Source organism: Anolis sagrei, chromosome 3 (assembly GCF_037176765.1).
Source record: "Anolis sagrei isolate rAnoSag1 chromosome 3, rAnoSag1.mat, whole genome shotgun sequence".
Classification (NCBI taxonomy): domain Eukaryota; kingdom Metazoa; phylum Chordata; class Lepidosauria; order Squamata; family Dactyloidae; genus Anolis; species Anolis sagrei.
In genome coordinates, this window is record NC_090023.1 from 52,387,109 (window position 1) to 52,531,287 (window position 144,179).

The 144,179-nt window shown below is 40.7% G+C and overlaps 1 protein-coding gene across 2 annotated transcripts; it reads left to right on the forward strand.

Annotated features, from left to right (window-relative positions):
- Nucleotides 1-4,671: 4,671 nt before the first annotated feature.
- On the forward strand, nucleotides 4,672-116,682 carry PTGFRN (prostaglandin F2 receptor inhibitor). Of its 2 annotated transcripts, XM_060770573.2 has the most exons (9): nucleotides 4,672-5,012; nucleotides 45,598-45,975; nucleotides 46,883-47,302; nucleotides 47,893-48,276; nucleotides 53,821-54,246; nucleotides 85,530-85,949; nucleotides 99,169-99,276; nucleotides 111,944-112,249; nucleotides 113,019-116,682. In XM_060770573.2, the coding sequence occupies exons 1-9, from the start codon at nucleotides 4,958-4,960 to the stop codon at nucleotides 113,183-113,185; spliced, it is 2,664 nt and encodes an 887-aa protein (XP_060626556.2). In that variant the 5' UTR covers nucleotides 4,672-4,957; the 3' UTR covers nucleotides 113,186-116,682. The 2 variants fall into 2 exon arrangements, with proteins under 2 accessions (XP_060626556.2, XP_060626557.2); XM_060770574.2 differs by lacking the exon at nucleotides 85,530-85,949.
- Nucleotides 116,683-144,179: the final 27,497 nt, after the last annotated feature.

Here is a 144,179-nt window from a genome sequence, read left to right on the forward strand (position 1 = left end):
GGAAAAAGAAAATAAAGGAAAACTGCCATTTCTAGATGTCCTAGTCATCCGCAAACCAGATCAACAATTGGGTCACACAGTTTACAGAAAACCTACACACACAGAGAGATATCTACAAGAAAAACTCCAACCATCACCCAAGTCAAAAAAGAAGCACCATTAAAGCCTTGGCAGACCGTGCAAAAAGAATCTGCAAATCCCACCTCCTCCAAGAGAAACTGAACCACCTAAACTGGGCTCTGCAGGCCAATGGATACTCCACCTCAGACATCAGAAAAGCTGCAAGACCGAGAACAAGCCACGAGAGTAAAGACGAAGATCCACTCAGAGGAAAAGTGTTCTTGCCATATATCAAGGGAACCACTGATTCCATAGGGAAGCTGATGAGGAAACACAACATGCAAACTATCTACAAGAGGGATCCTCTCACCTCTGCAGGAGTCTACCATATACCATGCAGCTGTGGACAAGTCTACATAGGGACCACCAAATGCAGTGTCACCCAAACATGAATCAAGGAACATGAAAGGCACTGCAGACTACTTCAACCAGAGAAGTCTGTCATAGCAGAGCACCTGCTGAACCAACCTGGACACAGCATATTATTTGAGAACACAGAAATGCTGGACCACTCTAACAACCACCATGTCAGGCTACACAGAGAAGCCATTGAAATCCACAAGCATGTGGACAATTTCAACAGAAAGGAAGAAACCATGAAAATGAACAAAATCTGGCTACCAGTACTAAAAAATCTCTAAAAAGTATCACAGTAAATAAAGAACAAAACTCAAACACAGAGGAACTCCATCCAGGAAACAATCAGGAACACCTGGTCACCTCTCAACAAAAGATTCTCCCAGGCAGTAACAAGCCACACCTAAAAACTTTTAGGCCATCAAATGTTAATCAGGATAGCCAATTGAAACATTCACACCTATCTCCAACAGACAAGAGTTCTTTCTCCCACCCTGGACTTTCCACAGATATATAAACCCAATTTTCCAGTTTCCATCAAACCTCACAACCTCTGAGGATGCTTGCCATAGATGCAGGAAAAACGTCAGGAGAGAATGCTTCTAGAATATGGCCATACAACCCAAAAAAACCTACAACAACCCAGCATAGCCTTCATTTAAAAGCACAACACTGGCAGAGTAAAAACGCACTACGGTTTAGCAGAGATATGGGATAGCTTGGTAATTTAAAAACAAAGTAGGCAGAGTTAAAGCTTACTTAATGATTGATCACAGCACTGCCTTTTAGCTTGCAAAGGAATACACATTCAGTATGCCAGAAAACAAAGACTCCACCATCAATTGCTTGATGTAACTTTAAGAGATTACCCACGAAACTTGTGCAAAAGGGATCACACAGGTACAGCATAATTTCATTGTAGATAATTAAAAAAGGTATAATCCACAGCTAGATAGTGCAAGGATAGATTTCGCCTCTGGTGGCATAGTGAATTAAAGCGCTGAGCTGCTGAACTTGCTTACCGAAAGGTCACAAGTTCGAATCTGGGGAGCGGCATGAGCTCCTGCTGTTAGCCCCAGCTTCTGCCAACCTAGCAGTTCGAAAATATGCAAATGTGAGTAGATCAATAGGTACCGCTCCGGCAGGAGGGTAACAGCACACCATGCAGTCATGCTGGCCACATGACCTTGGAGATGTCTATGGACAACGTCAGCTCTTCTGCTTAGAAATGGAGATGAACACCAACCCCCAGAATCGGACACGGCTAGACTTAATGTCAGGGGGAAATCTTTACCTTTACCCTAGATATCTCTAGCTTGTGCATAGGCTTAACAAAGGATCAGGCCACACACATGCAAGCTATAGCACTTGAAGGGACGATGGTCAGTCTTCTTCTGAGTGGACCCGAACATCTTTTTCAGACAAAGAAGCACCTCTCATTTTTTGACTTCAAAGAACTGCCTCAGTAAATAATAAATAAATAAATAAGTATTGTCGAAGGCTTTCATGGCCAGAATCACTGGGTTGTTGTAGGTTTTTTCGGGCTGTATGGCCATGGTCTAGAGGCATTCTCTCCTGACGTTTCGCCTGCACTTTGGCAAGCATCCTCAGAGGTAGTGAGGTCTGTTGGAACTGGGTAAAAGGGTTTATATATCTGTGGAATGACCAGGGTGAGACAAAGGACTCTTCTCTGCTGGAGCTAGATGTGAATGTTTCAACTGACCACCTTGATTAGCATACAATGGCCTGACTGCGCCTGGGGCAAACTTTTGTTGAGAGGTAATTAGATGTCCCTGCCTGCTTCCTCTCTGTTGTTGTGCTGTTGCAATTTTAGAGTTTTTTAATACTGGTAGCCAGATTTTGTTCATTTTCATGGTTTCCTCCTTTCTGTTGAAATTGTCCACATGCTTGTGGATTTCAATGGCTTCTCTGTGTAGTCTGACATGGTGGTTGTTGGTGTGGTCCCGCATTTCTGTGTTCTCAAATAATATGCTGTGTCCAGGCTGGTTCATCAGGTGCTCTGCTATGGCTGACTTCTCTGGTTGAAGTAGTCAGCAGTGCCTTTCATGTTCCTTGATTGGTGTTTGGGCAATGCTGCGTTTGGTGGTCCCTATGTAGACTTGTCCACAGCTGCAAATAAATAAGTGACATTCAGCGTGGCCACTTTCGAGAAAGTCCCCGAAGCCCACGCAATGCTAATTGGGGGTATCATAAAACTGACAGGGAAGGAAGTGAGGTAAGCCAGAAACATGGAGACAAGAGAACCATTTCAGTGTGCACGCAAGATTGTCAGTTTCCCAACAAATGGGGTTGGTGAGCCTCCTCAGCTTTTCCCAAAAACAACGCCAGATGCAGCGGCAGCGAGAAGAAAGGCGGTCCCAGTCTGGTCACGAGGAGCGGGAACTCCCTCCGCTGCCACTTGCTCTGGCAGCAGGCTCGTAGCCAGGATTTTGTTTTGGGGGGAGCTGAGTTTGATTGGGGGGGGGGGGCTAAGTCTGAGTGAAAGAGGGTCTACCTTATGTATCGTTGCCCCAATACCCCCCTTGCATATGAGATATATTGAGCATGGTGATCAGATCATGATATGAATAAACATAACAGTTTAAATAATGCACCAGTAAGGCCTTCTCGCGGACCACCCTGAGAATTTCGGGGGGGGGGGGGGCTTGGGGGGCTTCAGCTACATGCCTATCTGGCAGGGCTTCCTTCCCAGAGGTTGACAGTTGGAGGCTGGGCAGGCGGTGGGAGGGTTGGAGAGAGAAGCCTGACACGAGGGAAGAAGCTACAAACATCCCTTTTGGGGAGCGAAATGGGACTGGCTGCCCTGAAAGCAACTTGGGGCGCACCCACCAAGTCTGAATGCATTTCAAGTGTCACTGAAAGGAGATTCCACCTGAGCATCAGGAAGAACTTCCTGACTGTGGGAGCCGTTCAGCAGTGGAACTCTCTGCCCCGGAGTGTGGTGGAGGCTCCTTTGCCTCTGCTTTTAAGCAGAGGCTGGATGGCCATCTGTCTGGGGTGCTTTGAATGAGATTTTCCCGCTTCTTGAAAGGGGGTTGGACTAGATGGCCCACGAGGTCTCTTCCAGCTCTATGATTCTGGAGTTGTAGTTGGGTGAGGCAGAGAAAGCCCTTGTCAAACGACACCTCTCCTGATTCTATAGCACTGAGTCCCGGCACGGTGTGACAATGAAAGCGGTGCCAGGCTGTATGAATGTGTAAGACGCAGGCCCGTAGCCAGGATTTCGATTCGGGGGGGGGGGGGGGGCTGAGTCTGAGTGAAAGAGGGTCTGCCCTAGCAAACCTTTTGTATCGTTACCCCAATAGCCCCATGCAGGCATGTAGCGGGGGGGGGGGGGGGGGGCTCGGGGGGCTTCAGCCCCCCCCCCCGAAATTCTCATGGTGGTTCGCGAAAAGGCCTTCCTGGTGCATTATTTAAACTGTTATGTTTATTCATATCATGATCTGATCACCATACTCAATATATCCCATATGCATGGGGGTATTGGGGTAACGATACAAAAGGTTTGCTAGGCTAGACCCTCTTTCACTCAGACTCAGCCCCCCCCCCCCGAAACTCAGCTACCCCCCCCGAACCCCCCCCCCCTGATTTTTTTTAGCCCCCCCCCCCCCCCGAAACGAAATCCTGGCTACGGGCCTGACCCCATGAATATGGGATATATTGAGCATGGTGATCAGATCATGATATGAATAAACATAACAGTTTAAATAATACACCAGTAAGGCCTTTTCGCGGACCACCATGAGAATTTCGGGGGGGGGGGGGCTGAAGCCCCTCAAGCTCTTCCCCCCCGCTACATGCCTGGTAAGACTCCTTAGAAACCTCTGGCGCCCGAGGCATTCGAACAAGAGAGGGCGTCAAACTGGACTAATTTCGCCCTCCTTAGAAACCTCTGGCGCCTGAAGCGCTCAAACAAGGGAGGCGAGGCACGCGAGCGGGACTTGGCTGCCCAGCTTTCGACGCTTCCCGCGCTTTCCTTCCCCGCCCGATAGCTTTCCTCCCCGGTCCTTTCTGTGCGGAGGAGGGAGAGAGAGAGCGAGGAAGTCTCCCTTTCCCTCCCAGGCTCGAGTTGGGAGCCCCTCTGCCCTCCTTGCGAGTCTTCCCCTCCGTCCTGCCCTTTAAGGGGCCGCCCTCTCCTGGGCACCTATGGGAGGGGTCTGGGGGCGGGGCGAAGGGGAATTCGCCCTCTGTGGTTGGCTGGCTGCTGAAGAGGGGGGCGGTTCCCTTCCTCCCGGCGCTCAGGACCAGGCAGCGGCAGAAGCAGCAACAGCATCAGGCAGGCGGAGGGAGGCTTTGCTGGTCTTCCTGGCGCTGCTGCTGCTGCTGGCTTTGGCGTGGCGGCCCCGCCTTCGCTCGGAGCCAGGCAGCGCCGCTGCTGCCCCGCCGACCCTCGCTGGATCTTCCCCCCGCCGCTCAGTCTGGAGGAGGAGGAAGAGGAGGCAGCGACGGCGGCGGCGGGATGGGGCTCCGGGGGGAGAGCGCGCCCATTCTGCTGCTCTTCCTCTTACTCTTTGGTGAGTCTTTGCCTGGAGAGGTCTCTGGGTGGGTGGGCTTTCGGGCTTGGGCTCTGACCCCACTTGGAGGACCGAGGCGAAGGAAAAAGAAACACCACGAAGTTAGGAAGAGGTGCCTTTCCTTCTTTCCTTCCTTCCTTCCTTCTTTCCTTCCTTCCTTCCTCCTTTCTTTCCTTCCTTAAACCCTTTCCTCCTTTTTCTTTCTTTCCTTCCTTCCTTCCTTCTTGCCCTCTTTCCTTCCTTCCATTCTTTCTTTCTTTCCTCCCTCCTTTCTTTCTTTCCATCCTTCCTTCCTTCTTTCATTCTTTCCTTCCTTCCCTCCCTCCTCCCTTCCCTTCCCTTCTTCCTTCCTTCCTTCCTTCCTTCTTTCCTTCCTGCAAGCTATGTTCTTCTTGGAAGCCTGCTCCTCAGCCTTTCATTTTGAAAACATTGGTATTTATTTATATATCTTTCGTGTCAGAAGTGAGTTGAGGGTACAGTTGTAATGTATTTAGAAACACAAACAAAATTGAAAGCTAGGCATTATGCTAAATGCCCTTTGACCAGTAGCTGGCCACTTGGAGTGCCTCTGGGGTTGCTCTAAGGAGGTCCTCCATTGTGCATGTGGCAGGACTCAGACTGCATTGTAATAGGTGGTCTGTGGTTTGCTCTTCTACACACTTGAATGTTGTGCACTCCACTTTGTGGCCCCATTTCTTAAGGTTGGCTCTGCATCTCGTGGTGCCAGAGTGCAGTCTATTATTTATTTATTTATTTATTACTGCACTTATAGACTGCCGTTCTCAGCCCTAGGGCGACTCATGGCGGTGTACAACATATAAAACCAGGTACAATTTACAACATAAGCAATATCACATCAACAGTAAACAACAACACTATCAATAATACAGTTATACTAAATCATTCGCAACGTCTCATCATTGAATCACAATCCAAATCTCGTTATCCATGTTCCGTTCCAGTCGTCATTGCCAATTGTTGCCGCACTTACTCAAACGCCTTCTCAAACAACCACGTCTTTAGTCCCTTGTGGAATGTCATGAGGGAGGGCGCCAGTCTGATGTCCACAGCTCCTTTAGCTCCTTTCTGGTCTTCCACTCTTCTATGTATCCAGGAGGGAGTTTCTCATTCGGTCTCAGCCACTGATTGAGATGCTGGCTTTTATCCTGCCACTTTTGGACTCTTGCTTGCTGAGGTGTTCTTGCGAGTATATCTTTAGTTCTTAGGAAGCTGTTTCTTGATTTAAGACATTAATGTGCTGGTTGATATCTGAACAGAGGATGGGCCAGAGATGTCACTGCCTTGGTCCTTTCATTGCTGGCTGCTACTTCCCAGTGGATGTCAGGTGGTGCGATACCAGCTAAACAGTGTAATTTCTCTAGTGGTGTGGGGCGTAGACATCCTGTGATCATGCAGCATGTCTCATTAAGAGCCACACCCACTGTTTTAAAGGGATGAGATTATTTCACGCTGCGCATGTGTATTCAACAGCAAAGTAGCAAAGTGCAAGGGCAGATGTCTTAACTATATCTAGTTGTGGTCCTCAGGTTGTGCCAGTCAGCTTTCATATGATATTATTTCTAGCACCCACTTTTTTGTTTGATATTCAAGTTGTGCTTCTTAAACCACAGTCCAGAGTGACTCACCATGGGTGACAACCCCACTTCCTGAGGTCTGTTTCCCCAATCCATTCCCAGCTTAAGTGTTTTGAAGTACTGTAGGAGTTACTTGGGGCTCCAGAAAGGCAGAGCGTACTCTTCTCATGCTTGCATAGCACTGGCCAAGGCTGCATCTATATCAGGCATGGGCTGTTAGCCTGGCTGTTAGGAATTGTGGAAGTTGAAGTCCAGAATACCTGGAGGGCCAAAGTTGGCCCATGCCTGATCTCCATTGTTGAATGAGTGCACTTTGACATCACTTGGACTAAAGGCCATGACTGAATGCTATGTAGTCTGGTGAGGTACCAGCACTCTTTCCCAGCGAAGGCTTAAAATCTTGTGAAAGTCCCATGATTCCATAGCATTCAGTATTCAAAGTGGTGTCAAACTGCATTCATTCTACAGTGTAAATGCACCCTTAGCCTCAGATGGAGTTCCTGGGAGAAATAACACACACACACAGACACCCACCCACACACACACACACACACATGGGGACTGAGGATACTCTAATTTAAGTTCTTCCCTTTGTGCCTTTTATTTTGCATGCTGTTTCCAAAACTGAAGAATGCTGAAGAATTCAGGGTCTGAGTTGTTTTGATTTCAGACTGCATTAAATTTATAGTGCAAATATATCCTATGTCAAGGGTTAGGGGAGATCCCCACACATATTGCATGTGTTTCTAAATAGCAGATGTTGTCCTGTACTATGACAAAACTTGAGACCTGTTAACCTCATGTTGAGGGTGGCATTGCTATTCCGAAAGTTATGCAGGCAGGTTCGGGTCTCTGAAAAAGGCAAGCCTAGAAGAGAAGGGACCTCCGTTGTAGTCCAGTTTAACTCCTTGCCATTGAAGAGGTAGTGAAGCTGTGTGGATTTTTTTTCAGCCTTGGAGCCACACAAGGTCTGTTTTTCCAGCTCACTTGGCAGCCCTGGATCAGGAATCCTTAGCCTGACTTCTTGTAGGAATGTTGCCTTCTCTCGCCCTCTCCCAGGTTGAGGTGTGAAGCTATTTAATGATTGCGAACTTTGCAGCCGAAAGTGTGAGTGCTTTAATGCTTTGGAAAAGCGTCTGCTTTCATTGTTCATGCTCAGTGCTTTGACTAAAGCCTCCCCCGGTTTCTGCCAGTGCGTTTTATTTTATCCTTTGCTTTGGGAAGTTGCTCTGTCAGTGTCTCCAGCAGTTGTTTTCACTTCATCGTTCTTTCTGTGATATCTACATTAATGGAAACATAAGCTTCTTCTAGAATCCGCCAATGTAGCATTTTTAAACCTCTGGTAAAAAACAGCTGATTTTTTAGCTTTGTGTGTATCTTGGTGGCATTCTGGCAGGCGGAGGTGATCTGGCACTCATTTTAGCTTTCTTACTTTGAGTTCTCTTGTTAATTAATGAATGGCGCTTTTGTAACTGTTGAAGTTTGTCAACTCTGTTGGAACAGCTGCTCTGGTGTGGATTCTGGATTAGACAAGAAGAGGTGTGTGCCATACTTTCTCTCTAGCCTGCAGCTCTAGGAGAACTTTTGCAAATTAAAATAAGATGCACGTGCAAGAGAGTGAAAACTAAGGAAATGTAATATGCAGGAAGGATTTTTTTAATGTCAGGAGCCACTTGAGAAACTGCAAGTCGCTTCTGGTGTGAGAAAATTGGCTGTCTGCAAGAACATTGCCCAGGGGATGCCCAGATGTTTGAAGCTTCTCTCATGTCCCCTCATGGGGAGCTGGAGCTGACAGAGGGAGCTCAAACCAGTCACCCCGGATTTGAGCCTCTGATCTGTCAGTCATCAGTCTTGTTGACACAAGGGTTTAACCCACTGCACCACCGGATGCTCCAGGAAGGATTTTAAGAAGTCATTACTAGTGCCTCATAACATATGGCATTTCAGAACTCCTGTAATTAAGCTGTATGATATCAATCATAAAAGAGAGATTCAAGAAGAGATTTCAGCTTCTAAACATGACAGAATGTGCAATAATGCTGTTGTTTTAAGGGGAGGATAATGAGAATTCATGTCTTGGGGCATGGAATAGAAAGACCATCACTCCTATGTACAGGGTATATTTCACTGGGGCAACATGTTACATTTAAAACAAAAAGTTACAAACAGTTTAATGAATTATCAAGTTAGCAAGCTTTATCAACCATTTTGAGCTAGAAATAAATCTAAAAAATAACCCTACAAATGGAAAATATCTCATTAGGCCTTATATTGTAGGGCTTATTTATATATTTATTTCATGTCAAAAGCATTGAATAAATATGTTGTAGTGCAGCCTGAGTCTGATGGATTCACTGATGATTTAGAGAGGATTGTGAGATTTCCTGTGGGATTTCCCGGGACACAAAGTGATGAAGATTCAAGTCAGGGAAGTGTTGGTTCTGTCTGTGAGAAACCTGACTCGGAGAGTACTGGCTTCAAGGTCAGTCAGAGGATCCAGAAACTGTAACATTAGATAAGGAATTGGATGAAGAGCTAAGTGATATGGAAGGTTCTCAAAGAAAATCACCCGGAATTATGGAGATCAACAAATGTCTTCATTTACAGATCAGAGCAGAAAATAGACAGCACCAGTCAGAGTGAGAATTCATGGGAAAAGGAACGATGTCATGGCTGCCTATTAATTAAGGGTTAGTTCAGGCAGTGTAGCATTCAAGTAAGAAACTAGGCCTGAATTCTCTGGTTCTGGTCAAGCCTTGGTTTTGGATTTAAATATCTTGGAAGTTTCCTATGTTCTTGTTTTGATATTCTTGCTCAAGTTTTGCTAATCATACCTTTTGCTTGTGGATTTATGCTGTACTTGTGTGTGTGTTTTGCTATTCCTTGACTGTGTTACTTTTGGATCTGTATGGGACATTTAGATTTTTGGTTATCGCCTATTGCTAAACCTTTTCTATAGTATACCACTTGTTTATTCCTGATTTTTTCCATATATTTTATGTGTTTTTACAACAAACAGCTTATTCTCTGGACTCTTGTGTGGTGCTGTGGTCATAGGTGTTTCTAGGCCTGGAGTGCAACAAAATTAATGTATTTATCATGCTGCAAGTCGCTACTGGTGTGAGAGAATCAGCTGTCTACAAAAACGTTGCCCAGGGGTCATTCGTATGTGTTAAAATCTTGCGGGGAGTTATAAAACTGATAAAATAGAAGGAGCACAAGCGGCTAAATCATTTTAGACCAAAAATATTGTAGGGCTGCCATCTTGTGAATGACTGAAGCCAGGGTCTGTTTGTGGCCCATCCTTTCAAAGTGGTAATGGTTTCATTCATGTGTGTTTTGTGATTGCAGTGAGATAGCGATTTCAAATTGAGTCCATCTTTCTGAAGCACCCTGTATTTTCATAGTGATCTAAAACCTGATGTTTATCCATTGTGAAGTAATAGGCATTTTGATACAAAGTTACTGGGGTGACTATTATCTGGCTAGGTCATATTTTTGTGTAATTAAACTAATTCTTTACTCAGCAATGAAACCTTTACTTCAGCAAGCATGGCCTGAGGTAGTGAGTGATGTGTACACACACCTTTAGTTTATCCCATTAACGAGCAAATTGGGCAGGTGGGTCTTTAATTTCTAAACCAAATTTCTAAACTCATATGGATGAGTTTGTTTGTACATGCTGACTCTGCCTTCATGAAACCTGTTTCCCCAATTGATTCAGGTGGCTTTGAATACTGGACATGAGCAGAGATTGAGAATCATTAAGTGGGTGGATGTTGAGCAGTTAGGTAACTAGCAGGCACAAAAGAGCTCAGTTGTTTTCACCTGAATGCCCTCATTTTCCTAAAAACTAGAACACTCCATTGAAATGTATACAATTTGGACAAATCCTAGTGGAGACATTGTTGGAGGCATGGCACAATCTGAGCCTTAAAATCCAGTTACAGTACATGTTTTCAATGCCCCCTCCCATAATACTTACCGGGGGGGGGGGGGGGGCGATCTCTTGTTTAAAAGTTTCCTTATGTCAGTGTTTCCCTGCACATGGAAAAATAAAGGATCAGGAAGAGGAAATAAATGAACACATCTTCTCTTGTTCTTGCATCTCAGTACAGTGTAATCCAACCCATTTGAGTCTAAGATATGGTCCTTTATGTATGTGTTACAGGGTTACAGCCTTGACTGTGTCAAGTAGAGTTCTGTGCAGTTGGGTAGGATTTGTGCTTTGGGGGAGGAAAAACACTCTTTGACTTTCAGGAAGTGTGCTGCTGATTTATACTATTTAGAGATGTTTAGGGCACTTTGTCATGTGACGGGATCAAAGGTCATGCCTGCTACATCAAAAGCAATTCCCTAGTTATAGATTTACCCAGTCAGGTAAGTATATAAAGAGGTGTTTGATTGGCTAATTTCAGAAGAGCATATCTTATAATTGATATCATATGGAAGCAGCTCAGGCTCCTATTTAGAGGGTTTAGCCTGCTGTTAGGAAGAGCTTGGATTAGTTGTTTTTGGACAACAATTCTCAGAAGCCCACACACATATAAGGAAGTTAGAATCGAATTTCTTATGAAATGTCATTTATTTCTCATTAGGTCTAGAGGAAAAGGTGAAAAATATTTGTCTGCAGTCTTTTCCCAGATGCTTTAGTTTTCCATCATCAGGGACTATAGAGTCTAGCAGATACTGGAAGTTACAGCCCCAAAGCAGACTTTTCCAAACTCTTCTGTTGAGCATGTGATGTTCAACTCTTATAACATGAATGTTCTGTAATAAGCTTGCTTCATTACTTTTGTTGTTGTTTATTCATTCAGTCGCCTCCGACTCTTCATGACCTCATGGACCAGTCCACGCCAGAGCTCCCTGTTAGCCGTCACCACCCCCAGCTCCTTCAAGGTCAAGCCAGTCACTTCAAGGATAACATCCATACCTCTTGCCCTTGGTCGGTCCCTCTTTTTTTTCCTTCCATTCCCCCCAGCATCATTGTCTTCTCCTGTCTTCTCATGATGTGGCCAAAGTGGCCATCTTTGCCTCTAATATCCTTCCCTCCAGTGAGCAGTCAGGTTGCATTTCCTGGAGTATGGAGTGGTTGGATCTTCCTGTGGTCCAAGGCACTCTCAGAATTTTCCTTCAACTCCACAGTTCAAAAGCATCTATCTTCCTTCGCTCAGCCTTCCTTATGGTCCAGCTCTCACATCCATAGGTTGCTGTGGGGAATACCATTGCTTTAATTATGTGGATCTTCGTTGCCAGTGTGATGTCTCTACTCTTCGCTATTTTATCGAGATTGGTCATTGCTCTCCTTTCAAGAAGTAAACATCTTCTGATTTCCTGGCTGCAGCCTATGTCTGCAGTCATCTTTGCACCTAGAAATACAAAGTCTGTCACTGCCTCCACATTTTCTCCCTCTATTTGCCAGTTATCAATTAGTCTGGTTGCCAGAATCTTGGTTTTTTGGATGTTTCATTGCTATTTTTTAAACAGCATGTCCATGGATGTCCAGTCCATAACAAGAATAGTGAACATGAGCAGAGATTGAGAATCATTTGTAAGGAAAATAATTTTGCAAGTTGTTGTGGTAGTTCAGGTTGTTTGCATTTAATCTGTAGCCCAAGCAAATGTCAAATCCCCCTGTTCTAATTGACATCAGTAGTTCAGTTTAATTAAAAAGCCTGCTTCTCTCTTTCAATGAGAAAAAAGCTTGAGGGGAGCAGGTGACTCATTTTATATCTCTGTAAGAACATTCCCAATCAACCTGCAAAATCCCCGGGTAATCAATATTTGTCTTCCATGCTTCAGAGGGCCTTCCATCTCCTTTTCCGTCTAATCTTAAGCTTCTGGCTAGCATTAGGAATCTTTCAGAGAGCTTCATTCATGTCCATTGTTGTTTTCCATGGCTTGCATTTCCAGCTGTTTGATTTCTTTGATGCTGCAAACAGTTAGTAATTTGAATCAAGGTTTAATTCAAACCCCGCAGTTAAAGGCTTCCAGTAATTAGTTGCTTGTCTGCTCATAATCACAAACCTCATGAAACAGTGTTCTTTACAATGCAATTATAGTAAAGACTAAACAAGAGAGAACATAAAGGACTTTGCCCATTAGATATGCTATTTGCCAGATCAATAAGAGAAATGGATTTGCCGAGCAAGAATATGAGGGCAATCCTGGTTACTGATGTAATAGAATAAATAAGTGTTGGGTTACCTGTTCTTCTGCAGTTGCCAGCAAAGGGAGATCATTTTTTCTTCTTTAGTGTATCAAAACATATTTTCTACTTTTGTCATTTGACATAGTATTCCTTATATATTCGTACACTTCAAGATCTTGTCTAGTTCATCCATAGCTGCCCTTCCAAGGCCTAGGATACACCTACAATATAGAATTTGGTTTGACACCACTATAACTGCCATGGGTTAGTGCAGTGTTTCTCACTAACGCTGTGACCCCTTTTTACAGTTCCTCATGTTGAGGTGACCCCCACCCATAAAATGATTTCTGTTGCTACTTCATAAATGTAATTTTGCTATTGTTATGAATCATAATGTAAATATCTGATATGCAGGATGCATTTTCATTCACTAGACCAAATTTGGCACAAATACCCGATAACGCCCAAATTTGAATACTGGTAAGGCTGGGGGAGATTGATTTTGTCATTTGGAGTTGTAGTTGCTGGGATTTATAGTTAACCTCCAATCAAAGAGCAGTCTTAACTCCAACAACGATATAATTGAACCAATCTGTGCACACAGAACTCCCATGACCAACAGAAAATACTGGAAAAGGTTTGGTGGGCATTGACCTTAAGTTTTGGAATTGTCGTTCACTTACATCCAGAGAGCACTGAGGACTCAAACAATGACGGATCTGGACCAAACTTGGCACAAATACTCAATGTGCCCAACACTGGTGGATTTTGGGGAAAATACATTTTGACATCTGGGAGTTGTAGTTGCTGGGATTTATAGTTCACGTACAATCAAAGAGCATTCCCATCTATGATAGAATTGGGCCAAACTTCCCACATAGAACCCCCATGCCTTGAAGGAACTCACTGGCGCAAGCCTCCCTCCAACTTTGCATGCTCTCCCTCACCCACGCATGCACACCATGCTGCCATGTACCAAGCATGCCTGCTCTCCCCTCCCCACTTGGAATCTTTAAAAAAGCCCTCCCTTTGGCTGAGAGGCCAGCTGAGGTGCCGGCCAATCAGAGTGGAGGAGGATTTTTGGTGGGCGGATTCTCCATCTGTTTCCGAAAAGGAAGAGAAGGGCAGGAAGGGAGATCTTCAGCCTTCTCTGCCAAAGATCATCATAAATATATGTTTTTGATGGTCTTTGGCAACCCCCCTGAAACTTCCTCGCGATCCCCCTCCCCGGGTCCCGACCACCAAGGAGTTACCCCAGGGAATCCCAGGAGTTACTGTTAAAAGCTTGATATATAAAGGCAATACTGTGGATATAGCAGTTCTTGATTCAGTAAGGCCTTTGATAAGGCTCCCTATGATACTGAAAACACAGAAGTAAAATGTGGGCTAAACAATGCTACTGTGGGGTGAATTTGTAATTTTTGGTTGATTGAACCCTAGCCTATCAATGACTTCTCTTCATTCTGGTGTGGAATGACTAGTGGGTGCCACAGGGCCAATGCTGTTCAACATCTTTATCAATGACTTGGATGATGGAATAGTTGGCATGGAGGAGTAGCTAATACCACAAATGCGGAATCAGAATTTATTTATTTATTTATTTATTTATTTATTTATTTATTTATTTACAGTTCTTATATTCCGCCCTTCTCACCCCGCAGGGGACTCAGGGCGGATTACAGTAAACACATATATGGCAAACATTCAATGCCAGTTTGACAGACAACAAATACAGACAAATACACCAAGGCTATTTAACTTTTTTCTGGCCGCCAGGGGAGCTGCTGCTTTTCATCGTCCATCAACGACACCGATGAAGTTCTTCCGCATTCCACATTCCCCGGAGTCTTCTTTCTTTATGGCCTCATAAATTAGTTAAATTCAGATGTGATTTTAAAAGATTACAGTGCTGGATCCAAACTAATAACAACAAAATTCAGGGAGAAAAAATGGAACGAGGAATGGGTGACAAATTGTGTGAAAGGGACCTAGGAATCTTAGGTGGCCATAAGCTGAACATGAATCTACAGTGTGATATGGCAGCTGAAAATGTGACACTAGGCTGCATCAATAGGAGTATAGTGTCTACATCAAGGGAAATAATAGTACACTCTATTCTGCTTTGGTCAGTCCTCACTTCGAATACTGTGTTGAGTTCTGGGTACCACAATTCAAGAAGTATATTGATTAGGTGAAACACGACTAGAGTATGGCAATCACCATTGTAAAAGGTCCAGAAACTATCCTCTATGAGGAGCAGTTTTGGGAGCTGAGTACATTTAACCCGAAGAAGAGAATGTTAAGAGGTGATGGGTTTAATTTCAGGCTGTAGCCTCCACACTGCATTGTTTTCTTTATTTTCAGCCAGTTGAATACTGCTTTCTTTTTCTTTTTTTTATAGAGAAGATCAAGGTAAAGGAGATAGGCATATTACTAACCTCGTTCTTTCTCTTTCTCTGAACATAGCCACCCTTCTTTTATTATTCTAAATCTTTTTTTTTGCAAGCCTGAGTTCATTTTGAAAACTGCCCCTCCTTAATCTCTCTCTGCTGATATTTGCTTCCCGTTTGTGCCCATCTTTGGTCATCTGCCCCTTTTGTTATAAGTGCCACTTTTATTATATGTGCTGCTCCGCTCTTCCAAAAACGCCTTCTTTATCCACCTAGGTTTCTTTAGATGTTGCCATTTTAAAGTTTCATATGTAAAGGGGCTATATAACTAAAAAGATTAAGTTTTTTTTTAAAGTTAGAAGGTGTATTATCCCATGTTCCATAAAAGCAGCATATACTTGTGTATAATGCAGTCTCATGTATAAGTTGAGGACAGGTTTTTGGGCCAAAATTATGGATTTTGAAATAACCTATAAAATGTGAAAGTCTTACGTGGACTTATGACACAACATAGTGCTCATTTCATATAAATTTAGATGTTTTGGCAGCAGATAGGATGCTGTATTGGCTCCTCAGAAAATGTTGGAGAGCTACAACCTTACATTATTTTTGTCCTCTGTAAATTGTCTGGGAGCATGGAGAATTTTTTGTAAACTTTTTGCTCTTGAAACAGGACATGTTCCCAAAGGATATCTGGGAACACAATCTATCTTGGGAAAAAAAACCTCCATGTGGCTCTGGGAACCATAAAAATGGCCATGAAGTGCACTTTGTCTGATACAGGGTGGTGGTGTACTTCATTTGTATCAGGCAAGCAGAGCTTGCAAGTCATTGTAGCTTTGATTTGGTCTGAAGGACAGCCTTAAAAAAATAAATGAAAAGGTTATTGTGAAAGGGAGTCTTAAAAGATTGTGCTAGTTCTTTGTACCTGAGAATGAGGAAATAATTGAGAGCTGCTTGTTTGAACAGGGAATGCTATCAGGAATGTATGAGCTGAAGTGCAACAAATGACCAGTACGGGCTGGTATTGCTAAAGCAAGGTGGGCTAGGGTTTGCAGTGTGTGCAGTTGTGATTCTAATGTCATTGATGTGGGTTCATAAACATTGTTTAATCCTTTGGTTGTATAATAGACTATAAGGTAAGAAATGGTTGGAAGTGAGTAGTGCATGACAGAGTATTTGAGAAGATTTGTATAGGAGACGGTTGGTAGTTATTTGGGTTTTTTGTGTTGATGTGGTTGGTCTGTGTGGAAGAGTTTATTTGTGACAAAGAATCAGTCAGCTTTTGGAATAAATTAGGGTTATTTAAAGATTTGCATTAGCTGTAAAGGTGTGTGTGTGCGTGTGCCTGTGTGTAGTGGTTTGAAAGTAATAAATAAATACTCTGCTTTGTTACATTTTACTTTTGTAAATAAACAATTGGGGTTTTTTTTTGTTTTAATGCACTTTTTGGCCTTTGGGAACACTGTCTATATGAATGGCTGGATTCAGACAAGATGCTTGTGGTGGAAACATTGATCAAAAAGGGATGGTGTCCTCTGTGGACAGATGTTATCTCAATCATCTGAGGAATCATGATAGTCCCCACAACTGGTGCCACACAAGGAGGGCAGGAGGTAGTCCTGAACCTTTAAAATTGGTGGTAGAGTGGTAGAATAGGGATTGAAAACCTCCACAGTAATCTCTTTTTCTATAAACTTTAAATCTGTCAAAGTCATATTTTAAAACCTTATTATGTTTTTGAAAGCATACAATAACAACATATTAAGTTATACTGGTACTGTAGTGACAGATCCCTTTACCCAGACTAGTCCCACGACACCAACCCCCAGGAATCCTGCTACTCAGGATGCCCCTCCCCCCCAATAATTCCCTTTCTAGAGTGGGTTACTGGGTCTACAGGAGAGGAGATTCCACCTGAACATTAGGAACAAGTTACTGACTGTGAGAGCTGTTCAGCAGTGGAACTCTCTGCCCCAGAGTGTAGTGAAGGTTCCTTTTTTGGAGGCTTTTAAGCAGAGGCTGAATGGCCATCTGTGGGGGTGCTTTGAATGCAATTTTCTTGTTTCTTGGCAGGGGGTTGGGCTGGATGGCCCATGAGGTCTCTTCCAACTCTATATTTCTATGATTCTAAGTTAACCCCTTAAATGTGCACTTGAGGCTGATATGTTGTGGGACTTCTCTAGTTTGGTATCTATGGCCTAACTCCTATTCAGGTCTGATAGAGAGCTAGTTGATTAAACACAGTAGAAAAATATAACTTCAAACAATCTTTTCTTTAAGCTTCCCCAAACCATGGGCACTTCTCCGTTCTTTCTCAAATCTAAATCTCTCTCCACTTCAGCTCCAATCTCTATCAGCTCAAAGCCCTGCCAGTGTCAACTTCAAACCTTGTCAGTTCCAGTTCTAAACTTGTCTGAATCTCAGAGGCAACCAACTGTCTTACAATACATTCTGTTCCCCTGAAGCACCCCTTTACAGTTTCCCTGAACTGTGGTTCGCTTTCTTCAAGCCAGTTATGCGTAGCCCCTCCATCACATATACCTTCAAATCTGTTCCCCTTGCTCTACTCAGGAAGAAGAACATTGTCATTCTGTCACTGTGTTACAAAGGAGGAAACTTTTAACTATTATTTTATCTCCTGTTGGGCTATCTCGATGGCATCTATAGTCACATTTCAGAAATGTTTGCTTCTTGTGCAACATTTTATTTTGGAATGATGAGGAAAAGTGCTTGGTTTTGGAGAACATCAGCTTGGCCGCTTTTGGGAGAGCAGGATGTCCTCACAGTCATGCTTTTCCTGAGAAAATAGGAGAAACAGAGAAGTGGTGTAGATGGATTGGTTGGAAATCTCAATCCCCAACCTGCCTGTCAGACCTGATGAGCTTGCAGGTAGATCTTAATATCAAGATAGTCTAATAACAAGAAGTGACAATTCTGTGCCTTAAGAGAGGATTTATTTTTCCTGTATTCCTTTGGTTATCTCCTGAGCCTTCCTATATTGTATTCTTTCCCCCTGCTTTCTATCATTCTCCCAAGAACCTGTCCAGGTACCTATATAAAGGTCAAGTCCATGGTTTGAGGACTATACTCCCGAGAGCCAGTTCAATTAAACCCTTTTCTTCTACATGTGAGCAATCCCTACTCCTGACCATCTCCATGTAAGCATAAGCGTAATATGAGAGCTGACAGGTCAGTTGCAGCAATTCCTATTATCTCAGTAGGTGGACTTGCTGTTGGCTATATCTGTGCATACTCACTTTAACACTCCCTACATGAGTGCTTGTTGAAGATGGTTGATACTGCTCATGTAGAGCAAAGCTGTCTCGTGAATTGATCCCAAAGGAGCTAAAGTTCCCTCTGAATTACAATCAAATGGGACTCCCACGTACATATTGAAAAATTGGCTCTCTATACTCTATTTATAGTTATGCCAGTTTCTGCATAGCCACCTGGAGTAAATGTGATGTAGAAAGACAGGGCAGAAGTCTGCAATAAAATGAATACTTTTTATTTAAGATTAAGTTATTTTGAATTTTGGCTGAAGGAATTGTTTGAAAGACTTTTTCCTTTCACCCTACTCCCAGTACTTTTAAGAACTACTGTTGCAGGGGAGCAAAATCAATATTTGCATATATGTGCTTATGAGCACTTACACTTTGGAAAAGAGGTGTAACCTTTAGTAAGAACTCTTCAACTAGCTTATCAAGTTAACAGGTATTTAAAATTATCTGTTTGAAGCACCTTCCTCCATCAGAAGTTGGAAAAAGTAAGGAATTCTTGAATGCAAAGATTTCTAGTATTACTTTTGAACTGCATCACATGAACTACTAATTAATTCTATTGAAGGTACATGGCATTATAAAACAACTGCCCAGTTTGTGTGCATGCATGTGTGCACAAAGTTTTTGAGTGTGCAAAAATAAGAGTATGAAGAGTTTTGTGGGCACTGAAGAGTACATACAATAGTCTCACTTATCCAATGTAAATGGGCACAGAACATTGCATAAGCAAAAATGTTGGATAATAAGGAGGGATTAAGGAAAAGCCTATTAAACATCAAATGACATTATGATTTTACAAATTAAGCACCAAAACATCACGTTTTACAACAAATCGACAGAAAAGACAGTTCAGCACATGGTAACGTTATGTAGTAATTACTCTATTTACAAATTTAGCACCAAGACATCACTATGTATTGAAAATATTGACTACAGCAATGTGCTGTTTGTTTTTCTAGGCAGCAATGCACAGCGGACCTCTCTGGGCGCCCGCCAGGAGGGTTGAGACGCAGCCGTTGCAGGCTGGACACTGTGCCTGATGGGAAAAGTCTGTGCCGGCCATGTCCCACCCCTACTGGTGGGCACCCAGTGTGCAGAGAGGCCCACTGCGCATTGCTACCTAGAGAAACAGCTGTGGATCCAGATGGGAGACAGACTGCTTTGAATAATACAGAGCACTGGATGAGCAAAGGTTGGATAAGTGAGATTCTACTGTATTTATAGAATGCCTCTTGATCTGCAAAATAATAATTTTGCAGATATAGATATATTAACTAGAAAACTAGTGGTACACTGTGTGGCAGGAAACATGTCTATCCCAGTATAATTTTTCTTCATTGTAAGGGAGATAGAATATCAAACTTCTGGATCTTGCAGTATGACTTTTTGAACTATGACCACTGCCTTGGTTTTCTAATACATGGTTGTGGGTGTTTAGTGATAACACAAAGCTTTGCCCTTTCTTGTGCCACCATTTTTTAACATTATTATCATTGCCTGTTTCCACAACAAGCCAAATTTGTGAAATTCCAATTATCACAGGGTCAGATAATAAGGTGAAACCTTCTGAACAGGGGACACAGACAGCAAAACAAATACCACAGGGGTGTTCACCCTTCCCTATGCTATCCAAAGCGCGCTCTCTCTCTCTTCCTGCTTCTTGGCAGGGCGTTGGACTGGATGGCCCAAGGGATCTATTTCAACTCTTTGATTCTATGATTCTAATATATATATACACACACACACACATACATAGAGAGAGAGAGAGAGAGAGAGAGAGAGAGAGAGAGAGGCGCTTAAAAGTGTACCTGTTCAGACTTACATACAAATTCAGCTTAAGTACAAACCTACAGAACCTATCTTGTTCATAACTTGGGGACTGCCTGTACTTGAAGAAAGAGATTTTTTAAAGAAAAATCAAGAATTCTGTATATTCCTCAGATTTTAGAGTCATTTTAAACTTCCATTATACAATTTCAAAATCTGGCATATTTTTTTAATTGGAACGTAAACTTCAGCTCATAGCCAATAGTAGAAGTTTTCTCTGTGTGTGGTTTGAAGGAAAGTGTATTGCTTTGTATTTATATTTAACAAAAGGAGGCTGGTATTCCAGAAATCTGACTTAATTAATGATTGCAGCAAGTGTTGACAAGTGTTGTCTGCTCTCACTCCACTTTTGCTCATGATATCTCAGTTGGCAGACCTCTACAATGGCAGAGACATCATGCAAACCCCTGTGGGGCAAGTGCAGACATCTTCTATTTTGGATACTTCAAGAATTTATTATCCACTGGCTGATGCTAAAGCATGTGGCTGGCATAAATCCCACTAAGCTCAGTGAGATTTCAGCTGGCAGAGCACCTACTGATAGGGCTGTGAAGGCTTATAGAAACGTGTACAGGAAAAAAAAAGCACCAGTAGTGCACTACGGGCGCAGTTGTTCCATGTGTGTCCAGGATATTGTTTTTCTGGTACATGGTTATAAATAATTTAGTGAAGGACATAAGGGAGGTTTGTTGCTTTCTTCCCCTCTTTAATGGGAGAAGAGTTTCTTGCTTTGCCATTAGAATATTTGCAGTGATAAAAGGGGCCGAACCTGTCACATAACCTTCTACAGTGCTCACAAGGCCAGTGTAAATTGAATGCAAAATGCAACATCTCTCCCAGTGATCACATTCATTCACTAAACACCTAAAAGCTTTTTTGTTTTCCTCTAAAGAAAAGCGTATGGAGGGAATAGGAGGAAACAGATAGCCCTTTACAGATGCTTCTTCCTGGGTAGTGAAATTCTCCAGCATTTGTAATAAATACAAATGTACCAAGCTCAGGAAGATGACTTGAAATGACCACTTTCTTCCAAATAACTTACTTGAACTAAGATCTGTGGAGGCACATCTGTGGATGTTGCAGCCAAATTAAGTTTGGTGTGTAGCTACCATGCAAGCCAGCATTTCTCAACCTGGGGGCCGGGACACCTGTGGGGGTCTTGAGGGGGGTTTCAGAGGGGTCGCCAAAGACCATCAGGAAACATATATTTCTGATGGTCTTAGGAACCTCTTTGGCAAAGATGGCTTAATATCTCTCCACCTGTCCTTCTCTTCCTTTTAGGAAACAGAGGGTGAATCCTCCCACCAAAAGCCCTCCTCTGCTTTGATTGGCCAACCTCTCAGCCAATCTCTCAGCCAAGGAGAGAGTTGTTTCTGAGACTCCAAATAGGATGGGGAGAGCAGGCGTGCTCTGCCATGGCAGCGTGGTGCGCATGTGTGGGAGAGGGAGAGCTTGTGAGGCTGGAGGGAGGCTCACACCAGCATGTCCCTTCAAGGCATGGGTGTTCTGTGTGGGAAGTTTGGCCCAATTCTATTGTTGGCAGGGTTCAGAATGCTCTTTGATTATAGGTGAACTATAAATCCCAGCTACTACAACTCTCAAATGTCAAGGTCTATTTTCCTCAAACTCCATCAGTGTTCACATTTGGGCATATTATTTGTGCCAAGTTTGGCCCAGATCCATCATTGTTTGAGTCCACAGTGTTCTCTGGATGTAGGTGAACTACAGCTCCAAAACTCAAGATCAGTGCCCACCAAACCCTTCCAGCATTTTATGTTGGTCATGGGAGTTCTGTGTGCCAAGTTTGGTTCAATGGTGGAGTTCAGAATTCTCTTTGATTGTAGGTGAACTATAAATCCCAGCAACTACAACTCCTTAATGACAAAATAAATCCCCCCACAACCCACCTGTATCCAAATGTTGGCATATTGGATATTTGTGCCAAATTTGGTCCAGTGAATGAAAATACATCCTGCATTTCAGATATTTACATCATGATTCATAACAGTAGCAAAATTATGGTTATGAAGTAGCAATGAAAATAATTGTATGGTTGGGGGTCACCACAACATGAGGGTCATGGCATTAGGAAGGCTGAGAAACATTGTTGTAAGCAATGCTACCACAGTTATCAAATGCCTTCCCCATTGAAGCTTTCATGGGGCTTACTAATTTCTTTTTTTTGGTGACTGATGAGTATAGCATTTAAAATTTCCCTAGACTTTTGAATCTTAATATGTTTCTGTGATTATAGATCATGTGATATTTCTGTAGGGATTTTCACCACTGGTGCTATTAATCATGTCACTTTGGTTTTATTCTCAATTGCTGGCTTGTGCTGCATGCAGATACTGTGTAGCTGTCAATGTTATGTAGCAAGAGAGAAAGAACTTTTGTTTTTGTGAACCATATGATGACAATATGTTAAAATATGGTTGTATAAACAAAGAATGTGTCACATAAACATACAGCTCCCTATATGGCACACTTTGAAAGAAACTCTCATTTTATGCTTGAGAAGTGAAGTGGTCTTTCATGGATTAAAGGTGGAGCTCTTGATAAACCCTGCTCTTTCCTGGATATGGTTTGAATTTCAAGTTGAACTCAATCTGTCTTTACTAAATGGAGCACTTCCCTAGATAGTGCTGGCAGAAGTGTTAAACAAGTGGCTTTTATCACTTTTGGTGGATTTTGTACAAGAGATTTCTTGTTCTTGGGAGTCACAATTGACAGAGGCAGTGGAGGTGTGATGCCAGCATTAAGCTGTGAAGCCAATTTTGCAGTTTCGAATGCACTGAGCAGTGAAAGGATTAGCCAGCTCTGGTTATGTTTTCTTTTTTCTTCTCTTAAAAGACTGACTAGTTATATTATAGCATGAGTTTTTGTGGAGTATAGTCCATGTGATTAAACAAATGGAGTATGAGCCAGCATTTTAAGTAAGTGCTTATATGGTGGTATCATTACAGCCAGTGAGGTTAGGGGGAAATTCAATGCATTGATGAGGATGATCACAAGGATACTGGCAAGCTGGGATGTGTCCAGAGAAGAGCAACCAAGATGAACAAAGGTTTAGAATCCAAGTCATGTGAGGAGCAGCTTAGGGAGCTGAGTATGTTTAATTTTCAGAAAAGAAGGGACATGATAGCCATGCTTAAATATTTGAAAGAATGTCATATTGAAGAGGGGGTAAACTTGTTTTCTGCTGCTCTGAACACTGGGACACCAAGCAATGGATTGAAATTTTAAGGGGAAAGATTCCCCTAAACACTAGGAAGAACTTCCTGATGATAAGAGTAGTTTGGCAGTGGACTATGTTGCTTTGGAGAAGGTGGAGTCTCCTTCTCTGGTGGTTTTTAAGCAGAATTTGGATGGCCACCTATTGGGAGCCATTTGATTGTGTGTTTCTGCAAGGCAGGGAGTTGGATTGGATTGCCCTTGTGGGCTCTTTCCAAGTCTGATTTTGATTCTGCAAACATCCTGGCACCAGATTACTAAGGGCAGCCTCATGGGTTTTTACGTGGGGTGTCCAAACAATTTTTGTTGTTGTTTATTTGTTCAGTCGCTTCTGACTCTTCGTGACTTCATGGACCAGCCCACGCCAGAGCTCCCTGTTGGCTGTCGCCACCCCCAGTTCCTTCAGAGTCAAGCCAGTCACTTCAAGGATACCATCCATCCGTCTTTCCCTTGGTCGGCCCCTCTTCCTTTTTCCTTCCATTTTATCTAGCATCATTGCCCAAACAATGTCCCACATAAAAACGAATTCCAGCAGGACAAAGCAGGAAAGCCCCACATTAGCCTGAAGTAATTTGATAATAGATTAGATCCAGGTCTTACTGAAAGACCCACGTCTAACCAACTATGGTTGCTGTCTGGACTTCCCTCTTAGAAATTCTGGGACTTATCAGTCCAGAAAATTGGGTTGATAACTCCCTCCCCAAATCTCCCCAAAAAGCCTTTTAAAAGAAAATAACTTACCTGGCTGGCGTTTCCCTGCTGCCAGAGCTCTCCTGGCTTGTAGAAATGATGTTCCAGGAGAAGCGAGGAAAATCTCTCCTAGGCCCCCAGGAGAGATTTTGCTGGTCAGGTAAAATTTCTTTTTTAAGGCTTTTTGGGGGAGAGGGGTTTCTTTTGTGTCCGGGTGTCCTGCTGGAAGGTGCTGTAGGGCATCTGGACACCCCACCCCCGAAAGTGTGGATGTTGGGCAGGCATTAAAATCCTGTCTGAAACCGTCCTACGAAAACACATACCAGCCATGATTCTACATGAGAGTTGTAACATAGTTCCATTTCTGGAACTTTTATGTTAAACTCCCACTTGGGTTGCTGTGAATTTTCTGGGCTGTATGGCCATGTTTCATACAGACTCCCACTTGTTACCACCAGAACTCATCACTATCCAGCTCTACAGTAACTCATAAGGTATACTCAGAGATGTACAATTTGCATATGTAACTAAAAAGATTCTGATTGTCATTGTGCTAAATCTGTTATCCTGATTCAAACAGCTGATGATAGACTGCAGGTGCATAATGAATTGCCACTCAGTAATCTGTCTGTCTGCTATGCTTATGAAGTTTCTTTGCTCCACCTCATTTACTTTTATGATCTGGTGTCCTGGAAGGTTGAAATGTATTAATAACGTGATTGTTAGTGTGTGTACTTCCTACATTTAATTTATTCCCGATGTCTCAGTCTCTTGTTTCATCTTCAGTGATGTGCATGCACACCTGTCATTTTGGATAATATACCTGCCATTTTGCCTGAAATGGCTTGCAGTCTAGAGGTGCCCATTCAGTAATAAATGTACAGTAGAGTCTGACTTATACAACCTTTGCTCATCCAACGTTCTGTATTATCCAACACAGTCTGCCTCCTGCCCGGATCCACAGCTGTTTCAATACATTGTGATGTTTTAGTGCTAAATTTGTAAATATAGTAATAACTACAGAATGTTATCATGTATTGAACTGCTTTTTCTGTTGATTTGTTGTAAAACATGATATTTTGGTGCTTAATTTGTAAAATCATAATGTAATTTGACATTTAATAGACTTTTCCTTAATTCCTCCTTATTATCAAACATTTTCACTTATCCAACGTTTAGCAAGCCCGTTTATGCTGGATAAGTGAGACTCTTCTGTATTACTCTGTAAGACTCTTTGCTATTTTTGCTGCAAACGACTAACATGGTAATTATTACAGCTTTGTGGGTGAAGCTCATGAGGAGAGCTATCTATAGTGTGCATGTTCCAGATCAGACCCCCCCCCCTTTCATACAACTTGCACCCCATGAAATTTACATGTTTTTTACCTCATGGGGATAAAAGTGTGGAAGTGGGTGGGTGTTGGATCTTCGGCAAACACATGACAGTTAAAGACTTAACAAAGCCTCCACTTTCTCAAAAGCTGTTTTTCTTTTTAAAACCCAGCATTAAGACTTTTGACACACATTTACATTGACTGTTTAGTTAGCCCCTTAGTAATAAGGAAAATGGGAGCCTTTATGCTTTTTCTGATGTGAAAACAATGTATGCCTCTGCACAGCCGTCCCCCACTGCGTAAGAGAAAAAGCTACTGTTGGAGCTGCATTGTATATCTGGCCTTCCTAGACCACTTGACAATTTGCAGCTTTGCATTTTTTTAAATGGTTTGGGTTTTTGAAGCCAAATTGTGGGTACTGGAGGCATTAAAAGCACTTGTATTCTCAGGATTAATTCAGAAACATCTTTTAAATAGAAGCAGGACTCTGTCCTTTTGTACCTGAATACGTGATGGAAGAAAGGAACCAGGGAACTTGCTGTTATGCTTAATTAGGGTCTTTTCGACTTCCAAGTCAGTGTCTCAGCTGGATGAAGGCTGTATTTATAATGTTACAGCTTCTTTCTCAAGAGGATGTTCCAAACCTTCCTTATAGCAGCGCTTCAGAGCATCCTATAACAGCTCAGTGGGGATGCAGCACACCTGGTAAACGAGTCGAAGCACAAGGTTGTATGGGCCAGGAAAGAAGTGTCAGTGTATAAGATGGGCCTGCAGGACATAATGCTGTCTGCTCTTAATTTAAAAGTATTTCTGCTTGTCTTGAGATGACTATTGTGTGACAAAACGAACAATGCAAAAGGAGAGGGAGGAAAGAAACATGTGTCCTTTGTGTATGTAATCCCACTGACTTCTATTAGCTTTCTAATGTTGTGCTTTGTTCTGATTCAATTTTGCTTCTGTTTCTTGCTTTTGATACAATTTAACTCACACTGCAGCAGTTTTCTGTATGAGAAAACTGTTAGAAGCAGACATGTAAATATATTAAGGTTCTCTTAGTGGATAGTGTCATGGTTCACCTTGAAACAAAACATAAAGAGCACCCATCTGTTCTCTGATGAATAAAATTGATATAGAGCCTCAGAGATCGGTTACTGGAGGAATAAAAACAGAAGCAATCCTTGTTCACAAGTATCTTGCTATTATGCTTTGTTTCTATTTTGATAAATATTATTACTGAAAATGGAAAGGTCAGAATCTTCTGGAGACAATTTAATTTAGAACAGTGGTTTAGATCTGCTTTTAATTTTTAATTAATCAAGCTTTAATTTGATCCTGTCTAAACTTGCTCATATGATGGATGAGCATCTTGTTTGCTGTCTTATGTTTTGTTGTCTTTTATTTGACTAAGCTGCTTTCCCCAAAGGGCTTAATAATTAGATATGTCTTTAGAATGGTTGGCTGCGCTTTAAAAATTTCACAGATTGAAGTGGTTTCTGAGGGTAGCCTGAAGGTCAGCAGTTGATCCGTGTGGCTTGTTTGCAAGTTTAAGAGGAACATAGTCTTAGAGTTTGTTGTATCATGTTTTGTAATCTAAAATTTGTTTTATGATATTGAAGTGGAACAATTTAAAGCAGTTCATGGATAGTAAGATCCAGACAGTGGATAGCAAAACCCAATATGCAGATAATGAAATTTGACAAGCGGATAACGAGATCTGGCACTGGGCTGCAGAGTCCATGCCTAGAGAGACCCAAAGCTAAAATCTAATGTTTCCCAATCAAAGAAGTCTCAGCAGTTGAAGCAGAAGCCACTGAGGTAATTTATTTTATCTGGCCAGAAAGGATGAAGTAAGTAAGCCTCTCAAAGAAACTGTACCATTGTACAGATAAAACACACATTTTGTACAGTTCAGTATTTTAATTTTTGCACTCATACCCAGCTGGGGCTGGCTTTGCAATGATTGGCAAAGCCATCTCTGATGTCACAAGGAACTGAGAGGATTCCCTCCGTGTGGAGGGGCTGCAGCACCAGGCAGCCAATAGGAGAACTTTCCCTGCTTCCAATGCAGATTTTGGTTCCCCAATGGCAGACAGGATGGTCAGGAAAAAAAAAAGGAGAATATAGTTTAATGAATGGGTTACAGTGTCTCAACCTCGAGACTAGCCAAGCAAGACCATGAGAATTATTGTTTTGGTGTTGTCCAGTGAGTGACCCATCAGGTGGATCTGGCACTCACAATGCCTGTGTCCATTGTTGACCTTACAAATATGCTGTCCATAGTGATAGGATGAAAGAATATGTTCCTGGGAAAGGGTAAATAATGTTCAAGGCACTCCAGGAAGGGTGCCAGGTGATTATGAGCCCTTTATGTCTATATGGCCACACAAAAGAAGGTTAGCCCAATTCAGGGTCCGGTCATCCTTTGTGCAGTTAGTCCAACCTGGAATCAATAGAGATGGATTGATTCCAAAGATTATGTGTGCTTGAGTCTTTGGTTGAGGTGAAGACCAGGGAGACACAAGGGGAATTCCAGGTCAAGGAGTTTTGGTGAAAGATCACCAAGATCATGGTGGTGGCTCATTGGATCCAAAGATATTTTATAAAATTATAAAACATAGAATATTGCAACTTACGCGGATAAAGAATGAGGCATCCCCTGATCAGCGGAAACCAGGGGACATCTGGTCTCAGATGCTGGGGTCTTTCGGGCATGGAAGTTGACCCAGGGTTGGGGCATTTAAAGAGGCAGTGAAAATGGCGAAAAGAGAAGGGAGAGAAGCCCTGTTTGGGACTGGGGGACTGTACAGTAACCGGGGCAGACTGTGAAAGTAAAAAAAGGAAAGCAAAAAGGAAACAATGAAGGCTACAGTGAAACAAGTATGAGAGTAAAAGAACACCAGGATGTCCATTTATTAAAGGGGTTAGTTTGCAATTCATATAGGGGTCTGGAGACAATGTATCTTCCGGAGCTGGCAGCTGCTGCAAGTCTTCCTCCGGCAAGCCATCGGAAGTTGGTAGGCCTGGGTAACAACGCAAAAATTTGTTTCTAAAATCGATTTGTATTTGGGGGTTTTTTTTGTTTCGATATTTAAAATAATTACAAAATTTTCCTTTTAAAAAGTTCGATATTTACGAAATTTCGTAAATGGTAAAAAATTAACGAATCGATTTCCGAAACAATAACGAATCGATTCGTTAATGGCGGACGCGACCGCGAAATACGCTAAAAAACCTCCAAAAACTTCTGAAGCTTCCCTCTCCCTCTGTTCTTGACTGTTGGTGTGATATTATATTTTTTTTTCACTAATTAAACCATAAAACTGGCCCAGACATGCGGAAATAATAACGAAACGACCTCAGAACAATAACGAAATGAATACAATAACGAAATACGAAGCATTTACAAAATGTGTTTAAAAATTCGTTTTTTTTAATGATTGCTCCAGAATGGTTTGTTATCGTTTTGTAATTGGAAAAATTAACGAATTATTAACGAATTACGAATTAACAAAACGAAACCGCCCAGGCCTAGAAGTTGGGGGTCCTGTTGGTGAGGTTTGAATCTCCCACTATGGTCCAAATGATGACTTTTCCTTGGGGGGGGGGGAGGGGGTCTTGCCTCATCATCAATATATACCACTGTGTCAAATAAGTTAGCATTGTGCAATGCCTGGCAGAGTAGACCAGATTTTACCATTTATTCTCTAATAAACATATCAATTCTGGTAGTAGCATATAAGGATGAAACTACTCAGCTTTCTGGAAATGTATGGACCCATGAAGAAAAATAATGATATGAAGAATATTAAAGTGTGGGAATGTGAGCCCTTGTCTCTGTAGTCGTAGTCTCAACTCAAACCACTATGTCATGTGTTGGCTGCCATGAAAGAATATTAGAAGAAGACATTGCTGTTCTGTGTTGCTTGTTAGCTCTCCTTGTCAAAAGCAACTGGTTTCTAATAACAGAATCATAGAGTTGGATGGGACCATGAGGGTCATCCGTCTAATCTTCTGCTATGCAGGAATACACAATCAAAGCATACTCAACAGCAGGCTATCCAGCCTCAGTTAAACATTTCCAGAGAACGAGATTTCATTCCACTATATTCCACTGTTGAACAACGCTTACTATCTAAAGCTCTTCTTAATATTCACATGGAATGTATTCACCTGTAGTTTAGACCCATCGCTGCAGGTCTTATTCTCTACAGCAGTAGAAAACAAGCTTGCTTCATCTTCCAGATAACATCTTTCCAAATATTTAAACATGGCTATTATGTCACGTCTTCACCTCCGTACCCTGTTTTTGAAGATAGGGTCAACATTTTCCCCCTTCCAGTCTGTTGAAATTTCTCCTATTCTTCAAAAATTATTCCCAGTGGTGCTGAGATTACATCTGCTAGATTGTAAAAATATATCTTTGGATGTTGTTCATCTTGCCCTGGAAATTTAAATTCATATAGAATATGAATTGCTGAACTGCCTCTTTACCTATTCTGTTCTACATTTCCCCTACTGCATTATCTGCTGTATTTTCCCCAGTTTGAACACTTTTCCATTTTGAGAGAAGACTGGGATAAAGAATATATTTAGTAGTATTGCCCGTTTTTATCCCATTTTAGCAGTTTGCCATCTTCTCTGCACAGTGGCCCTATCAATTCCTTGTTCTTTCTTTTGCTGTGGACATGACAGGAAAAAGCCCTTTTTATTGTTTTTGACCTCTCTGGCAAGCATGAACTTCTTTTGTGCTTGAGTTTTCTGGCTTTCTCTATTCATGCGCTGATTATTCATTTCAATTCCTCTTTTCCTCCATGTCTTGTTCATGTTCCTTTTAAATCTTTGTTCAGTTGAGATTTCTTTAGACACCCATTCTGGTTTCTTTAAACACCAATTACTTTAGCTTCTCTGGCACCAGCGAGAGCAGGGACCTAGTCCAACGTAAGCACATTTCTCCTTGTTAAGAAAGTGGTCAAAGGAGCAGGAATGTGATAACTTATTTAGTTTACTCTTTGATTTGCAGAAGTTATCATGCACAGATAATTAGGTGAGGAAAAGGTTCTGCTCTTTTGTGTACTCTTCTCCCACTCCTTTCTTTCTTTGGTTGGCAGATTGGCTATCAGTAACCAGAGGTCAGTGAAGCAAGCTCCTAACAACCAGATAGGTAATTGGCTGATTGAAAGCTCTTCTCCCCATAAAACCTTGAGGGAACAAGTCTTTTGGACAGAAGCAGCGCCCACTTCCCTCTCCAACTCCCCCAGATCTCATGGAAGAGAGGATGTTGTTAAGACCTAGAGTAGGGGACCATGAAACTGGAATTCATTGTCAGCTTAGCTGATGTTTGCTGTAGTGCTTCATGTACATTATCTCAGTCCTCCATGAAACAGTTTTATCACGTAGCCCAATGTTATCTCCATATGGCAATTATGGCAGCTCAGAATATAATATCTATGACTAGGCAAGTCCCTGATTGAATGAAGGACAACTTAACCTTGCATATTGATATTTTGGCTCTGAACATATTTGAATAACCAGAATATTTGCTGGCAAATGATGGCCATGTAGAAGCTGAGATGTGCTAACCTGCTTTTAAGTGATTGAAGTTTCACTTGGATTAGTGCAATGTAGCACTTTTGGCTTCCAATCACATTTCTGATGCTTTGCTTAAGATGCAATAAATGTTATTCCACCCTGATAGAGATAATAGTTTTAAGTAATTACACCAAGGCTAATTCCTCTTGGAAAGCACTTTGCATTATCCATTAAAAAAATAAGACTCCGTCACCAAGGGATAAACAGCGTATGTGCATATTAAGTGGCTTGTCCTGTTCACCTTTTATTACTATAGTATAAAGGGATGGCCCTTTGACATTGCCATTTTCAAGCTCTTTTGGAACTCAAAACCTGCCTGAAACTTCCAGAATCTGAAGGCAGAACAGTATCATTTTGAGCTTGTTGTGATTTGAAGACACTTCACTGCCTCTAGGCTGATGATAGCTTAGCCATAAAGATTACAATTTGGGCTCTTCTAATGAAGCTTGCAGTGCTTTTGTGTGCTTCTTCTCAGTGTTTGCAATATAGGAAATTGCTTTTCCATTGTCTGGAGTGGGAAAAGTCTGCCATTTTTATGGGATACCATAAAAGTGTGTCACATACTATAGTGGTCTACCAAGCAGTAAAAGAATAATAATAATGAAATCCTAGGTGTGGCAAAGTCAGACAAAGATATGGTCTTGAGTCAAGATAGATTTCCTTCATTTAAATTTAAGTAAGTGCATTTGAAATAGCCAGCAGATTTTTACACTCTGGAACTCTGAATGTAGGATCTACTTCATTCGTGCCTACAAGCACAGGGTGAAGTAAAGGCTGTAATTTGAAAGATTATCCTAATAGATGACACTCTAGGGGCAAATGTGCCATTTTCAGCAACTCTAAAAAATGTTATACAGTAATCTTTCTGAGCTTTTTTTAATGGAAGATAGTGGGTGGGAAATGTATATTAAAGATAATAGAATCATAGAGTTGAAATAGATCCCTTGGGCCATCCAGTCCAACCCCCTGCCAAGAAGCAGGAAAATTGCATTCAAAGCACCCCCCGACAGATGGACATCCAGCCTCTGTTTAAAAACCTCCAAAGAAGGAGCCTCCACCACACTCCAGGGCAGAGAGTTCCACTGCTGAACAGCTCTCACAGTCAGGAAGTTCTTCCTTCTGTTCAGGTGGAATCTCCTTTCCTGTAGCTTGAAGCCATTGTTCTGCATCCTAGTATCCAGGGCAGCAGAAAACAAGCTTGCTCCATCCTCCCTATGACTTTCCCTCACATGTATTTATACATGGCCATCATGTCTCCACTCAGCCTTCTCTTCTGCAGGCTAAATGTGCCCAGATCTTTAAGCTGCTTCTCATAGATCTTGTTCTTCATTTTAGTCACCCTCCTGTGGACACATTCCCGCTTGTCAACACCTCCCTTCAATTGCGGTGCCCAGAATTGGACACAGTATTCTGTCAAGTTCATAATATGCACATCTTGACCATGCATTTTCAAATGATCCCAATGACACAGTTTTTGACCAAGTGCTAGTGGAAGAAGAGCCTTTTGCTACCCTCTCATGTAACATGGTAGATGATAAGATGTACATACCAAGTGAACATTTGTGTTTGTGGTCCTAAGGAACCCTCTTCAAGTGTAATTCTATACATGGATTGATTGATCAAATTTCTGCCTGCCTTTCCCCCTTTGGGGTGGGATCCAATTTAGAAGTAACGTATCTACTGAGAAGCAAGTTCTACCAAGCGTTGGTAAAATTATATGGGATTCCAATATGTCTGTGACTGTGTAAGGACAAAGAATTACAACCTGTCTACCTTGTATCTTCATGGTAGGTCCCTGCCTGCTCCAGTTTGTATGCTTCTCCTTCAACAAGGCCTCCTATCCTTGAAGCACAATTGCTACATCAGTGGTTGTTGGTGGCTTGGCCTAGTGCCAATTCTTCAAAAGTGTAAAAACAAGTTTAAAATACGAAACAAAAACCTGCTAAACAAATATTTGAGCATACAAACATAAAAGATATTTGAAAATGAAAAACATAGCAGAAAATCTACCTGAAAGAAGGGTGTGGAAGGAAAATAGCATAGCATTTAATCTAGAGGCTATAGGTCTCTATTGAAAGCCAAAGGTGAGATAAGTATTGCTCATTCAGTAGGAGGGGAATTCACATGCTCTGTACTCATGTGAATGTAGCCTAGGACTGTATTGCTAGGAATCCTTGATATAAAATATATTTAAAAAACTTGTGACAAGAAACTAAAACATAGGCTAGGCTTGTTCAAGATGTAAAAATAATCTGGTTATTAAAAAAGTGAAAAATCTGTTATATTTACAAAGCCCAGCTGATGAATTCTGAAGCTCTTCAGTATGGAATAAAGATGAAAAAGTGTGGGGAAATGTTTCTTCCCCCTTCTAAGGATGTTTTTAATTTCACTCTCTATCAATTGAAAAACAGTTGGTGATCAAATATTTTATTTTAGGATATGGAATAAAATATTTCAAGACTTGTGCCAAAATCAAATATGATGATAGCCTCCTTTATTCCTTCTCCTTTGAAGCAGAAGATGAGATGCCATGCCCTTCCATTTCAAGAGCAGGTTGGAATGGCAGTCACATCTTACTTTGTAAAAAAGGGCTTGTCCTGAAAACTGCAGACTTGTTTTAAGATATGTGGGGCATGTAACATGGAGCCACGGTGGCGCAGTGGGTTAAGCCCTTATGCTGGCTGAACTGCTGATCTGAAGTTTGGTGGTTTGAATCCACAAAGTGAGGTGAGCTCCCATTTGTCAGCTCCAGCTTCCCATGCAGGGACATGAGAGAAGCCTTTTCACAGGATGATAAAACATCCAGGCATCCTCTGGGCAATGTCCTTGCACACGGCCAATTCTCTCACACCAGAAGCGACTTGCAGTTTCTCAAATTGCTTCTGATATGGATAAAAAATTGCCCCGAAACCTCCTTTCTCCTCGCTTCCATACTATGACTTTCCCTCCTCAGCATCTGCCTGAGGCTGCACCCTTCCTTCCTAATCATAGGACCAGCCCAGAGTCCTCTTGAGGAGATAGGGCAGGTTACAAATAATAATAATAATAATAATAATAATTATTATTATTATTATTATTATTTTAAATATGATGGTTGAACCAAAGTTATGAGTAATACATTTTAAATCCCTAAAGTAACAAATTGACTTTTGTTGCTTTAAGAATATGCATGACATGTTTTCCAGGTTTTCCCCAAACTTAAGTCCCCACACCCCAAATACGGTTTAACATTTCCAGATGTGTTTCCTCTCTGTTACCAAGAAAAACACAGTGAAAGCTGTGTAATTTTAACTGGAACTAAAAGATACATGTATGGAAAGGGTAATGTTTAATTCATCACATTTAATCATCAATAGAACATTGAATCTGTGGTAGACTTTCTGATGGATTTGGATTTCACGTCACAATTAACTTGGGATGTAGGCCAGTTCAAATTAGTATGATAGACTTGCTTTATAGTGGAAACTGGAATAAAATCTGATCTATAGAATTATTGATCTATTAATGACTGCTCAGTCTGCTTCTGTCTTGCTTATTTATTCACATGCCAGACTAAAAAAATGAGTTATGGCTAGTCATAAAATAATAGAGTTGTTTTCGAAGTAGGTAAAAGTAGTAGTGAAATTGAAGTAGAGCCACGCTGTTTCTTCAGATTTACTGAAGGTGACCTGCTTTTATCTTCTTGAATACCTTTGTTCCTTTAGAACTAGAAGGCATGATCATCAAGTTTGCAGACGACACCAAATTGGGAGGGATAGCCAATAGTCCAGAGGACAGGAGCAGAATTCAAAACGATCTTGACAGATTAGAGAGATGGGCCAAAACTAACAAAATGAAGTTCAACAGTGACAAATGTAAGATACTCCACTTTGGCAGAAAAAATGAAATGCAAAGATACAGAATGGGTGACGCCTGGCTCGAGAGCAGTACGTGTGAAAAAGATCTTGGAGTCCTCGTGGACAACAAGTTAAACATGAGCCAATAATGTGATGTGGCGGCAAAAAAAGCCAATGGGATTTTGGCCTGCATCAATAGGAGCATAGTGTCTAGATCTAAGGAAGTAATGCTACCCCTCTATACTGCTTTGGTTAGACCACATCTGGAATATTGTGTCCAATTCTGGGCACCACAATTCAAGAGAGATATTGACAAGCTGGAATGTGTCCAGAGGAGGGCGACTAAAATGATCAAGGGTCTGGAGAACAAGCCCTATGAGGAGCGGCTTAGGGAACTGGGCATGTTTAGCCTGAAGAAGAGAAGGCTGAGAGGAGATATGATAGCCATGTACAGATATGTGAGAGGAAGCCACAGGGAGGAGGGAGCAAGCTTGTTTTCTGCTTCCTTGGAGACTAGGATGCGGAACAATGGCTTCAAACTACAAGAGAGGAGATTCCATCTGAACATTAGGAAGAACTTCCTGACTGTGAGAGCCGTTCAGCAGTGGAACTCTCTGCCCCAGAGTGTGGTGGAGGCTCCTTTATTGGAAGCTTTTAAGCAGAGGCTGGATGGCCATTTGTCAGGGGTGATTTGAATGCAATATTCCTGCTTCTTGGCAGGGGGTTGGACTGGATGGCCCATGAGGTCTCTTCCAACTCTTTGATTCTATGATTCTAACTGGCTGGAAGAGCCACATAGTTACAGAGAGCCGACATGGTGCAATGGTTTGGATGTTAGGCTAGAAGTCTGTTCAAATCTCAACTTTGTCATGGAAACTTAGTAGGTGCTTGTGGGTAAGTCATCCTTTCTCATAGAATGATAGAGTTGGAAGAGACCTCATGGGCCATCCAGTCCAACCCCCTGCTAAGAAGCAGGACAATTACATTCAAAGCATTCCTGACAGATGGCCATCCAGCTTCTATTTAAAAGCCTCCAAAGAAGGAGCCTCCACCACAGTCCGGTGCAGTGAGTTCCACTGCTGAAATGCTCTCGGAGTTAGGAAGTTCCTCCTAATGTTCAGATGGAATCTCTTTTCCTGTAGCTTGAAGCCTCAGAAGAATACAATGGAAAGCCTCATCTGAATAAATCTTCGCAGGAAAACAAAAGGAAAAGGTTGCCATCAGTCAAAGCTAACTTAAAGGGAGATAATAGAAAAACCATGCAATCACAATTTGAGAAGGGGCATAAAAGAAGGCCAATATTATTAGACAAAGAAACCCACAAACCTGGAGGCACTCTAGGATTCCTTAGTATGGAATATAGGCTGCAGTGGAAGTTAAAATACAAAGCCCTGCAGTTGATAAAGTGAAGAAGGTTGTTTTTTGAGGGGAAGGAAGTGGTCAACTTTAAGCTATGGCTGTAGTGGTTCTTATTCTGACCTGTAAAGATTATGATACAATCATACTGGGGAATTAACTTAATACTGGGAAATCCAGAGCAATGCTGGGTTGCATGCATAAATAAATGATTACATTAATTTGGATACTGTATTCTAGTATTTATCACATATTGTTAAAATATTATTAGATACATATAGGATAGGCTACTGCAACACACGCTACATGGGGTTGCCTTTGAAGACTGTTCAGAAGCTTCAAATAGTCCAATGAGAGGCAGCCAGGTTAATAACTGGGACGGCATACAGGGAGCACACAACTCTCATGTTGTGTCAGCTCCACTGGCTGCCAGTTTGCTACTTAGCACAATTCAAAGTCCTGGCCTTGGCCTAAAAAGCCCTATACGGCCCCAGCCCAATTTACCTGTCAGAACACATTTTCCTTTATGATCCATCATGGAGATTAAGATCTTCTGGGGAGGCCCCGCTCTTTGTCCCACCACCGTCACAGGCAGGCAATTGGCAGGCACAAGAGAAGAGGGCTTTGTCAGGGATTGCCCCTCAGCTATTGAACTCCCTTCCTTAAAATATCAGATCTGCCCCCTCCCTCTTGTCCTTCAGAAAAATGGTAAAAACCTGGCTGTGGGATTAAGCCTTTGTGGCAGTGCAATAAGGTAGCAATAAGAACTTTACCCTGTTGATTTGAGATGGCTGAAACAATTGATTTCAAAAGTAGATTATTGGTTTTAGTGTTAATGTATGTTATAATTTATTGTACATTCCGGCATTGAATTTTTGCCATATATATGTTCTTCTCTGCCCTGAGTCCCCAGCAAGGTGAGAAGGGAGGAATATAAATGTTTTAAATAAATAAATACTTGTGAATGGTATGTTTAAATTCCTCCATTTGCTACTTTTCTTTTAATTGAGCCTTTACTGTGATCAATTAACCTTTAAAATTTCAAGTGTGTGAGGGAAGAGGAACAAGGGAAGGATGGTGTGTATCTGTCCTGTATCCCTTTGGAGAAACTTTAGAACAGTTGTCCTGATTCTGTACCAGTTTAGCCCAAGGCAGGAGGGAGGGAAAAGATAATATGTGCTTTAGCTTGATGTTTATTTTGATTCCATATCGCTTAGTCAATATAATGTGTGCTGATAATATACTTGCATTAACAGTAATAATGACACTGACAGGAGGAGTAATAGTTATTTTTAGTCTTCAAGATAAATTGAGTTTGGGTGGACAGAATCCTGAAAATGTGGATTATTTTATGAACATAGACTGATTTTTTTCATATGTCAGCGTCAATGTACTTAAAATCCCTCAGAAAATGCTTATAATCTGTTTTATTCCCCAGTTGCTCTTCTTAAAAACAGAGTCATTTTCTCACTCACTCTGCCCATGTTTTAAAAAAATCAGTGCTTTGGCATCAGTGAGAGCCTCACCGACCTTTGCATGGATGAAGGATTGAATAGAACCTGCTAATCCTTGTACAAATATTCAGATCTTGCCAGAGATCTTTCCTTTTGAAGTCTCTGTTTTGGAGTGATGCATTCTTGGGTATGAGTAACTGCACGCTGTAGCACACAGAGAATTTTCACTTCCTGGTCCAGTTGTGACAGTTTTCTTAAGCAAATGTGAAGAGCTATGCATTTCATATGAAATAATAAATTTTATTTTATGTAAAATATTAGCCCTATACCACTAGGTATATGTGTGTTTAATTTTGGGAAGAAGAGGAATATTTCCAGTCTCCAGTTTACTTGGATTCCAAGTCCCAGAAGGTACAGTTTAACATGGTAAAGGTTTCTAGACATTGCTGTAGGAGATCTTTGGAAGATCAAAGATTTGCCATCCATTCTGTATATTGCACATTTCTAAGCTATGTTTTGTTCAAATGGACAGAGCAGCTAAACTACAAGGGTGGGTCAAAAGGTTTTGCCTCTTGTGACATAAAAACATTATGAATGAAACTAGAACTCCAGAAGTTGCTTCAGATCATAGCCTGTACTGTCCTCGACTCAAAACTACCATTCAGCATAGTCACCATCAGTTTGTACACATTTATGCCATCGTTTAACCCATGCCTCAAGACCATTTTGGAAAAATTCAGGGTTTTGCTTTGTGACACATGATTTTAAAGCTGTTTTAATGCCATTCAAGTCATTGAATCTAAAACCAAATAGGTTCAAACAGGTAAAAGTCAGAAGGGGCCAAATCATAAACATTCTTCAAGCAGGTTGTTGTAGGTTTTTTGGGTTGTATGGCCATGTTCTAGAAGAATTCTCTCCTGACGTTTCACCTGCATCTATGGCATGCATCCTCAGAGGTAGTGAGGTTTGTTCATCTGTTCATTCTTCAAGCAATTTTGAATTTCCCAGAGTGCACAAGCTTCTTTTGCCAGAAATTCAGTGATGACTCTTTCTTTTAGCTTCAGATTCATGGTTCTAATCAGTCAATAGGAAAAGGAAAAGGCTATGTCAGTAGAGTAAGGTTACCTCTATCATATCATTCATAGATAGTTCAGTAGCTGGGAAAGAAGTAAAAGTTAGAGCAATAAAGGCATTACTTTTTGATCCACCCTTGTATTTACTGGACTCTTGCAGGAAGGCACTTACCAGAAAAGGTCTTATGCTGCACATTCTCATCTGAATGTTGCTGACGTTGGAAAAGAGGAATGGGGTGGTTAAAACATAGGTGTCTCTGTTATGTTGGATTTATGTGGGGTGCTTATGTGGCTCAGACTGGAGAACTAAGTGATAAGTGTTGAGTTTGAGATCCTGTACCTACCTCTTGATGTTTCAGTACTTTGAACGTCTTTACTAGCAGATTTATCCTTCCTTGCCTTTACTCCTTTTAACTGTTTGTGTCAGATGGAAATTATTTGGCTTATTACACCACCGAGGTTTAAAATGTTGTGGCATTTGAACTGTGATCTCTAGTTCCTAAAGCATTAACTCTGTGGCATTATGCAAATGTACAGTGAAATAAATGCCCTTGTATAAAATGTGTTTTGGTGTCTGGCTGGATATGCCCTCAGGAAAACACATTATGAGATACACTGTAGTGAAGATGATGTAACAGTATATTTTATTAGCTAGCTGGCCTGTTAACAGAAAATGGTTCATGTGTGTTTAAAATATAGGCTTCTGTTGCTGATGACAAGCAGAATCAGGGTCCTGATCATATGTGACTTTCATCATAGTTGTCAGAACATCAGTTCTGTGAAGCTGCGGGCTTTATTGACAGGCATGAATTATGCAACATATGCTTCACAGGATGGAGACAAATAATTGTTGTCATTGTCAAATTTTTATTGGCAGTATGAAGATACAGCTCAGTGGTAAAGCATATGCTATGCTTGTTGAAGGTCATTGTGTTCTCTGCCATCTCTACTCCAAAGGATATTGTGTAGAAGAGCTATGAGGGGAAAAGCACTGCTTTCATGTCATAGTATGTAGGCAGTGGAGCCAGGAATAAGGAGCCAACAGAAGAAATTGATAGTTGAGATAGGGATTGGCCCTAGCAAAGGTGCTTCTCCCCATTGTTTCATCATGGGATATATCATGGAACCTTATCATACTCTAAAGCTTAATAGATATGATGCTGAACAGGAGCTCTGCATTGCTAATCTCTGGAACTGGAATTCATATTTAGGACTGGGACCACAGTAACATAGTGTTTCCAACCCCAACCTAAAAGAATTCATAAAGTAGGACACTGTGATGGAAACTGGTTGAAATATCTAGTAGGCTTGCCTCTATCTTTTACCCAAAGTGGGTTGTCAGCCAGGGCCGCTCAAATTGTTTTATTAGCATACCTTAACCCCAAGACTACTAAAATGGGTCCAGATAATCTCGTCCAGTCAGTAATGTTTGCAATTGCTCAATTACTACACACTAAAGCACCTTGCTTCATAAGGGGTATCGGTAGTAGGGCAATAACCTCTGGGTCAAGAACAGTCTTTTTAGGGAAGAATATACCATATTATAACCTTTTTCAAGACAGTCAGCACCTTCTGTTGGACTCAGGCCCCTTCTACACTGTCCTTATATCAGGATCTGATCCCAGGTTATCTGCTTTGAACTGGATTATACGAATCTCCATGCCATATAATCTGGGATAAATGGAATCTGCGATCACATCCTGGAATATAGGACAGTGTAGAAGGTATCTTAGTCAGTCCGCATAGGGAAGCTGATGAGGAAACATAACATACAAACAATCTACAAACCCACCAAGAAAATCCAACAAATGCTACGTTCAGCAAAGGACAAGAGGGATCCTCTCACCTCTGCAGGAGTCTACCGTATACCATGCAGCTGTGGACAAGTCTACATAGGGACCACCAAACGCAGCGCCCAGACACGCATCAAGGAACATGAAAGGCACTGCAGACTACTTCAACCAGAGAAGTCAGCCATAGCAGAGCACCTGATGAACCAGCCTGGACACAGCATATTATTTGAGAACACAGAAATGCTTGACCACTCCAGCAACCACCATGTCAGACTACACAGAGAAGCCATTGAAATCCACAAGCATGTGGACAATTTCAACAGAAAGGAGGAGACCATGAAAATGAACAAAATCTGGCTACCAGTATTAAAAAACTCTAAAATTACCACAGCAAAACAGCAGAGAGGAAACAACCAGGCACATCTTAACACCTCTCAACAGAACATTTTCCCAGGCTCAGCCAAGCCTTCAAATGCTAATGAAGGTGGTCAGCTAAACATTCACACCTAGCTTCAGCAGAGAGCTCTTTGCCCCACCCGTCATTCCACAGATATATAAACCCATTTTCCTATTTCCAACAGACCTCACTACCTCTGAGGATGCTTGCCATAGATGCAGGCGAAACGTCAGGAGAAATGCCTCTAGAACATGGCCCTATAGCCTGAAAAAACCTACAAGAACCTAGTGATTCCAGCCATGAAAGCCTTCGACAATACATAATCTCTTTTGTACTTTTCTGGTCTAAGGTTAGGCAAGTTTGGTCCAAGATCCAGGGATACTAATTCATTTTGGCATACGTTGCAACAGTTTCAGTGGCTCATTGCACCAAACCTCTACATGTAGACCCAAATAAGTTTAATTTCTGGCAGCTCTTGTCCCCGAGACCTTGAATTGCTGCTACTGAACTAAATTGAGCTATGAAATGACATGGTCCAAGGCAACTTCGTGTGTCTGCTGTTTACATGAGGGTGCATGAAGCACTGAGGGTGTGTTTTCATCTTATCTTAAGAGCCAGATCAATAGCTGGATGAGAACAAAATGTAAAACATAAGTGACATTAGGTACATATGTATTTTGGCTATACATGTGTGATTGCATAGTACAATAGTTAACTATTTTTGTGAGATAGTCACCAAATGAGCTTACATATGCAGTGATAGTGCACAATAATTAGAGTTTCCAGCATATTTTGTGTTGCTATTAGACTTTAATTAAGTCACATTCAACTAGTCAACTAATGCAGGTTGAAGAAGGGAAGCATAATATTAGCTGACCGCATATTTCTAAGGGGAGGGAAACTGTTGAAATGCTGTTGTAGAAAGAGAATAATGAAGACTGGATACTTTGTCATAATGAAAATCTGGGTCAAAACAGTGTGTTAGCGTTTGAGAATCTTTTTCTTGCAGTCTTGCAAGTGTGTGTGTGTGTGTGTGTGTGTAGGAATGGATTTATGATGGAGTGGGGATTACATGTTGTTTAAAGGATTTTGTTTGGAAGCTGAAAATGAATAGTGCCTCAGCAGCCGAAACAGTTTTCCTTTTATGGAAAGTCTTGAGCTGTAAATAAGGACAGTGCTTGGTTAGCATTCTTCGGAAATGAGAAAACCTGCCAAAGCCAATTTGTAGCTCCTGAAGAAATCTGGACTTCTGTACAAGCCCAGTTATTCTGGCAGAAGAGATCTTGGCTCTCCTGATCAGACATGCTGCTTCAAGCACATTTGTGTTCATAAGAAGCAGCTGGTATATTTAATGAGGCTTTATGTATTCTCATACTATTTATACATACCATAGGTATCCCTCAAAGCCCACATTAAATTTAAGATATTGGGCATGTATTATGTTAGCTTATATTTGGTTTCAAATATACTGCTCTAGATTTTAGCCGTATCATGTAATTTTGGTCTCACTTTTTTCTTTCCAGTTCAGATTGGTTGCAATTGCATTGAACTGGGTATGTGCATTATGAGTAAGCTGAGTAATTTATCTGGCTGCGCCTTCTTCCCTGATTTTATAATTTCACTGTAGCATTAAGTACCAGACATGTGTCAGAAGATTTTCCTATTTGTTGGACTTGGAATTTAAACACTTGAGAGCATGAAAAGGTGAATGATTTCAGTCCTATAATGAAAATTCTTGGCTTTCATGGGCAATGGGCAGAGATAAACAATAGTTTTGCTGGAATTGAGGATCTTAACAAAATTACCCACTTCTGCCACCTAAGATTCATTGTGATACAAGACCTCCCTGGCTTCAAAAATTCACACATTTCTGAGTTTTGTGGTGTATTTTAGAGAAATAAAATACTTATGAATCCATTCAAATGACTAAAAAGAAATAAAACTGAAAAGAATGGATAAATATGCTTTAGTTAATGGAGAAAATGTGTACAATATGCAGCCATTGGAAAAACTGACATTGAAAAATATGTAAGAGAAATCCATGCAAATTTTCACATGGTAAAAAAAAGGGTCTTGCAATACAGTATATACAGGGTGAGGCAGCATAACTTCCTTTTTAAAAATGTGTGCCATTCAGTCGGTTGAAGACGTAGCGGAGCGCTCGTGGTCTTGTTTGAGAGGCGGGAGTATAAAGTTTTGTCCTGACACAGTTCAGTCACCATTCATGCATTGGAACAGTGAGGAGCGTGCTTTTGCTGTTGAGGCCTACTTTTCGAGTGGATTTGGAGTGGCCGGCCCACTCTCCAGATTTGGCCCCTTGTGATTTTTTTCTATGGGTTTTTTTTAAATCCCATGTTTATGTGAACTGTCCAAGGACCCTACAAGATTTAAAGACCAACATCCTTCAGAAATTGCCAACATAACGCCTGCTATACTGGCAAGAGTCATGACAAATGCCAGAAATCGGTTTACTCAGTGTATGGAGAATGGGGGACATCACCTACCTAATTTGATCTTCAAAACTACGTAAAACAAAACTTTAGGTATGCACCTACATTATAAAAAAAATCTGATTCATACAATGGATTTTATTAAGTTTTGAAAAAAGGAAGTTATGCTGCCTCACCCTGTATTTAGTAAAAGGTAAAGGTTTCCCCTTGACATTAAGTTTAGTCATGTCTCACTCTGGGAAGTGGTGCTCATCTCCTTTTCTAAGCTGAAAAGGCGGCATTGTCCGTAGATTCCTCCTATGTTGTGTAGCCAGCATGACTTCATGGAGCGTCATTATCTTCCCACTGAAGCAGTATTTATTGATCTACTTACATTTGCATGTTTTCTAACTGCTAGGTTGGCAGAAACTGGGGCTAACAGCATGAGTTCACCCCACTCCCCGGATTTGGACCATCAACCTTTTGGTCAGCAAGTTCAGCAGCTCAGTGGTTTAACCCACTGCAACACCGAGGGCTCCTTATAAATGTATATTTATAAGACGTAAAAATGCTTTTCCATGAAAATATATACGAAGGATGGAACAAGAATGAAAGTAGGGTTCAGAGAAACTCAACAAAAGTGATTTTCTTCACATACTTAGCTGCAGACAACAGAGACCTTTTCTAGACTGTGCTTTCATTCTTTGTACATGTTTATATGTTTCTGCATAAAAATGCATGTTTATGGAGACACCCGCAAATTACAACACTGCTTATAATTTATGGATTATAACACTTCCATGATTACAAACACAAAATATTGTGTTTACTGTGAATGCAAGAGAAGAAAGAAAATTATTTCAGCTGGTATTTCCTGTGGAATAGAAGAAAATTTTTCATAATTCAAATTACGTCTTTATTGAACCTCATTCTGTGGTTGCATAAAAAACACAATTTGAAAAATAGTGATAGCATACATTTGAAATAAATGTTAAAAATGTAATAGACATTTTATTTAAAAATATTAGAAAGGGAACAAACTCTTGGCTTTGAGCTTCTGGACAGATAGAGATGATTAAATACTGAGGGATAGAGTGTGTAAGCATCAAATGTTACCAAAATTGGTCCTATCAGTGTCTAGGCCAGTGATGAGCAACCTTTTGAGCTTGGTGAGTCAAAATTTGCCAAAAACATGAGCATAACTTGGGTAAAGTGTCACTTCGAGAAAGAACCCATAATTTTGCAATATTTATAGTTTAAATAAGAAAAATGTATAATCCATGCTGAGTTATGGAGTGAACAATGCTCAAACGTGCAGATGTTAAATTTGCAGAGCCTTTTACAAATTTAAGGATGGAATTAGATTGGCTCTTATAAGGTGTATTTCTTTGTATGTGGCCGCATGTGTCTGTGTGTCATCAAAAATAGCCATGCGTGTCAGTGGTGACACGCATGTCATAAGTTCACCATCATGGGTCTAGGCAGACCGTTTATTTCCCATTGTCTTGCTTTGGAAACAAGATAAACAGTTGTGATACAAGGTAAACACAAAGTGGCTCACAAATCATGGCAAAAATTCAATACCACATAACACACACAATAAAAATATAACATCACAATTTACAACAGTTAAGACATATAAAACAATAAAACAGATTAAAAACAGATTGTAATGTATGTAGTGCCAAGTCTTAATTTCCATATTCCTTGATTTCCCGCAGTCCTTATTCAAGCTGCTATACTGAGATTGGATTGCATGTTACATTACACTCTGAACACCTGTGAGAAAAGCCAGGCCTTTAACTTTTCCTGAACACTAGGAGGGATGGAGCCAGTCTGATGTCACTGGGGAGGAAGCTGAAGGGCCAACACTGAGAAGGCCACATCTCTCATTCCCACCAGTTGCACTTGTGAAGGGGGTGGGAATAAGAGCAGGGCCTCTCCGCAGATCTTGAGACTCTAGTTGGCTCATAATGAGAGATACATTCAGATAGATAAGTTGGACCACAACTCTCAATCCAACACAGTATTTCTCCTAACATAAATGACAGCAGCGCCATCTTCCTTTCTTTTTCTTCTCTCAACCCCAATCCTTCCTGATTCCTTTACTGTAACTGCATTTTTAAAAAATCTTGTTTTTTCTTTTCCCCCAGCTTGTTGCCATGGGCGTATTGTGAAGGTGCCTGAGGGTCCCCTTGTACGAGTTGAAGGCACAGAGGTAGTGATTCCATGCAATGTTAGCCAATACGATGGACCCAGTGAGCAAAACTTTGACTGGGAGTTCTCTACAGACACTACTCAGAACTCTAAATTTGTACATGTTGTGAGTACTTGGGACCCATGGTTCACATCTACAGAATATCAACGTCGGGTTAATAACAATGAGATCACACTGAGGAGAAACAGCAATGATGCTGTCGAACTTGTGATTGGCAACATCTATCCTTCTGACCAAGGGATGTACAGATGCACCACGCCTAGCACAGATGCTGTTGTCCAGGGAAATTACAATGCTGTAGTCGAAGTCAAAGGTACTTCTACAGGGTGAGGGGTATTTACAATTGGCATTGGGTCTTTGCATAATTTTGTAAACATTTTGTAGAATGCTTTGGGTAGAAATAATTTTTTCGTGTATATTTTCTTGTCTCTTCGTGTAATCTAAAGTTTTAAAGTAAAAAAGATATTTTCAAATCGATGTTTAGACAGGCATTACAGTAGGAAAACAGGAGAACTCCTGTTTTTAGATTTCTCTACCAAGGGAGACCAGACTCGATCCATCATTTCTGTCTTTTTGTTGATAGGGAAAGACATGTTTATTCAGATAGTGTTATGATTTTTAAGCTTTTGATAAAAGTAATTTTTAACTGGTGGATACTGTTCCTTTCTTTTTGACTGTGTTAGTTGACTTGATTTTGCATTTTATTCCTACATTCAGATGCATTTCAACATTCAATCAACAACTGAATGTTGGAACTGGAACATTTATTATTTACTTTTTATTTACTTTATTTATACCCTGCCTTTCTCATCCTGTAGGGGAATCAAAGTGGCTTACAAACTCTGGCAAGAACAGGAGTTGGAACAAGCCTTTTTGTGTATGCGTATACGCATTTCAGTCCTTTTTACAGTGACTTGTGTTCACAAATACAATGAAGTAGAAATGAAGTTTTTTCTGCTCATAATTTTTCTTTGAAAGGGAATGTGAAACTTTTATAATAAGAACAATTACTTGAATTGGAATGAAGAAGTGCTTTTAAGATGTGTCCTTGCTATTTTTCTGACATGAATTATTTGTTTTGGCTCAGTTTATTCATTAGTATGATTAGTCATCCCGTTCATGAGAATATATCACAATCTGGACTTGGTTTCATCACTACTTTTTATGTAAAACCATTCGTTATAATCCACATGCTTGATAACTTTCTCTTCTCTAACTAGTGATTGCAGACGGCTTAACTGTTAGTGGATCAAAAGCCCGTGCCACATCCACATGGAACTTATCGGAAGGAGATGCATTTCAGTTGCGCTGCTCAGCTTCTACCAATTCTTCAGAACACACCCATCTGTATGTGTCTTGGGAATTCAAGAATGGCCTTGCCTGGCAAGAAATCCTCTCCTTGACGCATGACGGCAAGTTCCAGTCTGGTCTGGAGTACAGTGAGCGCTATATCAGTGGGGATGTGCGCTTAGATGCCATGGCCAATGACATTTACCGTTTGTCTGTGTCCCAGGCTCTTCCAACAGATGAAGGTGCCTACAGGTGTCGAGTGAGTGAGTGGGTTAAAGGTGCAGATGGTTCTTGGCAGAAGATCCAAGAGAAGACTGCTGACGTAGCAAATGTTGTGGTACAGCCAACAGGTGTGTATGCAGGAACATGGAAGTGCTGCCTGCAATGGTATCTGTGCTGTAATAAGTTGGTGGGGAGGACTTCGCACATGGTGAAAACTGGTGGATGCCCCTGTTGTAGTTTAGCAGAGTACAACAACTTTATGTGTTCTGTATTGTTTGAAATTGCAATCCAAAGTGTCTAATGAATAGTAATGGGAAAAAAACATAACACAGAGAACTGTCAGACACTGCCATATTATATGAAATACTGTTATTTTGGACACTGCAATAACGGTGTTCTTCTTTAAACTCTCACTTGTTGTTGGTCTAGTATAAGTTCTGGCCATTGATTACTCTTTTTTCAGTAAGCCATAAAGGATACTTATGCAGAAGTCTTTCAAAATACCCTTTCAGGAGAAATTTTCTCATTTCAGGAGAAAATGTGTGAGCATTCCATATTAAGGAGCAAATTAAAAGTGGTTTGGCTTGCAAATGTGGATAGCCAACCGTGTGTAGATTACTAAGAAATAAGTACACAGTAGATCTTGATTTTATAATTATTTGTTAAAATAGAAGTTTGAAAGTGACTCTTTTGGTTTGTTGCATTTCCCCTGCTCCAGCTTTAGGTGTATTCATTACCAGAAGCAATGTGACTGTAACAGAGAGAGAATCCCTGGACCTTACTTGCAACTTTACAACAGACAGAAGTGGTATTTTCCAAGCAGAAGTCACGTGGTATTTCAGTGACTCACCTGAAGATACGCTAGCAGAGGCTCAGATTTTGCTGAGTGCAGATCGTGATTCTGTAATTAGTGACTCAACCCTCATCAGTCTCAGCCATGTGGATCGAAGCTCTTACCACTTGCTGATACGTGATGTGAGCCTTGAAGATTCTGGCTATTACTTTTGCCAAGCAGCTCTTTGGGTGCCGCAGCACAATGGTAGCTGGCACAAAGTAGCTGAGCGAACCTCTCTGCCGGTCTCTGTGGACGTCCTGGCAGTAGGTGAGTAGCTGGATGACAGCATTTCTTCAGTTGATTAATCACTTTTCCTGAATGTTTTGACACTGTAAAACAAAAGTGAAAAAGAAAGTCTTCTCCATTGAGGATGAATCTCATTTAACCTGAAATGTGTATGAGGAGAAAATTATGGGGCTAGAACTAGCTGCCAAGCCAACCTCTGGACGAAGCACCTGACCCCGGGAGCACTCCACAGTGATGGTTTGCGACCCCAACTAGTCATTATTAGAAGATCATCCCTGGGGCACTCCCTCCCAAGTCTCAGAACCCAATAAGAGAGAGGTAAGCCTCCCAGGTAAACTCCAAAGGAGATATTTTGGTGGACCCGTAAAGTCCCAGAACCTATAGAGGTCGACTGAAAAGCCCACTTTCACTCCAAAAGGGAGGGGTGCCAACTGCACACTGATCCATGTTCTCCCCCCACTTCCTGCCACAAAAAAACTCTGGTGTTGACCTAGTGTCTTTTACCCAACCTCCAACCCCCTTTTAAAATCTGCAAGGAATGTATCATTCCCATCTACAGATATATGCACCCCATCTGGCCTATAAAGCCCTGGCTTTTGGAAAATAATATCTGGCTAGGGGAGGTACTGGCCTGATAATTTCTTCACGCCCTTTTTTATTTCCCTATTTACTTTATGTCTGGTTCTATCTAGCACCCTAGGATCACCTTCGCCCCTCCACACCAAGCATGGCAACATAGCTGACCAGAAGATGTAAAACCCTAGCCACCTCTTCTGTGTATAACCAAACTCATACTGGGCTTGAAGACTCAAAGCTTTTTCTTTAAGTCATCCCAGATCATTGCCACCCAAGTGAATAAGAAGGACATTTGGGGGTGGTCCAAAATAGCCACCCCGAAACTAAGGCTCCCAACCATCCCTGACTCCAAACCTAGCGAGCATCCCTTCTTCTTGCTTGTGCTGCCTGGAACCGAATGCAATGGGAGGGGCCTCCACCCAAGGAGGCATCCTTAAGCCCCTCCTGGCTGCAGACTGGTGACAACACCAGTCTCCGGAGACCACTGGTCTCATCCATGGGGGGATTCAAAGGTTCCCCTCCTGCCCTATGGCTGGCCTTTCTGGCTGGAGGTGAGTGTTATGCTAAAACTGTTTATGGATTTAATTAAATTTGCCCCAATATGCATTGCAGCTAGTGTACCTTTTAAAGCCAGAAATTGTCCACTCTATTCATTTAGTTCATAAATATAATTGTTCTTATATGGTCCAAAGAAAGGAAGAAGGTGGCAAGAGGAAGAAAGAGAGAGGCTCACTTGCTAGAGACGTAAAGGAAGTTTATTTTATGACATAAATTGTCTTGAATATATCAGTAAAATAAGGTGATGATGCCACATAGCTGGACCTGCTTCAAAAAGATGAATGGCCTATCTAAATACTTTGTGGTGTTTTGATTTACTGCTATTTTGGTTTATTGGGATGATGATAAAAAGATGTCAAGTAGTGTTTCCCTTAGTGTGCTCCTAATACTGGAATTAAATCTGCCCATTTTTTCTCTGGAGATTACTGTCAGATATCCAGAAGTGCAAAACAATATCTGTAATGTGGAAAAAGGAATGGGATGAACCACAGGTTTGTCTAGACAAAAATAATTATATTTCCATTGTTCTTTTCATAGTATGTTGCTATGACTGTGTTTTCATAACGTGCTGTTTCCCTAGCTGAACTCTTAAGCTACCGAGATCCTTCTTTTCATGCAAATATTCTGAGAAATGAACATCCAGGCAGGAGAGATATAGAAAAGTGAAACCCAAGCAGAAATTTCTAAAGAACCATGTTGTTCTGTAGTGTTTGCCTTGACGTGTCAGCATCTCTTAGAGAATAATTAGAAAAATCAAGTTTCTGGCTTTTGACTTTGCAATTAGGAGCCAGATGATTCTTGACAGCCTTTCAAAAAGTAGAAGCAAGCATTTCTACTTACAGTGAGCTGAAATTAAAGTACTGTTGTGTACATGTTTTTGATGCATAAACAGAAGCCAGACCTATGGTGACCCCTACTTTCGTAAAGTCAAAGTGCCTAGAAATGTCACCAGGACTCAGGGGTCCCATACAGAGAGGACTTATATGTGTGTGTGTGTTTAATGCCTTGTGGAGGAGTGATTGGCAGACAGAAGCAACCCTTTCTCTCATCACTGGCTAAGCTGCTGCCTTCCGGCATTCATAGAAAAATTGCTTTGCCGGCAGCAGGCTGGTCAGGACTGCATTTGCATGCCGATTTAAATTAAGATATTTCTCAAAATCTTGAATAGCAGCACACTGAAGCAGACCAAAACTGCTGGGAGAGGCAGCCAGTTAGAAGTAGCACGGAAGGAAGGAGTGGACAAATTATATGGATATGGAAGCGAAATCACAAGATGAAGCTGGATTGATCATAATTGTGTGTATGTGTTTAGATACACATGGAAATATATATACAGATACATATATAGGTGAATAATGTTACCCAGTTTTCCTAAGGTAACACTCAAGTTAGCTTTCAACCAGTTTAAAGAAAAATACAGGTTGAGCATCCCCTATTGAAAATTCCTAGAACCAGATTTGTTTTGGATTCTTTTTTTTTTAAAGCCTGTATGAGCATAAACATTCCTAAACCACAAGCAAAATTCATTTGTTTCATATATACCATATATACATAACCTGAAGGTAAATTTATAAACAATATTTTAGAATTTGAAATCTAAATCTAAATTATGTCTGTTAATTCAATGTTCAGCATCGAATGGTTGCCTATTGTAAGCCACCCTGAGTACCCCCGGGGGTGCGAAGGGCACGTATAAACGTTTGAAATAAATAAATAAATAAATAAATAAACATTTTAATAATTTTGTGAAAGATACTAAATTTGTGAACATTGAACCATCAGAAAGCAAAAGTGTTCCTATTTCAGCCAACCATGTGGACAGTTTTGGATTTTGGAGAATTTTAGAATTCCAGATAAGGGATAATCCCCTTGCACATCTGGACAATCTGATTGTACCAAAGTTAAAAACAATAAAATGAACGTAACCATAGAATCAATAACCACAGCACAATCCTACCATTAAAAGACTACAACTTATAAAATACCAGTCTTTTAGAGGAGAAAGAGCAGGGGGGGGGGCATTCTTTCCTTTTGTGGGAAAGCATTCCTGGGTGCAACCACTGAGAAGGCTTTCTTTGATAGGGGTTGGACCAAGAAAAAGCCTTTCCCAGAGGAATTAATTATATTAAAATTACCACATTTAATTACAAGGTAGGAAAATTTAAGGCATAGTTTTTTACAATGAGACCACCGTGAACTCCACTTCCTTGAAGGTTTGGTGCATATTCCGCTAATACATGGAGATGTTTTACTGTAAAAATAGCTATAATAATAAACCTTGACCATCTTTGAATGCACGGAATTGCTAGAGTTCTAAATGCTGAAGTAACTAATCAGCACAAAATAAAATATTGGCTTGGCAGAAGAAGAAGTGAAACCTTTGGCCCTCTTCCAGTCCTTCATCACATTGTTGTGTGTAGGGTCCAGGGGAGCAGCACAGCTTCCCCTTATCTAGCAGGCTTTGATAAGAGTCAGCATCATGGTTTGAGCAGTGGATGAAAGATGGAAAAATGCTCGATTTCCTTCCTTGCCCTCCAGCATGCTTATTGACCTCTGTATAATTTCATGTTAGCTGTAGTTGCCAGGTGAGTGTGCAAATACAAACTTGACTTAGAAGGATGAGAAATTCCTTTTTCAGATATTATATGGTAGTACCTCTGCTTCCAAATGCTATTTGAGTATATATCTTTTCTGAATTTAAAATATTCCTTGGAAAATTCAGTAGGAACTTTCCCCCCTTTATCTGTTCCAATTAGTAATTATTTGGGTGCAGGTACAGAGGGAAGATAAAAGTATTCTTTAGTTGAACTTATGTTGCCTGAGGGTGGGTGAAGGGTTCTCATCATCTGAGGTACATAAACGGCATCCAGATTCATCACCAGCCTCCTCCTACTTGATTGAAGTTTGAGAGCTTGGCAGGGTATTAAGTCATTGAACTGTCAGCAAGGCTGTTCTTTGACAGCTGACAGAGTGCAGGAATGGGGTTTATCCAGCAAGCCTTTTATTCCTTCCTTCTAAATCCTCTGTCTGGAGTCAGCGTAAAGAGCCTAGCTGGAGCACGAGTGTCAAAACCAAAGCTTTCTGCAGCAATCCACCACTGTGGGTCATCCCAGTGGTTAAGTGAAACACCATTTTCCCTTCAGCCTTTCTCATTTCTTATCAGAACAGGAAAAACTTCATTCACTGCGGACGTTATCCGCTTCTATAAACTCTGTGTGGGTGCATCCAGTAAACTCAGAAACTGTGATTTATAACATTTCTAGTTATTATTTACCCTTCCCCCTTTTCTGGAATGTTGACATGGCTCATAAGAACAGGTAGAGGCGTCCTTCACAGTTATTGTCATCATACACACACACACACCAACAGGCATCATAGAATCAGAGTTGGAAGAGACGACAGCCCTACCCCCTGCCATGCAGGTAAATATAATCAAAACACTCCTGACAGATGGCTATCCAACCTTTGCTTAAAAACCTCCAGAGAAGGAGACTTAACCATGCTCCAAGGCAGCATATTCCATAGCTGAACAGCTCTTACCATCAGGATGTTCTTGCTAATGTTTAGGTGGAGTTTTTTTTCCTGAAATTTGAAGCTGTTGCTACATATTCTAGTTTCCAGAACAAGAGAAAAAATGTTTGCCTCCTTCCCAATTAAACATGTTTTCAAATATTTAAACATGACTCTCATGTCCCCTCTCAGCCTTCTCTTCTCTAAACTACATACCCAACTCCCCAAGTCATTCCTCATAGGGCTTGGATTCCAAATCATTGATCATTTTGATTGCCCTTTTCTGGACAGGTATCATCCTTCTTGACTTGTGCCCAGAACTGTATCTACTTAAATTCATAAAAAAATCTTGGGGTGGTAACTGTGTTATCTTGTCAACTTGAAATATATCTTCAGTGCTTCTTAGACTTGTTCAGTACTTTGAACAAGTATAACTGTGGGCTGCTCTTGCAGTTGTTTACTCCGTTGGCAGTTTCTGCTAATGTGTCACTGAAAATGATGGCAAAATCAAATAGTAAAACAGTGCATACAAACTTAACACGGTCTGGGCATGTTCTTTAGAGATTTTGATCTCATACCATTGCAATCAACTGTTCCTTGAAAGGTAGATTTAGCAATGTCAAGTGCAGTATTCAGTGACAAGAATGTTCTGTGTATTATGAAATCACTCAAAGAAAAACACCATTCTGAATGATGAAATTCTGGCTAGAGAATTTGCCTTTGGTTTAGCTGTAAGCATTAGTAGATAATATTACAGTAATAGTGAGGTCCACTGTTACTTGGTAAATACAGAGACAGTGTTGCAGTTTTGAAATAAGAAAGATTGAGTGAGAGATGTGGAAATTTGATCTGTATTCTAGATTGCTGTTTCATTCATGCTTTTAACTGGCTTCCTTTTTTCCTTTTCCAAATCCTATACAGAGCCAAATTATAATGTGTTTCTAAGTGCTTCTAAAACACCCAAGTTTGCAGAAGATCCCACTGAACTGGAGTGTAGAATCACAGAGGCACAGAATACTGAAGCAAACTTACGTTTCACTGTATCCTGGTACTACAGATTGCCCTTGCGCAGTGACGAAGTGGTAAAAGATCAACTTCTTGCCACCATGGATGCAGACTGGACTCTGGTAGTTGGAGACAGAAGCAAACAACGGGCTCAGAATGGGGAAATTATTTTCTCTAAGCCAACTGTGGATACTTTTCGTTTACGAATTCAATGGACTTCTGAAGCAGATAGGGGAGATTACTACTGTGTGATTTCATCATGGAGTAGGCAGCGCAATAACAGCTGGATAAAGATCAAGGATGTGGCGTCCATGCCTCTGAGCATTTTATGGTCTACGCAAGGTAGGAATTTTGAACTGTCTTACTGTGATGCAACTTGCTGGTGATTCAGTGACTTGCCTTCATAGACACTCATGGGTGGAACAATTTTAAAAGGTCTCGGTAGATGTATATCCATCTGCCCTAGGCATCTTTGGAAAGAAAAAATAGAAGTAGTTAATGATGAGAATAAACAGTGCAGCATAATGATGAGAATAAATGTTGCAGTAGAGCAATAGCAGAGACAATATTAAGTTGATGAAGTGACCTGAACCAGAAATAATTTATGGAAACATAGACTTCATGACAGGCTCCTATCCCTGGTGGAAAGCCAAGATGAAACAATACTCTTGAAGAATCTGCAAGTAGTTTTGCAAGGCACTGTCTTTGATCAGAGATAAGAGAGACTTTGTTGGGAGGGGTGAGGTCATGGAATTCTCCAGAGGGTTCATCTTAATTGAGAAAGGTTGAGGTATGGGACTTTTCAAAACCCATACTTTGTGGGTGGCCTTTTTGAGAATGGGGTGTCAGGTTGGGTTTATGGTCTAATTGGGGTTGCCTGTACAGAGTAATCCAATTTCCTACACAAAAAGTATGTGTGTCTGAGACTTCTCTCAGACACAGCCTGTATATTCATTAACTTTTGTGAATATTTAGCAGTCTAGTACTTTCAAACATTTTATAGTTTAAGCTGAAGTTATAGGGGATGGTACAAGTCTAGTCCTAACCAATATAGTTAGACTAAGGGAGATGAGATATAACTTATTTGGATCACTTTATCCTACAGAAATAGGTTCTTGACTGGGCTGTCCAGTACACAAACTGAAATGTAGGAAATAATCTTTACAAAGACTAGGTTTCTGTTCCTTGTAACCCTTGTGGTTATTGCATATCATGTGCTCTATTGTTGAGATACCTCCAAGTCTGGGTTATGAGAGATGATAGAACTGAAGCAAATATTTCTTAATCTTCACACTTAGAGTTGTCCCTTATCACCATATGGAAAGATGTAATGATTTCTCAGCAATAGTAATACTGGCTTATTTTAAACTAACTTGAAAGTTGCCATTATTAGTGGCTGGAGTTACAACTTCTAGTCCTACTCAGTCGTTGACCTGAACAAGTTATTGTGTATGAATCCTAGTTTACTTATTGTTACAGTTTGTTATAGATTTAACAAACAGAACAATTGTCAATGTACAAAACAAAAATATTTAATATTATGAAGGAGAAACTTCCTAGAAGTTCTCCTCTCAACATCCTTGCATAAGCCTTGTAAACTCAGCGTTGTTGCTTTCTTTTTTGAATAAATCCATTTGTAAAATATATATTTTCTTTTCCCCCCACTGCCTTCAATTTATATAATCATGTGTTCTCATGATATATCCAAATATGGCAGTCTGAGTTAAGTAATTTTAGCTTCTTATCAAGAATTGAGGCTTGATTTGGGTTAGACCCAGGTATTTGTCTTTTTGACAGTTCAAACTTCAGCCAAAGTCTCATATAACATTACATTTCAAAGGAGTTGCTTCCTGTGTTGCCATGGGACCTGAGGCAACATAGAAATTGGAAATATATGGCATGGATAATCTTGACATTGGCATTAAATTATATATCTTTAGACTGGGAAATGTTACACTTAGGCATTAGAAATGCTTAAAAACCCTTCACCACTTGATTTGAATACATGCATGATAAACAAGTTGTTGACATTGCTTCTCTACAAGTTATCCAATACATGCTCTAAATAGGTCTTTCATGTATTCATTAGAAACAGTTCAGAATAGTTGCACAACCTAAACAAAGTTGAAATCTGTGAACTGTATAATCAACACCGCATTAGTGAGTTTAGCTTTTCTGGACTTCAGTGTGCACATATCTGATTAATAAATACATCTTCTTTTGTCCAATATCAACATTCTAACATTGCATCTACTATGTAAGCTGACTGAAATGCATTTCCCATGCAGTTATTGTATTTCCTTAATTAGTTTGGTAACATGTTAGTTTGAGGGGGGAAAGGCCAAATGAGATGCAAAATCCTGACTCTGTGTCTAAAAAGTGTCAAACACAAATGCACAACTCACTACTCTCCTTGACACTTTCTTTGCATAGTGTTTTTTTACATGTTTATGGTGATGCAGTTTTTCTACAGAGAAGTGTGTAGAGCAGGAAGAAGGTTAATAGCTCAAAGGCAGAGCAACTGCCTTTCAGGGCTTTGAAAAATTACCTTTCAGAAGTAATTGGACATCCAGTTTAAGTATTTAGTGCTGTAGGCATGTTCTTGGAGAACTGCTGCTAGGTATTGTAATAGTATGAGACTAAGTGAACCAATGGTCTATCTTGTATAGTAATAATAATAATAATAATAATAATAATAATAATAATAATAAAACAACAACAACTTTATTTGTACCCCACTACCATCTCCCAAGGGACTCGGTGTGGCTTACATGAGGCTGAGCCCGCAATACAACAATAAATAATAACAGCAACAATACAAAAACAATACATAAACTCATAAGCAAAATAAGCAATAAACATTAACAATAACAAGATGCATTTTAAAAAGGCTATAAGATAGCTGCACATCAATATTCACGTTTTAAGATAATCAACAACCAGTGAAATGGAGCTGGTTTAAAATGTTTATCCATTCTGCATGCATGCAGTATCTACTAGACAGTCTTTGAAACCTTCTCTGTGCTGTGAGATTCTCTTGCTGATTTCCCATACAACTGTAGAATTCCTAATAGCAATTGTATGGTAAAGTCTGACTTAGTGACCAGAAGTACATCTGAGATTCTGTATCTCGGTGGTATGTCTGATACTGTTGCAATGCAGACAGGCATAACTTGAGAACCTTAGCAGATATTGCATATCACATATAAAAAATCTACAGATCTGGTATACTGATACAAATACCAAATGGAACTATCAACACCTATATTTCAGTAGTTCCTTAATTTAGCAGACGGCTTGGTTTTTGCACTGACTTACAGAGGAAGTCAAATGCTTTTCTTCCATAGCCAGTGCTATAGCCTAGTAGAATCATAGAATCATAGAATAATACAGTTGGAAGAGACCATGTGGGCCATCTAGTGCAACCCCCTGCCATGCAGGAAAAGCACAATCAAAGTACCCCTAACCGATAGCCATCCAGACTCAGTTTAAAAGCTTCTAAGGAATGAGTTTCCACCATACTCTGAAGGAGAGAGTTCCACTGCTGATTAACTCTTACAGTTAGGAAGTTCTTCCTAATGTTCAGGTGGAACCTCCTCTCCTGTAATTTGTACCCATTGCTCCAAGTCCTAGTTTCCAGGGCATCAGAAAACAAGCCTTCTTCCTCTTCCTTATGGCATCCTTTCACATATTTATACATGGCTATCATGTCTCCTCTCAGCCTTCTCTTCTGCATTCTAAACATGCCCAGTTGTTTAAGACGATTCTCATAGGACATGGCCTCCAGACCTTTAATCATTTTAGTCGACCTCCTCTGAACACCTGTCAGGTTTTCAATGTCTCTTTTGAATTGTGGTGCCCAGAATTGGACAGTATTCCAGGTGAGGTCTAACCAAAGCAGAATAGAGATGCATTATGACTTCCCTCAATCTAGATACTATACTTCCTTTGATACAGCCTAAAATCCCATTGGCTTTTTTAGCTGCTGCATCACACTGTTGACTCATGTTCAACTTGTTGTCCATGAGGACTCCAAGATCCTTTTCACATGTACTGTTGTCAAGCCAGGCATCACCCAACCTGTATCTTTGCATTTCATTTTTTCTGCCTAAGTGGAGTATCTTACATGTTGAAATTTATTTTGTTAGATTTGGTCCTGCTTTCTGATCTATTAAGGTCATTTTGAATTCTGATCTTGTCCTCTGAAGTATTAGCTATCCCTCCTAATTTGAAGTCATCTGCAAATTTTGATAAGCACACTCTCTAAACCTTCACCCAAGCCATCCAGTAGAGTGTTAGCAAAGAAGAAACAGATCTCTTTCACACTACACAATTTTAACACTTTGATACTATGATGCTGTCATGGCTCCCTCTCCTTTGGACTCCTGACATTTGTAGTGTTATTGTAACATCTGGAAGTATCTGTCACAGAACTGTAATACCATTCCAAACTACAGATGTCAAGATTCTTTAGGAAGCAGCCATGGCAGTTGAAGGAATATAAAATGCTATAATTAAACTGTGTGAAAGAGAATACAGAATGCTCCACTAGCTGTGTCTCTGTCTGGAAATGATAGAAGCCATTCCCTGCATACTCATGAAGTAGGAAGGTGGAAGACCTAGAAATTGTTCTCTTGGTATGCTTTTTATGACATGGAAGGCCCAGCAAAAGAGGGAGAGATTGCAAGTTAGTTATTTCTTCCACTTGTAGGCTAGTAACTTCTACAGAATCGTTTACAAATCTACTATATTTATGGATAGTGTGAGATCCCTTTGTTAAATTCCATTATATACAAGCATACTTCAGTAAACAAAGTATCTGACAAAAGAAGTTTTGTTTTTCTAGTCCTCATTCAACTTCTATTCTGCTACTTTTTCTATCCCATATCTCTCTGGACATAAATCTGTGTGTTTGCAGCACAGGTAGTAGAGAACCATCTCATTCTCCTCTCTCTCTCTCTCTCTCCCCCCCCCCCCCTTCGTTTGCTAAATATAAAACATTGGTGCCAATGTCATAGGGAATATGTTCCAGTAACCCCTGAGAATACTTGAAAACATGAATAATACTGAACCCTGTATTTTGACCATATTTGGGTAGGTGAATACCATAGAATTGCGCTGGAGGACCTAGAGAAGTCCACAAATATTCCACATCCCTGAGGGAATATTTTTTGGATAGCGGAAAAAAAAGGAAATCATGGATATTGAATCTGTGAATAAGAGGGTCATACTGTATTCTAAGCAGCACTTTCTTTTAAAGTGGGAGTTTTAATTTTCAGAGGCCACTATGTGATTTCTAGTTGAGCCTAAATTGGATTAATTAGTGGATAAGACAATAAGATGGGTGGTTAACATGGGTAGTAGCTAGATGTTGAGTTTAAAATCTAACATTTTCAATTTATGTCAATAATTCAAAGGTATTAATATATGCAACAGCTGAATGAAACCTTATAGGGTTTTCTTTTCTAAGAATACCCAGGACTCCTAAATCCGTGAAAGAATAATGTATGGTGTCAGTGAAGTTAATTAAGTAAATACTGTGTTGATATGTACTATCTAAGCCTGCTTTCAAAATAGAGCCATACATTTCATTGTTGTTGGTTGCCATCAAGTCCGTTGACCCTATGAATGAGAAACCTTGAAGACACTCTGTTGTTAACAGCCTTGCTCAGACCTTACAAATTAAGAGCTGTAGCTTTCTTCATTGAATATGTCCGCTTATAATACATTTTTCCTCTTTTCCTGCTGGTTCAACTACAGAATCTTCACAGAGTTTTCAAAGATTGCAAGCCATACTTTCTGGACAGATTTAATTAGCTATGACTGTGTCTAGACCCAATTCTGTTGACAGAGCAAACTCCTAATTAAAGGCAATTTCAGAAGATTGGAAGGAAAGAGCATGTGAGACTGCAGTATATTCCTGATCCTTAAACCATGGCTGCTTTCAATGGCTGGATCAAAGCTCATGGGTGTTCAGTTATATGGCTCATGTAATGGCCCAATTCCAAATGTGTTGCCAATTCAGTATCCTCATTCCCTTGTTTTGGCTTGCTACCAATCCGCAGATGCCCTACGTCTGTGCTTTGTCATCTCTTGCTGCCATGTTCTGTTGTTGTTGTTGTTGTTTCTGATATTGCCTCTGTCTTTTCATTGCCACTTGAGATGCTGTTCTGAGAACAATCACGTCCCAAATTAAGTGGTGTGCCAGGGAGAATAATTTCATACTCCTCAGTGGGACTAGACAGACACTTTCGCTACCTGATGCCCAACTGAGAATTAGTCGAGTCTCTTCCTTGAGTGGTTGGCTTTTCCTCCTTTCCCAGAAACCCACAAAGCCATATAGACTCCTGGGATAATGATGAGGGAGGTTGCCAAAGTTTTGCACTTCTTCACATTATGTAGGGAGAGATCAATGGGCATGATCTGAAATGAGCTTGTGTGAGAAAGGTTTGCATGTTTGCTTATGTATACAAATGTTGGAATGCCTCGAACCATTTATAAAAATGTGTCTTCTTACATTCCCTGTTTTCCTCTTTCTGGATTGGATCTGAGTGTGTAGAATACACAGCCAGATTGCTTGTCACTCACATGAGGCGTTTACGCTGTTGAGTCTCTTGAGAGAAATGTAGCATAAACAGTGTAATAGCTCCTCAGACTTAAAATGCAGACTTTTTTGTGAAAGGTGTATTCATTTCATTTTTCTTATGCTATAAAAATCTGTTTATACTTTTTTGCTTTGGATTTGCATGATCTGCAAGAAAATACCATGACGGGTATGTTTGGTATTCTGCACTATCCAGTGTTTTAATAAGTGCATTTTCTGTAATATAGTTTGGAAGTTCAATTTTTCTCGAATGTAAAATAGTGAGGGAACTGTATTTTGACAGCTCACCTTTATTTTTAACGGTGCCTGCTCCATTTAAAGTGCTTTTTTCAAAAGGGAAGATGGGATTGGTGCTACTTTGGTGTTTCATTTTGAGTTGTGCTATATAAAAAAGTACATTAAACCAAAAAGCTTAACTGACATAAATTGGCCCACACAGACATTTTCACTAGACTTTCTAAGTGGTAAGCATTTGACTTAGGCTTGTCAATTGTGATCTTTAGTGGAATTGCTTGAAGTGGTCTTAGGACCTCACAACATTGAGGTCCAAATAGCAGATGATTGTGCGGAGATTTGCCAAGCAGTGTGACAAATCCAGCAGGCAGCCGGGGAATGTTGCCCCATGCCCTGCATTTGGCACTTCCCCCATCCCATGGGAGAAAGCATTGACACCCAGCTTACCTCCGTGCTAACCCCATTCTTGTCAGCATCCTAGGACGCTTTCAGGATGCTGGGAGGATGGAGCCTCATTGGAAGTAGCCCTGTGTCATGCAATGGGCTTCAAACAGGACCATCCTTCCAGCTTCCTGAAAGTGTCCTAGGACACTGAAAACAATCAATGTGATGTAGTCTATAGTCTCTGGCAACTAGACACAACTAGAGCACTTTTAATAAAATAACTGCCAGGTACTGACCTTTCATACTCAGAAAAGGTTACCAGGGCTTGTCTACTAAACCAGATATCAATCAAAGCAATAGATCAGAGGAAGTGCTCCTATACTATATCATTACACTTATGTATAGTAACATAGTAGGCCCACATATTACACAAAATTGTGTTACACAGTTTCAGTTATGAACAAAGACCTCTATTGTAGACAAGGCTGCCATGAGCTCCCAAAAGCATCTCTCTATGGAGAGAAGTGATGAAAGTCTGTCTGCTCTTCTATCCACCAAGAAAGGAGTCAATCTGTGATGAGAAAAGTGATGGGTGTCTTGCTGAGCAAAGGTTCACTGAGATAGGAGACAGATTCCTCCATCTGGGGAGAGAAACACAGCCAGGCTTTGGTTACTTCTCTCCCCAGAGAAAGCAGATGGGCTTCTTCCTCCGATGAAAGAAACAACTTGCTTTTGGTTACTTCTCTTTGCAGAGGAAGGAGATGGCTCCTTTCTAAGAGGTTTGCGGTTCATAATTAATATTCCATACTTTGCAGAGGGCTCTAAGGAGTTTATAAAACTTCACTGCATCTATGTGGTTGAAGGGGTTGGGGGAAAGGATTTAAAAGTGTGATCAGGTAAAAGACCATTAGGCATGAGCAAAAATCCTTAAAAGATTAGAAATGCCCAGAACAAACAAATAGGGCAATGGAAGAGATGGAATATTCAAACTGAAATCCTCCTTGGATATTCTGCAAGACTCAATTTAACAAAATCCATCTGCCTTTATGTATCTTATCTGTGATCTACTTTGCTCATAAATCTTATAAAACATGCTTTTCCAACTTCCAGTGCTTAAATAGTAATCCTGTAATGTGTCATACTGATATAAATTTATGACTGAATGACCAAAACTGCAACACTTCCTATGCTTTGGGGCATTACATGAGAGATACTGGAGATTCTGAAACAGTAGTATCTAATATTAAAAAACAACAGGCAGCTAATTAAAATGTTAATCTTGACCAAACACTTCCATTTTTAATTTGGAGATTTTAACCTAGAATAGAATACTGAATTTGGCATTTATCTGATTTTATGCTGTCTGCATAAATGTGACAAATTTATTTTCTTTTAAATGTGTTTGCAATGGTTGTAAAATTTTGGACACATTACATAATTGCCTGTTTGTGAGCATTCAGAAGACTGGCTATATAACATGGTGTGCAGGTGGACTAGTTACTTATGTTTCAACGGCTCATACATATACCCATTGAAATGATTAATCTTTGGCTTAGTTTAGTCATGCCATTAAATCTCTTTTTTTCCCCAGATTAGTTAAGCCATACTTTCCATCATCCATAGCCTTAATGGCAAATGGTGATTGCATTCACCAGGAAAGCAATAAGTGGAAAAAGGCACAAATCAGAGTGGTTTGAGTGTTGGACTACAACAATGGACTTCAAGATTCAATTTCCTGCTCAGCCATGAAAACTGGGTACTCTTGGGCAAGTCACAGTGTTAGTCCCAGAATACCCTATGCCTTAAAGTTGCCATAAATAAAAAGTGCAGAAATTGGTTCTTACCTCAGTCCTTTGAATCAGTGATTAGGTGATAGATCTAATGATTCGCCTTTTGGAAGCTTTGGTTTGAAAGTTGGTTAACTTTCACTGATTGTTTGTAAATTAAAGCTTGGAAATGTTAATTGAAAGGAAGTTTACAATAGCTTCCCTATATACTCTAGAAAAAGTCTCAATATTTCAGTCAAAAAATCAACCCAAAAAACTGGGTCAGCTTATCCACAGGTCTATGTGAGTGCAGTACTTCAGCTCTTATCAAAACAGGAACCATCTCCTTCTCTGTACAGAATGGCAAAAGTCAAGAGCTTAGACCACGTCTGCACAATCCAGCAGTAGTAAGGGGCCAACATTAAAATAGGTGAAACGGCACCTAATAGGTGAATCCGCTTTGAGTCCCCTTCAGGAGAAATAAAGAGGGAAATAATAATAATAATAATGATAATGATAATAATAATAATTCGGGCCTTACTTTATTTATAGACCACCTTTTATACCCAAGGGGATTCAGGGCAGTTTACATACAAGACTGCAAACATTGAATGCCATGGTCAAACAAATACACACAAATACGTAATACAAATAACATCAATGAACTTAAAACTAAAGAAAAAGTGAAATTAAAAATAAAATAACAGCAAAGATACAAATATTTAAATAAAACATGGTTACACTCATAAAACATAAAGACTTCACAAGCTGCAGAGATGCTCTTTGCAGGGTGCATCTGTCCTGTGGACTGTATATTGTGCAGGCCAAGCTTAGACCATCCTGGGAGAACCTAAAAGAGAATCTCCAAAGTGGCTGGTCTTCTAGCTTTTTTTGAATGCCTGGTCAGGAAAATGGTAGAGTTGAGCAAGTTCAGCAGCTCAATGGTTTAACCCACTGCACCACCGGGGGCCACTCACTCATGGATAATATTAGAATCCATCATTTTGATCCCAAATCCTGCCCTCAACTTACACATGAAGTCAATGTGTACATTAGTATATATGGTAATCTTATTTTTAAAGTTATTACTTTAAGTATATCATCATTAATTGTATTTGTTAGTAACCTTGACCTCGTAGGACAGTGGTTCTCAACCTATGGATCCCCAGATATTTTGGCCTTCAACTCCCAGAAATCCTAACAGCTGATAAACTGGCTGGGATTTCTGGGAGTTGTAGCCAAAACACCTGGGGACCCACAGGTTGAGAACCATTGTCTAGGAGAATGTCAGAACAGCAGGAATTCTTTCTGAACAATACTTCAACATTTGGGATGTAATTGTAATTATATTTATCTGTGAGTATCATAGACTGAATGCTGTGACTATACTTATGAATAAATGTGTAGAGCTGCACTTCTAAAAATAGATTATCCCTTAAAAAGTTAGTGCTGACTTCTAAAGAACAAGCTTGGAGCTGATATGGAAATAGCTATTTTGATACTTAACATTTAAAAATATTATGTTGGTCAGCATCATAGTAGACTTAGCTGTGTTAGTCTTTTCTCACATGTGAAATGTTATGCACTTCTGTATGAAGCTAATAAAGCCTCCAGCCTCTAAATCGTTCATTTTTTCAGTTTACTAAGATGCATTTGGTAGAATGTTAGGAGTGGGCATTTTTTTAAGGGTAGCTCTCTAGAGCACCATGGATTGCATTAAATGCCAAGTAATGAGCTCGACTGACAAGTTGAAGATAGATAATGTAGTTCTTATAAAGGGATCGATCACAAATGGAAACAGAGAGCTAAGTGCCAAATCAAGTAGTTCTTAAGAACGGGCATGGCATTCAGAAACAAGAATTGGTTGCTTCTTACTGACAAGCTACTGCTATCTCTTATTCATATTTAATGTCTCTTGATCATCAAAGGCAATTTTTTAAAGGGGCAGAGGAGGAGGAATGTGAATTGGAAGCTGAGTTCGGAAGGAGTTCATTCACCCAGCAAAGCTACTATAAGCAATTATCCTCATTGTTCATCTCTGTTATTTTGAAGTTGAGATTTCATTCTGTAAGCATGAGTAGAGAGAGACTGGTTTGATTTCCAGTAGCTAGAAATGCTATATATCGATGACTAAAATGAATAGGTAAAGGTAGTCCCCTGACATTAAGTCCAGTCATGTCTGATTCTGGGGTGTGGTGCTCATCTTCAGTTCTAAGCCGAAGAGCCAGCATTGTCCGTAGACACCTCCAAGGTCATGTGGCCGGCATGACTGCATGGAGTGCCGTTACCTTCCCTCTGGAGCGGTACCTCTTGATCTACTCACATTTGCATGTTTTCGAACTGCTAGGTTGGCAGAAGCTAGGGCTGACAGCAGAAGCTCACGCCGCTCCCCGGAATCGAACCTGCGACCTTTTGGTCAACAAGCTCAGCAGCTCAGTGCTTTAACCCACTGCGCCACTGGGGGCTCCCTCTAAAATGAATAAATATTACTTTTTAAGCAGAATTAGTAATATCTAAAATGAATAAATATTACTAATTCTGCTTAAAAAGTAATATCGTTAGTTATTGTGTCATTTCTTAACAGTACCATTGTTACACTCCCATGGCACAGCCCTGTGTGTTATAGATAGTGTTAGCTCTTGTGCCACATTTACTAGTGTGTTAAAAATCCTGATTATTTTAATGCAATATTTATTCAGTCTTAGATTATTGCAATCCCTTGTCAGTACTTGAAAATTTTATACAACTTGTTTCAGTACTTATAAAAGGAGTCCCCGGTGGCACAGTGGGTTAAACCCTTGTGATGGCAGAACTGAAGACTGACAGGTCAAAGGTTCAAATCTGGGGAGTGCGCGGATGAGCTCCCTCTGTCAGCTCCAGCTCTCCATGCAAGGGCATGAGAGAAGCCTCCCACAAGGATGGTAAAACATCAAAACATCCAGGCATCCCCTGGGCAATGTTCTTGTAGATGGCCAATTCTCTCACACCAGAATCAACTTGGCAGTTTCTCAAGTTGCTCCTGACATGAAAAAAGTACTTATAAATTAACGACACTTAGGAAACCCACAAACCATTCGTTGTGTTGATCAAGCACAGACTGACTATGACTGGCATATAAAATTTCATAGTCTTCTTGTTTAAAAGATACGTAAAATGTGGTTGAACAGACAAACCATAGTTTACTGTTTAACTTAAATATTGAAATCTGTAAATGAGTATCTAAAATCCTAGACCATTTTTTAAAAGTTACTGAAACACTCTGTTGTTTTGGAAAACAAAGAAAACACAGTGGAAGTACAAGAAAGATTTTTCTTTTTCCCTCCACAATGGGAATATTTTGATAGACCCAGAAATAATGAAGATATACCGCCACCTTCCTTTAAAAAGCCAGCTTACATAAAAGCAGAGAGAATGCATGAATGACGAAATGGATTGCCACCCGGTGATTGATTGATCAAATCAAGGAAAAGGTTCATAAGAACTATCACTCCTTTTAATGTTCCTCCAGCAACAGCAAGAATATCCCTATGGGCAAAAAAAACAAAAAACCCAGGCAATTCCAACTGGATGGCCCCCACGAGGGTCTGCCTCCAGTGGTGAACCAAAAATGGGCAACTTGGAAGTCCCTGAACAGACTCAGAAGTGGAGTGGGCAGATTAAAAAAGACAATCTGACAAAATGGCACTACCTAGAAGAATCTTCCACCTTGTGTGACTTCGTAGCAGAATCAGCAACTCAGCACCTGTATGCTTACCCACAATGCCCTGCCTCATGCACAGAGGAAGAATTGTTTAAAGCTACAGACAATGTGGTTGCTGTTACCTTTATCAAAATATTACAAATTGCAAATGGCCCTTTGACGGCAACTATAAGGCTGATGTGGCCCTTGGTGAAAATAAGTTTGACACCCCTGGTATAGTGTTTTGACCATTGGACTCTGGAGCACAGGGTTCAATTCCTTGTTTACCCATGGAAACCCAGTCATTTCTGAGATTACGATGAAAACTTTCCAGATTTGAAATCAATATTGTAAAATTGAAGAAAATTGTGATGAACTGAAAACCATGTCTTCTTCTCATGAGTTTTTAAAACTCAAATTGTCAGTGGAAGTGTCCTTGCTTGCTGATACATTTTTAAATATTTAGAGCTCAGCCCATGCTTGGCTTCCTGAATTAAATGGAAGCCTGCATTTTGCTTGATGCACTTCATGTTGGTCTAGCAGAATGCCTTTGTGTTTTCTGTTAATTATTTCCATTCCATCTGGCTGCAGCTGAGGTAGAGATGGGCAGCATTACCAAGTGCATTTTGATTTGGTGAGAGAGCAGTGCAATCTAATTCCTCCTCTTCCCAGCATTGGTTATCATAAGAACTATTACATAGCTTAAGGAACTTGTAGCTTGGTTTGCTGGGAATCTGACTCCCTATTCTTTTCTCCATTTATTCTCCTCTCGTATCATGTCTATTAAATTGTTAGCCTGAAGTCAGGGACTGTGGTTTGTTAGTTTTTGTACGGTGTCAAGGAAGCTTTATGAATGAAAGCAACATGAAAAAGAAGTGGGCCGTGGAACAAAACATTGTAGTTTTACACATCTCTCCCCAATAAGGTATTTCTATTCAGAGTTCCACTGTATTTTCTTTTAAGTGTGATAACTGATATACTGATATCAAGTATCTACACGTAAATTATCCTTCCTTAAATAATAATAATAAAACACATAATTTTCAACCTGGGAAGCACCTGCATCTTGGCAGGAATGCTCACCTCTCACCAACCTGTTCCACTCACTAACAACTCCTCTCCCTCCAACATCGCAGCATAGAGGTGTTACCTGGAGGGCTGATCACACACCTAAGAGTCTAGAATTTCTGTAAAGCCTTGAGGTAGAAATTATGCATTTCTCTGGATTATTAAAACCCAAAGAAATGCATTACAAACAAATAATAATGTGTGCCATGTGTCAGGATCATAGTACCTATAAAGTGAGTATGATTTTTAGTTCATGTAGAGAAACCCTTAGTTAAATGAAGCTGTTTTTCTGCAGAAACATGCTGGTATGGTTTCTTTCTGAAATAATTTAATGTACGCTGCTGCTTCCGCCAAAACCGAAAGTCATGGTAGCTTATGAGATAAAAAGTGTCAATGCATGTAAACTAAAACCATAGAAAATTAAGAGTATAATAGTATTAAACTATCTATAGAATTAAAAGAATAAAAATAGTACAGAACACTTTAAAATATACTTTTGTGTAAAATAATTAATTCCCGAAGACCTATTTAATTTTTTTTCTAAAAGGCCTTCAGTCCCTGACAAAAGCACAGTAAGGAGGGAGCCAACAGAGCTTCTGTAGGAAAGGATTTATAGAGTCCAAAAGCCACCTTAGAGAAAACTCTCACTTGCAGTCCCACTCAAGCATCTTTGAAGGTGGAACTGAGAGAATTGCCTCCATCAAAGATCTTAGAGCTTGTGCAAGCTGAAATGGGAGAATAAGGTACACAGATGACTTCGACCCAGTGTATATAGCAGTTTAAAGGGGAAAATATACAGGGTATTTCACATTGATGGACTTAGTTTCAAAGCAGTAGATTTCACGATGACAGCATGCTACAGTTACACAAAAAGTTACAAGCGGTTTAATGAGCTATCAAGTTATACTAACCACTCTGCTGATATTGTAGGAAGATTCAGCTGTGTATCGATCTGACTGAGGCTAGGGGCCTTTCAGCATCTAGCAGTAATAATTTGAAACTCAGTGCCCCATTCTTTCAAGGGGTAAGGGTTTAATACATAGATGGTTCATCGTTGCAGAAATACAGCGATTTCAAATCAGGTTCATCTTTTTGAAAGACACTGTACTTTCAAACAATAGGAGTAAAATAGGAGTCATATGCTCATTTGACAACTTCAGACATGTTTCTTAGTGGTTCTATTTTGTCATTTTTATCTCCGTTTTCCAATTATATTTGGGAGTGGTGTCATAAACTGAGTCCATTGCTCTATTCTGAAAAGATGAACTGGTCAAAAGGTTAAACATAAATGGGTGAAATGCATTCGGATTAGTTCTATGGTGGTACGTATTCTGGCAAAAGAAGATATAAAATTTCAACATGTCAACATTGGAGGTGGATACTTTTGAATTTTCAGTCTTAAAAATATTAATCTGGTACTTCTGGTTGTTTTGTGAACATCAGTAGCTCTGAAACTATGTTATACGATGATCTACAGCCCTCTTTCTTGGGTGTCAAATTTATGTATGTATTTATTTATTATATTTATATCTCGCCTTTCTCGACCCCAAAAGGGAGGCAAAATTCAATGTCTTAAACAATTCAACAATTAAATAAACATTCAGTTAAAAAATCACGTTATCCACAATCAAGGTCAGGCCATTCCAGTGATCATTACACACAAATCCAAATCATCAGATCTCAAATTCGGCCAAATTCGGACCACTTATCTATAATCAAAATTCCAAATCGGTCTCCTAAGGTAAATTGGTGTAACCAGGTGAGCGGACCCTCCGGTCTGAAGGTGGTGCTGTTGAACGCCAGATCTGTCAACAGAAAAACGACCTGGATCCAGGACTTAATCCTGGACGAACGGGCAGATCTGGCGTGCATCACGGAGACCTGGTTGGATGAAGCTGGAGGAGTAAATCTGACCCAGCTTTGTCCTCCGGGTTTCTCCGTGCAGCACCAACCTAGATCCGGAGGGCGGGGAGGTGGGGTCGCAGTGGTCTATAGGGACTCCATCCATCTGACCAGGTGCCCCATCCCGCAGACCGCAAATTTCGAAAGCGTCTACCCGAGGGTGGGTGACCGGGACAGTATAGGGATTCTAGTAGTGTACCGTCCACCTCGCTGCACTACAGTCTCCCTACCTGAGCTAGCGGGGGTGGTCTCGAGCCTGGCATTGAAGTCTCAACGGCTTCTTGTGCTGGGAGACTTCAACGTCCATGCCGAGACGACCCTCACAGGCGCGGCTCAGGACTTCATGTCTGCCATGGCAACCATGGGGCTGTCCCAACAAATATCTGGCCCCACCCACTGTGCTGGACACACATTGGATTTGGTTTTCTGTCAGGGATGGGAACAGGGTGGCGGTGTGGAGGAGTTGTCCATCTCTCCGTTGCCATGGACCGACCACTTCCTGATCAGATTTAGGCTCACTGCGCCCCCTAACCTCTGCAAAGGTGGAGGACCCATTAAGATGGTCCGCCCCAGGAGACTGATGGATCCGAATGGCTTCCTGACGGCTCTTGGGGATTTTCCCGCCACCTCGGTAGGTGACCATGTCGAAGCCTTGGTGGCTCTCTGGAATGGGGAGATGACCAGGGCTATTGACATGATTGCTCCGGAACGTCCCCTCTCAAGTAGCCGAGCTAAACCAGCCCCTTGGTTTACTGAGGAGCTGGCAGCTATGAAGCGAAGGAAGAGGGAACTAGAGAGCGTGTGGCGTTCGGAACCGAGCGAGTCAAACCGAGCACGGTTTGTGTCCTTTCTTAGGGCATATGCCGCGGCAATAAAGACCGCAAAGAAAACTTTCTTTGCGGCCACTATTGCGTCTGCAAAGAACCGTCCGGCGGAGCTGTTTCGGATTGTCAGAGGTCTTTTAACTCCCGCCTCTGCAGGTGGGAGCCCTGACAATTCGGTCACGCGCGGTGAAGCATTTGCTCGGTTCTTCGCAGACAAAGTCGCCTTGATCCGTTCTGGGCTGGACACCGCGTTAGATGCAGACTCTGTGGATGTAACGAGAGCACCTGCTTGTCCTATTTTGTTGGATTCTTTTCAGTTTGTGAAACCCGAGGATGTGGACAAGATACTTGGAGGAATGAGGCCCACCACGTCCATCCCAGACCCCTGCCCATCCTGGCTTCTGAGAGAGGCCAGAGGGGGATTGGCCGAGTGGGTAACAGTGGTGGTGAATGCCTCCCTTCGGGAAGGCAAGATTCCAGCGAGCCTAAAACAGGCTATTATAAAGCCGCTGTTGAAGAAGCCATCACTGGACCCCACTAAATTGGACAACTTTCGGCCTGTTTCCAATCTCCCCTTTTTGGGCAAAGTCATGGAAAGCGTGGTGGCCTCACAACTCCAGGTATTCTTGAGAGACACGGATTATCTGGATCCGGCACAGTCTGGTTTCAGACCGGGGCATGGTACCGAGACGGTCTTGGTCGCCTTAGTGGATGATCTGCGCCGGGAGCTAGACAGGGGGAGTGTGTCCCTGTTGGTGCTCCTGGACCTCTCAGCGGCCTTCGATACCGTCGACCACGGTATCCTTCTGGGGCGCCTTGCGGAAATGGGTCTTGGAGGCATTGCTTTGCGGTGGCTCCGGTCATTTCTGGAGGGTCGCACCCAGAAGGTGTCATTGGGGGACTCCTGTTCCGCACCACAACCTTTGACTTGTGGGGTGCCACAGGGTTCCATACTGTCCCCCATGCTGTTTAACATCTACATGAAGCCGCTGGGTGAGATCATCCGGAGTTTCGGGGTGCGGTGTCATCTGTACGCAGATGATGTCCAACTCTGTCACTCCTTCCCACCTGCTACTAAGGAGGCTGTCGAGGTCCTGAACCGGTGCCTGGCCGCTGTAACGGTCTGGATGAGGGCGAACAAACTGAAACTAAATCCAGACAAGACAGAGGTACTCCTGGTCAGTCGCAAGGCCGAACGGGATATAGGGTTACAGCCTGTGCTGGACGGGGTCGCACTCCCCTTGAAGGCGCAGGTTCGCAGCTTGGGTGTGACCCTGGACTCATCGTTGAGCCTGGATCCCCAGGTTTCAGCGGTGACCAGGGGAGCATTTGCACAGCTTAGGCTCGTGCGCCAGCTGCGCCCGTATCTCGGGAAGTCTGACTTGGCCACGGTGGTACACGCTCTTGTCACATCCCGCCTGGATTACTGCAACGCTCTCTACGTGGGGCTGCCCTTGAAGACGGCCCGGAAGCTTCAGCTGGTCCAGCGTGCGGCAGCCATGTTACTAACTGGAGCGGGTAGCAGGGAGCACACAACGCCCTTGTTGTCCCAGCTTCACTGGCTGCCGATTTGCTACCGGACCCAATTCAAGGTGCTGGTCTTGGCCTACAAAGCCCTAAACGGTTCCGGCCCAAAATACCTTTCCGACCGCATCTTGGCCTACGAGCCCACGAGGACCTTGAGATCGTCTGGGGAGGCTCTTCTCTCGATCCCGCCTGCCTCACAGGCACGGCTGGCGGGGACGAGGGAGAGGGCCTTCTCGGTGGTGGCCCCCCGGCTGTGGAACACTCTCCCTGCACACATCAGACAGGCGCCCTCCCTCATGTCCTTTCGAAAAAGCCTTAAGACCTGGCTGTTCGAGAGGGCATTTAATTAAGTGCTAAGCAACAACATTACGGTAATGAGAACTGGAATGGTATAAGGAAACTGAGACTGGCTATTATTCTACTAAGAGACGAAGCGGATTTTTATGTAGTTTGTATTTGTTGTATAGTCATATGTTGTTGATACTGGCCTCTGTAACTGTCTTTTTATGTCTACTGTACACCGCCACGAGTCGCCCGTAAGGGCTGAGAATGGCGGTCAATAAGTGCATCTAATAAATAAATAATAATAAATAAATCTATTCCACTATATTAGTTGTCAAAGGCTTGGTCAAAGAGCCATGTTTTCACCTTTTTTCTGAAAGTCAGGAGGGAAGGGGCTGATCTAATATTGCTGGGGAGGGAGTTCCATAGCCAAGGTGCCACCACGGAAAAGGCCCCATCTCTCATTCCCACCAAACGTGCCTGCGAAGGAGGCAGGGCCAGAACTGTTTGGCAGGAACCCAGCTGCATGTATTCACATTCTCTCTCTATCAAGAACAGGGTTTGTCTCTTTCCTCTGCTGAGAATTGCACCTCGACTTCTATCCCAAGAAAGACATTTGTCTCTTTTCTCTACCAAGAGAGATGTATGCCTCTACACAGCTGGGCTTCCCACTGGATTTATTTCTTGTGAATGGCCTTTGTTTGGGAGCTCAACCCAGGCAACCTGTCCTCTGCTACCCTTGCCTTTATCCACAGATGAGGTCTTTGCATATAACTGAACAAGCATACAATGAGCTTGCGTAATGCACAGGCCTACCATATTTAAAATGCTCGCAGATTTGCTACTTACTTTTAGAGACAGTTAAAGATAAAAGGATGTATGAAACAGGGTTTTTTTGTAGTATACAACTACATAATTAATTTTATTTGGTTCTGCATTTGTGAACTAAGCACCAGATTTCCCAGTTTCTCATTATAGAGCAGTCATTCTGGTGAGAAGCATCTAGTTGATGCGCTTGCCGAACTCAGAGGTAGTTGCCATGTATTCCGCTACTGCCACATCCTATCCCTAGGGCTATTCAAGTTCATATTGAGGATTACTTTAAAAAAAGAAATCTTGTAATGACAATTCTGCCCCATCTTTATATGCTTTCTCTTGTACAGGTAGCCCTTAAGCAGAGAATTCACTTTCCTCATGAATTTTGCAAAGCCTGTTCTTCTCTTTCTATTCTGGGAAGGAAAAAAACAGCAGTATATTAGGAGAACTCTTTGGAAAGAAGCATCGGCCTAAATATTCTTGGAGCCACTGGCTTTGAGCACAAAATAAAGGCAAGGAAATGAAAGATGAGCGGTGATCACTTAACTGACTCCATCTTCTTGTGTTTTCATCTGAAATTAAACGAAGATCTCATTTTGAAGATCATGGAAGTAATTTATATGAAAAGAAAGCAATTACGATAGAGGTTACTAGCCTCAGACTCCGTGCTGTGCAGCATTGACTTGAAACAAATGAAGATTTCTGGGGGTGAGAGCCTTGGAAGCTTTGTCCAAAATTCACGATATTGTAATCGGAGACTTGCAATTAGTCCCCCTACGAGTCAATATTCAGTGGCTTTTGTAAACCATCAAAAATGTGCTGTAATTATTCTACACAATAGCTTAGCTGCAGTGATAAGACTTAAAAGCACACACCAGTTATCACTCAGGAATGCGGGCATAAAGCAGAAAACAAGGTAATCCTAGACTTCATTCTCTAGTCTCAGGGTCATAAGTAAAGCATTAACACCAGCCTCAACTTGGTCGTGTAGGCCTGAAGTGTGAGATATCACACTTGAAATGCTTCTTATACTGAGGAAATTGTCTGTAGACACCTTCTAGGTCATGTGGCCGGCTTGACTACATGGAGCTACCTTTCAGCTAGGGTGGTACCTATTGATCTCACATTTGCATGTTTTCAAACTACTAGGTTGACAGGAGCTGTGGCCAGCAGCGGGAGCTCACCCTGTCCCACAGATTTGAACCACCAAACTTCTAGTCAGCAAATTTAGCAGCTCAGTGGTTTAACCCTTTGCACCACTGCAAACCTTGTATGCCACTTTACAATTTCATTTCTAATATTGTGCAGTGATGTAAACTGGAAGTCTCGAACTACTGTTCTTGTGAGATTTTAAGATCTTGCATCTGCGCAGTAGTAGGTTTCCCTGATTACTATCCTTTGGTGTGAACTGGCAAATCCAACAGAGGGAAGAAATTGCCCATATTTCAGTCAAAATTACAAAAATAGAATAAAAGGTAAACCATCAATATAGCTATATCCCAGAAGTCTTTCCTTGGCAACCATCAAAACAGAAATGGTGACTACTTCCATCATGAAACTCCCGGGGTCAGCAGAATCTGTCCCCAGAGTACCCCCAAAGGAGATGTCAGAGCACAGCTGATAAAATGCATTACAATCACACAGAAAAACAGCACCTCCAAAACAGCTTTCAATAACATGATTCCAATCCCATGTGCAATTACCTTGTTCCTGAGACCTTTTGCAGACGGATTCCAATCAGTGAACAATTAGGGCCAGCTAACACCTCTAAATAAAGGATCTCCTCCAGGATGGAAGTAACCAGTCTTTGAAGCTGCAAGACCATTCAATGCTAATCAAGGTGGCCAATTACAACGTTCACACGTGCCTCAAACAGGCAAGAGTTCTTTCTCCTACCTTGAACATTCCACAGATATATAAACCCTACTTGCCTAGTTTCCAACAGACTTCTCAACCTCTGAGGATGCCTACCAAAGATGTGGGCAAAACGTCAGGGGAAAATGTTTCTGAAACATGGCCATACAGCCCGGAAAACTCACAGCAACCCATAAATTGTGTTATTTTATCCTAATAACTAAGGGAATTTTATTGAGCCATCTGATTACAGAAGATTATTATGATTACATAGATTATTATGTATATTACACTGTTGAAAATGAAGAAAAGTACGTGTGTGTGTGTGTGTGTGTGTGTGTGGTAGTTAACCTGAAGAGTTTTGTGCTATGTTGTTGTTTAGAAAGGGCCGCTACCTTCCTTGGAGACTAGGAATATGTGACTTGCCCAAGATCACCCTGTAAATTTCTGTGGCAAAACAAGACCTCAAAACTTGGTCTCCAGCATCCTAATCCAACATACAAACAATTTAACCTCTATAGATTTTTGTGAGACTCTTATTCTCTGGTTTGGACTTCTTTAATTCAAAGTGGACGCCTTTCTTCTTCCTTGGGTTAGCAGATCACAGGGTTCAGGTAAAAATAAATTCCATAAGCCTGAAATTTGACCACCTGTGCTGTAGAGATCATCTTCATTCTTAGACCCGTCGCAAACTAGGTTCCTGCGGGAGAAAACCTTGCTAGCATGTCCCTGACGTCACGAGACTCCGCCTCTCTCCCCGCCCCTTTCCCTGCCCCTTTCTCTTTGCCAGCGTGGTTTTTCCTTTGCTAGGGCAGCATTGCCCGCATTTTCTCTCAGTTGGCAGAATTCAACTGAGAGAAAATGCGGGCAATGCTGCCCTAGCAAAGGAAAAACCACGCTGGCAAAGAGAAAGGGGCGGAGAAAGGGGCGGGGAGAGAGGCGCAGGCTCATGACGTCAGGGACGTGCTAGCAAGGTTTTCTCCCGCAGGAACCTAGTTTGCGACGGCTCTTTAGTTCTCAGTGAAGAATCTCTGAAGGTCACAATATCAGAACAGAACTTGCAAGAGAGGCAGTTTGAGATCTGATTTACCTTAGGTTATTCAGCTAATGGAGTAAGTTAGATCAAATGAGTTGAAGTCAAAGCATCCTTAGAAATATTAAAATGAGCAGGCTCCTTGGAAAAATCTTTGGTGAGTAGTATGTTATAGCATGGAGGCTTTAAATGGGTTGCTGTGAGTTTTCCAGGCTGTATGCTGTTAGGCTTGGCCTCATGAAAGCTGCCCTGAGTCCCCATTGGGGAGATGGAGGCGGTGTATAAATGAAGAAGAAGAAGAAGAAGAAGAAGAAGAAGAAGAAGAAGAAGAAGAAGAAGAAGAAGAAGAAGAAGAAGAAGAAGAAGAAGAAGAAGAAGAAGAAGAAGAAGAAGATGATGATGATTATTATTATTATTCTCCTCTGACTTTTTGCCCACATCTGTAGCAGACATCCTCAGAGGTTGTGAGGTCTGTTGGAAACTAGGCAAGTGGGGTTTATATATCTGTGGAAGGTCCAGGGTGGGAGAAAGAACTCTTGTCTGTTTGAGGCAAGTGTGAATGGTGCAATTGATCTCCTTGATTAACATTGAATAGCCTTGTAGCTTCAAGGTTTTGGCTGCTTCCTGCTGGGGGAATCCTTTGTTGGGAGTTGATTAAAAGGCCCTGATTATTTCTTGTCTGCAATTCCCACTTTTGAGTGTTGTTCTTTCTTTACTGTCTTGATTTTAGAGTTTGCTTAATACTGGTAGCCAGATTTTGTAAATTTTCGTTTTCTCCCTTTTTGTAGAAATTATCCACATGCTTGTGGTTTTCAGTGGCCTCTTTGTATAGTCTGACATGGTGGTTGTTAGAGTGGTCTAGCATTTTTGTGTTCTGAAATAATATGCTGCGTCCAGGTTGGTTCATCAAGTGCTCTGCCATGGCTGACTTCTCTGGTTGAATTGAATAACAATGGATTCGGGTGTTTTATCAAACACAAGGTCCATGAAATTATCAAGGACAGCATCCAGTTTCAGAAAGGAAAGTACAAGTACAAAGCAAATAAGCACAGTGACAAAACAAGGATGTCTGGAGTTATTCTGATGCAGTTTAGATTCTGTATATGAGGTGCAACAAAGAGGAAGGTCTACCTCACTATTTACTGGAATGCCAATATTATTCCAGCTGTAGAGAACATGTGTATGAGACATTAACACTGAACTAATTTTTTTCCTCTGAGGTTCTAACAATTTTGTGATTTTGAGGTTTGTCCTCTTTGCAGTTATAGTAGCCAGTTTTTAGGGGGGGGGGGAGAGACAATTCTGATTCAATCAGCCATGTGATAATTTCAAATGAGGTTTTAATGGGTTCATAAAACTTCATTCTGCTTTTTCCTAAGTTTTGTATTTCAAGATGTGTGCATTTTTCCTTTTTTTAAATATATGTTTATGGTATTTGGTTTGATCTTAAGCCTTCTTCAATAAAATTGATGGATCATTTCTCAGTGAAATTTAAAAGAAGGAAACTGTAGAAGTAACAGTCCATGTAGTATCTGTTATCTTGAATGGTAGTGTAAACTAGAGATGTAAAATGAAAGCAAATTCATTTACAGCCTTTACAACCAACTTACATAATGTTGCTTTCTTGCAGAATGTAATTATAATGATAATGATTTCTAGGAACTACTCTTAATAGTTTTCTCATTATTATACATCATTGTAAATCTTCACTATTAGTGCTAGGCAGAATAAAATACTTTTCATTTAACAACAAACACGTCTTGGATGTTAGCTTATGGAATGTTTTCCAACTTTCTGCCTTGCCGGTGTATAATTGGAAATGTAAAATCAACACTGAGCAAGTAAAAGCTGTGTAAACAGCTTGGAGCTGTTGGAAAGTTTAATAGCTTGAACTGCCTCCAGTTTTAAAAGGCTGTTTTTATTATAAAACAAAAACAGTCAAGGAGAGTTCGTATGGAAAACACATATGGAGAGGAATAAATTTCTATTTAAGTGATTAGTCAAAATGTTGTGACAAGAAGGCACTTGTAGTGGCAGATACTTATGGCTTTTTATAAATCAATAAAAGAAAGTAGAAAATATAAGATATGATAATAAGAATAAAAGATATGGGAGACACCAGAACTACAATGGTAATAATATACATATTTTGACCTGAAATAAAAGAAATGGAAGAAGAGAAAAAAATCAGAGAGGTGATTGCTAGACCCTGGAATACCTCATGATGCTATTGTTTTCCCTGAACCAGTCTTGACTATGCTCTTGCCAAACTAACTTCCAAAGGCAAGGGCACTTTTTTGTGCCATGCTTATATATTGTTCTTGCTTGAGCTTTCTCTAAACTCTAATTGCTCCCTCTCTTGCTTGGTTTGCTAGTATATTCTAGCTGAGCTAGGACAAAGTTTGAAGAAATTTGGCTTCTGACTTCATGAGCCTGAGCTTGTCTAGCTCATCTACCTCCACTGTAGTTCTAAAGAGTTGAGGGATGGTCTACTTCTGTAGAAGGAGGAGACTACCTGCCATGCCTAAAGATTCAGTTCAGTGAAGAAGCAGGTTGTCTCTACTAACCTGAAATGCAACTAAATAATATCTGATTATTCCATCTGCAGTGATTCTACTTTCAATGGTCCTAATAAGGCCTGATTCTGCACAGAGTCATGCTTCTGCTGTCCTTCCAGCAGCAGGCTAAAACATTTTATATAGGGAGCCTTTTGAACAAGAGAATTTTAAAAACTGAGCCAGGGGTGCTGTGTTTCATGTAATTTAATAGATTTGTTTAATGGTTTTATTACTTTTAACTATGTATTTTTAATATTTCTATTTTAAATCTGTGTTAAATGTTTATATGTGTTAGGTTTTTAATTCATACATTGTTATCTTTTTTAGTTTTTAGTATTAACTGCTTTGAGTCTCCTTTGTGCAGAAAACATGGGATATAAATACATAATAATAATAGTGATAATGATGATGATGGTGATGACGACAACAATGATCATAATAATTATCACTCATCTGAATCTGTTAACAATCAAATGGTGGGAGGGTGGAACCTTTTGAATTGTGTTACAGTTTTAGGAACATAAACATCTATAGAGTGTAATTCGTATTTTCCCTCATAAGTAAACTATAGAGATTGATGGCTGTATTGTCTCACTTCCCATGGAGGGGGTAGAAGGTGTCACAGTTGCCTGTAATGTTCTTGCAAACAAACTCAATAAATATGAGCTAGACAATATTACTGTTAGGTAGACTTTAACTTGAGGGCACCAAACTAAGGCCTATGGGCCGCATGTGGCCCTCCATGGTCATTTTCCCACCCTAAACTTGACTTGAAGGCACATAACAAGAACACAAATTATGTAAGATTGCTTTAGCACTCCTTTTAGGAGTTGCTAACCTTTTTGGAGTTGTTGCATTTTAGAATCTTACAATGTCAACCATGCTGGCTCATAATACAGTAGTATCATTGCACCTTTGAGAAGGCCCTGTCTCTCGTTGGTGGGGATGAGAGACAGGGCTTTCTTAATGGTGGCCCCTTGTCTATGGATCTCCCTCCTCAGTGAAATTAGATCAGCTCCCTGCCTCCTGAGCTTCAGGAAAAAAAAACTAAAAATGTGGCTATGAGACCAAGCCATTGGTTAGTAATTTTTCAATCAGTGCAGTAAGTGAATACAAAATAGTGCAATGACAAATGCAGTAGCTCTGGATTATTATTTTGGACTGTGTGGTATTAATTATTCACTTTAATGTTTGATGTTTTTAACTTTTTGGTTTTTAATGTATTTGCTTATTTTATTTGTATGTATTTGTGTGGCATCAAATTGCTGCCTACTGTAAGGCCGCTCTCAGTCCCCTTCAGGGTGAGGGTGGGGTATAAATATGGTAAATTAAAAATGAATAAATTTTCTTTCCTCTTCCATTTTTTTAAAAAAATCAGTGACCAAATCTTGTTGACACAGGTAAGTAAGAACACAATCATTTGCCGGCTGATTTGGAAATTAAGAATTATTCTTGAGAGGCTTTGGCTAAGAACATTTTGGTCAGGTGCATTTTGTGTCTATGTCTGGTTTTAATCTTTAGTCACTTAGAAGATTAAGGGGAAACATAATAGTGGAATTCTAATATCTATAAGGGTGTTATTCAGAAGATGGAGCAGAATTGTTGTGTGTTGCTCCAGAGGTCAGTACAGACCAATGGACAGAAAAGCAGATTTAGCTAAACATTAAGATAAACTTCCTAACAGTAAAAATTGCTTGACATTGGAGCAGATTACCTTGAAAAGAGATGGGCTCTCTTTTGTAGGAGAAATTTTAAGCAGTGCCTTTCTGTAGGGTTGCTGTAGTTGCACATTCTTTCACTAAGTAAGGGATTGGACTGGGTCATTTCCAGGAGTCCTTCCCAGAGAACTATATAGTTTGGATTGTAATCTTCCTTTTGGTTGTTTACATTCCGAAATTGTGCAATTCTATTTGTGACTTTGAATAATTACCTAAATGCGTATTTTATTCAAATAATTATAAAATGTATATTTCAGAGTAAAATGTATACTAAAAGGAGTATTTTGTGCAAAAATGTGTATGTGATTTTATGAGGTTTAAAAAGGCAGATTAATGTAAGAATGGATTGAAAAAGGTTTATGAATGAGACCATATAAAACTATCACAAACTGTAAATTGAACTGAACTGTCCATCCCTAGCTATATATCTTGGTGGGTGTGTACTGCTCCATTTATATGTCTCATATATCACATTTGTTATGGTCCTTACGTGTTGCCATGTATACATTGTTTTACACACTCATTGAGTTCTTTTTCCAATTTTCTCCCCCTGTTCTCGCTTTTGAGAGTGTTACCATTCCAACTTTCCCAGATTTTGCACAATGCCACCACTCAGCAGGGAAGACCCTATAAAAGTGTGCTATAGTGTTTGCCACATCACTTCCAAAATGCATCACTCCTTTCCCAGCCATTTACTGGGCATGTCACTGTGCCAATTAATTTTGGGGTAGGAGAGACTGTTTTAACACTTTAGGAGAGTGGGGAAGAAATGTAACTTTTTTCAAAAAATAGGAATTAGTACTGAGGGAAAAAAATCTCACTGTGGGAGATTGCACGACTTGGTGCTTACTGCTTTGCTAATCCGCAGACAGCACATTGTTCATTCTCTTGTGAGGTTGCCTTTTATGTAGCATTGCCCATGATCTCCTTTGTACAGTAGTGATATAGCTGTCATACTCAGTTTTCCTGTCTCCTAGGCAGTGTTTACGCATCACGAAAACTGCTGCTTGAAGACAAAACATGGCCAAATATAATCACGACAACTATCTTGTGGGTCTCTTGGGGAGAAAACACAAGTATTATTATATGTAGTTTTAATTTTGTGAAGAGAGTTGTGAACTCGGTATATCTTATTTCCCTGTTGCCTTGTAAAAGATTCACCTTGTGTTTAATACTCAGCTGTTTTTTATTGGAAGAAAATGGGTTGTTGTACAAATAGTTCTAAATGCCAAGCTAGTTCAAATACATAAATAATGAGAACTCTGCTTTCATGGAACGTGACCTGCCTCCTTTGTACTGCAAAGCTAAAATGTATGTGATGCGCCTGTAGAAGCCGACACCAAATGAAAGAACAGGTTGAAAGAGGAAAACAAGGGGCAGGGACTGGAGCTGCCTATATGCTAGTTTAATTCCAAGCCCTTTGGAGGTAGCAGCATCAAGCTATAAATTCATAGATTGATGGCCAGTCACACGACTGTGGAGATGAAAATACCATATTGCATGAATCACCTTCTGTCCCCTGGTGTAGAATGGTGCTGATAGAGGCAGTCAATGTGACTTCTTTATGAAAGAAATGTCAGTGCAGTCCTGATCATTTACAATGTATGGTTGTAATTTCTTTTGTAGTTTTCCATAACCTCGATGTTAGGAAAATTTCTTTTCTGAACTGAACACTACTGTTTTGTATTTAGATTAATCCTTTTGGAAATTCAGACAAGAAAATCTTTATAAAATTCTTATAAACCTACATGCTTCATAATAGCTTTTAAAACAATCTCATTTATAGGTAGGAAATATGTAACATTTATACATTGGGAATTATGTATACATTGGGAAAGCTTCAGGACCTGCCTATCTTCGCAATCACATCTTCCCTTATGAACCTGCATAAGCTCTAAGACAGTGGTTCTCAACCTGGGGTCCCCAGATGTTTTTGGCCTCCAACTCCCAGAAATCCTAATAGCTGGTAAACTGGCTGGGATTTCTGGGAGTTGTAAGCCAAAAACATCTGGGGATGCCAGGTTGAGAACCACTGCTCAAAGATTTTCTGGGGAGGCCCTCCTCTCGCTCCCACCTCTGTCACCAGCACAGTTGGTGGGGACGAGGTAGAGGGCCTTCTTAGTGGTGGCCCCCAGCTCTTGAACTCTCTCCCCAGGGAGATGAGACTGGTGCCCATCCTGTCCTTTTTTCATAAAGACCTAAAACGTGGATGTTCACTAGATAATTTTGCCCCCCTCCAAAGCCATAATTCAATATCTTGCCCATGCACTTTACCCTAGATATAGTGTTCTAGTTGACATTGCCCTTCTAGCCCTGACTTATCATCTAGCTCCTGCACTTTATCCATCAGCCCTATCCTTACAACTGTATTGCACCAGCCCCTATGTAAGCCGCTCCAAGTCTCTTTGGGGAGATAGTGGCAGGATACAAAAATAAAGTTGTTATTGTTGTCGCCGCCGCCATCATTAAAGCTTCTTACTGAGTGCAGCTCCCAGTTTTGGGAAACCTTTCATTAAACTAGTGGTTTGAGCACTGGATTATAACCAATGCTCAGGAAAGCAGGGCTCGATTCTTCACTTGGCTATAGAAACCCACTGGGTGACCTTGGCTAGATCTCATACTTTCAGACCCAGAAAACTCCTGATTAGTTTGTCTTCGAGTTGCCATACGTTGGAAACAACTTGAACTCACACAGCAAAACTGCTTTTAACCACAATTATGCATGTTCAGAGTATGCCTCAGTTCTAAATTACATTATCTTTATTTCACTGAAAAAATATTCCTTCTAGCTCAGTGTTACGTGAGAATGCAGGTGGTTCAAAGTTTTCAGGAGGAATCCTATAACACCATGAGTATATAGGCAGTCTCCAAGTTATGAACAAGCTAGGTTCTGTAGGTTTGTTCTTAAGTTGAACTTGTTTGTAAGTCTGAACAAGGACATTGGATAGCATGGGGAAGGGCTAATGCCCCTGTGGTGTTTGTTTTGCTGTCTGTGCCGCTGTTTAGAAGGTTTCACCATTTTCTGGAATTTTGGGTCCAAGAAGAACTGGGAGGCAGATGGAACTGGCGAGACAGAAGATAGAACAGATCAAATCAGATAACCCCTTCAGTAATTTCTTGCCTGGTTGCTTTCCAATGCACTCTCATTTTGGGTCCAAGTAGTCCTTTTTAAGAACTACACAAGTAGAAGATTATGATCAAGTGATACATGCAACACAAATAGCTGTGATGTTAGACAGAAAAATAATCCTAGAAAAATAATCCTAGAGTTTCAAAAGATCACAAAGATATCACAACAATTTATTGCAGAACTTCTGCAAATGGCATGATGTTCTTTCATTCTAACTGAATGAATAAATACATACATAAATAAACCATCTGAGCATAATTCTGGGTTTTATGAAAGTGGGGGCAGAAAGTTAGTATTCATGTGTGAATTTCACCAGTCTTATCCAGGATCCCCCTCCCCATGTTGAAAAATCCCATAAATGCCTTTGTATCCCTTCTTTCATGTCATGGGAGCATTCCATGCAGGAAATCAAGCCTCCTGAACCCTAGTGTTAGTTCCTTTTTGTTTCAGATGCAACAAATGCCTTCTTGGCTATTTCCGGCGGCACTTGCCATTTTAACAGTGGTCCTGACATTAGTTCAAGTGAAAGCCTTATTAAGTGTGCATTTTTACCTTCCTACCTCCTCAGCCCTGTCCTCTATATAATGGTAATTCTTTATAGAGGACAGCGGTGAGGAGGTAGAAAGACAGAAAATGCACAAGAGTCAAATCTTCAAAACCTTTTTCTTTAGACCCCAAACCCTTTGTATTCAGAGAGAGGGCATTGTGCTACCACCTTCAGGGTCCTCCATTGTGCATTAAAGGCCCAAGAGCCTTTCAGATAGAAGGATGATCATGCTCCAAGGTGATGCTATGTTGAATAGTTAATTGAGTGCAAGCTGGTAACTTCTGAGACAAAGGATAAAAGGACTAACATGGATCATGCTTTACAACAGATGAAAATATATATCTTATGGCAATGTAGAAAGTCATTGATTTGTTTGCTTGTTTGTTTTTAAGGAATAAGCCTTCTTGAATTCCATCTTGGGAGAAAGAAGGGATATAAATGGCCTTTAAAGCCCTAAACGGTTCTGGCCCAACTTATCTATCCGAACATATCTCAGCCTATCAGCCCACCAGGACCCTAAGATCTTCTGGGGAGGCCCTGCTCTCTATCCCGCCTGCTTCACAGGTGCGGCTGGCGGGAACGAGAGACAGGGCCTTTTCTGTGGTGGCCCCTCGGCTTTGGAATGCCCTCCCCATAGAGGTGAGATCAGCCCCTTCGCTGATGGTATTCGAAAAAGGTTGAAGACATGGATGTTTAAACAAGCATTCGATTCATCTGGTGCAACGAAACTGATGAACAAGGATTGATTAATCACAGACGACGAAATTGGATTGCGACTACAATTAAGAGATGCATTGGATTATTATTGGTGGCCCAATAATATTGTGTATTGTGTATGTGTTTTTATGCTTTTTAATGGAATATTGCTGCTTGTCGTTGTGTTGTAAACCGCGTTGAGTCGCCGATTTAGGCTGAGAAACGGCGGTATATAAGCACAGTAATAAATAAATAAATAATAAATAATAAATTACATTAACAAACATTTAAATAAATAAGAATAGAAAGAGTGAGGAACTTGTTTGCAAATGCAGCATTTGAATGGATATCTGCTTTTAAATTTCTCAACAGTTTAACCAAATGTCCCTTAAATAATCCATATCAGGAACTACTACTGTTAGTCTTGGAAAGTTAATTCTTTCTGATTCATTGTATCTGTGTTCATTCATACAGTTATTCCACAATCCAAAATGAACCCCTGACTTCTTATCAAAGCTCAGTTAGGATTTCACTCAAGCATGGAGATGAAATTCTCAGTATGTAATTATTCTGCATGCCTACCTTTCCCTGCTGTTTCTGTTTTTCATGCATTGTCAAAACATGCTGCTAAATAGTTGCTGAAAGCTATCTCACTTGAGCTGCAGTCCTGTGCACATTTATGTGGGAGTAAGCTCCATTGAACTCAGTGGGAATTGTGCTGTTAGAGACACATACTGTACTGTGATTTTGTGTGTCTGCATCCACAGACTTCGATGCATTCTCAAGTCTTATTCTTGCAATGCACTGCAGAATGTTAATAGCATCTAACATCTTGCTTACTCAGAGCTTGGGGAAATTCCCTTTTTGGTCTGCAACTTCCAGAATCCTCCAGCCATCATGACCAGGGGCCAAAAAAGCAACTTCCCCCAGCTCTGTGCTTACTGCATATGTTTGTCCTTTCTTGGCTTGTTGCTTATGCCTGTCCTTCCTTTGCTCTTCTCAGATTATGCACTCACCGTTGAGGCTGTGAAGCTGAAGCCATTCTTCATGGCAGGGCACACTTTTGAAATGACATGCAAGGTGTCCTCTCAGAACATCAAGTCTCCTCGATATTCAGTCCTCATTACAGCTGAGAAAACGCTGAATGATCAGACTCATCCTAATGGGACCACTCGCATAATTTCCCTCAATCAAGATTCAGTGGTCAGACGGGAAGACTGGACAGACCAGGACCGAGTGGATGGTGTGGTCTTGGAGAAGGTCCAGGAAAATGAGTTCCGCTACAGGATGTATCAGACACAGATTTCGGACGCTGGGCTGTATCGCTGTGTGGTGACTGCATGGTCGCCCGGGGGTGGAGGCATGTGGCGAGAGGCAGTCAATGGCTTATCCAATCCCATCCAGATAGACTTCCAGATGTCAGGTCAGTACAAGTCTCTGTATGATCAGCAGTTGGGGGATAATATGATGTTAGTTGTGCATCTGATGGTGATTAACTCAGTTGTAAAGCCTTTGTACAATTGGGCAGAATTTCTCCAAATATTTATTCTACTAAAAAACACAGCCACATTTAGTCACAAATATAAGTTTTCAAAAATATATTCTGGAATCTTCGAGCTGGTCTCTCAGGTACTCTGTTGTGTTACAAGATCCCTTTGCACACTAATATTTATTCTACTGATCTTCATGTACTAGGAGAAGCTTGGTGCTTTAGAAACTTGAAGGAAATGCTGTTACAAAATATTATTCTACAGATAGACTGTTGTCATATACTATTTCTCTATTTTATCCTTAGGAGGATTTCAGAGTATTGCAAGTAAAGGATATAAGGTCTAAGAAGCAATATTTTACATGGCTTTCTATATAAATTTGATAATAATTGCTCTAGCACTCTTGGAGAGTGGAGTTATTTGTTCTCTGTTCCATATTTTGCTGTCTGGAACATATACAAACTCAAAGCTTTAACCTCTTCAATATCTGATCTCCTTAACCAGAGTAGTGTGTTGATCTTTTTTCTCTATTTCCCTAATACTTTTTGGGGAAATGGTTTTCCGCTCATCAGTACCATGAAGTTATCCAGACTGAAATAACTGTGAACCATTCAATACTTTTCTGTTTACATATCTAGTGTGTGTGCTTGTTTCTCTAAACCAGGGATTCTCAAAGTGTGCTCCATGGAGCCCTTGGAGCTCCATGAAATATACTGAGGTGCTCCACAATTACTTCCTTCTCCCTCCTACTCCTTTCTCCTCCTGCTTCAAGCTCTCCTTCCTCTTTCCTGCTCATCCCCCTCCCTCACCCACAAAAGCCTTTCCCTCTTCCCTTTCTTGCTTCCAAAACCCTATTTCTCTCCCACCATTTAGGGGGTTCTTTGATTGTGCTTTTCCTGCACGGCAGAAGTGAGTTGAACTGAATGGCCCCTGGGATTTCTATTATTATTATTATTATTATTATTATTATTATTATTATTATTTGAAACACAACAAGATGAGTCCACAGCAGACACTCTTCTGGCTGTTGTATTGGATCACACGTTGGACACTTCCCAGCAAATAATGCATGCCGATCCCAGTAAAGTGGTCTTTTGCAGCTAGCAGATGATAATTTTGTCATCGCCGATTGTGTTTAAGTGTAGGCCAAGGTCTTTAGGCACTGTACCCAGTGTGCTGATCACCACTGGGACCACCTTGACTGGCTTGTGCCAGAGTCTTTGCACTTCTTCTTCTTATTATTACTACTACTACTATTACAAAGGCTGGATGGCCATCTATTGGATGTGCTTTGATTGTGCTTTTACTGCATGATATAATATAATATATAAGTATTTATTGGGACTCCACTAGAAACTTTTGCTTCAAAAAGGGCTCTGTGGCTGAAAAAGTTTGATAACCTCTGCTCTAAACTATGGAAGTGACCATTCGGTTAAGCGTAGCTTTGAACCCAGAGCTCTTCCCTGTCAATGTGTGAATTCATCTCATCCATCTTTGAAAGACTGAACATTGCTGCTCTTGAAGTATTCTGCTTGTTCCCTGTAGCAATGCCCATGTTTGACTGAGAGAGCCACTATTGTCTGAAGAGCTGATAATGCTGTCTTTTGAAAGCACCATTACCCACACAGTTGTGAGACCCAGCTGAGCGTGTCTGTGCTGTGTATGGGAAGAGATGTGTTTGATCATACCTTCCACAAACTGTTTCTTCTTGGTGGGTCATGTTTTGTTAGAAAGAAGAGACAAAAGACTCAATCTTTCCCAGGCAGTAGCAAAATGACAACTATAACTGTACTTGTGATCGGCTTACAGGAAGCAGTGTGTAATCCACAGTTCTTGTATTGTATACCAGTGATTGAAAATGGCAACAAGAATAAAACATAGGTTCTCTCTTACTGTTTTTCTTATTCACCTAATTAACACTGATTGGAGTGTGCATCAATTCTAACATGTTAACAATCAAACCTTGTTTCATAGCATTGGATTAAGTTTTTTGCAACCAACTGAGGCTTTATACAAAATAAAATCTAAAATACTTTACTATACTTTATTACCCCTTTTTCATTCTAAATTGTGCCCAGCCCAATGGCCGTGTAAACCATAGAAGTCAATAAGAAATGGACAAGCTGTTAAAGGAAGTCTCAACAATTTCCACATAATAAAAGCCCTTAATGGTTGTTGCAGTAGACTTCTGTACTCTTATTGATCTTTTTCTTGTTCGAAGCTGGAAGACCGTATTTGGACTGGAAGACTTTCTTGCCACAAACTTGGCATTCTGCCAGACCTGTTTCAGAGCATCACTTTAGTTGAATGGTTTCATGTTTCAAGAAAAGCTCTTCGAATGTACTATCTCGAGGAACTGCCAGGCACTCTTACTCTTTCTCACTTTAAATTGGTGGCTATACTTTTATTGCAGAGGAGATTTTGGTTTTTCAATATTCTTCCAGAGGAGCCATGACTTACAGCATCTCTCTTAACTTTTATGAAAAAGTGTGTTTCAAAATATTTCCAGAAAGGCAAGAACACCAGGGAAGAATCTTGTGGACATGAAATTCTTAATAGATTTCTTTTACTAGGGGTAGAATTAATACCACCATCTACCATGGCTTGATGCTATGGCATCATGGGAGTTGTAATATTGTGTGACACCAACACTCTATGGCAGAGAAGATTAAAAACTTTGTAAAACCACATCTCCCTTTTTTCATGTCAGGAGCGACTCGAGAAACTGCAAGTCGCTTCTGGTGTTAGACAATTGGCCGTCCGCAAAGATGTTGCCCAGGGGATGCCTGAATGTTTGATGTTTTACCATCCATGATTCCATAACATTGATTCATGACAGTTAAAGTGATGTCTAACTGCATTAAGTCTACATGTAGATGACTCTAAGTTTATTAATCTTTTAGGTGGCACCAAATCCCTTGTTTTCTTTCCCCACCCCCCAAAAAATAGAGTCCTGTGGAATTTTTAAAAAAACTAACAAATTTACTATGGCATAATTATATTGTAATTAATTTTTAAAAATGCCCAAGACACAAAATTCCATTCAAGTCACATTTGGTACAAGTAGCTTTGTTTGGTCTATGAAAGCTTTTAATAACATAGGGGCTGTTTGACATTATCTCTGAGCAATCTGGGAGAAGGACCACATACCAAAATTATCTCCAAATTCAAATCTATGGCCTTGGAGTCATTGTAGGACCATGGCTGTATCCGGAACTCTGTGTTGGTGGATAAGACACCTTTGGAGCAGTGTGTTTCTTGCAAAATCCAGCAATTTCATAGATCTGTATGCTTAAAACAGTTAGTTTGTACCAGATTGTTATCAGAATGGGTCTTTTCAGGCAACCGTACCCAACATCTACATCACTTTTTCCAGTAGGAGCTGGAAGGAAAAAAATCTTGGTGGCTGGTAAGGGTCTTTGGACCCATTCACTACACCTGTCATACAATCCACAGGTTTTTCGATCAGTTTGGATCTGGGGAGATCTCAGGAATCTCTACTCAACTGTCCAGATGAACCTGACCTTTTCTGCATCTTCAAAGTTGGGTTGAAGGATGACAATGTACCTCTCCTTGGAGGGCATATTTGCTGATGCAATGCTGTTGTGAGAGATGGCCTTAAGATCAAAAGAGTATATATGTGGGAAAGGCTATACAACATGATATATTGAATTCTGAATCCCTTGAAGGTCAAGCATTAAGCAAAACAACCTTTTGCAAATCAACCAGAGGCAAATAAATGAGTTTAGAAAACAAATATGAGGTCAAAGCTCCAAATACTTACTGTCTACTGTTCTTTATATCTTTTAATAAAAAGGTTTTAGCTTTCCACTAACCAAGCAGTGTGTGCCATTTCAAGATTTGAAATAGTGCTTTGAAAGTGCCATCACAGATTGTTAACTGCTTAGAAATAATAGGTGAACATGATCTATAACATTTTATTACAGTTTTTAGCAGAAAAGAATAACATGTTCAATATCATATTGCTAGAATGGCACACATAGGTCCTATCCTGAAATGTACAGGACCTGGATTCATTGTGGCAACAATAAAAACCTTTTTTTTAAAATAAAAAAACCCTTTAAAATATTTTTCTTTATTATCTGTTGTGGTGCTCCATCCCATTTTTCATCCCAGTTCTGCCAGGCCTTATGTTTAGGAACAGACACGAGATTCATACAGCATATCAAATCAGACTAGCAAAGTATTTATTAAAACATTTCTGTCTTGTCTTTCAGTTTTGTTGCAGAATTCCCATGACAACTAAGACTAAGGGAAATCATGCATAAAACGAAGTAGTCAGAAAAGCAAAGATTGTATTGAATGCATCATCATAGTCCCCACTGCAGTCCCCTGGGCTTCCCTCCAAAAGATTATTTGGGGCATTGAGGGACTCTCAAGAAAAGCCATGGCTGGGTGAAAGAAGCTTCGGTGTAGAGCAGAATTAGGGAAATCTTGCATGTGATAGCTTTTTATGCCAGTCCTTTTGCTTTTGGTTAGGATTGGCATTCTGTGAAAGCAATATCTTTTAGTTCTGCTGCAACATTTACTAGCCATTTATGGGCGGGTTGTTTTGTGCCATCTTTCCCATTCATTATGTGAGAGGTCTTCTCAATGGAACTGTGTCCTTTTTGCAATCTGTATGTCAGTCTGCAAACAAAGGATGCATCTACACTGTAGAACTAACAGCTAGAGTTCAATGTTTTGGAATCCTGGGAATTGTAGTGAGGTTCCAGCACTGTTTGTCAGAGAAGGATAAAGTCCTTATAAAACCACAGTTTTCATAATTCCATAGCATTGAGCCATGCCAGTTAAGATAGTGTTGAATTGCACAAGTTCTGCAGTGCAGTTGTGCCACAATTGGCAGGAGATTTAGGACAAACGACATTTCTTTTCCTTTTTTCCAATTATTTTTCTTTTATTTTTCTATTAATTTTATTACATTTCCATTCCATTTCATTACAAAATACAATATCTATAATTCATATATTTATTTCTTCTCATTTCCCCTGTTGTGCTCCCCATCTCCAGAGTCCTTCAGGACAAAGGACATGGCAGTTTACAGGACATACATAAAACATATAGAGTTGGTACTGCAAGTTTTGGACTTGGCCACCAGCTTTAATCAGTAGGTTCTTCTGTATCTTGGAGACAAAGAGTCAAAACCTTTCTAAAGGTAGCAACAAGCAAAATAGCAACCACCCACCCTGGTTTAGACCTCTTAAATAAAGGAAGAATGGACTGGTCAGGAAGGATTGATGTGAAAAGATTGTAGGTTTAGTCATTTTTAGTATTGAAAATTCATTTGCTTAGTATCTGTAAAGAAGCACCATGTTCTGAGTTTATATTATCTGGCTTCGGCTATAAATTGTGGGAGCTTCCATTAAATGAAATGGTATGATGTCTTTTCATCCATGGTTAGGTTGGTTTTGCAAAAAAAATAGACACATTTAAAAGGGGAACATTTTAGTAGTGGCTCCTACTTATGTGCATTTTCCTTGGGTTCATAAGAAGTATATCTTTACTGTGTGTTGGAGTAACAATGAGTGAGAGGATGTCACTGTTCCTGTTTATAGGCTTCTTTTGGAAATGTTTATAGGCTTCTGTTGGAACACATCTTTTTGTGTTCCTATGACACAAATCTTTTTCTGAGTTCTCTGAGGTACAAAACAGAAAAACACCCATCTCCATTTGCTTATCCCTGATTCCTTCCCTTTAGATAAAATCTATTTTAATAATTGCCTGTATGGCTTCTTTTCTATTAGTGGTACAAATATATCACACAGATAAAACACAAAGCACTTTTTACATTTTTCTGTTTTGTTAATATTAGTTATAAACAGAGAAAACAGCTGCCGGCTATGGATGTTAATATGTGGGGGAAAATGAGCATGACAAGGTGATAGTAATTTCACTTTAATGTTGCCAAATCTGATGCTAGGGTGGATATGAGTACTATTTTGGATTAGGAGCGCTTTGTAGATTACATTAGTTGTCCCCTGTAGCTCATAATACATTATACTCAGCGTAACATTCTAAGCCACATTTTTATGAACCTGCAATATCTAGGCAAGAACCAGCATGGTGTAGTGCAGGGGTCCTCAATCTTGACGAGAAAACTCTGTGAGAGGGTTGCCTTAGGGTCGCCCTAAGTCTAAAATGACTTGAAGGCACACAACAACAGCAACAAAAACATCATCAACAACAACAGCATTCTTTATTAACTTGACTATCCCAAAAGTAGGTCCACATTTCCCATTGAAATACTAGTCAGTTTATATTGGTTAGAATTGTTCTTCGTTTTAAATATTGTATTGTTGTTCCATGTTTTTTGCACTACAAATAAGATATGTGCAGTGTGCATAAGAATTTGTTCATGTTTTTTTCAAAATTATAACCCAGCCCCCAGAAGTCAGAGGGACCGTTAACCAGCCCTTGACTTAAAAAGCTTGAGAACTCCTGGTCTAATGGTTTGAGCAATGGTCTGCGATTCTGGAGACCAGGGTCTGAATCCACACTCAGTCACTGAAACCCATTGGTTGATCTGAGATACATAGCATACTCTCAATCTCAGAGGAAAAGACAACCCCTATCTACATAAATAATGCCAAGAAAGTCAAATGACTTGAAGACATACAACAACGCCATAGATGCAGCTATTATCTACAACAGTCTATAGTGGGAACATGTGGGTCTTTGCTATCATCTTCAATGAAAGCTATATCTCAATTTGTTTTAGGTTTTTAAAATTGTTGTAATATGATTTCAAGACAAGACGAATTGATCTCAAACAAAAGCCAAGTTGTTTTAGTCTAGTTATGTGTAGTTGTCTTAAGCCAGATGGGAATTTTATGGTCCTCCAAATGGTGCTGAACTTCAACTCCCATCAGTTTTAGTCTGGACATCCAGTGGTGAAAGCTGATGGAAAATGTAGTCCAATATCATCTCAGTAGTTACACATTAGTATCTTTGATATTGGGTACGATCAGTACAAAAATGTGACTTCTGATTTATTTCTCAAAGAAGAGTGGATGATTTAAATAAGTTTAAAATTGCAGAACAAAAAGACTTGATTTGATTCCTTGATTTAAATCAGGATCGGAATTGCGTGGGCCTTCATATGGAGTTGAATTGCAAATTTCAGCATTGCTCACCATTAACTGCTCCAACTGGAGCTGATTGGGATTGTAGTCCATCACCATCCAGAGAGCTGCACCATTCCTGATTTCAATTATATTTTCCATTAATGATTTTATGGTTCCTTAACAGTGGTACAAATTTGACTGCTAAACCGGTCAGCCAGTGTTTTGAAGATGTGACTGTGTAGTTGGATTCTTCCCTCCTTTTTCTTGACTGATTTGTGATTGAAACATGATGCAGAGAACTAGGTGTAAATCTTACATGAGAAACAGTGCCTGCTCCAGCTGAAATAAAGAGAAAATGGGATATAAGAATCACCTGACTCCCATCACCTGCATAAATAACTTACTGGGGAATTGTTGGAGAGTAGGGACTATTTTATCCCTCTGGGTTTCATGGACTACAGAAAGTAAATAACAATAACCAAAAATGGCAGTGACTATGGAAAAACTGGATTTTTTCATGTGAAGAGAGAGAAATTGCCTTCTTTTTGTGTCCAGATAAATGTGTTCTCATGAGCTGATGGTCCAGGAGCCACTGATGGCACAGTGGGTTAAACCCTTGTGCCGGCAGGACTGAAGACCGACACATTGCAGGTTTGAATGCAGGGAGAGGGTGGATGAGCTCCCTCTGTCAGCTCTGGCTCCCCATGCGGGGACATGAGAGAAGCCTCCCACAAGGATGGTAAAAAATCAAAACATTCTGGTACCCCCTGTGCAATGTCCTTGTAGATGGCCAATTCTCTCACACCATGGGCTCCTGGCATGGAAAGAAAAAAAAAAAGCTGATGGTCACAAACCCACTTTGGGAAGGTTGCCTTTTAATGTGAGTGTGCATTTGTACTACAATTTCCAGCAGTTCGAAAACATGCAAATGTGAGTAGATGAATAGGTACCCTTATGCCGGAAACGTAACGGCGTTCCATGCAGTCATGCCAGCCACATGACCTTGGAGGTAGTGTCTATGGACAACGCTGGCTCTTCGTCTTAGAAATGGAGATGAACACACACACACACCAGAGTTGGAAACAACTAGACTTAATGTCAAGGGGAAAACTTTGCCTTTTAATATCAACCTAGTATTCTGTTATTTGCTCTGTTTTTGTGTTCTATTTTCCTGGTGAATATAGTAGGATTGACTCTATGTCAAGGAAGAGGGAGAGGTTGGAGTTTCTTTGTGTTGAACAGAGAGATCCTTTCTGTTGCAACCATTTCTTATTCCCAAAGTGCCTTAAAGTAAGGCAATACATCCAAAACTGACAAACAACTATTGTCCTCACATTGGGAAATTAAAAGAAAAGTGTGAGGTTGTGTCTCTGTCTTCAATTTAACTTCATGTTTTAAGTCATTAGAATGAAGAACTTCTTATAGAAAGCATATCTTGTGGAGGTTTGCATTATTCCTAATCTGAGATGGAGAACTAGCTCAGTTTCTGGCAATAATACACTCACAATCTGTTTGCTAGGACAGATTTATTCTTTTTTATTATTGATTAAGATGAGTTTTGCAATCTCTAATACTATCAGAATACCAATTGAATCTGCCTGATTTCTTTATTTCAAAACAGATACAATCTAAGAGTGAAGCAGACTTCAGTTTTTATCATAACAACAATATTAAACAACTTGTTTCACTCTCTATTAAGAAAAATGCTTCTATTTTCTTATAAGTAATTTTTTCATTTAAAGACTTCTAGTTTATAAAGTCAACATCAGTTATTTCTGAAACTTCATTAGGTTATTGTGTACATAATAAAACAGCAAAAGTAACCAAGCTACAAGAGTTCAATTATACCTTTAAAACATGGGCTATGAAGGTTGGGCATCCCTAATCCAGAATTCCAAAATCTTCCTGAGTTGTCAACATAGGTTGCTGAGATGGTGGCACCTTTCCTTCATAATGGTTCAATGCAGACAAACCTTTTTCATGCACAAATTTATTTAAAGTGTTATATAACATTATCTTCAAGCTATGGGTACAGAATAATAGAATCATAGAGTTGGAAGAGACCTCATGGGTCATCCAGTCCAATCCTCTGCTAAGAAGCAGGATAATCACATTCAAAACACTCTGACAAATGGCCACCCAGCCTCTGTTAAAAGCCTCCATAGAAGGAGCCTCCACACACTCCGGGGCAGAGAGTTCCACTGCTGAAAAACTCTCACAGTTAGGAAGTTCTTCATAATGTTCAGGTGGAATCTCCTTTCCTGTAGTTTGAAGCCATTGTTCCTCTTCCTAGTCTCCAGGGCAGCAGGAAACAAGCCTGCTCCCTCCTCCCTGTGATTTCCCCTGACATATTTATACATGGCTTTCATGTCTCCTCTCAGCTTTCTCTTCTGCAGTTTAAAGAGGCCCAATGCTTTAAGCTGCTCCTCATAGGACTTGTTCCCCAAACCCTTGGTCATTTTAGTCACCTTTCTCTGGACACATTTCAGCTTGTCAACATCTCCCTTCAATTGCATGACCAGAATTGGATACAGTATTCCAGGTGTGATCTCACCAAGGCAAAATAGAGGAGTAGCATGATTTCCCTGGATCTAGAAACTATACTCTTATTCATGCAGGCCAAAATCCCATTGGCTTTTTAGGCGCCACATCACAATGTTGGCTCATGTTTAATTTGTTGTCCACAAGGACTCCAAGATCTTTTTCACACATACTGCTAACAAGCCAAGCTGGACACTGGATGGTGCTGAACACAAACAAAGTATATGTAAAACATAAATGAACTTTGTGTGTAGACTTGAGTCCTATCTCCAAGATATCTCATTATGGATACACACACACACAAATATTCCAAAATCCAAAAAGAAATCTCAAATCCAAAACACTTTTGGTCCCAAACATATTGTGTGGGGGATAATCTACCTGTGTCTAAAAACATATATTATTTCTGATTATGATTTTTAATTTTATAATGAGTAGCACAAAAAAACTCTCAACACATACAAATCCATAGTCATGCAATATTTGCCTTCAGAGTGACTAAAATATCACCAGTAAGGAATCTTTCAAATTATGTGGAATTATTATTGCAAATTTTGTTGCTTGCTATCCAAGTAGAATATATCAGGGTTTTTTTTTCAGAAAAAGTTCTAAGTGAAAATTAACCAAGATACTTGGTTAATTGATATTGGTCAACAAACTAGCCTTGGCATTTTCTATAAAGCAAACACGGGCAGTATCTGTAAAAGTCATTCCAAAAGATTTCAGTTCATTACCCTGTTGGCCTGTATACCAACAGATTGCTTTGAGGAGGGACAGAGGTCATTGGCTAATGCCAGTTAAGTTGATTGGGATAGAATTGTTCTTTTTCTCCCCCTTTCACAAAATCTGGGTTACTATATTTAACATCTGGGGTACCTTCCATCTTCACCTCCTGCAAATTTGCATGGTGCATAGAACACCCCAATGACATGAAGTGAGGGGATCATTTCTTCCATTGCTTCAACTATAGGCAGTAACCTCTAGGGGAGTGCTGTCATCAGGCACATGGATATGATTTTTCGCTCCTCGTTTATAGGCTGATAAGGCTCTAGAAAATGCAATAATTCCCTCTTAACTTGATACAGGATTAATTTAATGCAGCTATTTTTGTCTGAACTGGAAAACATGTGGAACTGATCTTTCCTATGACACTCTGGCTCTGCGAGAATTTGTTAGCTAAGGAAATGAACAGCATCAGATGGAAAAAAAAAAGTACCTCTCCTACATTTATGTCTGTGATTAAAATGAAATGGCTAGTATGACTTGTTAATGAATATATATAAGATCATGAGCTATTTTTGTTATGCATCCTTGTTATTCTTCACACCAGGTATTTGATAAATATGATTGAGGGTGAAAAAATTACACTGAGATTTTCTCACTCTTTTAAAATATAACAATAAATGTTGAATGCACTTTCCTTAGCAATATAGAGTTTCAGTTTCTGTGGCTGACTCAGTATTGATCATGAAAAAATGTAGTTTCCAAGCCACGAACATTCAACAGAAATCTTGATTTGCTTTCAAAAGTATGTCTGGAGGATATCGACTTGACCCAACCATAAGAGGGAATACATTTATGAAAGTACAAATGAAATATGAGATAGCAAATGACAATCGTTCCCTATGAGTGCACTCAAGGTGTTGTACTACAACTCCCAACATTCACAGACTGTTATAATGGTGGCTGATGACAACAGAGGTTGTTAGCATCCAGTTGGAGAAGAGCAGTATAGAGAGATGGACAAAAGACTATTTGGAAACTTCAACTTGTCCAACGGGTGGCAGCTAGATTGCTCACTGGAGCAGCGTACAGGGAACATACCACCCCTCTGTTACATCAGTTCCAATTCCGAGCACAATTCAAAGTACTTGCTTTAGTCTATAAAGCCCTATATGGTTCTGGCCAAGCTTACTTGTCTGAACGCATCTTCCTCTATGATCCACCTGGGGATTTAAGATAGTCTGGGGAGGCCCTGCTCTCAGTTCCATCTTCTTTGCAAACACGGTTGGTAGGAATGAGAGACAGGGCCTTCTCAGTGGTGGCCCCCATCTGTGGAACTCACTCCCCAGTGAAATAAGGTCTCTCCTTTCCTTCAGGAAAAAGCTCAAATTGTGATTTTGGGACCAGGCTTTTGGACAACAAGCTTTTAGCAGCAGTCACAACAGATAATGGACAGGCTTTGGATTAAGCTCCTGAATGTTTAATCAAACTTGGATGCAATAATGTTTTAACTGCCTATTTATATTTAATGTGTTAATCAATGTTTTAATTAGGTTCTTGTGGGTTTTTTCGGGCTATAGAGCCATGTTCTAGAAGCATTTCTCCTGACGTTTCGCCTGCATCTATGGCAAGCATCCTCAGAGGTATGAGGTCTGTTGGAATTAGGAACAATGGGTTTATATATCGTTCCTAATTCCAACAGACCTCATACCTCTGAGGATGCTTGCCATAGATGCAGGCGAAACATCAGGAGAAATGCTTCTAGAACATGGCTCTATAGCCCGAAAAAACCCACAAGAACCTAGTGATTCCAGCCATGAAAGCCTTCGACAATACAATGTTTTAATTGTGTTTTATTGCTATGTTGTTTGTTGGCATCGAATCGATGCCAGTGTAAGTCACCCTGAATCCCCCCTCGGGGGGTTGAGAAGGGCAGGTTACAAATGTTTGAAATAAATAAATAGAAATACATTTTTTCTAGTTTCTTATATTTTTTCCATATTTTTAGAAAAATCAACACCCACCTAGGAGGTTGTGAATTTCTAACAGAAGAATGACATATGGGGAGGGTGTTTCTTGATAAGTCTAATCATTTGTTTTCTCCAATTCCCCCCCCCCCCTGTCCTTCTATCTCTTATCTGCTTTTTGAAAGTCTGACTGAAAATTGCTGTGGAATTGCATTTACTCTGCATAACCGAGATGAAAAAAGTCAAAATGAAACCGAAACTCACAACTCACTTTTTATACTTTTATTCCCCACCTTTCTTCTGTTATAAAACCTAAAATGATATATGTAGGAAAACATTCCTCAACCTAGTTGGGGAAAGTGGGTGTTATAATTAAACAGCAATAGAGAACTCCTGATTGGCAAAGACAGTTTACAGATTGCCAACACATTTTGTGACTAATTCAGGGCAGATAGTAATCTGTGGTTTATACAGTGCATCAGTTAATGGTAATTGGTAATTAATGAATAACCTATGGGTATAAGATGCAATACAATTCTGGAACGCATTCTAGACATGCCTGAGAACGCTTATAATACTGCAGCCATCCTGGTGCATCACTTTGAATCCTCAGAAATCTTCTGAGCAGTCTGTTGCATACAGCCAGCATGAAATGCATTTTGTTGATAAGCATGAGAATCTATTTCTATAAGTATTTGGTCCGATATAACTTATGAATATGTGCTAAAATCCAAAGAGCTTTGCATACTCTACTGGCAAGTCTATATTTAATAGCAGCTTCCTAAAATCCCATAGCAGAGGAAATAGGATAAAACTGTTTCTTTTTTGCTTCCTAGGTCCTGTTTTTAACGTGTCGGTGCATTCGGATAGGACAACCATTTATCGAGGCGAGCTGGTGAATTTGTTTTGCATCATCACTATTGAAGGGGCAGTTCTTGATCTAGGTATGGATTGACTATGTATTGGAGGATAATTGCTTTCCTTTTCTCTCTTTCTCCCTGCTTAATCTTGCTAGCAGCTCAAGGAGTCATATGTCTTCATACATTTCTTAGAATAAAGACATTCCACACTTCAGTGGAAAACTGTGAAGACCAGTCCTTTTAATCTCTCTTTGTTTGTGTCTTGCTAGCTTCACCCCAATCAAATTTCTCATACATTGAGCTGGATAATACTTAGCAGCTGCTTGTACAAGCCTCTGCGCTGATTGGTAGAGTGCTGGTTTCATTGACAAACCAAGGAGCTCTGGATCTGACTTTTCTGTGAAAGGATGCTTTGAATTCCTGGAACCCTAGTTGTTCTGAAGTCAGCTTGTGAATCCAAAGTAGACCAATCTGAAAATAATTAAAAACACACACACTTCAGCACTTCGTTGCAATTCAACACTTAGTAATCCCTAGTTATGCGTGTCATCCCTACAAGTTAAATTAGTCTTAATCAATTGTCAAAACAGAGTGAAAGCTGCAGGCAGAAATTTTATATTTCCAAATTCAGGATGGTTTGGAGAAGACACAGGGCTTTGGAAACTGATATTTGTTGCTATTTTTCAAACTTGCTTGCAGTGATTGTTGTTCAAGTCATTTCCAACTTATAGCGACCCAAAGCTTATGAAGTTTTTGATTTTTCATCTTCTGATTCTTCTGACTCAATAGAATTACAAGCTGCGTAGATGTGGGGAATGCCGTGGATGTAGCGTACCTGGATTTCAGTAAGGCCTTTGACAAGGTCCCTCATGACCTTCTAGCAAACAAACTAGTCCAATGTGGGCTAGGCAAAACTACAGTTAGGTCTGTAATTGGTTAAATGGACGAACCCAGAGGGTGCTCACCAATGCTTCCTCTTCATCCTGGAAAGAAGTGACGAGCAGAGTGCCATCTGCAGGGTTCCGTCCTGGGCCCGGTCCTGTTCAACATCTTTATTAATGACTTAGATGAAGGATTAGAAGGCATGATCATCAAGTTTGCAGATGATACCAAATTGAGAGGGATAGCCAATACTCCAGAGAACAGGAGCAGAATTCAAAACGATCTTGACAGATTAGAGAGATGAGCCAAAACTAACAAAATGAAGTTCAACAGGGACAAATGCAAGATACTCCACTTAGGCAGGAAAAACAAAATGCAAAGATACAGAATGGGGGACGCTTGGCTTGAGAGCAGTACGTGTGAAAAAGATCTTGGAGTCCTCATGGACAACAAGTTAAACATGAGCCAACAATGTGATGTGGCGACAAAAAAAAAAAAACAAAACCAATGGGATTTTGGCCTGCATCAATAGGAGCATAGTGTCTAGATCTAGGGAAGTAATGCTACCCCTCTATTCCGCCTTGGTTAGATCACACCTGGAATATTATGTCCAATTCTGGGCACCACAATTGAAGAGAGATATTGACAAGCTGGAATGTGTCCAGAGGAGGGTGACTAAAATGATTAAGGGTCTGGAGAACAAGCCCTATGAGGAGTGGCTTAAGGAGCTGGGCATGTTTAGCTTGAAGAAGAGAAGGCTGAGAGGAGCTATGATAGTCATGTATAAATATGTGAGAGGAAGTCATAGGGAAGAAGGAGCAAGCTTGTTTTCTGCTTCCCTGGAGACTAGGACGTGGAACAATGGCTTCAAACTACAAGAAAGGAGATTCCATCTGAACATGAGGAAGAACTTCCTGACTGTGAGAGCCGTTCAGCAGTGGAACTCTCTGCCCCGGAGTGTGGTGGAGGCTCCTTCTTTGGAAGTTTTTAAACAGAGGCTAGATGGCCATCTGTCAGGGGTGCTTTGAATGCAATATTCCTGCTTCTTGGCATGGTTGGATTGGATGGCCCATGAGGTCTCTTCCAACTCTATGATTCTAAGATTCTGAGCACTGATGATTTCTAATTAATAGCTGTTGTCTTTTTAGATATGATCAGAGATTGACAATGGAATGGAACTATGGTGAATTTTAGGCCTTGAACATCTAGTCTAGGCAAAACCATACGCCAGTCCATGTAATAAGTAATATGGATTTTCCATGTGCAATATAAAATATTTCTGTTTTGGACGTCCAAAATATGCTATTGGAAGACTTTCATGATTACTCAATACATTTCAGAGAATTCTTAGTTGAGGAAGCTGCTTGATTGTTGTGAATGTTCAGCACACAAATTAGGATTTGGCCATTTGCAATGAGTTTTGTAGGTCACCTATAAATACATTTTGAAATCTGTGCTGTCGAAGGCTTTCATGGCCAGAATCACTGGGTTGCTGTGAGTTTTCTGGGCTGTATGGTCATGTTCCAGCAGCATTCTCTCCTGACATTTTACCCAAATCTGTGGCAGGCACCCTCAGAGATTGTGAGATCTGTTGGAAACTAGGACAAGTGAGGTTTATATATCTGTGGAATGTCCATGGTGGGAGAAAGAACTCTTGTCTGTGTGAGGCAGGTGTGAATTGCAAAAAACTTAAGATTAAAACATTCACCTATGACTTTCGGATGAATTATGTAAGTCTCGTAAATGGCTCCAGGTCTCTATTACAGGTGCAGCTTCTTCACCAAGAAGGCTAGGTTTTGTTTCCCCTAATACATAACAAAAAAGTAATGAAAAAATGTTACTTCATTATAAGTATGGTACAGACCCCTAATGTGTTTCTAAAGAAACACTTTAGAAACACCCCCTCCCCCAATTTAGTAATGGGTATTGAAACATGTTTTCCATTGATCACATAGGCTCGTTGGCTACACATTTCTGCTCAGGTTTCTGGCTTAAGATACCCAGAGGAGAACAAGAAAAAACAACTGCCATCTTTGTTTTTACTTAAGTGGCTCCTGCACTGTGCTTTCTTGTTTTTACTTGCCCCTTGCTTTCAGGCCTTGCTTTGTCCCTATTTTATTTATTTGCAGCATTTATATTCTGCCCTTCTCACCTCGCAGGGGACTCAGGGCGGATTACAGTGTACACATATATGGCAAACATTCAATGCCAATTTTGACTTACAACATATACAGACATACACAGAGGCTATTTAACTTTTTCTGGCCGCCAGGGGAGCTGTCGCTTTCGTCGTCCATCTGCGACACTGATGAAGTACTTCTGCATTCCCCACATGCTTTTTCGCTGGAGTGCTTTGCTGGAGTCTTTTTTATGGCCTCATAAATTAGTTAATTTAGCCTCCCCACACTTTAAGGTGGTACCTAATTTTCCTACTTGACAGATGCAACTGTCTTCAGGTTGCAAAGGTCGACAACAGGCTACACAATTGGTTGGAAACCCACTCCAACCTGGGCTGGCTTCGAACTCATGACCTTTTGGTCAGAGTTATCTTAATGCAGCTGACACTCAGCCAGCTGCGCCACAATCCCAGTGCTAGTCAATGTGATTACAATCAACTCCTTTGAGATGGGATATTTTGACCATGCCTGGTTCCTGCCGTCTTGAAATACACATTTTCTTGCTCTTTCTTCATAGTGTCAGCTGTGCTCTAAATAATTTCCTTAATTGGTACAAAGAGCTTAAGTCAGAGTATTTACCAAGGCTGGGTGCAGGGATGAAGTTCTGCTCTGCTGCTTATGAACTATAAACCAACCTACAATTTAGGTTGAGATTACCTGACAAGCCATATTTATTGGGATCCTGTAATCTACAGGAGAGGTTCTTCTCTCCATCCCACCACCTTCTCTGATTTGGCTGATAGAAATACAAGGAAGGACCTTCTTGGTAGTTCCTTCTAAACTAGCAGTTCTCAACCTGTGGTTCCCCAGATGTTTTGGCCTTTAACTCCCAGAAATGCTAACAGATGATAAACTGGCTGGGATTTCTCAAAGTTGTAGGCCAAAACACCTGGAGACCAACATGTTGAGAACCACTGCCCTAAACCTTTGGAACACCTTATTTTGAGAGCAGGAAGATTTGTTTTTATTCAGACAGGCTCTTGGAAGTGAAGTCTTTAAAGGAGAGGACTTGCAGAAGGAGGCTGTCTTGTTTTAAATTGTGCAAATTTAACTGTTTTTATCTTTTTATCATTATTTTAATATTATTACTGTTTTAATTTTACATTAATGTTGTATATTTTGATTATATTGTAATTATCTTAATTTATGAGATAACTTGAGTCCTAATCTTGAGGAAAAGGCAGGTTATGAATAAAATTAATGTTAACAATTAAAAAACAGATTGATTGCATTATGGATTTTTTTTCATATAAAAGGGAAGCATTATATTGGCCATAAAAAAATTTCCAGAAGGTTTTGTAATGCATGTCTTTATTTTCCAGCAAAGGCACAAACATTCATATGGGCTTCCTTTGCAATAAATTGATCTTGCTAATCAGGGATTGGATTGGCACTGTTCATACTTGCATTTTTAGCTTATGTGGTGACTCAATATTCATTTGGTAAAATCCCTATAAATTTGACAGAGAAGATATGCTTTCAAGTGACCTTTTGTGTAGGACTGCATACACAAGGGCCAAGAGCTCATGCCACTTTTGTACTAGCGTTCTGGGGCTTACCAAATCAGATGTTTGTTTTGTTTTGTTTTTCCTTGATTTACAGTCTGTGAAAGTTCTGCATATCCTTGCTTAAATTGTGTTAAAAACAAATGGCCTCAACGCTGTGAATCAGCCATGCTAAAGGAGCTTTTTTCTGTCAAGTAGAAGTACATGGTGTGAAGCAGATGGGCTGGGAATGGGACTAAGAATTGTGAAGGCTGATTGACCAGGGGAAGTAGCTCAGCAGCTTAGGCTGGCATGTCAAATCAAAATGTGCATAAATACTCGTATGTGCTTTAAATGTTGATCACTTCTAGTTTCCCTCAAGGAGGGAGGTGTTCTACTACCACAGTTTGCCCCTATGTATATGATTTTAAGGCTTAATTTATCATGGTTCCACATGGCACTTCTCCTGCCCTACAATAGCACATTAGTAAGAGCTGCTCCAGAGTGTGACAGATACTGTAGCATGTCTTAGAATAGCAAATGCCTCCAGCCATCTCTCTTTAGAGTCCATTAGTATAAGAATTATATCAAATCCAACCAGTGCTTCTATTAGATTTCACTGCATCTTGCTTGTGTCTGCTGCTTTTTTATTGTTACTTCTATTTTTGTGCCACTTCTCCAGTTTCCAAGCTAGCAAGATATCCACCAAATATATGGGACTGATATCTTAAAAGTGATCCATATCTACAAGAATTGTATGAAGGATAAGATCAGCACAATGTGGGATTAAAGTGACATAAATGGTTGAATACATTATGTTTTTTAAAAAATAATCATTATTAGAGTTTATAAGTACAATAAAAATAAAAGTATCAATCATATAGTCAAATCTAACATGGAAGAATCAATAGATAGTAAAAAGTGAGAAAAAAGTGGAAAAAGAGAGGGAATGGGAGAAAGGACAGGAAAAAAAAAGCCCAGGAGGGTGTAATTAAATAGATAAATAGATACTTTAATAAGGATGTGTAATAGTAGAAAAGAAATAATGATGATAATGATGATGATAGATAAATAGATAGATAGATAGATAGAGGTGTTTTTTTTTACTTCCAGGTATCTTCATGAGATCTTTCCCTTTCCTTTTCTGTTTCTGTTTCTCTTTTCATCTCTCTCTCCCTCCTTCCTTCCTTCCCTTCTCCCTCTATATCTTGTCTGTTTCTTCTCTACAAGATCAAAATCTTCCTGTTTCTTTGTTTGAAGTATTCAGTATTTTTTTCCAGTCCGTTTCCTTCATTTTTATTCCTTTGTTCTTTGACATAAGGAAAGTGAGCCTGTTCATGTTTCTAATCTCTTAATATCTTCGTCAACCATCAGGTATTTCTTTTTGTTTCCACAATTTTGCATAGCATATTCTCGCTGCCATAGTCATCAAAAATAGTAGTTTATCTGTATTCTTTTCTACTTCCATCTCATTTTTCCCTAACAGAAATATTTCTAGTTTCCAGGAGATCTGGGTCTCTAGAATTTTTTTGTATTTCTTTCTGTATTCCTTTCCAATATCTTTCACTCTGTCACACGTCCACCACATGTGGAAATATGATCCATCTTTTTCTTTACATTTTCAGCAGGCTGTGTTCGTATTACTGTAATTTAGGTCTGTTGCGAGTGTGTATAATACAGTTTGTAATATATTATGTTGATATATTATAAACTGCAAGGTTTCCTGGAGCAATACACATGAATAGCACCTACTCTGATCAATTTTTGACCCTTAAAAACAGTTTAAGAAAAGAGTCTATTAATTGGGAAGCTGGATTTCAGACTTGAGTGAAAAGTACAGCTGTATGTATTAGCTCACTAAATGTAGGAAAACAGGGGCTTTCGGGTACTCACAAGATCACAGTGGTACTGCTTTATTAACTTGCTGCAGTATCCTTTTATGCAAAATGAAAGCAAGGTTTCATAAATTTAGGCTATATTCATAAATTTAGGTTATGTTGGAAAATGGTAAACTTTCACATAAAAATGATGAGAAAGGCTTTGTTTTCCAATATGTAAATCCCATTTTTGTAAGCAAGTGGGAATAGAGTGTGGAATGGGGAAACCTACATTGTAGACAGATGATATTGTAGGTTAAGACATGCTCATCTTCCATATGAGCTAAGTCTCTTGGAGTGTTCTGTTGTAATTGGATCAAGTCAGAAATATAGAGCCTAGAAATGAGATGGATAGAAATGTGGGTAATGAATGCCTTCAGGGACTGGGAGTAAAATATCTGGGACGCTTCCCTCCCTCTGGTTACCGACAATGATAACTCATCTGGGTGAAGATGGATGGTTCCCATCTGTTGGATATCCTGGTAATGGGACTTGGGCAGTTCCACCGATTGGCTGCTCACATGACTTTAAAAACTTGCATACTTACTTTAATTGGCTTCCCTTCAGCTACAGTGGATTCAGGGATTGTACAGATGATGCAGGCTATCCAATAAAAATAATCCTATTAGGGCCCAAGGCTTTGGAAGAATGCTTGCTTATGGTACTTTTTTGATGTGTAACCAAAAGCAAGATAACGCAAGTGTAGAAGGGCAATCAATAAATGGCTTAAGACAAATTACCGTAACTCGTGGCATGAAATAACATCCAAGCCTAGCAATTTGTGCTAAATAAGAAACCAATATAGGAGTCTATATAGTTCTCTGCATTATAACAGAAATCTACGCCTCTTCCCCTGATTCTCTCTTTCGGCACACTACCTTTATAGTATTTGTGCCCTTGGCAACTTGATGAATTGTATTCCGCATGATACTCTAAAAAACGTGGTAATCTTAGTATCCTGCCCTGTTGCAACCCTTTCTAAATCTATTTAGAGAATCTTTTACGCATTTATTAGCAAATCCTCTGACAATAAAACTCTTTTTATATATATATAAAGGCTTTTTATGCCCACATAGTATACTCTTAAGCTGCAGGTTTTTAAGCAGTATCAGCACTGAGAGGATGGCATAGTAAGGCTGGAGAAACACAGACATATTTAGTGCTGGGTTGTAGCAAATTAGAATCCTAGAGTTGGAAGAGACTATAAGGGTCATCCAGTGTAACGCTTTGTTATGCAGGAATACACAGTCAAAGCAGTCCAAATAGATAGTCATCCAGCCTCTTTTTAAACACTTCCAGAGAAGGAGACTCCTTCACACTCTTAAGACATCATATTTCATATTGAATAGCTCTTTACCAACAGGAATTTTCCCATAATGTTTAGCTGAAATCTCTTTGCAGCATGTTTGCAATGAACAATGCAACAAAGCTTGCATTGGGAACAATGGGATTCTGCTATAGTCACTTCAGATAAAACCATGTGTGCCTGCCTATAACAGGCAAGATGAAGAGCAGCTGCCTCCAGAATCCCTTACTGAATGTATATGAACAATTAAATGGAGGGAAACAGAGGAAGCAGATAAACTTGCCATGCCATTTCGTTAAACATACCATTCACATGTTTTTAAAAAGCATAACTTTAGGACAAAGATAGAAATCATAAGATAATGGTGAAAGAAAAAAAAATTGTATGTATGTTGGAAAAACCTTCAAGTGATCTTTAGAAGGTTCAACATGTTCTTGTTTACTTTTGTATATCTTACCTGTTTGTTTTGCCACCTTGAGTCGCCTTCGGGCTGAGAAAGGCGGGATAAAAATGCTCTAAATAAATGAATAAATTTCATTGCACTTGTGCTTATTGTTAGTTTTTTTTAAAAAAAGTTTGCTGAAATATGTTGAACTGCTTTTCTTTTTGTGGTATCTCTATTCTTTCTACATTATTTATGCCTCTGTCACTGATTTTATGGTGATCTCCAAGGACATATCTACAGCACTTTTTTAACTGAGGTATGCATACTGTGTAGATGTGAGTAGTAAAGAGAATAGCAGCTTTATGTTCTCTAGTGTTTTAAAATATAATTTCAACTATCTGTTCTATAGTTTCTTGATATTGTGTTTTATTTTTAAGAATTTACTTTATATGTTATTGTTGGCTGCCAGATTGACATATAACAGCATTAAAGGTAACAAAAAACAGAAATACGTCTAGGTTGCTGTGAGTTTTCCAGGCTGTATGGCCATGTTCCAGAAGCATTCTCTCCTGACATTCCACTCACATTGCAGGCATCCTCAGAGGTTGTGAGATCCTCACAACCTCTGAGAATGCCTGCCATAGATGTGGGCAAAACATCAGGAGAGAATGCTTCTGGAACATGGACATACAGCCCTGAAAACTCACAGCAACCAAGTGATTCTGGCCACAAAAGCCTTCAACAACACAGAAATACATCTGCTTGGGATTCTTTTGCCATATTTGTGTTTTTTGCATGAGCACTTTTCCACAAGTCTAGGTAATTTTAAAAAGAATCTCATGTTATTTCAATGTATTAATAGCAAGCTTCTGATCTTAAGAGATGGAGCAATTGCTTTTACAGCCCTTCATCCATCAGAGACCCGTCCTGTCCACATTTGCAGATGGTTGTTGCAATGTTTGGAGTCCAGTAGATGTCTTATGTGTTAATATGCTAGAAATTTTGGGGCAAAGTTTTATGCTTATTTTTTTGGTTGGCAGTGGGGTGCACACAGACCTTCACTAGAAGATGACTAGAATAATTAAATTGCATCCTCAGCTACCAGCCTAATGAGGTTAAAAGTGCAGACCTGCTAATGGATTTATTATAATCTTGCACATTGCACGGAATGGCACAGAATATACTGATGGACTCTGACTGTCTGTCATCTAGTGTTAGAGGTGGAAGTCAGTGCAAAGACACTCAAAAGATTAACGCCTTAGTGAAATTGGTGTAAGGCATTTGTTGCTGATAACACACATCTAAAGTACATATGTAGGTAAAAGGTGGTCTGCATTAGGCAGGGGAACAAGTCTTGCAATGACACAGGAAGATGACTGCCTCAGTGCCTTCAAGGGGATGTGCTCATTTTTAAATTGCCTTTATATTAGGGGAGTGTTATTGTTTGCCTTTTATAAACCAGCAGGAAGCCAATGTTCCATAACTTTCAGGAGTGCCATTTAAGGATGAATGGAGGGCATTGTGTGTACATACCATCTTGCAGATCACACCTGCGATATCCCAGCAACACCCATGTGAGCAATCACAACAAATGCAATTTCTTTTTTGCATGGCATTTGTGTGTGCCTCATAACACAATTTTTTTGCAGATGGCTTACAATAAACAAACATAAAAGTAATTTAAATGCAAAATAAGCCAAACACCAAAAGCCACATGCATGCAAATAAGGAACAAAACTCATAGGAACCTAAGAAGTACAAAACAAAAAAATTAAAATGAAAAAGCCCATTCTGCATGAGTTATTCAAAACGCCTGGTGGAGCATAAATGAACTTGCCTGGCAACCAAGGATAATCTCTGGCCAAAACTCTGGGGATGTTGTTTCCTACCTATGGTGCTAGTACAGAAAAAAAGTTCATTTCCCACCTATATCACTTCATTTTATGGGGTTGCATGAAATGTGGCTTCAAAAGAAAAGATCAGGTAAGTTTATATGGCCAAGACAGACTTTTGGCAACTTAACACTATGGTGTTTAGGCACTTAAAAGTAAAACACCACAGTTTAAAGTGTTTTATTTTTTTTAAAAAATAGTGTACTTTATCTTGAATACAAAAGAGCTACCATGCTATGGTGGATTAAGTGTTGGACTACAACTCTGGAGACCAGGATTTGAATCTCCGCTCAGCCATTGAAACCCACTGGATGAGTTTGGGCAATTGAGATAGTAGATTGCCACAAGGCAGAAACTACTTGAAGGGCCACAGCAACAGATCTTGACTACACTGGAGGCGCATATTTTAAAATCAATTTAAAAACAATGTCTCTCACACCTTATTTCAAAACCTTACGTGGTTCCTGTAATCATTTGTTTTTGGGTGGATTGTGGCACACACAGTTCTGCACTATATTCAACTTCCTCTTTCCCCTGTGCCCAGAGGAAGAGAATAGAGTGTTGTTGTTTATTCGTTCAGTCATTTCCAAATCTTCTTGACTTTATAGATCAGCCCACGCCAGAGCTCACTGTTGGCCGTGGCCACCCCCAGCTCCTTCAGAATCAAGCCAGTCATTTCAAGGATACCATCCATCCATCTTGCCCTTGGTCGCCCCCTCTTCCTTTTTCCTTCCATTTTCCCCAGCATCATTGTCTTCTCCAAGCTTTCCTGTCTTCTCATTATGTAGCCAAAGTACTTCAACTTTGCCTCTAATATCCTTCCCTCCAGTGAGCAGTTGGGCTTTATTTCCTGGAGTATGGACTGGTTTGATCTTCTTGCGGTCCAAGGCACTCTCAGAATTTTCCTCCAACACCACCACAGTTCAAAAGTGTCTTCCTTCGCTCAGTGAATAGAGTAGAAATCTCAAAGAATATGTATATGACTCAAAGGCTCAGTAATCATGAACTCGGCAGCTAGTCTCAGGTAAAAGGCACATGCAGCCTAATCTCAGCCTTCCATCCTTTCCACCTGTAATATATGGGATAATAATACTTGGATTATGGGATCACTATCTGTATTACAGCTAGGTAATGTGTTTGGGCACTTGGAGCACTTGACTATTCAAACTTTAAGTTGCTGTTAGATTGCAATCTTCGGTTCAGTGCAATTCTAATAAGTTCTGATCAACAGAGATTAGGCAACTATAGTTAAGTCATTTTTCTTAGTGGAGACTGCTCTTCTGTCTCAGATTTCTGGTTTTGCTTCCTATACCTTCTTGCCTTGATTACTGGGTATGATACATTGGAGCTGTTCTTTATGGGGCAAGAAAATATGAAATGATGGCATAAGTTTGGGAATGCTACAAGGATTATCAGGAGAGTAAGGTTACAATTTTTAAAATACAAAGAATGAATATCTTAATAAAACTAACATGGATTGTAGCATAGGTATTACATTATTTTTCCACATAATCACCATTCAGTTCAATACATTTTGTCATTCATGGGGCAGATTTTTGGATGCGTGTGTCATAGAAGTTTCCCTCTGCCTTTCTCAGCCAGTTCATCACTTCGATTTTCACCTCGTCATCGTTGGAAAACTGTTTTCCAGCAAGGTGTTCCTTCAATTTAGTAAACAGATTATTGTCACTGGGTGCTAGATCGGGGCTGTGAGAGGGGTGGCTTAAAACATCCCTACCAAATGAAGTCAGCAACTCTTGTGTTGCACGAGCATTGTCATGAAGGAGACAAACTCCGGGAGTCAGCATACCACAACGTTTGTTTTGAAAAGCTCTGCAAAGTTTCTTCGTGGTCTCACAATATATTCCATTCTCATTTTGTCATGCTATCCTGACATTATATTCGCTCAATAAACTGAAACAATTTCGTTATTAATCGCAGCGGCATTCATACCCTTAGCATTTAGGTAGCATATTACAGCGCGAACTTCACACTTGGAGGGAAACAGAATGAGGACGCTCATCTCTAACCTTCACCACAATGCCAGTTGATGAGCTACTGACAACTGGCACTGCTCATTTGCTTCCGCTGGCTTCCTGCTGCATGGCAGTGATACCAACTTCCCCCAAGAAAATTCCCTGCGAGAGCTACGTGCCTTGTAACCTTACTTTCCGGATAACTCTTGCAATAGGAATATATGACAGGCTTAGGTAGGAAGAGCACAGTTATATGTTGCTCCAAAGAGTGTGTGTGTAAAAGATTGAGAATGAATGTATAGGATTTTTCTGTAAAGGATGCAATATGGGTGGAGTAGTCTACTAGCATAATGTTGGAGTAAGAAAAATACAGTTCAAGTTAAAAAGATCAGAGCAGGAAAAGAGTTGGTATGATAATATTAAAACATTGTTTAGGGCATATTTTGGTGACAGTGAGTTTTTTGGATTTAAGCATGTTTTAACTAGAGTTCCAAAATCATTGCTGCTGCAAATAGAGCTCTTTTACTTCAATAATTCATTTTCTCTGTATCTGACACTCTGAGAACTGAAGTTATTGAAAAATGTTCCCGCAAATTGGAGGTTTTGTATTGTTCAATATGATTAAGTCTGTGTTGCTTAGTAAGCATTGCATCATAAATATCAAGAGCAATCTCTGTATTTCCTTGACTCTGTAGACGAACACATTTTAACTGTTGACTTTCATGATACTCTTACCTTTATTTTATTTTTTGTATAATATTCTCAATTTCAGATGACATGTCTTTTGATGTATCCTGGTTTGCCATGCGTTCCATTGCAATGGATAGAGATCCTGTCTTTCTAGCTTCGTTGGATAGAAAAGGAATAGTGATCCAGGCCAGAAGAAATGGAAGTAGTGATGTCAGCTTGGAGAGAATTGCTCCCCTGGAGTTTCGACTTAGACTTCATGGCTGTGAGGACCAAGACTTTGGCAACCACTACTGTTTGGTGACACCTTGGGTGCAGTCAGCTGCAGGTGTCTGGCAACAAGAGATGGAGATCAAATCCAAACCAATTCTTGTAACTGTGAAAATGGATGGTAAGAATGCCTCCACAGTCTTTCTCATGGTATCTTCAATTGTCATTGAGAGCTAATTTACACATTTCATTTTAGTGTACTAATTTCTGCTGATTTATCTGATAGTCTTCCCCATCTTGTATTACCAAAATCAGGTTCCACAGGAAAGTAGCTGCATTTACTAGAATGCATGTGCATGATGATATATAGCATGCATTCTTATAATGTAACTTATAAGAAACATGCTTGTTGAATTTCTCTAGATTGGCAAGAAATAACATTCAACTAGCCTGTTTCATCATATGGAGTGGTGTACTTTTCATTCTCCAGAGACCTCGTTGTTCCAGACTACTTTCACGGATGACAGTTTGAGTCTTGGTCTTTTGGGCAATTCAGTAGTTTCTTTATTTGTCTTTTCAAAAGAGATTGAAATGGGAATTTGATGGCAATCCAAACAACTCTTCACTCAGAAGCTTTCTTACATGCTTCCTATCTTAAAATTCAGGCAAATGCTTCACTCTAATGATTGATAGCAATACCTGGCAGATTCAAAATTTCAGGTCTTTCTTAACTGAGGAACTGCATTAATACTTTTGTGAACTCTTGCTTTCTTTCTGTCTCAGTCTTTCCTAGTCAATTTCAAATAACAAGAAATTAAGGAATGAAAAGGCAATGTTTTAAACAGATACTAAGGGGAATATTCTCCCTTCGTTCGTGCATCAAAGAAGGGTTTTCTCTGTCTCTGGTGACTACATGTAACAGTGTTCTTTTTCTTTTCTCCCTCACCCAGTGCTGAATGCTTTCAAATTCCCACTGTTGATTGGTGTTGGCCTGTCTACAGTAATTGGACTCCTATCCTGTCTGATTGGCTACTGCACTTCCCGTTGGTGTTGCAAGAAGGAAGTTCAAGAAACCAGGCGAGAGAGACGCCGACTGATGTCTATGGAGATGGACTAAACAAATGGGAGGTGGATACACATTTTTCAGGAGGGAAGGGACTTTGGAAGGCCTGAGGCTACTCAGATTTGAGTGTGTTGAACCAAAATGCCCTGACAACAAAACCCTTTGATCTTGTCCTGGATCTAGAGCTGCATCTTTTTCTACCAATGTTTCACACTGAGGACACATGTTGTATTTTTTAACCTTTAGCTCTTCTTCCAATGGCACATATTATGGGGATAGTTCTTTCACAGGCAAAGTGTTCCACAGTGTCCTTCCAGCAGACCTTTAGACAAGGCTCACTTTCAAGGCATACGTATTAAATATTTTCCCCTTGTTATTTAATAGAAAGATAGAATTGGAAGAGTGTTGGAAAAAAAAAACACCATCCCTTATAACTAGTTGGCCTCTTGTTGATATTTCTAGAGAAGAAAAGAAACATTCCCATAGTCTATTCTAGATGTATCTAGTTGGAAATCTGATGAGTAACTGAAACTTGGATTCTAGTCTCAGGAGCCCTAACTTTAAAAAGTGTGCTGGTTTAGCATTCTTGAAAACCAATTTCTTAGAAAGTGGACAGCAATACAAGCCATGGTTTACAGTGTCCCACCCTTTCCATTGTGTATCATCATCATCATCACCACCATCATTATTATTCTGGTAAGAGGTGGGTCTCTCTAGTATGGCTGTTATCAACAGTCTTATAAAAATACTGCTAGATTTACCACTTCTGCCCACTGTGCTGTTGGATTTTGTTTAATCCGCATGTCATCTCTAGCAAATGGACAGAATCTGCTAGATATTCTTGTACAAATCACTGGGTCATTTAGCTCAGTGACTAGAATATCGGTGGAAATCCTCCTCATCCCTAAAGTGATTTATTTGTAGCTGCCATTACATTGTGAGCCATGAGATACGTTGTTACCGTGACCTGCATTAACTAGCAAACAAGCTTGCTATTAGGGAACTTATATTGGAGTTCTGGGCTAACAGTTGGAGTTTGACATAGAGTTGCAAGAGACCTTGTGGGCCATTGAGTCCAACCCCCTGTCAAGAAGCAGGAACATCGCACTCAAAGCACCCCTGACAGATGTCCATCCAGCCTCTGTTTAAAAGCCTCCAAAGAAGGAGCCTCCACCACACTCTGGGGCAGAGTTCCACTGCTGAACAGCTCTCACAGTTAGGAAGTTATTCCTAATGTTCAGGTGGAATATCATTTCTTGTAGTTTGAAGTTATTGTTCCTCGACCCCATAGCAGTCATGAGTCAGTTTATGCAACTGTAACTCTCAGGGTGAGGAGGGATAAAAAGGGATGGATTCCTTTAGAAAAGAATACCCTTTTCCTGGATGTTTCTTTGCAAATGCTACAATGCCAAAGGCTACATACTGCAGTTAGTCCTTTGCCCATTCTGTGGGGTGGTGATCAATTGTCATCATGGGTCTCTTTGGTTCTGTAGTAGAGAGTTCTAGATCCTGTCTTCCACATACCCTTGTCCTGGATCCAAAGAGCTGACCCTGTGATGTCTGGCAGTTCCAGCACAGTTGGTATTTCTAAGCAATAAGAAGTCAGAACACAGGCTTTTTATGGAAAACATTATGCATTAAACATGCATGACTTGAAGCAAACTAAGAGTGGAAATTGAAGTAAAGAGCAAGTAACCTTTCTTCTGTACTATGCTTAATGTTGAAGAGTAAATGTCAGTTGAGCTTCCAGGTATATTTGTTGATGTCAGTTGAAGAGATAACTTTGCAAATATACATAGAGGTATGTAGAATGTTACTCATATCAACTCTGCAAGTATATGAAAATTATTCTTTATGCTGTCCATTTTGCATATTCACTGGAAGATGTGCAGAATGTGCACAAATTGGTAAATGGTTTTCCATTGAGCTTACATTGACTCCAGTGTGTATTTATGAGTTTTTTTAAAAAATATATCCTGGCATTAAGTACATGGACTAGAGTTTTAGGCTAATTCTAATAGTTTATATAACTTTTGGGAAGCTTCAGACAGTTACCACACTAAAGAAATTTCTTTAGTTATACATTTTCTATCAAATTTCATTTATTGTGGTCTTGGTGTACTCTGGTGCTACCCTGTGCTCGTATTATCAAATGGACATAAGACTGTGAATATAGCTAGGTTTGGAAGCTTTAATTTGGTGGATATTTGAGGGCTCCTAGATGAACTTTGATTTTGACAGCTGTAGGAATGCCCTTAAAAACTACAGACTTGTAAAGTAGGGCTTGACAGTAATGTCCCTAAAGATGTCTTAAGATTACAACATCAGCCATGTCTAATGAGCAATACTGAGTGATTGAACAGAAATAGTAGTCCCCAAATATCTGGAAGGACACAGTTGTCCACCTCGGTTTTAAAGTGTGTAGAATTAAATGTGGTTGAAATCTTCCAGAAGACTTAGTAAACACGAGCATTTTGTGTGGTTGAACACAACATTATGTCCTCTAGGGAGATGTCTTGCACTTGTCCTTTAGATCATTCTCATAGTTGGCTTCCTTCACTTCCTCTGACATACAACCCATCAAGACATGTGTATTATCATTTCACATTATAAAGTATGTATGTTTTCAGTTGTTTTTCCACATTGAAAGCCCTGTTTTTTAAAAAACAAAATATAGGGAAAATAAATAACTAACTAAAGCACAATTTTTTTCTTTCATTCATACTTACATTTAGTGTCATTGTCTTTTCACATTTGGAAGACTAAGCAAAACAGAAATATTTAAATGCAATAATTATGGAATGTGGAGAGCAGGAAAGTTTAGTTTTCCTTTAGCACTTGTTGCACACTAGCATTGTCTCTCTGTGGAAAGAAACTCAGGGTCATTTTGGTTCAGGGATTCCTTGCTTTTGCTAGCAGGTTTCCTGTTCCTCAAGTCATTGCCCACTCTTCCTAGATGCAGAAGTCATTTTCTTTTAAACCGAATTTGGACCATATGTTACAACTGCTCTCTTTGGATTATGGTGATGCTTCATGCCCTGTACTTAATTAAATGTTGAAGTAGTACCACTCCAGTGCTCTCCTTCCAATTGTGCCAATTTTATATTATTCCTCTTTTTAAATAGGATTTCTGTCTCCAGAAAACATTGGTTACTCTGTTTTGTGTTAACTCTCTCTGGTGTTTTTGTTAGAGAACGAGTTGCATGGAATTCAGTTAGATGTTCAGCAGTGTTTGTCAGAGTTGCAGTCATGGAATCAACAGTCAAGTATTCTAAGGGCTTGTGTCAATCCTGATTGGTCTCTCTCCATGCTTCCAGCTCACTGTTGAGAATTCAGGACACTTGGAACATGAATCTGGCATTGTTTCAACAGTGTGCTGTGTAAAAGACAGGAAATCTATTTGTTTGCTTTTGAAGAAAGGTTTTAGGCACAGCTCTGGAAGCTTTTAAAATTGTGTTAAGCACAGCTTTGGAAGGTAGGAGTTGGACAGTTACAATGAAGCTGTGTAATGTGTTTTTTACATTGAAAATAAATTGTCTTTTTTAATAAAATCATATTGTGTGGTCACTATGTTGAACTGTAGATATTTCATTCAATGTTATATTCAGTGTACCTGATTATTTTAAAGCCTCTGTTTTATATGGGGTGAGTGGGGATGCTGCTGCTGATATCTGTAGTGACTTTGCAAAGTCACACGTATACATTCTATAGTTCTGATTTCGGCTCTTGGCTGATGTTACAGAATAGGCCCATCACCTTTGCAGGGATTAGGGGTGCAGGACTCCTGCAAAAGTGGAAACACTGTCAATAGAAACCTCCTTTTTTAAAAACCTGAAATTTCTCAAGAGGTAGTTGGTGTTCTGAGGGGAAGTATCATGGATCCATGTCTGGTATATTCGAGACACCAGAACACCTCCATGCCATGAGTTCCAAGGTCAAGCAAGGAAAACACCAGGAGGCCCGTTAAGGGAAGGAGCCTGATAACACGAATTGGCACGGCCTGGAGGCTGTACAGAAAATTTCAGGAGTTTTGGGACTAAAACCGAGGCATTGCCCACATTTTCTTTTATTCATAACTTTGCTGTATAGTAGTAACCAAGCATTAAAAAGTTTCCAAGATGTTCTTGTTAGTTGAATTTAATCGTTACCGAGGTTCTGCCAAAGCATAAAGTTACGAATCCTTGCCTGCTTTTTCTGACCTCAGTTGGTGAGAGTCAACTACTTGGCAGAAATGTCAGAGAAGGGAGATCACAGTGAAGGTGAGTGTGAGCCACATATCCTTTGAGAGACAGTTGGTCAGATGGAGATTGAAGAACAGAGAGAATCCCCAGAGCAGCAACCACATAATGGGGAGGAAGTAACAGAATTAATAAAATGGGATTATACACGACAGTAGCCTGGGAGTCAGTTGTAGAAGGCAAATGGACTGACCCACATAGCCAATCCCGGAGAGCCAAGAGTGCAGTAACATGTTGTAGAAGACAAGGCTTCCTTTGATCCCTGAAGTGATAGCGAGAAGGAAAAAAAGAGAGAGGAGTTTCTGTAGAGACCCAAAGAAATCCCTGAATGACTCTGTATCTTCTCATTGATGGACAACAGCATTTTGAACTGAAAGACAGCATAATGTTAGCCTACAATACTTTATGTGTTGGAAGCATTTTCCTGATCCAGAGTGTGTGCACTGGGAGGATGTCAAAACACCAAAACACTGAATGCCAATCTTCCTCACCATGATAACTGTTTGATATATCTTGATGTACCTACTTCCATATTGTCACATATTGTGCCTTTATGTTCTTCTTTTCTCCCTCCACCTTTTTAAGGAGAAAAACCAGAAATTTCCTCAGAAGTTGGTACTATGTCATGGATCCATGTCTGGTGTATTTGAGACACCAAAACACCTCCATGCCATGAATTCCAAGGTAAAGTAATGAAAACATCAGGAGGCCCATTAAAGGAGGGAGCCTAATAATATGACTGGAAGGCCTGGAGACCTGACATAGGAAATTTTGGAAATTGGGGAGGGGGAAGGTTGAAACAGATGTTGCCCTCATTTTCTTTTATTCGTAACTTTGCTGTATAGTAAATAACCTAGCATTAAAGAAGTTTCCAAGATTTCCTTGTGAGTTGAACTTAATTGCTACCACGGTTCTGCCATCACATTAGTAGTAGTCGTCGTATTTATATGCCACGTCTCCTCTACCAAAGGAGACTCAAAGCATCTAACACTAAAAAATCATACAATATGTAAAATACAACACATACAAACATTAAAATAGAATGAAACATAGGATTTATTAAGAGTATATACAGGCAGTCCTTGAGTTACAAACATCAGACTTAAAATGACTCATAGTTAAGAATGGCAGTGAGACAACAGGAAGTGAGAGAAATCTACGCCTAGGATGAGAAATTCACTCCTGAAAGAGTTAAAATGGGGGAAAGGGGTCTCCACTAAAGCTTTAGCATCAATCCTGTTTCCACAACAAGCCAAAGTTTTCAAAATCCAATGATCATGGGCACAGAAAGTGAGGTGAAATCTCTGTTTTTCTTAAACTTCTTTCATGGCCGGAATCACTGGGTCGTTGTAGGTTTTTCGGGTTATATGGCCATGTTCTAGAAGCATTCTCGCCTGATGTTTTGCCTGCATCTGTGGCAAGCATCATCAGAGGTTGTAAGGTCACAATCTCTGAGGATGCTTGCCACAGATACAGGCAAAACGTCAGGAGAAAATGCTTCTAGAACATGGCCATACAATCCGAAAAACCTACAACAACCCAACAAAATAGTAGTTCAAAATTGAGCTGTAACTTCTACCATTCTTCACTCACTGACAGTGCTGATTAGGGAATTGGTGGGAGTTGCCTTCCAATAATATCGAAAAATGCCTCATAGACTTGGAATCCCCTTCCCTTCACTTGCAGCTGCTAGCTTGCTGTGTCATTGGGCAGGTGTCTTCAAATGCACAAGATAATTATATACTAGATAGAATATATTCAGCCACACTTTCTGCTTAGAACTGTAGATTATGAGCTATTTTCGCAGCCTTTCATTTTAGTATCATATTTTGTTCCACAATCACACAATGTATATAATTTACCCAAGGTAAAGAATTGCCCTGAAATTTTGTTAATATATATCTGCTTTGCCTTTTTACAAACTCACAATCTCTTTATTCCAAATCTGAATTCATTACATTCACATTTTGGGGGCAATCATTTCTGAGAGGTGTCTGTCACAACAGGATTTAACAGGATTTTACTTTTATGTCTAAACTGTCTAATCTTGGCATGTAGGATAAGCTGATAACAGGTGCCATGTGCCTTTTTTGCAGTAAACTCAGTTACCATACATAATTTAAGTGGGAATGCATTCCTGTAACTCTGGTCACAACATGTTCTCTTTCTTAACTATAACATATCTGCAAAGTGGGACAACTGAAGATATGCCCAACGGTCCTATTAGTTGAAGTTGCATATCCAGATCTCTCAAGAGCCTTGGAGACTGCTCATTTATTTTGGCTCATATCCTTTTTTGCCTTTTCCGTTTTCCTTTTTCTGATAGAATGAATTCAGTAAAGGGCTTGATGAAGAGGAGGCAGTACTCCCAAATTAATTGTTGTGTAGAAAAGGGAACCTAAGCCAATACATCTTTCTCTTATCTCTACATGACAAACTGCATCTAGCAAAATTAGGTTTCTAGAATAGACTATTTTAATTGACCCCACTGAAGAGAGCATTTGTCATGTACACTTCACAAGGATGTGTTCTGTCCCTAACAATATGACTATTGAAACTTCATGCCCTCCCCCCAAATTGCCTCACCACAGAAACATGGTCAGTGTACTGCCTACAAGATGTATTAGATTAAAACTTTCCAAACATTTCATGTTGGTGGCACACTTTCTAGACAGGCATCTTATAAGAGATATGGACTTATACATAAATTGAAATGAAGAAGTGTATGGGGAAACAACATATATCATTTAAACCTTTCATTTATATATTTTAAAATATATGTTTTTCATGGTAATAATACACTTTCTCAAGTTTTTGTCATTTATGAGTAATAATATGTAAATATGTGCAAGAATTATTATTTTATAAAAATATAATTATTTTTATAACAATAATAATATAACTAATGTGTTTCATGACATTAGTGTGTTGGCTGCAATATGTAGATGCATCGCATGAACATAACATAAATGGTTGAGTCTATCTGAAATAAGCAATAACACTGAAATGAAGCTTTTGAATATTTAGTGGAATATTAGATAAAACACTCATATTTTGTCTTCAAGCATTTTTAAGCTACATTTCAGTGTTAATTGCTTATTTCAGATAGACTCAAATGTTCATGCGATGCATCTATATATTGCAGCCAACACGCTAATGTCATGAAACACAGTTTGGACAACTCTGCATTAGACCAACAATGTGTTGAGAGATCCCCATGGAACATATGAAATCTTGAGCCAATCACATCAAGTCTCTCCAAAACAACAGTTCCTGGCTTTCACAACACAATTATTTATTTATTTTATTTATTTGATGCACTTATTAACCGCCATTCTCAGCCCATACGGGCGACTCATGGCGGTGTACAGTACACATAAAAGACAATTACAGAAGGCCAGTTTCAACAACATATAACTATACAACAATTACAGACTACACAAAAATCCGCTTCGTCTCTTAGTGGAATCATAGCCAGTCTCGTATTCCTTGTACCATTCCAGTTCTCATTACCGTATTGTTTGTTGCTTAGCACTTAATTAAATGCCCTCTCGAACAGCCATGTCTTAAGGCTTTTTCGAAAGGACATGAGGGAGGGCGCCTGTCTAATGTGTGCAGGGAGAGTGTTCCACAGCCGGGGGGCCACCACCGAGAAGGCCCTCTCCCTCGTCCCCGCCAGCAGTGCCTGTGATGCAGGCGGGATCGAGAGAAGGGCCTCCCCAGACGATCTCAAGGTCCTCGTGGGCTCGTAGGCCAAGATGCGGTCGGAAAGGTATCTTGGGCCGGAACCGTTTAGGGCTTTGTAGGCCAAAACCAGCACCTTGAATTGGGTCCGGTAGCAAATCGGCAGCCAGTGGAGCTGGGACAACAAGGGCATTGTGTGCTCCCTGCCACCCGCTCCAGTTAGTAACATGGCTGCCGCGCGCTGAACCAGCTGAAGCTTCCGGGCCGTCTTCAAGGGCAGCCCCACGTAGAGAGCGTTGCAGTAATCCAGGCGGGATGTGACAAGAGCGTGTACCACCGTGGCCAAGTCAGACTTCCCGAGATACGGGCGCAGCTGGCGCACGAGTCTAAGCTGTGCAAATGCTCCCCTGGTCACCGCTGAAACCTGGGGGTCCAGGCTCAACGATGAGTCCAGGGTCACACCCAAGCTGCGAACCTGCGCCTTCAAGGGGAGTGCGACCCCGTCCAGCACAGGCTGTAACCCTATATCCCGTTCGGCCTTGCGACTGACCAGGAGTACCTCTGTCTTGTCTGGATTTAGTTTCAGTTTGTTCGCCCTCATCCAGACCGTTACAGCGGCCAGGCACCGGTTCAGGACCTCGACAGCCTCCTTAGTAGCAGGTGGGAAGGAGTGACAGAGTTGGACATCATCTGCGTACAGATGACATCGCACCCCGAAACTCCGGATGATCTCACCCAGCGGCTTCATGTAGATATTAAACAGCATGGGGGACAGTATGGAACCCTGTGGCACCCCACAAGTCAAAGGTTGTGGTGCGGAACAGGAGTCCCCCAATAACACCTTCTGGGTGCGGCCCTCCAGAAATGACTGGAGCCACTGCAGAGCAATGCCCCAAAGACCCATTTCCGCAAGGCGCCCCAGAAGGATACCGTGGTCGACGGTATCGAAGGCCGCTGAGAGGTCCAGGAGCACCAACAGGGACACACTCCCCCTGTCTAGCTCCCGGCGCAGATCATCCACTAAGGCGACCAAGACCGTCTCGGTACCATGCCCCGGTCTGAAACCAGACTGTGCCGGATCCAGATAATCCATGTCTCTCAAGAATACCTGGAGTTGTGAGGCCACCACGCTTTCCATGACTTTGCCCAAGAAGGGGAGATTGGAAACAGGCCGAAAGTTGTCCAATTTAGTGGGGTCCAGTGATGGCTTCTTCAACAGCGGCTTTATAATAGCCTGTTTTAGGCTCGCTGGAATCTTGCCTTCCCGAAGGGAGGCATTCACCACCACTGTTACCCACTCAGCCAATCCCCCTCTGGCCTCTCTCAGAAGCCAGGATGGGCAGGGGTCTAGGATGGACGTGGTGGGCCTCATTCCTCCAAGTATCTTGTCCACATCCTCGGGTTTCACAAACTGAAAAGAATCCAACAAAATGGGACAAGCAGGTGCTCTTGTTACATTCTTGGAGTCTGCATCTAACGCGGCGTCCAGCCCAGAACGGATCAAGGCGACTTTGTCTGCGAAGAACCGAGCAAATGCTTCACAGCGCGCGACCGAATTGTCAGGGCTCCCACCTGCAGTAGTGGGAGTTAAAAGACCTCTGACAATCCGAAACAACTCCGCCGGACGGTTCTTTGCAGACGCAATAGTGGCCGCAAAGAAAGTTTTCTTTGCGGCCTTTATTGCCGCGGCATATGCCCTAAGAAAGGACACAAACCGTGCTCAGTTTGACTCGCTCGGTTCCGAACGCCACACGCTCTCTAGTTCCCTCTTCCTTCGCTTCATAGCTTCCAGCTCCTCAGTAAACCAAGGGGCTGGTTTAGCTCGGCTACTTGAGAGGGGACGTTCCGGAGCAATCATGTCAATAGCCCTGGTCATCTCCCCATTCCAGAGAGCCACCAAGGCTTCGACATGGTCACCTACCGAGGTGGCGGGAAAATCCCCAAGAGCCGTCAGGAATCCATTCGGATCCATCAGCCTCCTGGGGCGGACCATCTTAATGGGTCCTCCACCTTTGCAGAGGTTAGGGGGCGCAGTAAGCCTAAATCTGATCAGGAAGTGGTCGGTCCATGGCAACGGAGAGATGGACAACTCCTCCACACCGCCACCCTGTTCCCATCCCTGGCAGAAAACCAAATCCAATGTGTGTCCAGCACAGTGGGTGGGGCCAGATATTTGTTGGGACAGCCCCATGGTTGCCATGGCAGACATGAAGTCCTGAGCCGCGCCTGTGAGGGTCGTCTCGGCATGGACGTTGAAGTCTCCCAGCACAAGGAGCTGTTGAGACTTCAACGCCAGGCTCGAGACCACCCCCGCTAGCTCAGGTAGGGAGACTGTAGTGCAGCGAGGTGGACGGTACACTAACAGAATCCCTATACTGTCCCGGTCACCCACCCTCAGGTAGACGCTTTCAAAATTTGCGGTCTGCGGGATGGGGCACCTGGTCAGATGGATGGAATCCCTATAGACCACTGCGACCCCGCCTCCCCGCCCTCCGGATCTCGGTTGGTGCTGCACGGAGAAGCCCGGGGGACAAAGCTGGGTCAGATTTACTCCTCCAGCTTCATCCAACCAGGTCTCCGTGATGCACGCCAGATCTGCCCGCTCGTCCAAGATTAGGTCCTGGATCCAGGCCGTTTTTCCGTTGACAGATCTGGCGTTCAACAGCACCACCTTCAGTCCAGAGGGTCCGCTCACCTGGTTACACCAATTTACCTTAGGAGACCGAGTTGGAATTGTTAATGTTTTGGATAAATGGTCCGAATTTGGCCGAAATTGAGGTCTCCTTTTCCCGCATCTCCTCCTTCCCACCACGACCTCTATGGGGGCCCCTCGGCTAGTGGAACACCTCCCCTCCTCCATGCCGCCGTTCCTGACTAAGGTCTTAATTTCTATTTCATCAGATGTTTTAACTGTTGGCGTTTTTTCTTGCCAGTTACTTTGGTCTTCTTTATCCCCCGTCCCCTCCTCATTGTTCTTCACAGGCTCCAGCCCACTTCCTCCCCTGCTTCTTCCACCAGCCAATAGTATCAGAGACAGTATACACAGGAGGGTGGGGGACCACATGGATGGAAACAATACACTTCGGTAGATGGTAAATACAGGTAGTAAACGTTCAATCGCACAATAGGATGGCCCTTAGAGTGCTAGAGTCTTAAGTGCAACAATAATCCCAGTAGCAAAGTCCACGGCTACAAGGGTGGTTCTTAAAGTGCGGGAACTTAAAGTGCAGCAAGATATTAAAGTGCAACAAGCCCAAAAACTTAGCCCTCAATGCTAATAAAGTGCGGCAGGAGGAATCGGGAAGGGACAAAAGTGCAAAAACAGTTGGCAATAGAGGCAGGCGCCTTTAAAGTGCTATGTTATGTTCTTATTATCACATTAGCAGCAAGTAGGATGGAACTATAACGTTTGCTGTTGACAATATGTAAATACAGTAAATAGATGATTGACCGTTGGCCCACGTGCTATGATTCAGATGTTAATAACAGACGATTGATGTAAGCTAGCGGATGGGCTTCCGGAGGTGGTCGACACGGTGGCGGCCGGCCCAGTTGGTCTCTATCTGGCTAAATTGCGCAGGCAACACACCGTCGGTCTACACAAAAAGTGGATTACACCACTAAGTCTATACAAATCGGTCAGCACACAATCGAACAACACAATGAACTATAATGGTCTGCACAATGGACTACACAGCAACTGCCCAGTGAGGTTGAGAAGAGAGAGGTATCCGCCGCTTGCCCGATGGCGAGGGCCAGATGGAGGACTGGTGGGCCTGGATGGAATAGGCGAGAGTGGAAAGCCTAATTGGCCCAGCGGCAAGGGAGGGAGACGAACAAGCCCGGATGGAAGGGCCGTAGGCCCACGCCACGTGGCAAAGGATCAGCAGCGCGGCAAGATGGCGTCTCCTCCTTCTCCTACTCCCCAAGCAGCGCTGCAGGGATGGCGGCCGCAGCAGTTTCCCCTTCAGCTCGGTTCGGCGGCTGCGGGCCAGCTGGTGACCTAGGCGGTGGCGGGGCCCAGGTCGAGCAACACAAGCAGCATAAGCTGTACTGCAGCTCACTCCGGCAGCTGACGGGTCTCGCCGGCAGCTGATAGAACCCCCTCCAGGGGTCTGCAGCGCTGGATCTCCTACCAGGGGGAGACAGCCGCGGCGCGTCCTTCGTACTGCGTCTCCCTCTTGACGTGTTCCTCCTCAGCTGCTGCAGCGGCTGCAGCAGCGGCGGCGGGCCTAGGCGGGCCGCCTGGCAACCGCAGCAGATTCCACCCGGCCCGGCCTAGCTCGACCAGCCGGCCGGCAGCCGGTCCAAGCGGCGTCCCTCCCGCGGCGCGTTTCTCCCTTCGCCAGGGGGGGGAAGGGCAGCCGCGGCGTGTCCCTCGCGGCGTCCTCCCTCGCGGCGTCCTTCCCGCTGCTCGCTCCTCCACAGCCTCGGCAGCAGGCAAGATGGCGGCCGCGATGGGATCCACGCTGAGCCAATCAGCCAGCGGCCAGGCCCAGGCGACGGCGGCGGCGGCGGGACCCAACACCGGGCGGCCCCAAACGCTCGGCAAGGCAATCCACCAGCCAGAGGGTCAGCAGCAGCGGTAGGTTCTTCTTAGGGAGAGCCAGCCGTGATTGTAATGGCGGCGCTCCCTTTCTCCGCTTCTCACACAACCTCTGAGATCAACTTGGTCAACCCAGGCAGATAGATGTCTGGGTAGTAGGTGGCCAATATACTAGCAGCTTCCATAATTTATCTTTTAGGCTTAGCACAAGGTACAAATCCTCAAAAATGTGGATGGATAGGTTTTCTCATGAAGAAGATAGAATCTTTATGGGTGATGGCAACTTCTCACTCCAATATTCCAATTTAGGTTGGTATGTGTCACTCAGGTGAACAAATTTGTTGGTCCAGCTCATCCTTCCAAGTCTCATGAATGTATACTAGATTAGCTCCATCATCAACAATCAAGTCATTGATTGTAGACTGAAGGGTGAGCTAACAGAACAACTTGGATCTTATGGGAAGAATGCCTCCTAATAGTAAATGGCAATTCCTAGAGTGGCCATATGAACTTTAATCCCCCAATTCCCATCTACCTTTCTCTGCCCACTATCACACAAGAAAGATCATCATTCCTCCCCCCTCCCACCTGATTTATCCAGTCATACCTCTCAGACTCTGAGAAATAAGCTTTTCATACAACCCCATTTTCCTCTTTGTCCTCTGTTTAGCTGGAAGGCTTTTTCCAGAAGCTGATGAAGGGCTGGAGAATAAGAGTTTTAGGTATCAGGCTGCAGAAGCATAGATGCAAGAAACTGCAATAAGCAAAGTTTGAACCGGGAAAGAATAGTAACCCATCCTACTGCAGCTATGTGTACCTGCCTATAATAGGCAAGATTAACAGACCCTGTTTCCTGAATTCCTTAGAAAAATTAGAAAAGAGAAAAAAGAGAAAGCAGGTAAGCTTCCCTTACCTGATATTTTAGCATATTAAATTTATACATCTCTCAGTTTGGAACTGGTGAAGGCTGGTGAAAAAAAAGAAAAGAAAAGATCCCTGAATGTATTTTGACAGAAATTTAAAGTAGTTTCCAGAATGTTCAAAATGTTTCATTTACTTTTACTTTTACAAGTCTTATCTAAACTGGTGGTTTATACCACATGTGCATATTGGAAGTTTTGAATAAAAACATTGCTGAAATACATTGTGATGTGGAAACCTATCCCATTCTTTCCATGTTAGTTCTGCATCTAGGCCCAAATTTTATGTTGAGAGAATCCTCCATTGCTTTTCATCTACTTTATTAATTGAGGCATGCCTGTACGCTTTAAATACTGTATCATATGGAACAAACAGTGACTATATGCCAATATAATAGGACAATGCAACCACATCCCTCACAGTGTGAAGCCATTTTTTGAAGATTTCCTAGGGCCAGCTGCCAAGTAGCTTCCATGCTGATGCCAGAAAGAACGAAATCAGGAATATTGTTCTGTACACACATACCCCACAAACACATACCTTGCATGAGCGTCTGGTGAATTCTAACTGATTGTTCTATTTCCCTTTCATATTAATAACTATTTTTCTTAAAAACAGAACGACCATCATGCAGTTGACAATGGGGGATTTTATACAGCAAGCTGCTAATTGCATTCTGCTTTGAAATCAGGACTTAGTATCACTGTAAGTATTTAAAAGTATATCCTTTTGAGTACTGGTACTCAGAACAGAAAGCTGTTTTCTGCCGATGCTGTCAGAGGTGTGTTGTGTGCCAGTTCTTCATGTCAGTAAAGTGTCCAAGGGATCTAAAAGACAATTGGTAAGAAATTGTTTCTGTATATTTCGCATTAATTTTTATTATATGGCATTACAATCACTTGCAATATAGTTTTTAACCCTCACTGATATTTCCACTTATAAAATTTGGTATCTGGTTGGTTGGTTCCAGGATGCCACGTGGACACCAAAAATTGTGGACATTTAAGTCCCATTCTATTCAATGGTGCAGTAAAGTAGTGTCTTATAGAAAATGGCAAAATCAAGGTTTGCTTTTGGAACTTTTTTTTTTTGAAAGGCAGTGGTATTTTCAAGCCATGGATGGTTGAATCCATGGACAGTTGGCTGACTGTATTATGATCCAACAAATTGCTGATTTATCCTTATTGCTTTTTGAGTACCTAACAGCCAGAATATATCACAAAATATATTACCTATGAGGGCAGAGGCAATCTTTTTGGGGCAAACGTGCTAATTTGGGGCTGACCTTATGCTAAGATTTCCCACAATAGCAGTGAGCACTGTCAGTAGCACATAAAACTGGTGCATTTTTAGAAAACTGTGAATCAGAAATTCTATTGTCACAGACTGGTTTTTTTTCTGTGTAGTTTTTGCCTGTTGTGCTGAAGCTGCATTGACAATGCACATCCTCTTTTACTCATGTTGATGACATTGCATGGCTGTGTACAGAGATGTCAGGTGAGTCCTTTGTGTGAGAAACATGAAGTTACTTAAACCTCCAGCTGAAGTGAATAGATCATATCCAAGGCAATTTGATCTGTCTCTCAATATCATAGAAATAAATACCCATGCCACTAATAACACCCAAATTGCTAATTTTCTGAAGTTATGCAGCTGGAGATACTTCTAGTTGCTTCTGCTGATTTATTGTTAGTGTCAGTGCAAAATAGTGATAGTCCTCTTGCTAAGTGAATAATCTGCACTGGCTAGACCCTCAGTATGCTACGAGAATCATACTGAAAGCCCTGCCAGAATATAATCTGCTAGCCTCTTATTGCCTATAGAATACATTTTAGGAATCCAGAGTAGTCATCATGTCATGATGAGTAAAATCTGTGTGGTCAAAAGAACTAAAAATCAAACTTTTCTGAAGGTAGAGATTGACCTTGGAATCTCAATAATGCAATTTACCTCTGATATGGGGGAACAAGAAATAGTCCATATCATGATAGACACCTAGGGGAATCTGACACTCTACAACATATAATTTATATTATAGAAATGTCAGTTAGATCTTGCAATCTGACAATATGCTTTTTGTATATAAGGCAGGTTTGCTGTTTGGTGCCTTCAAGCCGTTTCCAGTGTAGCAACCCTAAAGCCATGCAGTTTTTTGTAACTAAGAGAATGTGACTCACCCGAGGTCATCTGGCTGAGTGGGAAACTGATGTCTGTTCTTCATAGTCATTGTCCAATGCCCAAATCTCTACACCACATTATTTGAGGAGGCTGGGCCATATAAAGCCTAGATTAGGGAATAATCAACTTGTAAGGGACCCCACAGGGCATCTGTTTAAGGAAACAGATCATCACTGTTTGATATAATCACTTCCACTGTTAGACATCTCTTACCACCAGGATATCCTTCCTAATGTTTATATGGAATCTTTCTTCTTGTAATTTGGAACCATTGTTTGGTGTTACAATTTCCATTGTAGCAAAAAAAAAAAACCCACCCAAATTTGTTCATCTTCTACATCAAATTGGTGGTCTGTGAACCTGTGTGGTCCCTGAACCATCCTGATTAAAAGCTCCAAGACAATTTTATCATGGAGGTCCTTGAAAGCTTCCCAGGTTCTACGATTTCCTATTGAATATGTAATGTTGATGGATAATTTGTGAAGTGTAATCTTGGCAGGGATGAGGTTCAAGAAAAAAGGAGATTTTGTTCCAATAGAATCCAGCCTTTCTCAATTATTCACAGCTTTTCAGAAGGGGCTGGATGATTCTTTTTTGAATGAAGTTTAGCTACATAGAGAAGCGAATCATTTCCAGTCAGCTGTGGTGCATTATCTGATTATGCCATAACCGTAAACCTTGCTTTATTTCAGAGGACGCTTTAAGCCTCTGTACTTTTACAGGTCAGCGTATGGAACTGAAAGCTTTCTTCCTTTCTTCTTTTTTGCTATTTGCCTATCTACCCAGTCCCCATGAATGAATATGAAAAAGCAGAGTCCTCATCATAGGAGGTAAAATTTTGCCAGGTTTTCAGACAAAGCTGCTCTGAATCTAATGGACCTTGCAAAATGGAAATATTTTGTGAATAGCATTTTCCAAGAAAAATACATACTGAATTTTGAAGCAGCACTTGCAGCAAGGGGAAGAAGAGAGAAGTCAGGTTTTGGCTGAATGTGGGGGCTCTGTTTAATGCAAAAAAAAAAACAACAACCCTGCATATGGATACTTTTTTCCATGTATAAGATAATGAACATGAAGAGAGCTGCAAGACGTAGCTTGGGAGAAGGTCTGATCTATCCATACATTTTCATTACTTCATTATTGCAACTTTTTAAGCAGTCAGTTGCCTGCGTGTGAGTATTAGACTTCACAAATGTGAAATGACAGGAACTACTCTTATAACTTGAAACAGTAGAATCATAGAGTTGGAAGAGACCTCATGGGCCATCCATCCAGTTTTTGACAAGCTTCCTTCAGAATGTATGGACTGCCAAGTGTTAAGTATGTGAATCTCAATTATGCCAATATATGTTTTTGAGCATATGACTCTGGAGATCAGGATTCAAACCCCTACTCAGCCATGAAACCCACTGGATAACCTTGGTCAATTCACTGAGGTCAGCCTCAGATGAAGGCAAAGGCAAACCCGAACAAATCTTGCCAAAACCCTAGGATAAGATTGCCTTAGGGTTGCCATAGGTTGGAAATGCCTTGAAGGCACACAGCAGCAGCAATAACAGCACTTCTTCTTTCCAGATCTAGCTTAGCCCTTGAATAGAACATGCAGTATAAGTTTTGATGCAGGTGGTGACCGACCTCAAAAGTTACAGTCTCAGTTGAATATCTTGTCAGTGAGGAGACAGTATGAGATAAGGCATAGTATAAAGTCATCTGAAAATAGACAACCCCATTTTTTTTGTGTCAGGAGCAAATTGTGAAATTGCAAGTCACTTCTGGTGTAAGATAATTGGCCGTCTGCAAGGATGTTGCCCAGTGGATGCCCAGATGTTTTGATATTTTACCATCCTTATGGGAGGCTTCTCTCATGTCCCCACATGGGGAGCTGGAGCTGACTGAGGGAGCTCAACCTGCTCTCCCCAGCTTTGAACCACTGACCTGTTGACCAGCAGTCCTGCTGGCACAAGAGTTTAACCCACTGCACTACTGTGGGCTCGACAACCCCCCAAATAGAATGGGAGTAAGGCAAAGTTAAGACCAAATATAGTAAAACAACAGGGAATTACTGGGGCAAGATGTTAGTTATGGCCAAGTAGGTCATTCAGGGTGGAATCCAAAATAGGAAGCTTGGTGGCATATGACTTGTATCTTTCCAGCAACTAAAATCTAAGTTGGGAACTTTTGTAGCCTATTCCCTTATATCTTACCCAGGCCAAGCCTAAATATGTCAACCCAGCCTTCAATGTAAAGGAATTGTTTGCTCCTGAGGAGCCCCTGAAGCCTAAAGAACATATGTCTTCTGGATCTTGAGGTACATATGATTGTAACAGGTGACTATCTGAATCTTCTGGAGACATGGAGGTCTGCCCCTCTCCCCCTTGCCTTCATTCTGCTCTGACATGGGGCAACATTCCAACCAATCATACTAAAGAAACACTTCATGCTATGTTACAGGAAATAAGTTCTTAATGTTGTGGTGGAATCTAATGTTCCAGTCTCTGTAATAGCAGAAAACAAATTTGCTCCATCTTCAACTTAACCTCCCTTGAGATGTTTAAAGATAGCTATCAGTATCACGTCACCCCTCAGACTTCTTTTCTCCAATACATACTCACCTTCTTCAGTCATTCCTCATAAGGCTTGGTTTTGAGACCTTTGAACATCTTGCTTGCCGTTCCTTGGACACATTTCAGCTTGGAAAGTAAGCTGTTTTCAACAGATCGTAAAACTCCGGAGGGCAGGTTCATTTTTGCATAATGTGAAACGGACAGAAATTTAATTTAATTTATATAGATAAGCTTCCATGGACTTGAGCACATCTGATGAAATGAGATACAATTGTCAAACATTTATGTCAAATAAATTCCCTTAGTCTTTCAGTTACCACATATCTCTCTAGGATTTTCAGCTGTTAATGCTTCAGCACATACTACCACTTATCCTAACTGGTAATATCCCTATAGGCTCTTGTAGGGTGGTTTGTTTCCATTAGAACATGTCATGTTCTGTCTAGGCTTACTTGAACAGCTATTTTCACATCTCTAGCACCACTTATACTGTACTTAAATTGAAAAGAGACTCAGTTCTGTGGAGATTTTAAGGAATTACTGCCAGACTTTAGAACACAATTCTGCAATAAAAGGGGAAACATGACTTCTTGTATGTAAACTATCCTTCAAGTGTATCAGTTGAATGTTGAAAAAGTAAGATGTGTTCCTGACAAAATTCAGTATAATGAGTTTGCAATCTAAACGCAAGGAACAAATTGTGACACACGTTTGTTGTGTGTGAATTTGCTCTACATGCCCTTGAAGCTTCAAGCATTTATCTAGCATTTCTGTTGGAAACTTATGAATTAGAAAAAAAAGGGTTAATAGATACCTTGGCTGATCAGAGTAAACAAATGTCTCAATGAACATGGAAACATCCTTTGTTTTCTAAAATCCTAGTCCAGCATTTCTCAACCTGGGGGCCATGAGAGGTTGTCAGAGGGGTCACCAAAGACCATCAGAAAACACAGTCTTTTCTGTTGGTCATGAGGGTTCTGTGTAGGAAATTTGGCCCAATTCTCTCATTGGTGGGGTTCAGAATGCTCTTTGATTGTAGGCGAACTATAAATCTCAGCAACTAAAATCCCCAAATGTCAAGCTCTATTTTCTCCAAATTCCACCAGTGTTCACATTTGGGCATATTGAGTATCTGTGCCAAGTTTGGTCCAGATCCATCATTGTTTGAATCCACGGTACTCTCTGGATATAGGTGAACTACAACTCCAAAACTCAAGGTCAATGCCCACCAAACCCTTCCAGTATTTTCTATTGGTCATGGGAGTTCTGTGTGCCTAATTTGGTTAAATTCCATTGTTGGTGGAGTTCAGAATGTTCTTTGACGGTAGGTGAACTATAAATCCCAGCAACTACAACTCTCAAATGACAAAATCAATCCCCCCAACCCCACCAGTATTCAGATTTAGGCGTATCGGGTATTTATACCAAATTTGGTCCAGTGAATGAAAATACATCCTGCATATCAGATATTTACATCACGATTCATAACAGTAGCAAAAAGTAGCAACAGAAATAATTTTATGGTTGGGGGTCACCACAACATGACGAACTGTATTAAAGGGTCACGGCATTGGGAAGGTTGAGAACCACTGTCCTAGTCTGTGTTGGTTCTCATTTTGGGGATTGCCCTAGCTGTGGCTGGTCAACTTGGGGTATTTTACTGCTCTTCTCTAGATTTATAAAAACTGATGGGCCCAACAAGCTCTTAAATACTGCCTGTGAAATGACTACCGAACTCCCCCTCCCAACTGCTAAAATCTTCTTCTAGAAAGCCTTTACAGGGATCCAAGCTTCTGTCAATCTAATTAGTTTTGAAATGCTGTATCTCCAGAACGTAGAGACCTAAATAAGCAGCTTAATATTAAAAGCCAGCTTCTTCCCCCAGCCTTTAATACTTTTTAGAGCAAAACTGGAATTATTGTTAACAGTATTCAACCAAGAGTTTTAATTCTCCCTCCCTTCATGACAACTGACAGAGCAAAATAGCTATAATGCTATGTCAGGAGGTCAGGAGGAAAGGTGAGCAGTTACCTGTGACTTCCCTTCAGCTTTGACCATCTGGCAGTCAAGCATATTAAAGATGATTCTTAATAAGATGCTAATGCACTTTCAAATCCCAATACTGAAAAGAATTAACTGTGTTATGCAACATTTTCTAATACCAGGCTAATGCTTAGTGAAGCGAGTCCAGCAATGGATAAAAGGAAAGCCGTCATTTAAAAGAGAGAGAGAAGAAAATTTATGCTACCACAAGAAGGAATAGCTCTCCTGGAAAATTTTGTTTAAAAAATATAGATATTGAACATAAATCTGATGCTAATTATTTGTAAAATAGTGAAAAGGAGATAGATGATTTCCTTTTAAAAAAAACTTTATCCACCATTTTTCTTTCATATTTATACATGAATGAACATGTGTTCTATTGACTCTAGAATCAAATATGACCTAAAAAGTCCCTGTCATAAACGCTTCTTGATTATCACACATGTAAGACTTCAGAAGGATGGGAGACAGTCTGATATTAAAGAAGAAAGAAAACTGGCAGAAGTTCAGGTTGAAAGTAAAAGAGGAAGAGAAGCTCTTAAATCCAAAATGAAATGGGCCATGATTCGGTTGTCAGTATTGGGGTGTAGGGAATCTAAATCCACGTGAGATCAGAGATGTTCCTTGTAACTGAAGATTTCTCAACCATTACTCTCTTTAAGCCGATCCTCTACCTTAACAGGCATAAAATAACAGGCTAAAAAGCAAAAATATTTTGCAGCTGATCCAAGATGAAAGGCATCAACCTTTCTAAATATGCTGCATCACTTTCCCTAATGATGGCATGCGTTTTTGCAAACATTTTGTTTACAAGTTCCTTTTCTTAAATTACCATGAACACTTAATAAGGGAAGAGGGGAAGGAGAAAGAACATTTTAGAAAGACAAAAAATTGATGATTAATATCTGTACTATTTTTCCAAATTTATAAGTAATAATAATAATAAACTTTATTTACAACCCACCACCATCTCCCAGGGGGACTCGGGGCAGCTCACAAAGCACTCAAAGGTGTAAACACACAAAATACAAACATTGCAGAAGCAATAACATAAAACAATAACAGCCAACATAAATATCTCACTTCACAAAACCCCCTGGTAAAATCAATAAAATACAGCAATAGCTGCAGGTATAAACAACAGTAATCAATCTCAGTCATGTAAAGTGTTTGTTGAAATCTATGGATCCTCACGTATATTCATTAAATAAAACTGCTGGTAAATATGGTCAAAGGCTTGTTGAAAAAAAACATGTCTTCAGGTTGCTGTGAACTTTCCGAACTGTATGGCCATGTTCCAGAAGCATTCTCTCTATGTTTTCAATTGCCTGATCTCCCTTGGGAGGGCATTCCAAAGCCACCACCGAGAAGGCCTCTCTCTTGTTGCCACCAACCACACTTGAGACAGAGACGGGACCAAGAGGAGGGCCTTCCAATAGATCTTAGTGCCTGCGCCAGTTCATAGAAAGAGATGTATTCTCGAAGATAGGCTGGACCCGAAGCGTATATCAACAACCTAAATGAATTTTATTCAATATAAATAAAATGTGAAGCAGCAAAAAGTAAAGCAAATAAAAAATTGCTGTACCATAACAATAATATAGCCAAACAATATCATTTTTAACAGAGATGACCAAATTCAGCAGCAAATATCATTTAAGAGCCAACTAAGTAATACATTTAATACATTAAAATGCATATCTTTGAACCAGGGGTTGCAGGACTATTGGATTTTCATAACTTAGAAATCCCAGTGGATAATACGGCCAGTCCTCCTCTGAAACAAAATGAAGCACTCCCTTTATATGGTAGAGAGCAAGGAGTGGTAAATCCTGTTCTAGAAAGGTTTAGTGGCTGCTCTCCAGCTGCAGATCATGTCACTACTATAGGTGACCACTCATACCTAAGTATAATTGTCGTCCAAGGTTAGAGTCTTGGCGATGGGTCTGCAAGTGTCTGTGGAGACCTATTCTGGATCCTCATGGCCTTTCACAATGAGGACATAGATTTCCAGATGGAAGGCAGTCACAACAAGGTTTGTTTGATGTGCCTTCTCCTGTCTCATTTCTCCCTTTGACCCTCTATTTGGGCCTCCTCAAAATTCATAGCACCATTGGTAACACCTACTCTCCAGTTACAATGCTCGAGTGCCAGGGATTCCCAAATCTTGGTGTTTATTCCTCATTTTTTAAAGTTAACTCTAAGCTCTTAAATCTCAATAGGGAAGTAACTGGGTGGACTGAAGAGCCATGCTTCCACCACAATTACTCTGAGAATATTACCAGCTCATCTCCAACTTAAACAAAAGCCATACCAAGAGCTGGCCAAATGAGCTCCCAAGAGTGGGGTCATGAAAGTCCTTGGAGATTCACACCAGCCCTTTCCTATTGTGGCACTATTGCAACATGGAAACTAACAGCATGCAGTCGTCTAGAGCTAGCAGGCAGTAAAGTGATGTCGGAGGGGAGGGGGATCTTCAGGTCTTCCCCTCCCCAATAATAATTTATTTATATTCTGCTTTATCTCCATGGAGGAATCAGAGTGGATTACAATACACATATAAGGCAAACATTTAATGGCATTTTACACAATGAACAGCGACATACAATACACAGATAAGGTAAAGGTCTTCCCCCCCTTTTTTTCATCTCTATCCCTTTGCTATTCCCAAGCTGTTCCTTTGGTTTTATATTTTATAGTTACATTTGCCTTTCTTTGTTTTTAAAAGCTGGAATTGTGAAATTAAAAAAATTAAGGAAAAGTGGTTGTACTGGAAGGTGGAGTTATGAAGATATGCAGAAGCATGATTGCAGGACCACAAAATGGTGAATCAATGCAATGGCAAGTTGAAGAGAGGTGCTGTATCGAAGATATTCAATCTGGTCCATATCTGAGATCAGTGATAGTAGAATAGCAAGTTCATGCTACAGAGCGTGTATACCTTGCACAGACCCTGGAAGAGCTTCTTTCTGTAGGCGCTCTGGGAGAAGTCAGAGGTAGAGGGTAAACTAATAACCTAAGGAGGTGAGAAGGAACAGGTGGAAGTCAACTTGATCTCAAGGATTTTAGTATTTTAAAGGTAATGACAAGAATACTTATCTGGGCTGAGAAGTGATCCCGAATCCAGTACACTGTACACTCCAGAGACATTACTTCAACTGAGTAATGTGAAAGAATTGTGTGCGCTTCTCACAGACAAGCAAAGCTATTTTAACCAAAAAGCAATTTGCTGTCATGAATGTCTGACTTACAAAAAGTGTCATTGTTAAAATTATTGGGGCAAAACCTAATTCTAATGTTCACATAGATCTGCTTGGGCAGAGAGAAATACTGCCAAGGATTTTCTTGAGTTGCTGTAGGTTTCAAAGGAGAATAAGATAACACTAAGCCCAGAACATGCTGGAATATACCCAAGGAGGGCAACCAAGAGCCCATCTACACAGGCCACATACACTGGAGCTGATCCAGAGTGGGGAGTCCACACAGCTAACCTCCAACCTGGCTCAGCAGTGAGAGGGTGAGTGCATTATGTGGCACCAAAGTGGTCTGATAGTTGTAAAGGGGTCCGCATCACTCAGTGGCACTGAACCTGGCATGGTGCCGCAGGACACCCACCTTACCATCACTGACATGTCCTTGGTTTAGTATTGACCACCAGGTGCAAAATTGCTGGTGATCATTGCTCATCACATGTACTGACACTGGCCAGTGAACCAAAGTGACTTGAGAGAAAGGAGGAAGGAAAGGACAAATTGATTCCTCTTTTTCCCTTCCCTTCTCTAATCACTCTGGCAGTCTGGCCAGTATCAATACTTGTGATGTGAGATGACCACCAGCAATTTTGCACCCGGTAGTCATCGCTAAGCTGAGGACATGACAGTGTCAATAAGTGCCATTCTTCTGGAATCGGTGTCAATAAGTGACATTCCACTGAAGGAAAGTGGTGTAGCTGTGTAAATGGCAGCAGCTGGCTCTAAATCGGAACTAGGCCTACTGTTTACACATGCTCAAAGTGTAGATGAGCTCTGAAACTTCTGGGGTGCTTCAGAACACCCCAACTTTGGATAATATGGAAGAAGGCCGGGCATTAAAGCAAAGTGTCCATGTTCATCATATGGGGGGGGGGGGAGTATGTGCATGTGCGTGTGTGTGTGTGCGCGCGTGTATAAAAAATCAAGCCTTGGATCATATAATCTGTGGATATGGAGCATTGGACTTTTGCCTGTATCTGTTGTAATAAAAGGAAGTGTCTGTGGCAGCTATAACTTATCATGCTATATGCCTCAAACTGTGACAAATAGTGTTTTTGGTTGTCATCCAAGTTGCAATGTTCAGCTCCAAGTGTTGTCTTTTTCTCAAAATCACTTCCAAACAGGAAGTTTGGAAGCAAAAGAGAAGGCTGCCATAACTCATCAGAACATCATGATGAAAGACTCAAAATAGGAAAACGTGTTAGGGGTCACTTTTTAGAAACGAAAATGGAAACTGGCATTATTTATTGGGATACACACACACACATATTTAAAGGCTTAGAAATCCAGAGAGGTTCTCCAGAACACTAACATTCCTGAAGCAGGAAAGGAATGGGCGCATGTAGAAAGCCCCTTTATTGTGGAAGTTACCACAATAAAAAGGGGGCTGTCCAGATGACGTCCTGGACAAACCCAAATTAATTCACCACAGACCAGGAAAACCCTGGTTTGTGGCACATTAATTTGATAGTGGATTTATTCCGTGCCTTCATAGAAGGCGTAGGATAAACCCATTACTTCCAGTGTTCCCACAGTTTTCTGGGCTAAATTACCCCGGAAAACTGTGAGAATACCAATCCCCGCCACAAAAGACCCCAAAAAGCCATTTTAAAAAGAAAAGTACTTACCTGTCCTCCATTGGAGAGCTGTCACAACTCTCCTGGTGCATCGAAATGATGTGCCAAAAGAAGGGGGGGGGCGGAGAGGAAAATCACTCCTGCCCCCCTTTATTCTGGCACGTCCTTTTTACGTACCAGGAGAGCTGCGGCGTCTCTCTATTTGAGACTGGGTAAGTACTTTTCTTTTTAAAAGGGCTTTTTGGGACATTTGGGGAGGGGGTTAGAGTGTCTGGGTGTTCTCCTGGAAAGTTCCAGGAGAACATCTGGACACTCACCCCAGAACGTGCACACTTTCTGGGGTGTGTGTAAATGGGTCCCAGGAACATCCATGTTTTTTAAACGCAGATGCTCCTGGAATAACGGCCTGTCTGGAACCGCCCTAAGGAACTGTTGTTAGATCCCCAGATTTTTAAAGGGTATAAAATTGTAAATGGCTCTATGAAGTACTATTGAATTTCTGAAGAGGGAGAGTCAGGACAAAATGAGGCCCCATAAACCCTTTTGGGGTAATTAGATATGGATCCTTGCAGTTTTAAGTATACTTCAATCATAAAACAGATTTTAAATACACTGATTATTTTTTAAAAACTCACTATAAATAAATGTCACGCTTTTAAAAAGGGCAAAGTGTAAAGAGACCATCCAAAAAGGTTCTGCATTAACTGGAAATGATCAGAGATAGTTTTAAGTGAGGGCAGAACTGAGTTGACCTCCTGTAGGTTCCTGGATTCATCTCCCTTGAATTCATAATCTGGCTTCTCAGGTGGAAGAAACTGATAGGGAATCTACCAGTCCCAGTTGAGCGATAGTCTCATACAGCTTCCAATTCAGAATGACAAGCGGGTTGTTTTTACTGAAAGTTCTAAGAAACCTTTCAACAGTCAATCTGCTCTATTACAAACTTCTCAGAGCTTAAATGTTAAGTGCTCATTGTTCATGGCTGTAATACTGATGAAGGCTGCCCTCCAGGAAATATAGTCTCAGCTCTTTTAACCCTAGAGGGCGCTAGAGTAGTACTTGTAATTTATCACCAGTTAGTTATACTATGGGGAGAAACATAAGAAACCAAAGCTCAAATAAGCAATACTGGGGCACATAAAAAATGACCCCTGGGAGGCTGTTTTGATTTAGTGCTATGCTCTTTGTATGGCTGTTTAATTTCTGTTCTGCATTTCTCATTTGTTCTCCTATTTCCTCCTGTGATCCCAGATGAGCAGGAAAAAGAAAAAGAGCAGGGTTTCTATCCCTTAATAGTTGTATAGATGAAATATTGTCACTGTAGCTTTTCATATCCCTCCAGGACAAATAACATCTGCCAGCATCTCTTCTAAGAAGTGATTTAAATACATGGGTGTCCTTTCCTTCTTGTCCAGTCTCCCAATTTCTTCCCATCACATGAATTTAGTAACATTAAATAATCTGATATGCAGAACAATGAGCAGGGTGAATTCTAGCAATTCAAATGAAGCTAAATAACCATTCCTATTACCCTTCACCATTGGCTACGTTGGTTAAAGCTAATCGGAATTGCAGACCAATATCGAGAGGACTACACATCCCTCATACTCATGTTGTGTTAGGGTGGTTGGGACCTTGGAGTAGTTCCAAAAATGGGATCACTCACAGTTCTCTAGTTAAACCAGGGCCAAGCTTAGCTCTATTCCATGTGAAAAAAGGTAAAGGTAAATGTTTTCCCCTGATATTAAGTCCAGTCGTGTCCTACTCTGAGGGTTGGTGCTCATCTCCATTTCTAAGATGAAGAGCCTCTGTTGTCCGTAGACACCTCCGAGGTCATATGGTTGGCATGACTGCATGGAGCGCTGTTACCTTCCCACCGGAGTGGTACCTATTGATCTACTCACATTTGCATGTTTTTGAACTGCTAGGTTGGCAGAAGCTGGGACTGAGAGCAGAAGCTCATACCGCCCCCCAGATTTGAACTTGCAACCTTTTGGTCAACAAATTTAGCAGCTCAGTGGTTTAACCCACTGCGCCACCAGGAGATTCCATGTGAAGAGAAGTCTCAAAGTGCCTGGGTCGCTACGCTGGTCATTTTCTCATCCCAGAGATCAACAAGAGCTTCAAAAGCATTCCTGTAGGGACAAAGGACATTTTCCAAAAACCACCAGAAAACCACCTGGCTTCATTAGCTTCCTGAGATGAATTGTCAAAATTCCAATTAATCTAAACTTTAATGAATCTACAACAACGACATTTTGGAGAGTTTCTCCATATCAACATCACACATCATGCTATTTGTGTGAGGGCAGATCCAAAACTGATGTTAACAAATTCAACAATTAATTGCAACTCATTGCCAAAAAAATGGTACAGAGGACCTGAAAAATGTGTGGGAGGATGAAGGGGTTGATACAAAGGCATATGAGAAAAAAACACAATAATAGAGATTTTGAAAAAGAGGTTTTATAAATGATCATAACTAGTATTATGGTATCTCAAGAATATGGATGATATAAATGTGATTTTGGTTTTGTACAGTCGTGTGCAAAGAAAAATGTCATTTGTTCTTGTCCCTGAAGCACTGTACAAACACCCGATTCTGTCATGCAAGATTATTTGTTATAGTCTTTCCACTGAAAGTATAGAATTCCATTATATATTTGGAAGAGTTGAATTCAAAGCTCAGCCAGCTATTAAGACCGATGAAAGATGACTAGGCCTGAACCCATTACTAGGGCATAGAAGTTTTGGTTGCTGCAAATATTTTTTGGCTCTGGGGCCAAATATGGAATAGGTATATCCTAATCAGAATCACCTTTCTTAATGGAATAACTAAGGAGTATCTGAATGCACTCAAGAAATCATGAAATTCTTGTTGTCACAAATACTGCAGATATAAACTGTACACATATGAAAGTTCTCAAAACTTAGGAGATACACACTTATTGTGAATGGAATAACTAAAAGTCATCTATAACAATGAGAACATAGATTAATTTGCAAGGACTCATTGGCTATTAACATGGCTTTCCAAAAACATTTTAAAAATAGTGTATCGGCTAGTGAGATCCTATTTCTGATAACATTAAATGTACAGCCACAGCATGTGGAATTGTATCTCCTTCACATGTACGCACAAGTTTTCCATCAACTTTATTTCTATGAGGATCATTCAGCAGTATTGATGTAATGCAGTGGATGTGCCACATTTTTAAGAACCAAAGCTAGGAGAGAAGAGGAAACCCTCCACTTCATAAGCAGACACATCATACTAGTTAGGTCATTTATAAGCAATGCAAATGACCTGCATGGCATCTTTGGCCACCAAGTCTTCTCTGATGTCTCATTGGAGGATTCCAGCTAATCTGAAAATGAATGCAGTCAGCAAAAGGTTCCACATAGAACATGTAGTTTCAATGGGAGGGGCTATGCTTATGATTATAGGTACTGTTCGGCCCTCATGCTATCTTAACTACTTGGAAGGTGAACTGGCTGCGCAGGGGATAGATTGAAGACTATATAGTTGAATCAAACAATAATTTATTAACTGGCAAGAATTTTAGACTTTCTCTCCTCCAGAGTCTCACTACAAAGTCTTTATGAGGAGAGGTAAAATCTTTGAGAGATAGACACAGTTTTGGCTAAACTGAGGCTCTTGAATCTTTATTTCTTCTTATTGTCTCTTTCTTGTATGGTGTTCTACTGTTTCTAGGATGGCCTCAATATTGAACTCTGACTGAACTTGCATAAAGATCAGAATGAACTTGAATACAACTCTAACAGGACTTGAATACAGCTCTGACTGGACTTGAATATATCATATGAAAGCTGACTGGTACAACCTGGGGATCACAACCAGATACAGTGAAGACATCTGCCCTTGTGCTATGCTACTCTGCTGCTGAGTATGTATGCCCAGTGTGGAACACATCTCACCATGCTAAAACAGTGGATGTGGCTCTTAATGAGACATGCTGCATTATCACGGGGTGTCTGCACCCTATACCACTGGAGAAATTACACTGTTTAGCCGATATTGCACCACCTGACATCCACCGGGAAGTAGCAACCAATAGAGAAAGGACCAAGGCAGTAACATCTCTGGCCCATCCTCTGGGTATCAGCCAGCACGCCAGTGACTTAAATCAAGAAATAGTTTTCTAAGATCTACAGAGACACTCGCTGGAACATCTCAGCAAACAAGAGTCCAAAAGTGGCAAGCGCAAACCCAGAACCTCAATCAATGGCTGATACCAAATGAGAGACTCCCTCCTGGGCACACAGAAAACTGGGCGACTTGGAAGGCACTGAACAGACTGCGCTCTGGCGCCACGAAATGCAGAGCCAACCTTAAGAAATGGGACTACAAAGTGGAATCCACAATATGCGAGTGTGGAGAAGAGCAAACCACAGAACACCTACTGCAATGCAACCTGAGCCCTGCCACATGCACAAAGGAGGACCTTCTTGCAGCAACACCAGAGGCACTCAAGGTGGCCAGTTACTGGTCAAAGGACATTTATTAGAATATCAGGTCTGCAAATTTTGTGTTTTGTTTGTTTGTCTGTTTCTTAATGCAATACAACTGTTTTGGTTCGCTCCTGACACGATAAATAAATAAATAAATAAATAAATACAACCCTGACTGGACTTGAATACAGCTCCAACTGGACTTGAATACAGCTCCGACTGGACTTGAATACAGCTCTGACTGGACTTGCTATTATGTAGACCTTCTGGCCTTCCTCTCATTTCACCTTCCAGTCATTAAAAGACTGACTCTTCCAAGAACTAGAAGTGTCTTGCGTAAGGCTCCGGCCCTGAGCGGATTCTTAAAGGGATAGGGTGATGAATGCTTCAAATGCAAAGAGGCTATCTAGACTGGTCCTCCAGAAACTGTACATAAAATCTTAATCCCTCTAACTAAAAAGGGATTAACTAGGGGTGAACAGTGAGGGTCTTCATAGAGCATGTCATTCCTGCTTGTAAAAACAGCTGTTATGGTGTTGTGCTAGAGCAAGATGGCTCATGCAGGTATTCATGCAGGTATGGTTGGATGCAACTCAGCACTGATAATGCTGGCAATGTCTGATGAGAGTTGCAGGTCAGGAGCAACTGGAGCAACTGGAGGATCACTTGACTACCATCCCTATGCCTGGGTGCAAACAATAAGACATAGGGCACCAGAATTTGAACTTTATCTAATTTTAAAGCTCATTTGGTAATCTTGAACCTTAATCAATTTTACCTGTCAGCAGTAAAAGTTAAGATGGAAGATGATTCAGGAGGCTATCAAACTTTTTCAAAGAAGAGTGATAAAATGTCATGAATAAAAAACAAGGTAACCCATCGAACCTGAATTTTTGTTTTCAAGGAGCCGTAAACATCTAGCTAGCTTAATTTATAATATCACTAGTATTTGCTTTTGTTCATTGGATGAAATATTTTCCTTTTAATTTTTACCACAGTCCAGAAAATTGGGCATGGTTTACAAGCTGTGCTTCAGTTTCATGTTATTTAAATAACAAAATTATTTACAATGCAGTATAGAATTATCCAGCACCAGTCTGTTATAATGGTATTCACCTTCCTCTAAAACAGTGTTTCTTTCATCAATCCATCTAATCCAAACCCTCTTGTGTAATTTAGCTGAAGGTGGGATAACTGGGGAAGGAGGTATAATAGCTCTTAAATCCACTCATCCTTTTCCATGCCTTTTCGTATATTCATTTCAGAGCCAGTAAGTGCAACTAGGAACCAGATGCAATTAAGGGTGACAGGAAATTGCTACAGAGAAAGGGGTGCAGTCTGTAGCATTGTATATCTGCCTATTAAACTAATGAGAACGCAGCATCCATTCTTGGGAATCATAACGTGACTTTCCATAATTGCGGTTCCAATCCTGCCACCACAATACAAAAAAAACAAGGTGTTGCTATACCCATAACAGCCTAGCTTTCTTTCTTGCAAATTTCCAATGAACATAAAGAATGAACATTTTTAAAAATCCAGCCTTGCCTGTGGGAATAGCTTTTTGCATTAA

What these genes read in the sequence shown, in the direction of transcription:
- PTGFRN (XM_060770573.2), top strand. Translation starts at nt 4,958, where the DNA reads ATGGGGCTCCGGGGGGAGAGCGCGCCCATTCTGCTGCTCTTCCTCTTA. An exon ending in GCTCTTCCTCTTACTCTTTG is followed by an intron (nt 5,013 to 45,597) that starts GTGAGTCTTTGC and finishes CTTTTCCCCCAG; the next exon opens with CTTGTTGCCATGGGCGTATT. An exon ending in CATTTTATGGTCTACGCAAG is followed by an intron (nt 54,247 to 85,529) that starts GTAGGAATTTTG and finishes TGCTCTTCTCAG; the next exon opens with ATTATGCACTCACCGTTGAG.